Source organism: Antennarius striatus, chromosome 1, assembly GCF_040054535.1.
Source record: "Antennarius striatus isolate MH-2024 chromosome 1, ASM4005453v1, whole genome shotgun sequence".
NCBI lineage: Eukaryota > Metazoa > Chordata > Actinopteri > Lophiiformes > Antennariidae > Antennarius > Antennarius striatus.
Window position 1 is genome coordinate 14,365,874 of NC_090776.1, and position 144,179 is coordinate 14,510,052.

The 144,179-nt window shown below is 41.5% G+C and overlaps 1 protein-coding gene and 1 pseudogene across 1 annotated transcript in view; both read right to left on the minus strand.

The window, feature by feature from the left end:
* Positions 1-49,825: 49,825 nt before the first annotated feature.
* LOC137592625 (uncharacterized) lies at positions 49,826-114,814 on the minus strand (annotated as a pseudogene).
* A 2,548-nt stretch (positions 114,815-117,362) lies between these two features.
* LOC137596861 (protein diaphanous homolog 3-like) overlaps positions 117,363-144,179 on the minus strand; it is a 210,437-nt gene continuing 183,620 nt past the window's right edge. The window contains exon 28 of the mRNA XM_068317638.1: positions 117,363-118,773. Within this exon, the coding sequence (XP_068173739.1) occupies positions 118,406-118,773 (368 nt within the window). The 3' untranslated portion in view covers positions 117,363-118,405. The remainder of the gene's footprint in view (positions 118,774-144,179) is intronic.

Sequence of the window (144,179 nt, forward strand, 5' to 3'; positions counted from 1 at the left end):
GTGAGCAATTCCATCAACAGTTTTTTTGGATCTAAAACTGAGAGCCACAGGATGAGGTCGATTGGTTTTATCAGTCCACTTAAAGTTGAAGTGTAATATTATTTCATTCAATGTACATAATGTGAAATACTTTTTTTTAATGAATACACTGAGGCAGAGAGCAAGTTCAAATGGAACAATTGCTTCAAAAAGATCGTGAACAATGTCTGGAGGAAATCCAGTGGTAACTTCAAAATATGAGAGGTGCTTTGACAAAATACAGTTTGATTTCACACCATAATAACTGGAAAGTTTGCTTTCCTCAATAATTCCTAAATTATTTGCATGAATGTTTTTGATTCTCAAAGTAAATACTCCACTTCTGACTTCTTTAGAAAGAAACTCTGCAGGGCAGAATCTACATACATATGACCCTGTGGAATTTTCTACAAATCCAGCAATTCTACAAATCCAGCAATACTATGTGCACCAAGATTTTCAGCAACGACACATTGAACTGTGCCTCTTACTGTTCTGCCCAATGTTGTGACAAATATCCCACTCTGTTCCAAAATTACAAGTTCATCAATTCCAGGTTTTTATACTTTCTCATACCCACAGAACTTCAAATCATTACTTTTCTGGGCTTGTGCTAGCCATTCGCCACGTCGCCATACGCAAAGTAAATTTCAGATTGGCTACAAGGTTGACGGAAATAGCTCAAGCATGCCAACGGAAATAGCTGACAGAAATAGCCGAAGTGACCCGAACGCCCCTGATCATTAAATATGCACTCCTCTCATGACCTCCTCTCATCCAATGAAAAACAAAGATGCTCTTTTTACAAGTTAGACCCGCAAATTGGTGTACGACAAGGCGAGGACGATCGAAATAAATTAAGAATCCAGTGTTTTATAGTGGAGTTTGTGTAAAAATTCTAATTGAACAACAAATGGTGAATGCTGAGAGGGGGTAGGAGTGGTGACAGACCGATCAGAAGGTAAATGAAAGTCATAGACTTTTGATCCCTATGACCGGCAGGAATAACCAGTGATGCATGTAAATGTGTCTTCACCTTCCTTGTTATTTTTCATGCCTTTTTAAATTGAAATGAAAAATCATGTTATCGAATTAAAAACAAAAATAAAAATAAACTAAACCTAAACTTTTTGGTGGTGGTCAAAATTAAAATGTCTTCTAGTCCAAGTAAAACTTACAAGTAAACATTGAGTAATATTTTGTATGACTATCTTCACATAGTGAATGCAAGTTTTCAATTGTTGAATCTCACATTTATACCTGCATAAAGTAGGATAGAAATAAAAAAGATAGTTAAGCTTGAACTGTTGACTTTAGTGTATTTTTGTAGGTAAACTGAACAGAAGATTTTGCCCTCAGAATGCACCAAAATGCAGGAAAACAACCCCATTTTCTAAAAAAGTTTCCGGGGGTAGTCCCCCGGACCCCCCCAGGGGGGGAATGCCCCCTCGCATCGAGCATTTGATTAAAGCAGCCACACAGATGGATGACAAAGTAGAGTTAGAGGATTGTGGCAAATTATATAGAATCCAATTGTGGCAAATTACCCGATGTGAACAGAACTGCGTCCGTGCTGCCATGTCGAGCCTTCTACGGCGGCGCACTAACTTACACCTGGTCCTGTTCAATATTGCTGCACCAATGTGCTAATATGCAGTAACGTTACACCAATACAAGGCACGAATTTTATGGTAAACAATGCGTGTCCCGCCCGCAAATAACAAGCTGAAGTTAGTATTGTGATAACCAGCAAGTCATAACTAAGTTATGGCTAATATTTAAAGTTAGTAGACCTACCTTCAGGACTACATCCTATGAGCTCGTCAACAAAAGACCACTGACACAGCGACAGAACACTACAAAATCTGAGCAATTCATCTACTTCATATCAAACACATAAAACCGTCTTTCCGAGACGGTACCGCGAGAGAAAATGGCTGTTCATTCGCAGGTAAAAATTTCTGGAAGAATGCTGGGAGACGCCCAGTGGGCGTCATGACGTCAGACGCACAAAAACACAAACATAAATGACGTGCGTTTACTGAAGGCGAATTTTCTGGATGATAAGCCGCACCTGTATATAAGCCGCACCTGCTCTATTTAAAAAAAATTAAAAAAAAAAAAAAGATATACAAGCCGCAGATATCTATATTGAAAATGTAGATATTTATTGAATGTGCAGGACGATTCTGTACTGTAAATGTACACATTCGGTAACAGATCCTTTCCAAACAGTGCCTTTTAACATGCAGCAACTTTGTTGACTAAAACGGAACAGAACCAAAAGAAAATAACCGGCATTTATTTACCTTAATTTCTCCTGTGTTTGAAATCACAAGTCACTTTAATAATCTTCACTGAAACCCATGAAGTCCTCTTCTTCAGTGTCGGAGTTGAACAGCCTCAAAAGTGCTTCGTCACATCTGTCTCCATTAGTCTCGCTCTCCGTGTCACTGTCGTCCTCCGGTGAAGTTGGCTCTGAAGGTGCGCCGCTCTCTTCACGTAGCAGTCCAGCCTTTCGGAACCCGTTGGTAATGGTGGATTCTTTCACAGCACTCCACACTGTTAGGATCCACTGACAGATATCAGAAAACGATGCTTTTCGCATGCGGCCAGTTTTTGTGAAAGACTTCTCATCACTTGTCATCCAAGTCTCCCACTCAACCCGGAGTGCAGCTTTAAATGCCCGTTTGACACTGATGTCAAGTGGCTGCAAATACTTTGTTGTACCTCCAGGAATCACAGCTGGAATGGAGTTTGTTTTCTTGATCGCTGCTTTGACAGAATCTGTGATGTGGGCCCTCATGCTATCCAAAACAAGCAGTGCTTTTTTCCGATGAAAAAATCCTCCCGGGCGCTTGCCGTAGCACTCCTTTAACCATTCCTTCATTAGGCCTTCAATCATCCACCCTTTGGTGTTAACTTTGACCACTATGCCTTTCGGGAGTTGTTCTTTCGGCATAGTTATGCGTTTAAAAATTATCATTGGTGGAAGTTTTTGTCCGGATGCCGTGCATGCCACAACGCAGGTGAAGTGCGTCCTTTCGTGGCCCGTTGTTTTCAACAACACAGATGAAGCACCTGTCTTGTTCAAAGTCCTGGTCAGAGGCAGATAAAATGTAAAAGGGACTTCATCCATATTTATGATGTCCTCTGGTCCGATGAAGTTTTCTTCTATCTTTGTTTCAACGAATTTGTGGAAGTTTTAAATTTTTTCCTGACGGTCAGGGGGGAGTTGCTGACAGAGAGTGGTCCGTGCCCTGATGGACAGGTTTTTACGTCTCACAAATCTGAAACACCATGACGGGCCAGCTTTGAAATCTTCAATATTCATTTCGCGTGTGATTGTTTTTGCTTTCAGTCTGATTTGTACAGTGGATACACCTCGGCCACCTGCTCTCTGTGTGTTCACCCAGTCCTCCAGGACATTTTTCAAGTTCAGGCCACCTGCCTTTATGGCCTCTGAAAGCTTTTCGCGATTTTTGGCTCTTCCCACAGCAGCCTCCAACGTCTCACCATACATTCATTGATGCTAAGCTTGCACGCAGCAGCGCTGTTTCCTTCCTGTATAGCAAGCTCGATGGCCTTCAACTTAAAACTTGCATCATACGAACTTCTTTGTGTAGTTTCCATGTTGAAGGGGCGAGGATTCGAAATTAATTACCAGTTAGTAATTTTTTGTGCGTGTTCTATCTGCTAAAGAAAAGGTCGTGCGTGTTCTATATGTTAAAGAAAAAGTAGCGTAGGCTATTCTTCTTTGCATTTACTTTTTGTTTATTTTAATTCTAGTTCCGGTTAGAGCAACCCTTTCGGTGGAATAAAAAAATACAGAGTAGCCGCACCTTTGTATGAGCCATAGGTTCAAAACCTAAGACAAAAGTACCGGCTTATAGTCCGGAAAACACGGTACATATAAAGACACCCTTCTGTCATGTTGTGTTAGTCAAATCCAAAAAAGTACATCTGCCATATCCAAAGCAGAAATATGGATGTGACGCATCCATAACATTACCTCACTTCAACTACTGCTGAGAACACTTTTTAGAGTGTATGGCTGGGAGGAGAAGCTTCATTAAGACTGCAATTCTCATCCTTATGTAGCTAGGTTTCTGTTAGTCTCCAAGTGTCTGTCAAGTTATTTGGGTTTTCTTGACATCGTTTCTGCCCTAACTTGAAAATGGCTTGTAGATGGGCACAGAGGACGCTTTGGGGCAACTCAGCTCTTTCTTCTGATTTTATTTCAGTTTGTTCACAATGAGTCACGTTTTGAATAACTACTGTTATTCAGTAGATGTTTTGGTAGTAGTGGTGTAGTGAAAGTAGCATAGGTTGATAACCTTTGAACAAACACAAGATTATTAGTTATTAGTTCCATAATCACATGTCAAAGGAAATAAATTTCATAACGTAAATGCAATAACCTCAAGTAACTTAATTTCCATTCTTTATCTCTCATTTGATACTTATAATTTTCTTGAATTAAAAAGCAACGCGTTTGAATAAGAATATTCAAGTTACACTTTTTTTTTTCCTAATAAACACAGGTCAAATATCTACCTCTATGCAGTACTTTCTGTAATAATTTTAAATACTACAACTGGCAATAACAATAATCAACACATAACGCCGCTGCGCAACGCACGCGGCCAAATTAATGCAGCACATGCTTATACATACACAGAGGCACGGACGCACCTCCGGACTAAACACAGGCTTGCCGCTCTCGAATTAAAAGCATGAGTCAAACACAACAATCACATGTTAAATAAATAAACAGCCATACCAATAGCGTCTTTGTAGCCCTCCACACTGATGTCACCCTGCAGCATGGATTTCTTCATCCCATCTGTACCACCCACACGCGCGCAGGCTCCTTCAATTTACCTGATCATACTTTACCTCATCGCTGCCCTCAGCTGTTGTACTACAAGAATTATTCTGAATGATGAATGTTACTTTGACTGCTATTGGTATTAAAATATTTTTTCAAAAGAAATATACTACAAAATTTGGAAACCAAACGACATTTACTCAAGTCTATTTTTGACTAAACAGTGTCGATGCTGTGATCAGTTATTAGATCATTAACTAAAGGAGCCTTAGATGATAATGATCAAATATTTAAAAAACCACATTCAATTCTCCTGTCCAGAATTTGTCTGGGTACACATTTAATGTGGATTAATTAATTATGGTTAATCGAAGCAGTATTTCGAGATTTTGGCAATCTAACATTTCTGTAGGTCCGAGGGACAGACACAGTCTTCATGGGTGTGTATTAGTTAAACTAGAGTTAGCTATGGCCGGGGACTGCGGTAGGGGTAACTCAGAAAAGCATGTAAGATTGCAACTCTGTGTCAGAGCTGTTTTGCATCCTGACAGGACGTGCTGGAGTGAGGCATTGATGGTCCCACAGAGGTCACAGGATTGCTCTGTTCCAAGCCACTGATGGAGATTTTGGGGGATAGGTAGTGTGTCATAGGTCGCTCTGATGAGGAAACTGAGTCGAGCTTGTGGCACTTTCCAGAAGTCTGCCCAGTTCACTGCTCGGCTTGTGACTCCCTCCCAGTTTGTCCAGCGCCCCTGCTGCCCATGTGCCACAGACTTCACTCTGAGCTCCTCCTGTTCCACTCTGGTGACCTCGGCAACAACAAGGTCATTTCTTTCCTTCCTGTTTGCCCTGGACCACAGAATGGGTGGGTCTGTCCATCCAAGGCCTGCGCGCCCTGTCTGAACCCTGCCCACAACTTCCTGGTGTTGCAGCAGGCCCATCGCCTTCTGGATCTCATTCACAGCCTTCCATTTCCTTCCCGTTGCAACTCCAGTATTTGCTTCTCCCACTGTCCTGTTGGAGGACTCCCTTAATTCCTTCACCAACCTTGCCTTTTCCTGCCTGTAACCCAGCGTGATGGATTTCAGTGGTAGCTGGAGTGACTTCCAACCGTATAGGCCAGCTGCTGAGAAACAGTGCGGGAGTCCTAGCCACTTGCAGATGAAGGAGTTGGCTTTTGCCTCCATTTGGTTCACAGCTGATGAGGTGACTTTGCACAGTTTCAGAGGCCACATTACCCTCAGGTACAGGGTGAAGTGATAGCACCACACCTTGTGCTTTCCGGGTAGCTGGCTTGAGTCGATTTTTGCCAGGCCTTCTGAAAGCTGCTGAAGGATGGTTTTCCCCATGTCCGTGTCTGAGAGACCAGATGTGTAATGTCTACCCAGGCTTTGGATGGGCTGGTCTGCGATGAGGGGGATTACTTCTCCGCCGATGGTAAAGGTGACTGTCATTCCTCTCCCATCCTTGCCCAGGAGATCAGTTCATCCAGCCTCTTCATCAGCCTGGATGCGCATGGCGCAGTTCGTATATAGGCACGTGATGTTGTCCATATAGCTCCTTAGGGGAGGAAGCTTCTGACATGCAGGAAGTCGGACCCCACCCACCACTTCCCTTGCCCCAATCAGGATGACCTCAAATGCTGCCACGAAGAGGATGGGGGAGATGGAGCATCCCATTGCGATCCCTACTTCCAGTTGTTGAAACCCAGTAATGAACTGTTGCAGTGCAAAGAACACGTTCAAGTCCTGGAAGTACTTCATGATCATAATCTTGATGATGTCTGGGACGTAGAAGAAGTCAAGGGCATATGCTATCAGCTGGTGTGGGACTGACCCGTAGGCGTTGGCTAGGTCCAGCCATATGACATGCAGATCTTTCTTCCCCCTCTTGGTGGTCTGGATCTGTTCCCAAATCATTGAAGCATGCTCCACACAGCCAGAGAACCCCGGGACTCCGGCTTTTTGGCAACTAGTATCGATGAAGTTGTTTTCCATCAGATAGGTGGTCATCCTTCTTGCCATCACAGAGAAGAATATCTTTCCCTCCACGTTTAGTAGGGCTATGCTTCTGAACTGCCCAATGGTCTTGACGTTCTGCTGTTTTGAAATGGAGACAGCAACTGCCCTTTGCCACTCGGATGGTATGCTCTGCTTCGCCCAGGCTACTCTAACCAGGGTCCATAGCAGCTTCAGCATGCCTGGGCAGTTCTTATAACGCTTCTACGGTATTCCATTAGGGCCTGGTGCTGATGCTGGATCACCTGTGTGACCTCGCCTAGTTTGGGTGGTGATGTGTCAAACAGAGCTGATGGTTCTGTGGGCCTAGGCACTTACCCCGTTGAGCCTAGCGGATTGTTCCTTGCTGGGTCACTGTATTGAGCTCGGATATGTTCTTCCAGTTCTTCTTTGGAGACATCTAGGGTTCCACTTGTTTTCTCTGCGAGGAGTGATCGTGCGTGCTGGATTCCTGAAGAAGTTTGATCTTTCCTTTCCCTCCGTCTTCTGATGCGCTCTGCTCTCCATAGGTTTGTGAGACGTTTCTTGATTTCGTCCCAGAGGACTTTCATACCTTCTTTCTCAGACTCCTCTGCTTTCCTCCACCGCTTGCGGAGCTGCCTTCTGCTTGCCACTAGGTCATCAGTCTCTTTCTCTCTCCTCCCATTTGTCCTTGCTGCAAAACCTGTTGCTGCATTCTTCATGCAATAGATAGACTTTAACTATATTTTTGGACAAGATGGCTGTACCATCCCAAGTCGGATGTATGCCGTCCTCCCTAATGAGACCAGGCTTGCCCCAGAAAGTGTTACAATTGTCTATGAAATGTACTGAGTTATTGGGACACCACCTAGTCAGCCAGCAATCAAAAGATGACATGTGGCTAAACATGTCATCTTTTAATCATCTTTTAAAAATGAGGGTTTGGTAAATAGCAGAGTGGTTCTTGTTAAGGAGACATGATAAGAATCCTCTAGTTTGTGACAGATGCACACAGTGAGAGGAGATTTGTGATTTTTTGCCATCATGAAAATGGGGATTTATGATCAACAAATAATGAGTTTTACTTCCTGTGGATCTGTCAACACATCTGCCAATTTTTAAGATTCCTTCTGAAAATGAACCACTGCTATGATCTGTTAAGCCATGCCATGCCACAAGTATCTTTAAGCACCACTGTGTGAGAGAAGAGGATGCAGAAGACAGGGTTAGATGGAGACAATTGATTCGCTGTGGCAACCCCTGAAGGGAAAAGCTGAAAGGAAAAGAAGAAGATATTGGACAGACACCTAATAAATAACATGTATTGCATTATGGAGTTATATTTATACTCAACAAAAATATGAATGTGACACTTATCAACTTAAAGATCTATAATCCATTCCAGATACACAATATTACCATTTCTCTCAAACATTGTTCACAAATCTGTCTAAATGTGTGATAGTGAGCACTTCTACTTTGCTGAGATAACCCATCCCACCTCACAGGTGTGCCACATCAAGAGGCTGATCTGACATCAAGAGTAGTGCACAGGTGTAACTTATACTGCCCACAATAAAAGGCCACTCTGAAATGTGCAGTTTTGTCTCACAGCAAAATGCCACAGATGCCACAAGCATTGAGGGACCGTGCAATTGGCATGCTGACAGCAGGAATGTCAACCAGATCTGTTGCTCATGCATTGAATGTTCATTTGTCCACCATAAGCCATCTCCAAAGGTGTTTCAGAGAATATGGCACTACATCCAACCAACCTCACAACCGCAGACCACGTGAAACCACACCAGCCTAGGACCTCCACATCCAGCAGGTTCATTTCCAAGATCGTCTGAGACCAGCCACTCAGACAGCTGCTGAAACAATTGGTTTGCATAACCAAACAATTTCTGCACAAACTGTCAGAAAACGTCTCAGGGAAGCTCAACTGCATGCTTGTCGTCCTCATTGGGGTTTTAACCTGACTCCAGATCATCGCCGTAACAGACTTGAGTGGGCAAATCCTCACATTCAATGGCGTCTGGCACGTTGTAAAGTTGTTCTCTTCACAGATTAATCTCGGTTTACATTGTTCAGGGCAGATGGCAGACAGCGTGTGTGGCGTCTTGTGGGTGAGCTCTTTGCTGATGTCAATGTTGTGGATCGAGTGGCCCATGGTGGTGGTGGGGTTATTGTCAAGTGTTTTGCTTTCTTTGCTAACCCCACACTTCAAGGGGTGTACCAACGCCGAACATCAAAAGGCTGGAATTCACTCAAAGACCAGGTCGTTGCTTCTTTTTCTTTTATTTTTCTTTACAACCTTTTTCTCCAATAGTCTTCAAAGTAGCAGTAGTAGGTGGGAAACCTTAAACATCACATGATTATCATAAAGAAAAACAGGTTCTAATAAATTAAAAAATTATCAGACCCATAATCAATAATTATAATAAGTACAAATTAATATTGATCAATTATCAAACCCTTTCACGTTAACCATTAACCAAGTGCATGAAAAGAGATTTATTTATTTTTCCTTTAAGTTAAAACAGATGTAAGTAATTTCAATGTAAATTCATCAAAATAGATAAAATACATTTTTGTTTTTTCTTTTAACCCATGAAACCAATGAATTAAGCATTTCACTAAACCAACATATAAATTAATAACTAATCAACACACAATTTCCCACTAGGTTTAGACACACATTTAAATCCCGTATCCACTATAAAATTACTATTCTTTTTTCAGTAAGTCACATTTATAGCAGCCTTAAACACGGCGTCTGCATATAGAGAAAAAATATGACCTGTTTATCCCATGCCCTCACTAGCAGTCAACATTTACACACAGCACCGGGCGTTACAAATAACTTCACTCACACTTCAGATACCTCGCATCCACACATAAAACTAAAGTATTCTTACTGGCGGTCCGTTCAGCTCTTGGTTAGTACGTTTTTCGCGCTCTGTGGGGAAACTTAACTTTTCTGCTCCGTAGTGGCGTCTCTTCTCTCTGCTTGACTTGACACAGGTGAGCAATCAAGATGCTCACACCCCAGCTGATGAGCCGGGAGCGCCCATCGCTGCAATCACACACCCCCACACGCAAACTACTTCAAATGTGCAAACCAAATGGCCGAACTCTCCCGAATTACACACCAACCTCATCCAGGACCACCCAGATGAACACGGGTGCAGACGTGCTCTGCCGGGCACACTATAATGAAAACACAGTATTCACAGCTAAGATCTGGTTGATCGTGCACGCTGCAACACCGCCACGGTTACGCACACGCGCATCAGCTGACGAAACAGCTGTTTGTCGCTACAGTTATGGTATGGGCAGCCATCTGTTATGGACAAAGAACACAGGTGCATTTTATTGATGGCATTTTGAATGCACAGAGATACCGTGATGAGATCCTGAGGCCCATTGCTGTGCCATACATCCATGAACATCACCTCATGTTTCATCAAGATAATGCACGGCCCCATGTTGCAATGATCTGTAAACAATTCGTGGAAGCTGAAAATGTCCCAGTTCTTGCATGGCCGGCATTCTCACCGGACATGTCACCCATTGAGCATGTTTGGGATGTGCTTGACCGGCGTATACGACAGTGTGTACCAGTTCCCACTAACATCCAGCAACTTCGCACAGCCATTGAAGAGGAGTGGACCAACATTCCACAGGCAACAGTTGACAATCTGATAAACTCTATGCGAAGAAGATGTGTTGCACTGCATGAGGCAAATGGTGGTCACACCAGATACTCACTGGTTCTGAGTCCCCAGACCACCAATAAAGCAAAAAAAAAAAAAAATCCTGCACATTTCAGAGTGGCCTTTTATTATGGGAAGTATAAGGTACACCTGTGCACTACTCTTGATGTCAGATCAGCATCTTGATGTGGCACACCTGTGAGGTGGGATGGATTATCTCAGCAAAGCAGAAGTGCTCACTATCACACATTTAGACAGATTTGTGAACAATGTTTGAGAGAAATGGTAATACTGTGTATCTAGAATGAATTATAGATCTTTAAGTCCATCTCATGAAAAATGGGATTAAAAACAAGTGTTGCATTTATATTTTTGTTGACTGTAATTTCAATGCCTTTGCACTGAACAAAGGTACAAAGACACAAATGGTAGTAAAGCCTCTAACCAGAAGTGCAAACATTAAAATATAGGTCATCGGGTGGTGCTGGATTTCCGGCTGGCACCCCCCTCTCCACAGCCAGTGATCATCGGTGGAGGTGGTAGGAAACAATAAGTACCTGGAACTGCAGCTAGACAGCAGACTGGACTGGTCACTCAACTCGGATTGTGTGTACAAGAAGGGACAGAGCAGGATGTACTTCCTGAGGAGGCTGGTCTCCTTTCAACATCTGTCCTAAGCTCCTTCTTATGTTCAATCAGTCCGTAGTTTCCAGTGTGCTGTCATACGACATTGTGTGTTAACAGAGTCTTAACAGATTCATCCGTAGAGCGGGCTCAGTGGTCGGGCTGAGCCTGGACTCTGTGGAGATGCTTCTGGAGATCAGGACCATGTCTAAAGTCCCGGCCATCATGAACAACACCAGCCACCCCCTGCACACCACCTTCTCCCCGCAGAGAAGCACCTTCAGCGGCAGACTGCTGTCACACAGCACCTCCACAGAGAGGCTGAGGTCCTTCTTCGTGCCCCGTGCCATCAGGGGTACAATGACTCTCTCAGGAGAAGCGGGGGGAGGTGGCGAGGTCAGCACGCAGTTGAATGGATGGGAGGAGATGGGATATCAGTCTGTGCTGCAGTGTAGTGGGGCCAATGTGTTGTGATGTTGTGACATTAGATAGTGACATGCACCCTTCTTACATTATAAGAAGGGTGTGCCTTACCCACCATGTGGGCCTCCTGCTAATTTTCACTTGCACTTTTTATTTTTATTTGTTGTTTTATATAATTTAATTTTATACTGTTTATATTTTAGTTTTAGTTTAGCATATGACCTGTTAGTGCTGCATGTGTCTGTTAGTGTAGACCACAGTCCACACCGATAGACCACAGTTCGTCAGGCTAAAGGACGCCACGTCTGATACTGTGGTCAGGTGCATCCGTGCTCCACAGGGGACTGTCTTGTCTCCAATCCTCTTCTCCCTGTACACAGTGGACTTCTGCTACAACTCAGAAGTGTGTCACAGCCAGAAGTACGCAGATGACACAGCTATCGTGGGATGTATCAGTGACAATAAGGAGGAGGAGTACAGATGCCTGGTGAAGGACTTTGTTGATGGTGTCACAGCAACAGCCTGCAGCTCAACACCTCCAAAACTAAAGAGCTGGTCATTGACTTCAGGAGGGACAGACCAGTTCTGATAGGAACGGAGGAGGTGGAGATTGTGCAGACCAATAAATGTCTTGTGCTGTGGCTAGACAACAAGCTGGACTGGACCAGCAACACAAGGCAGCAACACCAGCGTCCTGTCGTTCACTGTGGTGGGTTGGGGAGGCAGTGTGGCCAAGGCAGATCTCTCAAGGGTGGAGAAGCTGATCAGGTGGGCCAGCTCGGTGGTCGGGATGAAGCTGGACCCTCTGGCAACGGTGGCAAAGAGAAGACAACATTTGACAAACTGCTGGACATCATGGACAATGCCAGCCACCCTCTGCACACTGTTACCAACAACCAGAGAAGCCTGAGAAGCCTGACCAGCCAGAGGTTGTGCCTTCCAACATGCAGGACAAACAGACTGAAGAACTCCTTCATCCCCCGAGCCATTAAACTGCTCAACTTCTCTCTGGGGGAGTTGAAGAAGAAGAAAGTCCACACGAGAGCTGAGGGATGACAGACAATACAGCAAAAACAATACAAACACCATAGACATTTCACTATACCCATACTTAACCAGGCTTGTTTATTTTTTATTTCTATGCCTATTTATGATTTTCTATTTATATATTCTTGATGGGTTATTTATTACTCTTTCTATTTGGTGTTGTACTACTTTCTATGTGCTGGTGCTTTCTGTGTGCTTTTTCTGTGTTTTGTGTACTTACTGTGCTGTGTGCGACGGAGAATTTAATTTCCCTGATGGAACCTCCTTAAGTGATGAATAAAGTTATACTCTCACTCTCTCTCTCTGGTGTTTTTTCTCCTGGTGTTTATCCAGCATTTATTATGTAATGCTTAAGCAGTGGATATGTTCAATTTCCTCCGGAATTAATAATGTATCTATCTATCTATCTATCTATCTATCTATCTATCTATCTATCTATCTATCTATCTATCTATCTATCTATCTATCTATCTATCTATCGAGGCAAAGTGTCACTTAATCAAAAACTTTTAATCAGTCCAAAGACAAATCCAGGCAGGGGTCAAAACCAGATGATCAGGACAAAGACGGTACAAAAGAGGCAGGCAAAAACGTAATCCAGCAGACAGGCCAAGGTCATTCACGGGGCATCAAAAGACAAAGGTCAAAATCCAGAAAATGACAGACAAGACAAGGCAAAACTCATGGTCGTACGGAAGCGGTCAAGGAGTAACAATAACAATTTGGGATACATGGTTCTCTGCTCAAACAAATACTGAACCACACTGTGTGGTGGAATGTTTTAAATACACTAAAATAATGCAACTGATTGACTAGTTGTTAACAATGGGGAAGAACTAAACACAGATTGGCTAAAGACTAAACGAAACAATCAGGGGAAACAAACCAGGTGCAGCGAATAATGAATGTGTTACTGACAAAAAACCAGAAAACTACGTGAACTAAAAACCAATACACAAAAGACAAAAACAGAACATGGCAGGTGAAGATCATCACAGTTCTTTCAAAGGAAATCTATTTAAACATTTTAATGTGATGTAAATAAAACAGTAAATCAGCATAATGCACGTTACAATAATAATAACACAGGAGTTACTAGTTGATAAAAAGAAAAATAAACAAGAAATTGAAAAAAAAACGAAGGTGGTCTAATATTTTATGTCACTGATTGTTCTCCTCCCATTGCTTCACATTCTGGTGGAATACAAAATGTGACATTTATCCTCTACTGAAGTATTAACACATTTTCATCCTTTTTTAACAGAGCATGGCTGGACAGTAGGGTCCCAACTGCACAGATTATCACAGTGAACTAGATGCTCAGTGACTACCAGCGGTTCATTGTGTAGAATTCATATGCAACTATGTTTTAATATCCTCCTCAAGTTTTCCCATCTATATGTTAAAGAAGTTTATGAAATTTACTTTCTAAAAAAAATACGGAAAACAGAAATGGTTTACTAGAACCTCCAATTAGGAGGGAAGATCTAGACATTGAAATACTGGAACACAAATTAGATGTGGGTAATGGTTGCACGTGAATCATGATAACTATTAGGATGTTAACTATTGTAACGATACAAAAACTCCTTTTCCGTGCAGTTGAGACCTTTCTGCTACTGTTCATCCATGCTCTGTTAAAAAAGGATGAGAATATGTTCATACTTCAGTGGAGGCTAAATGTCACTCAGTTTACAACCAGAATGTTAACCCTCAGGGATGGCTACACACATTACCTAATCGGTTCAGAAAAGGGCCGTTTCATAAAACTGTAAAAAAAAATAAAATAAAGGAATACAGAAATATTTTTTTCTTTCAATGGATCAGATATTTTCCAGTATTTTCAGACCTATCCATAGATATAAAGATTATTACATATTTATTTTTATTATTATAAATGTTTGTATAGAATTTCCCATTAGAACCCTGTTTTTCTTCCAATGGGAAAACACAAAATATGGAATATTTCCAAGTTAGTGCTCAGTTTAATGCTTCTGATAAAGATACCAAAACTATTTGATGAAGGTTTTTGCAGGTGTGTAAACACAGACAGTGGGTCTGTGTCTGGGTTGTGGGGTAATTTTAGGGTCATTGTCTTGCTGCAGACAATGAAGATCATGTTTCATTATAACATGTCAGCATTTTAACATATAGCATTACTGTATATAGTTTATATACTGTATATATAATCACCACTGCTGTTCTGCATAGGCCTGAACCCCCTCAGTCACATCATCACAAAGAGTGGCTACGGATACCAATTCCGAAGCGGGACAACAATCAGCCATCTCCTCTACATGGATGACATCAAGCTGTATGCCAGGAATGCGCGAGAAATTGACTCACTGATCCACACCACCAGGATCTACAGCAACGACATAGGGATATCATTTGGATGAGACAAATTCGGCCGGATGGTATCAAGAAGAGGCAAGATGATCAGAACTGAAGGGGTCAACCTACCAGGGGGCAGGATAGGAGACATACAGGACAGCTACAAATACCTTGGAATCCCACAGGCTAATTTGCAATCATGAGGAGGCCGCAAGGAAGTCATCCACAGCCAAAAACTTCCAGAAAGTAAGGCAAGTCCTGAGAAGTCAGCTGAATGGCGAGAACAAGGTCCGAGCCATCAACATGTATGCATTGCCAGTCATCAGATAACCTGCTGGGATCATCTTCTTCTTTTCCTTTCAGCTTTTCCTTTCAGGGGCCACCATAGCGAATCAATTACCTTCATCTAACCCTGTCTTCTGCATCCTCTTCTCTCACACCAACTACCTTCATGTCCTCTTTCACTACGTCCATAAACCTCCTTTCTGGTCTTCCTCTAGGTCTCCTGCCTAAAACTCAGCATCCTTCTATCAATATATTCACTATCTCTCCTCTGGAAATGTCCAAATCATCTAAGTCTGGCCTCTCTGACTTTATCTCCAAACCTTCTAACATGTGCTGTTCCTCTGATGTACTCATTCCTGATCCTATCCTTCCTGGTCACTCCTAAAGAGAACCTCAGTATCTTCATCTCTGCTACCTCCAGCTCTGCCTCCTGTCTTTTCCTCAGTGACATTGTCTCTAGACCAAACAACATCGCTGGTCTCACCACAGTTTTGTACACCTTTCCTTTCATTTTAGCTGAAACTCTTCTATCACAGATCACACCTGACACTTTCCTCCACTCGTTCCATCCTGCCTGTACACGCTCCTTCACCTCTTTTCCACACTCTCCATTCCTCTGGACTGTTGAAATTTAGTACTTAAAAATCCTCTCCCTTCTTGATCTCTTCTCCCTGTAAGCTCACTCTTCCACTTGGGTACTTCTCATTCACACACATGTACTCTGTCTTACTGTGGATAACCTTCATTCCTCTCCTTTCCAGGACAAACATCCACCTCTCTAGCTTCTCCTCCACCTGTTCCCTGCTCTCACTGCAGATCACAAGGTCATCTGCAAACATCATAGTCCATGGAGATTCCTGTCTAACCGTGTCTGTCAGCCTGTCCATCACCATAGCAATCAAAAAGGGGCTCAGAGCTGATCCCTGATGCAGTCCCACCTCCACCTTGAACTCCTCTGTCACACCTACAGCACACCTGTCTTACAGTCCTCATACATGTCCTGCACCGCTCTAACATACTTCTCTGCCACTCCAGACTTCCTCATACAATACCATAGTTCCTCTCTGGGCACCCTGTCATAAGCTTTCTCCAGAGCTACAAAAACACAATGCAGCTCCATTTGGCCTTCTCTGTACTTCTCTATCAACATTGTAAAAGCAAATACTACATCTGTAGTACTCTTTTTTGGCATGAAACCATACTGCTGCTCACAAATGCTCACTTCTGCCCTTAGTTTAGCTTCCATAACTCTTTCCCATAACTTCATTGTATGGCTCATCAGCTTTATTCCTCTGTAGCTGCCACAACCCTGCATGTCTCACTTGTTCTTAAAAATGGGCACCAGAACACTTCTCCTCAATTCCTCAGGCATCTTCTCACTATCTCAGATCCTGTTGAATGACCCAGTCAGAAACTCTACTGCCAACCTCTCCTAGACACTTCCAAACTTCCACAGGTATATCACCAGGACCGACTGCCTTTCCAGTCTTCATCGTCTTCAATGCCCTCCTCACTTCATGCTGACTAATCTTTGCTACTTCCTGGTCCACAACAATCACATCTTGTAGTCTTTGTTCTCTCTCATTTTCCACGTTCATCAACTAGTGATGTGACGCTGGGGATCGAAGCTCCAAAGCGTTTGCCAAACAGGAGAGGGGCGTTCCCGCGAAGCGCGTATCGGGGCTTGCTTCATCGATGGGAGGAGCTGTAAATGATGACATCCGAAGCATCGCTGGCAGCAAGGCTTCGGGCGTGTCTTCCGTATCGATGCTCCCATCACATGAACGCCCCACTACGCGGCCGATACCATGTGACTGATTCAGCTCACCACGCGCACCAACACCGATATAAAGCGATCACACTCCGTTCAGAATGTGGTTGTTTGGTGGAGGGTTGTGGTTAGCTGGTGTGGAGACAGTTAGGAATTTAGATAGCGTTAGATATATTCTGGAGCGAGGTATAGATAGTGTGGAGAGAGTGAGTTTAAGAGAGAATCAGGAAATGGAACCTGCCACAGTGGAGAAATTGTTGTTTCTAAATAAAAACCAATGATCTCACCAAGCATAATCACTGGCTATACCTCAATGTTACAGAAACACAATCATTGTCCGAACCCCAACCACCCTCCCCTCACTGTACATGTTTATTTAGACATGAGGAAAAAGAAAATAATTAGTTATACAAATAAGCAAACCCTGGTTTGGGAACACTGTGGACATCAAACAAATCTGAATTCGACCAAAAAATTCTGAACTTTTTTGTCTTAGAAGTCGATCAAAATTTGGAAGTTTAAAAAATAACTTTTTCTCGCCGCCAAGCGTGCGAAAACTCTAGAGAAAATGTGACGGTAATGTGCTTTTTCCTTAAGTGTACTGTATCCAATAATTTTGCACTTAATTTGTGTTCCATTGCCTATGGTACGAGTTACGGTACCGTAAACTTCGGTACCAAAGACGACGATAACTTGCATATTGGGCTAACCAGATTTCTTTCTCATGTTTGCTTCTTTCTTTTACATTTCTTTGATATGTTTCATTACTCTACAAATTGATATACAGTATAAATGACATAACATGTTGAAAAAAGCTAATTTTCTAGCGTCTTGGAATGGATTAAGACCATTTACATTATTTGTAATGGGAAAATTGTATTTGGATTCGAACAAATCGCTATTCAAACAGCCGTCTGGAACAAATTGTGGTCGCAAAACCGAGGTTTGCCTGTATATATTATGTACTGTGTATATATATATATATATATATATATATATATATATATATATATATATATATATATATATATATATATATATATATATATATATATATATATATATATAATATGTGTATGTGTGTGTGTGTGTGTGTATTACAATCACTAAACTATACATGTTTTGCATACTTATTTATTTTGCAGACAATTTTACTCACAGGCTTTCTGCAAAATGACACACACTTCAAACTCATGCCACCTGATATTTTACCATCCAGTAGATGTCGTACTAGAGCAAATGAAGCCTCATGAAGCTCCAACTACCATGAACCAATTGGGATGAAAGGCTTCAATGCTTCATGGGCTTCATCTACGCATCACTATCATCAACTCTTCAAAGTACTCTTTCCATCTTCCCATCATACTACTGGCACCTGTTAATAGACTTCCATCCCCATCCTTAATCACCCTAACCTGCACCACGTCCTTCCCATTTCTGTCTCTCTGTCTTGCCAACCTGTATGGCTCAGTCTCTCCCTTCTCACTCTCCAACCTAGCATACAAGTCATCATAAGCCCCTTGTTTGGCCTTTGCTACCTCTAGCTTCACCTTACGCTGCATCTCCTTATACTCCTGTCTTCTCTCCTCCATCCTCTCAGTGTCCCTCTTCTTCTTAGCTAACTTCTTTCTCTGTATACACTCCTGTACCTCTTCTGGAAGAAACTATTCACCATAGCCATTTCCATCCTTTTTGCAAAGGCAACCACCATCTGTCCTTGAGCATTCCTGTCCTCGATACTAAACCTGCCCATCATCTCCTCATCACCAACATGTCCATTGAAGTCTCCACTAATGACAACTCTCACTTCTACGTATGCTCTGCATACCTACACATCCAACCAGAATTTCTCCTTCCTCTCCAGCTCATATCCTTACTGTGGAGCATACCCACTAACAACATTGAACATTACACCTTACATTTCTATCATCAGACTCATCGCTATCTAACACTTTTTTACCTCCAGGACATTCCTAACAAACTCATCCTTCAAGATAAATCCTTTTCCATTTCTCTCCCTATCTACACCATGATAGAACAACTTGAAACCTGCTCCTAAACTTCAGGCCTTGCTACCTTTCCACCTGGTCTCCTGGACACACATTATGTCTACCTTCCTTCTCTGCATCATGTCAACCAACTCTCTACCTTTTCCTGTCATAGTTCCAACATTCAACCTCCCTACTCTCACTCCTATACTCTTGGCGTTCCTCTTCTCTCTCTTCCTACGATCGCACTTTCCTCCTCTCTTTCTTCGACGAACAGTAGTCCAATTTCCAGCGGCACCCTGTAGGTCAACAGCGCCTCGGCCGATCCGGTATGGAAGTAATAGGTTTGATTTGCATGTTTGATTTGGCAAAAGTTTTACGCCGGATGGCCTTCCTGATGCAACCCTCTGTATTTATCAGGCCTTGGGACCGGCACAATGAGACACTGGCTTGTGTCCTCTTGTGGCTACATTACAATAGTAAATTCTCATAAAGACTGACAATTTAGTTTCCAGAGAGGACTGGTCATGGTCACATGCATGCATTAAAATATATAAAATATTTTGCTGCAAGACTAAAATAAGCATTGATCTCATAAAAGGCTGACCCCCTTTTATGGGGTTAAACTATGAGAATACATACAGACAAGACAAAAAAAAAAGTCATAAAGTAGAATTCATGTTTTTTTTCTTTGCTTCTTTTTTGTTATGGTATGCATTCTTTTCACTATAGTACCATTTTGTTATACAGTAGGTTACTCTAGACTGAATCTGGTTGTTTGCTTGGAGCATTTAACACCGTTACCTCTCACCATTGTGCACTTTTTAAAATCTATTTATAAATTTTGTGTGGGAACTAAGATTTTCTGCAATAGTAATATATAACCTCCTACTACTCCTTTTTTGCACACATCCACATCATCACCATATGATCGGAAAAAATGGAGCAAAAAAGATGCAGCATAATTCAGGGGAGAAATTGCAATATTGGGGGATGAATCTGTTGACAATTACAGAATAAGAAAGTCACATTTCACTACCAAAATGAATATAAATAACAACTTCCGCTTATTCACAGCATATGAATGAAATAAAGGGAAGCACTGGACAAAAGGAATGTTGCTCTCTGTACACTACTATGGAAAGACATGGTCATTACTAAACATTACTGTAGGAATGAAAATGCCGTTATTAGGAACAAAATGCAATTATGATTCATTCATACTGAATCTCAGGTCTCAGGTAAAGGGCCAGACAAAGAATGGTTCAGAAGATCCCATGAAAAACGGAAAAGGGAAAAATGTGACCCTGCCCGGCGGAAGCCCGGGGCCCACGTCTGGAGCCAGGCCTGGACGGAGGGCCCGTCAGCGAGCGCCTGGTGGCCGGGTCTGCCATGGGGCCCGGCCGGGCTAAGCCCAAAAAGGCAACGTGGATTCTTCCCACCCCTGTGGACCCACCACCCGCAGGGCAGACCGATGGGGTCGGGTGCGCTGCCATATGGGTGGCAGTGACGACAGGGGGTCACAACGGACCAGACCCGGGCGGCAGAAGTTGGCTTTGGGGACGTGGAATGTCACCTCACTGGCGGGGAAGGAGCCGGAGCTTGTGTTGGAGGTGGAGCATTACCAGTTGGATCTGGTGGGGCTTACCTCCACGCATAGCCTTGGTTCTGGATCCAAACTGCTGGATAGGGGTTGGACCTTGTTTTACTCCGGAGTTGCGTCCGGCGTGAGGCGCAGGGCGGGTGTGGGGATACTCACAAGCCCCCGGCTGAGCGCAGCTGTATTGGAGTTTACCCCGGTGGATGAGAGGGTCGCTTCCCTATGCCTTAAGGCTGTGGGGGGGGAAACTCTGACTGTTATTTGTACATATGCACCAAATATCAGTTCAGAGTATTCGGCCTTCTTGGAGTCCCTAAATGGGGTCCTTGAAGGGATCCCTGCAGGGGACTCCATTCTTCTCCTGGGGGACTTCAATGCACACGTCGGCAATGATGGAGACACTTGGAGGGGCATGATTGGGAGGAATGGCCTCCCTGATCTGAACCCGAACGGTGTTTTTTTTTTGGTCTTCTGTGCTAGTCACAGATTGTTCATAACTAACACCATGTTTGAACACAAGGATGCTCATAAGTGTACCTGGTACCAGAGCACCCTGGGTCGGAGGTCAATGATTGATCTTGTGATCGTATCATCTGATCTTCGACCATATGTTTTGGACACTCAGGTGAAGAGAGGGGCAGAGCTGTCAACTGATCACCACCTGGTGGAGGCCTTCAGGGGCATGTTGTCCCTGGGGACTCCTGAAGCAGTTGCAGGGTACCAACGGGCCAAAAGGACTGCAGCCTCGGCTGTGATGGAGGCAAAACAGAGGGTGTGGGAGGAGTTCGGAGAGGCCATGGAGAAGTCCTATCAGACGGCACCAAAGTTGTTCTGGAGGACTGTCCGACACCTCAGGAGGGGGAAACGGGGAACCAAGCTGTATACAGCAAAGATGGGACACTGTTGCCTTCAACTGAGGAGGTTGTCGGTCGGTGGAAGGAACACTTTGAAGAACTCCTGAATCCAACTACCCCAACTGACCCGTCCTCTGTTGCAGAGGCAGAGCTGGAGGATGATGGGGGATCAGAGTCAATCTCTCGGGGCGAAGTCACCGAGGTAGTTAAAGAACTGATGAGATTCGCCCGGAAATGCTGAAGGCTCTGGGTGTTGAGGGGCTGTCGTGGATGACACGCCTCTTTAACATTGCGTGGAAGTCTGGGACAGTGCCGAAAGAGTGACAGACTGGGGTGGTGGTACCTCTTTTTAAAAAGGGAGACCAGAGGGTGTGTGCCAACTACAGGGGCATCACACTCCTCAGCCTCCCTTGGAAAGTTTACTCCAAGGTGCTGGAAAGGAGGGTCCGGCCGATTGTCAAGCCTCAGATTGAGGAGGAACAATGTGGGTTCCATCCTGGTCGTAGAACAACAGACCAGCTTTTTACTCTCACAGGGATCCTAGAGGGGGCTTGGGAGTATGCCCATCCAGTCTACATGTGTTTTGTAGACTTGGAGAAGGCGTATGATCGAGTCCCCAGGGATATACTGTGGGAAGTACTGCGGGAGTATGGGGTGAGGGGGCCTCTCCTCAGGGCCATGGAGATAGTCCATGGAGATTCGTGTCTAACCTTGTCTGTTAGCCTGTCCATCACCATACAAAACAAGAAGGTGCTCAGAGCTGATCCCTGATGCAGTCCCACCTCCGCCTTGAACTCCTCTGTCATACCTGCAGCACACCTCACCACTGTCTTCCAGTCCTAATACATGTCCTGCACTGCTATAACATACTTTTCTGCCACTCAAGACTTCCTTATACAATACCACAGTTCCTCTCTGAGCACCCTGTCATAAGCTTTCTCCAGATCTACAAAAACACAATGCACCTCTGTTTGGCCTTCTCTGTACTTCTCTATCAACATCCTCAAAGCAAATATTGCATCTGTAGTACCTTTTTTTGGCATGAAACCATACTGCTGCTCACAAATGTTCACTTCTGCCCTTAGTCTAGCTTCCACTACTCTTTCCCATAACTTCATTGTATGGCACATCAGCTTTATTCCTCTGTAGTTGCCACAACTCTGCACATCTCCCTTGTTCTTAAAAATGGGCACCAGCACACTTCTCCTCCTCAGGCATCTTCTCATTATCTAAGATTCTGTTGAATGACCCAGTCAGAAACTCTACTGCCACCTCTCCTAGACACTTCCAAACCTGTACAGGTATATCATCAGGAACGACTGCCTTTCCACTCTTCATCCTCTTCAGTGCCCTCCTCACTTCATCCTGACTAATCTTAGCTACATCCTGGTCCACAACAGTCACATCTTCTAGTCTTTGTTCTCTCTCATTTTCCACGTTCATCAACTCTTCAAAATACTATTTTCATCTTCCCATCACACTACTGGCACCTGTCAATAGACTTCCATCCCTATCCTTAATCATCCTAACCTGCTGCACGTCCTTCCCATCTCTCTCTCTGTCCTGCCAACCTGTATGGATCAGTCTCTCCCTTCTCACTGTCCAACCTAGCATGCAAGTCATCATAAACCCCTTGTTTGGCCTTTGCTACCTCTAACTTTACCTTACACTGCATCTCCTTTTACTCCTGTCTACTCTTCTCGGTCGAGTGTCCCACTTCTTCTTAGCTAACTTCTTTTTCTTTATACACTCCTGTACCTCCTCATTCCACCACCAAGTCTCCTTACTTACTACTTTCCTTCCAGATGTAAGGGGGCTTGCAACCGGAAGTAGAGCTGAGAGCGCATGTCGTCAGAGTTTTCCGATCAGCTAACTCAGGCTGCACCTTTATTAAATGATATTTTGGTGTCGCCAGAATCAATCGGAATTCTGGCAAATGCAACAATGCAAAACCGGGCAGTCACCAGTTGCCGCAGGTGGCAATACCGTGGAGAAGGTAAGATGGATATTTACTCTGTATTTTACTATTATAACTACCGGTGCATATGTCGCTGCTCTACTCCACCTGACAGGACAATACATGTCAGTGATTGCTATAGGCTAGAGTTGTTGTCCAACATTTTGTTGTAATTTCTCAGGGAGAGCAAGAAATTTGTTCTGTTTTGTTTGATCTGTTGTCATGGTCTCTGAATTGTATTTAACCTGTGGCAGCTTGACTTGTAGTGTGGTGTTTGTTTCCTCTTATTTCAAAGCCCTTGCAGAGCTGTATGACTATTTTCACAAAGATGTAATACTTCTTCCCAACCCATCATTGGGAATTGTTTGCAAGCCAGGGAAAAAAGTATGGCTACACAAACACGGATTCATCCTCAGCGTCTGTGAGTTCCAGAAGGTCTGGTACCACCAGACTAATGCAACGTATCGGGGAAGTATTTGGTGAGCGTATTCCTGACGATGTCATGTAAAGTTTATTTGCCCTGTCTTTTTCACCTTTGTGTCTTATGAAACACACACACACACACACACACACACACACACACACACACACACACATGGTATAATGCAACTGATCACACACTGGTACACTCTTAGAAGCAACAAGTCATGGGATGTGTGCGACACTCACATTCTAGATCTTTTTTTCTTTCGACTTCCCCCTTCAGGGGTTGCCACAGCCAATCAGTTTCCTCCATCTAATCCTGTTTTCTGCATCCTCTACTCTCACCACAACTACCTTTGTGTCCTCTTTCATCCATAAACCTCCTCTTTGGCAGTTCAAAACTCAGCATCCTTCTACCAATATATTAACTATCTCTCCTCATGACGCCATCTAAATGATCATCCAAAGGTATCCACCCAGTTCAAACCAGCTCTGGCTCGCCAACGCTGTATCCTAAAGATATGTGACCTCATGCTTCCAAGAACATAGGCCTCTCCTATTTGGAGTACAGTATTCTGTAGTACAACTGTCACAAGACTGTCCAGTTCTTAATTTGACATAACTGCAAATCTAAATGGCTGCATTCTATGTAGTTGTCTGTGTCTGTGTAAGGTTCTTCTGCTGATCCCACAGCAAGTTGGTATTCTTTGCCGTGTCATGCAAATTGACACGCAGTGAGAAATTTGTTCCCTGGTTATGGTGTATATGGGATGACTGCGGTGACCGTTTGCACTTGTTGGGGGTGACAAAATATTGTCATTAGCAGACCTCTGTCTGGCTTCGTGTCCTTGAAGTAGATTGCAGAAAAACCTGTGCAGGGATCCAAACAGGTGACAGACATCCCTATTTGAAGGGTATGATCTGGAAACTGCTGCATGAAGACCAGATAGAGTTCTTGTGTGGTCATCTAGCTCTCTATAACGTCTCTCCCGGTCAAAATTACTGGGGTAATTTCCCAGAAGCGATTCAATACATCGCAAAGCACTTGTCAAAAAAACTTACCACATCCTCTTCATTGCCTTGCAGATTATAATAACAAGTTTGAACCAATAAACTAAAAAAAAAAAGAAGAAATTGTGATTAATTGTCATGCTTCAGTTTACTCCAGCGAATCCAGACAACTGGATTAAACTGTACACTAGTAACTGGAGACTACAAAAAAGAAGGGAACAAATAAAATGTTTTATTGCAGGCAAACAACATGTTTTATAATTTGTAGTAGAGTGATATTGATGTAGGATTACAGGAACTGTCCTTTGGGGTGGCAGCACAGGTTGGGGAGTATTGAGGGTGGAGCTTTAACCTTTGACCTGTGTGTGTGTGTATATATATATATACACACACACACACACACACACATGTCTTCCAGGTGTTACTTAATGATGTGTGTGTATGCAGTAAAGATTGAAGCTAAAAGTGTACCTCCCGACTCTGTCCCCTTCCTTATAATATCCCAAAGATATTACACAATTATTCCAATTAAAGTGTGACATCTAGAATGTGAGCGTGTCACACACATCCCATGACTTCTTGCTTCTAAGAGTGTACCAGTATGTGACTGACTTTGCTTATTTTTTTTTTTCATTTTATATGATGGTATGCTATTAAATAGGGATGAGCGAGTACACCACTATCTGTATCTATATCTGTTCAACCATCTAAATGATCTGTATCCGTATCTGTAATCGGAATGGGTGGGGCTTAAACCGGAAGTGGGTGTCGTTTGACCAGAAATGGGTGGGGCTCAAATCGGTACATTATTTTCTGTCAGAAATCGATATGGATTGATCAGAAGTTGCTATACTGTTTATTTTAAAGCAGCCTCAAAATTGAGATTCAAATCAATGTTTTTGATCACAAAAGTAAGAGAACTATTTGAAGAAAAAGTTTTTTATGAACTCAGAACATGAAACTTCTTAAGTGTTTTTTTTTTTTATGTATAAATGAATATCTGCAGAACAGCCTCAGAATTGAGATTCGATGCTTTTGATCACAACAGTAAAGGAACTATATACAGAACAAGTTTTTATGAACTCAGAACATGAAGTGCATCAATGAATACAACAAATGCAATAGGAAATTATGAAGTACAAAGTACAGTATGCATGTGTCATGTGGTGACACAGAGAACTGCAGTGTCACTCATCAGTTGCAACGCTGCTTAACGGCAAGAACTGTCGAACTGTCGCTGTGAAAGACAAATGGAGCACCATGGCCAAGTTTAATCCACCCGCGAACTTTCCCTTTGATAAGCCGGCAGACTGGCCAGACTGGCAGCAGCGCTTCGAGAGATACCGCATCACCACAAAACTCGACAGAGATGAGGGGATAGTGCAGGTGGGCTGCCTTATCGACACTATGGGTGCTGAAGCCGGGAACATTTTCAAGTCATTTACTTTCACCGAAGACAAGGACCGGGAGGACTGTTCTGGCGAAGTTTGATGACTAATTTTTCCCGCAGAGGAACATGATACACGAGAGAGCGTGTTTTCATCAGCGTGATCAGAAAGTGGAGAGTTTTATCCGAGCCCTCTATGAACTGTGCGGCGAGAGAGGAGCACATCCGCGACCGGTTAGTGGTCGGGATGCAGGATAAAGAGCTCTCACGGAGAATACAGTTAATGCCAGATCTCACGTTGGCTCTCACAACTCAGACAGTGAGGCAGTCAGAGGAGGTCGCAGCACAAGTGAGTCTGCAAGGAGACACAGCAGCAGTACAGAAGGTGCGGCAGAAGAATAAAAACACAATCAGGACGGCACAACGCAAACAAGGCAAGTCAATAGTGAATAGAAAATGCAGTGAGAGGGGAAATACGTGTGGAAAATGTGGAAAATCACAGCACAAAGCAGACAAAAGATGTCCAGCTTCAAAAGCTATGTGTCACAGCTGCCACAAGTTAGGGCGCTTGGCCAGAGTATGTCATAGTGGCAGGTCAATTAATGAAGTCAACGAGACAAGGAAAGGACAGCAGACCTCCTACTTTATGGGCTCAGTGTTAAATGCTAGAGAAAAGACAGAAGCATGGACTGTGATGCTCCAAGTAGAATCAAACCCTGTTGAATTTAAAATATACACAGGAGCTGATGTTAATGTCATGAATGAAGACACTCTCTCACCCAAAGAAAATGTTACAGCTTTCTGACCTTCCCATGGACTGCCCAGGAGGAAAACTAAGGTGTCTAGGCTATTTTAAAGTGACCATTTGTTATAAAAGCAAGGACTATACATCTAAAAGGTACGTGGTGCATGGTCACAATGTTAATAATCTGCTCAGCCGTGCCCTGTCAGTTAAAATGAATCTTGTGAGAAGAATCAATGAGATTACAACCAACACAAAAGCACGACAGCTCTATGGACAGCATGGCAGGCTAAAGATGGAACCAGTTAAAATAGAGTTAAAAGAAGATGCGGTGCCACATGCTATACACACAGCACGCCGAGTACCCTTTCCCATGTTACAAAAGGTGAAAGAGGAATTGCTGAGAATGGAACAAAACGGTGTCATTGAACGTGTGACACAACCAACAGAGTGGTGTGCTCCCATGGTTCCAGTCCTGAAGAGGCACACAGGCAAAGCTCGGATATGTGTGGACCCAACAAAACTAAACAAATCAGTGAAAAGAGAAAGTTAAATCCTGCCAACCTCTGATGAAATAACTTCCAAACTGAGTGGTGCCACAGTGTTTTCATCTCTCGATACTGCCAGCGGATTCTGGCAGATCCCCTTGCATCAGGAAAGCTGCAAGTTAACGACATTCATAACACCGTTTGGCAGATACTGCTTTAAGAGGTTACCTTTCGGCATTACAAGTGCACCTGAAATCTTCCAACGCAAGATGTTAGAGACCCTAGACGGCCTGGAAGGCATACAGGTCTTTATGGACGACATCTTGGTGTACGGGGCCACCATGGAGGAACATAATGCTCCTTTGGACAAAGTCTTACGTCGCATCAAGTCAGCTGGTCTCAAGCTCAACGAAGAAAGATGTTCCTTGAGACAGAGCCAACTAAGGTTCCAAGGTCACCCGATCGATCACCCTGGGGTGAGGCCAGACCCCCAGAAAGTTGAAACGATCGGCCGACTGCCTCAACCACAGAATGTGCACAAACTTAAACGAGCGCTTGGCATGGCCAATTATCTAGGCAAATATGTCCCTGAATTAGCCACAGTTGGCCAGCCTCTATACAAACTGCTCAAAACGAAGAACGCCTGGACCTGGGGTCCTTCTCAGTGGTCAGCATTTGAGAACATTAAAAATATGCCAACTACAGCACCAGTTCTCGCCTTCTATGACGTTACAAAGCCAACAACTGTGTCTGCAGACGCAAGCAGCCATGGATTAGGAGCTGTACTTCTTCAGCTTAATGGAGAAGTGTGGAAGCCAGTTGCCTACTGCTCCCGTCGTCTGTCTGAGGTAGAAACACGCTACGCCCAGATCGAGAAGGAATGCCTAGCTGGCATGTGGGCCTGTGAAAAATTTGATAAATATCTGTGTGGCTTGGATCAGTTCAGACTAGAAATTGACCACAGACCATTAGTACCCCTGGTGAACAGCCGTAGCTTGGACAACGTTCCGCTGAGATGTCAGCGTCTACTCATGAGGCTCATGAAGTTCAAACCAGAAGCCATTTATGTGCCAGGTAAAACCCTTGTTGTTGCAGATACCCTGTCACGTAGCTCACAGACGCACACCATCGAGACAACAGATCTGCAGAGTGAGGTAGAGTGCTATGTGGCCACAGTGGAACAAGGCATCCCAGCTTCACCGAGCCAAATAGAAAGCATCAAAACAGCCACAGCATGTGACAGTGAACTTCAAACAATCATTAAGCTCATAAGAAATGGATGGCCTAAATACAAACACAACGTACCTTTGAACGTCAGAGCGTATATGAAAGTGAAAAATGAGCTGTCAGAGATCGATGTCTAGTCACAAGTGGATGTATGATCATCATCCCAAGATCAGAAAGGGCTGAGATCCTTAAGAAGATCCACGCTGGTCATCAAGGACTCACAAAATGCAGAGATAGAGCACAATCATCTGTTTGGTGGCAAGGTCTCTCCACTGAGATTACAGAGACTGTGCCACAATGCAAGTCCTGCCAGGAGCAGAAGCACACTCAGCAGAAGGAGCCACTCATCTCCACACCTCTGCCAAACCGCCCCTGGAAGAGAATTGGACTTGACCTTTGTGAGTACAATAAACATAATTATCTGGTAGTATCAGACTACTACTCACGGTTCTTGGAGATACTATTCCTACCTTCAACCACTAGCTTTCAGGTCATTCAGAGACTGAAAGCAACGATGGCTCGTTTTGGAATCCCCGAGGAGGTGGTGAGCGACAATGGACCTCAGTTTTCCTGTGCAGAATTCAGGGAGTTTGCAAAAGAAATGGACTTCAGACACATCATGTCTAGTCCTCACCATCCTCAAAGAAACGGTCATGCAGAGAGAGCGATGCAGACAGCAAAGAGAATTCACAGACAGGAGGATCCGCTCGTTGCTCTGATGTGCTACAGATCTACACCTTGTGCAACTACCGGAGTCAGTCCAGCTGAACTCCAAATGGGGAGACAGATCCGCACAACACTCCCCACGCTGGAGAAAAATCTCCAAACAAAGTGGCCCGACAAACAGACTGTCAGGCAAAAGGATGCTGCAGAGAAGGCCAGCAAGCTTTCTACTACAACCGTTGCCACCGAGCCAGACCTCTCCCTACTCTACATCGCCAAGCTGGATCAGGAAAAGACCTGGGTGACACCTGCTGTTGTTTCAGAGAGGTGTGTCACGCCAAGGTCGTACCTTCTACAGACACCGCAGGGTGGGGTGCTGCACCGCAACCGCCGTCATCTGCGCAAAGATGATCTTCAACAGCCTGCAGATCCAGCCTTACCTCCGCCTGCCGAGGCTAACGAGATGACACCTCCGATTGGTTCTTCTGCTTTGGGGAAGACACCCTCTGTTGCACACCCTGAGGAATCACCACAGTCTGTCCGTACCACATCTGGGCATGTGTGCAAACCCGTTGAGAGACTCAACCTGTAGTCTCTGTTGCGCACAGCGCAATCTGAGGCCCTTGGGTCGGAGCGGCATGTATGAATAAAGGAAAGAAAAAAAAAGTAGAAGAAGACGTATGTTGTGCTGGTTGACTTTTGATGCATGGGGAGAGTGATAAAAAGGGGGGAGATGTCATGTGGTGACACAGAGAACTGCAGCGTCGCTCATCACTTGCGACACTGCTTTACGGCAAGACTGTAAGTGTGTGCGAGAGATGCCCACGTGCGTAACTGCACCTGCCCACACCTGTTGATGTTCTGTTCGACAGCCGATAATAAAGGCCTGTTCTGAAACGTATAGTTTCCACTCATCATTCTACAGCATGAACAAGAATTGTCATACTCAACACAACTTTCTATTTTTTTTTCTTTTTACTTCTAATGTTCTTGTCATTTTTTCACTCAAAGTTAGACAAAATTTATTTAGGTGTATGTGCGTGTTTGTGTGTGTGCATGTGTGTGTGACTGAGTGACTGTGAGAGGGTGACTGTATGAGAGAGAGTATGTGTGTGTGTATGTGTGCGCGCGCTATGTTACATTCAAAATATCTATACCAGTATATCAATAAGTAATTTGAACTGGAGAAAGTGTCAACCTCAGGCCCCGTCCATACAATGACGAATTTTTTTAAAACGCAACTTTTTTGTTGCGTTTACGACTTCCGTCCACATGACAACGCAGATATCCGGAACGAAAACGCAACTTTTCGAAAACGATGGCCGAGGTGGATTTTTTTTAAAACGCTGGGTCTGCGTTGTCGTGTGGATGGCGTATCCGCAACTTTTAAAAAACGCTGACGTCTTGCCTGCGACGAAAATCTCTGTGACGTCATAATTATGGGCCTGTGTGTTGTGACAACAAAATACGGAGGATTCCTATTGGATAAATTTTGACTCAATACTGCCACCACATGGTTTGGCATGCTTATAGCCATCTTCGAAAACGCACTGCTGCGTTTACGTGTGGACGGAGATTTTTTGAAAACAATGTTGTGTGGACGCGAATTGTTTTCAATGCGTTTTTAAGAAGTTGTGTTTTTGAAAAAATCCGTCATCATGTGGACGGGCCTAAGAACAAGCAGGTAAAAAAAACAAAAAACAAACAAACACTGGACTGAAGGCTGTGACCGATGCCACACGAGCAGTTTTCAGCTGTCTGGTTAAATGCATCGCGTACGTGCAGCAAAACAAAACAAGAAACGAGTTCACCAGTTAACCTTCAATAGACAGAAATAGAGGCAAGCTGAAGAAAACCTAAGAAACATGAGCTACAGCAATGCCACGCACAGAGAGATCAGTCAGCGTCTGCTTGTGTGCGTAGTGTAGAAACTGGACAGGTCTATAGGGAGGGGCGGGCGCTGTGTTTGACTGGCGTGAAGACAGTCAGATCTGAGGATTTTCCTTCAGCTATGCCAGCTTGGATAGGCTCCAGCTCCCCGTGATCTGCGCAAGCGGATGAATCAGTCAGGAAAATGAATGAATGATGAACGAGCACGAGTATTGACAAGTTTTACTCATATCGTACTCGTCAAAAATGCGTTATCCGTACCGGATACTCGTCTGAAACGAGTACTCGGCTCAACATTACTATTAAATGTACAAAAATACCTGTAGTTAGAATTGCAAAAAGCGGAGTATATATATCCATCTTACCTTCTTCTCCTAATGCCTGTTGTCCACGTGCTGAAACTCGGTGCTTGGTAACGTGACACCTTGATCCGCGACTGTTGTGGTAGCCAGAAGGAAACAGAGTCCTGAGACGAGTGTCCACGGTATTGCAACCTGCAGCAAATGGCAGCTGCCCGGTAATTGTTGTTGCATTCGCCAGCAATGCCAAAATATCATTTAATAAAGCTGCAGCCTCAGTTAGCTGACCGGTGAACTCCGACGACATGCGCGATATGCTCCACTGCCGTTTGCAAGCCCCATTTTGTTTACACTGAAATGCCTTGGGGTTACGAAAATGCCTTCCGGTTACTCTGAAATGCCTTCTGGTTCTACTGAAAAGACTTCACACACTACTGAAAAGTCCGCACACACGCTACTGAAATATCCGCACATACACTACTGAAATGTCTGCACATAGACTACTGAAATGTCCGCACGTACACTTCTGAAAAGTCCGCACACACACACTACTGAAATTGAAAAGTCCGCACACACACTACTGAAATGTCTGCACACACAACTGAAATGTTCAGTAGTGTGTATGAGAGCATTGCAGTTGTGTGTGAGAGCGTTTCAGTTCTGTTTGTGAGAGTATAACATTTCAGTAGTGTTTCTGAAAGCATTTATCCTGAATTATGTCCCTGACGGCCCCTCATAAAACAACATGTTGATCATAGCAAACAAATTCTACTGACAAGGGCAAGGTACCGTTTTCTCTATTTTAAGGTGATGCATCTGAGCATAAACAGTTTTTTTGTGCTATTTTTAAAGGTGTAGGTGCAGTACTGACTCAGCACACTTAATATGAATATTAAATGGGATGTGGTGAACAAAATGATTAAGAAAATTACAGTGTCAGTTGATCAAGTCTGAGCAGAATCTAACAATAGCGATCATTTCATTTCGACCTTTAAAAGGCAGAAAACGGTTTTCTAATTCAAATCATGAGGTAGGAAGAGAGTGCAGCCTGTCTTTTGTGATCTTCTGTGAGGAAAGTCGTTTTTTAATGAGGTAAAGACATAAAGCTGAATTTTTTTATTTTTTTTTAATTAAATGTACAAGCATTTTATCTCATCACACCATGCATGGAATGAGTGCCAATATAATTTTAAGTTCATTTTTGTTTTTTGAGAATTAATCTTTCAAAGATGAACAATGTCTTTCTATCAAAAAGATTGCATTACACATCTGCATACACACTACTGAGGTTGTTTCATTTTATATATTTGATATATATATATATATAGATATATTTGAACTATTCTTACTTTTGATGAATAGAAAACAAATTAATCTCAAAAGCCTAATGCAATAACCCAATTCATGTGGAATTGGAATTATGCAACCATAAATTGTACAATGAAAATTACATTTGTAGTAAATTCTGCAGTAGGAGCAAACCATTTCACAACTACGTTTCCTCTCAGTTTTCGTCTAGTGTTTGACGTCATCACAGAACCTCTGGTAGACATTTACCACAGGAATCTAATGACCCACATCTCACTTGTATTGTGGTGGAGTTCAGAGCAATGTCTTTAAAACCATTATTTGCAACTTTACAGCTTTCATCCTGATTTACACTGACACTTTTGACTTTGGAGCCTTCATTGCTTTGATGACTACGACCAGTAATTGAAAACATTTCTTGAATTTTTCCAACAATTGGACATTTGTAAAGGCAGAGAACGAGGAAAAAAACATAACGATAATTTGGATTGATGGTGGGGAACAAAATGGATGGCAAGATTGAATAAAATGCCATTCGTCATGAACTCAACACTATTTACAGCTTGAAAGCAGTGAAGTGCTGGAGTAATCAATGTAGACTGTGGTCATTTTCATCTCATGCTGATGACCTGAAAACATCGATTTGAGTTTTGTGGTGAAAAAATCGGACATACACTGGAGTGCAGAGGGTGACAACAATCAAGTCAAAGAAAGATTTTTAAGTGGTAAGTTGAGAGGAGCACCAACATGGAAAATAAGACATTATAACAAAAATAAACAACCACTGGCAGAACAACATAATACATCATTTCTTCTTCACATACATCACAAAAACAAAGGTTGTTTTTTTGTTTTGTTTTTTATTTTATTTTCGCTGACTGTTGGCTCGACTCGTAAGCCATAAGCTGTTCAATGTGACAACTTGCATTTGGGGTACACTAAATAGTCAGTGTTAACTGAGTTACACAGAGAGGGAGCTGACCTAAAAAAAAAATTGTATGAAAATAATTGGAAAAATAATCTGAGTTCATGAATGGTTAAAAAAACTAAACTGACATCAATATCAGTTTAGTAGTATGAAATCAACCAACCCACATAAACTATTTTTTTTCACATTAAATCATTCTCGGCATTCAGATTTGATTTATTTATCTTCCCTTGTTAGGGTATAAGCATATGAAAATAAATAACACGATGAATAAGTCTTGTTTCTAGGAAACACTTTTCAACAATGAAGTCTTGGAAATCAATTTAAGTCTGAACTGATCTTCTGGACTATTCTTTGTGATTGAGGCTCTATAACCTACCAAGTCCTCTTTCGCAGCAGCCATCTTTCTGCCTCTTGCCCAGAAAATGCCATGTTTACAGATGGAGGACGCTCCACAGTCAGAGCACGTTCCCTGAGTCATTACTGAGAGAAGAGAGATGAAGGAAGAGTTAGACAGATTTGAAGAAAGAGACAGAATAAGTAGCAAAGTGATTGAAAAGTAAGAGATTGAAATAATAGGGGGCAGTGGGGGGTAACGTGAGTCACAGAAAGATGTTTTGTTGCAATAAAGAAAGAAGGAAGTGTTTCCATCTGCATTCTCAGCCTGATACATGTGAGCTAGGAGAGAAAAATCCTTAAATTGCAAGCAATATTTAGTTTTCCTCTTCTTAGCAGCCAGCAAATAGAATCCATCAGTCCAAATTAATGAGCTCCTAGAAAGAAATTACCATCAGTCTCAATCTTTCTCTCCTTCTCTCCTCCTTTCATTTGTCAATATATTTCCATTAATCTTCTAAAACTTAAGTATGCCATAATTTATGCACTACCCACACTGGAGGTACATGCCAGTAGGGACAAATTGAATGTTAAGTGTCAAAATTTATGAATTTTCAGTAAGTCCAGAAAACAGCGGTCAAAGACATAAAATCATTTTAAACTGCATGCATAATGTCAGGTTTGCTGCTTAATAAACTCTAAATTGGACTCCCAGAGCATCTGTTTGGACAAGTGGTTTACTTTCTGCATCTCAGAAAAGTAAACCATGACAACACGTAAGGAAAATATCTTCAAATAAGAAACTAATACCCAGAGCCTGGATTGTCATGCTTACTGTAAAAAAAAATGTTTTCTTTATTTATTAGGAAATGCCTGTTTGGTTATATAAGCCAAAAACTTCATCCTCTCATTATCTTTTATATGGCTAAATTGTGAGTGTTTGCTATATATCCTGTTTAAATAACTCTAATATCTATCTAGCTATCTGCTGAGATATACAGTGATTGATAGACGTATAGATAGGTGGATAGATAGATGGATACTCATAAAGATAACATACTGTATGGGCATATAAAAATAAAGAGGTAGAATGAGAATAATAAAGATATAGACACAGATGTAGAAATATATTTAGATGGATAACAGAAAGATGAGATTATATTCAAAGAATCTGCAAAATTACAACTGTATTAACAAGCAAATTCTAATTCATGGCCACAGGTTTTATGTCCATGGTTAGTCAACTTAAATCAGTGAACAGAAGCTGAGGCCAAGGATCACATCCTCAACTTTTCAATCATGGGTATGAGGAAACAAATAACTACCAAGCCATAAATCTTGACTACTATAATTGTTTAGTAAAATTCCAATTACAAAATTCTAAAAGCTAATTTAACATAAAATAATAACTGTCTGGGCAGCACGGTGGCGCAGTGGTTAGCGCTGCCACCCCACAACACGGCGGACCCGGGTTTGAGTCCCGCTCTGTGCAGAGTTTGCATGCTCTCCCCATGTCTGCGTGGGTTCTCTCCGGGTTCTCCGGCTTCCTACACATCCAAAAGCATGCGCTTAAGGTTGATTGGCCATTCCAAATTGCCCGTAGGAATGAGTGTGTGTGTGCATGGTTGTATGTCTTTGTGTGTGGCTCTGCGGTGCACTGGCGTCGTGCCCGGAGTGTCCCCCGCCGAACGCCCTATGCCGCCGAGATAGGCTCCGGCTCCCCGTGACCCGCTGTGGCGGATATAGCGGTGGTAATCTGAAGATGACTGACTGACTGAATAATAACTGTCTGAGGGTTCTGAACTTTTCTTTTAATTTTTCATCTGGTATAGAAGATGAAGCAGTTGATGTAGAAAAAAATCTGTGAGCTAAACAGTTACAAATCAATCAATCAATCAACTTTAAAGTGCTTAATCACATCAGCAAAGGGCTTTACTAGACAAAGAACCCCAGCAGAACCCTCCAGACAGCAGCGGGGCAACACTCCCTCATTGATGAAGAAACTCCGGGCAGGACCTGTACTCTGGAGGGTGGCTATCCGGTGGAAAAGAAATACAATGGGGATAGAGATAGGGCAAGGAAAAGAGAGAGAGACAGAGAGAGCGGCATATAGACTAGATTGAATTGCTGTCTAAAGTTTATATCCAGCTACTTAAGTGAGGGCAGGCTTTTCAGGCTTTCAAATGTCTTGTCTTCTATACTTTCTCCCCACCTTGTTCCCCGGCAGTATCTTCCAAGTATGACAAAAGTCAATGTGTATGAGCAAGCAAAACAAAGAAAGAAAAATAATAAAAGCTCCTGAAGTAATTAATGTAATCCCTTTAACAGGAGAGACAGAGAAAAAAACAACCCCTCAGCAGTCTAGGCCTGTAGCAGCTCATCTAAAGGAATGTAATGTATGTTGTTCCTAATTACGCTTTATCAAAGAGAAATATTTTGGGTCTACTCTTAAATAAGCCAAGGGTGTTGGCCCATGCTTGTAAACTGAGTCTTCATCCAACTCACCAAAAATGTCCAAATGGGCAACAGAATATTAGTGAATTATGAAGCTGTGTGCAGCTATTACTCACCAGTGGAAGAGGTCTAGTCTGTACTGAGTAGTTGTGCACAATTTTTCCAACCCCTGGTACATCTGTAATTTAGAGTTCTTTAGATTGCTGCTCTTTATTCCACAGAGCTGACATCAAACTTCCCAGCTAGTGGGCTGCGCATCCCCTGAAACTTAGAGCAGCACACCACTTGTTCTACATGAGGTAACCCCAGCTGTAGAATCACTGGGCCTGTCTATTAGATGAAAGAGGCACCACCAATTTAAATCCATTGGCCTATTTTTCCATTGAGTCTCAAACATTTTTTTTTTGTTTGCTGGGAATCTGGAGATGAATTTTTTGTTCAGGATTCATTATTAGATGTTTGAAAAAGCAAATGTAAGTTATACAGTTTTATGTGAATGAATTTGGTGAAAAAGCTGTCTTTCCTTGTTTTCTGTTTTGAGGCTTTTACATCTGCCATTTGTATTATACTGTACACTTTGCCGATGGGTTTCAGTGTGTTTACCTCTAAATGCATAGCCTCTTCTTTATGTTGAATACCCCAGCATGCCAGCTGGATTTTTATAGCACTGTGCTGTTTATAAAATGTTGCCTATAATCATAATTTTACAAAACCCGCATGCTTGTAGAGACTAGGTCTCTCTTGATAAGGCTACAGCAGATTGTCAGCATTCTTGTTGCCTTTGCAAAGCTTTGCTGCTTTCCTTTCTTGATTTTTATCATGCTAGTGTAATGTTATACATGTGTTTAAGACAAGGGGGAGGAGCGAGGGGTGAGAATCAGGTTTCTAGGGCAATAGCGTTGTGGATTTATGACTGTAATCATTGAAATGAGTAATGAAACACGTACATGCTCTTACAAGAAGGGAGAGTAAGACAATGTAGGACATAAACAAAAGGGGATGAAATGTGAAAGTTGATAAAGATATGGTTCATGAGATTATGCTGAAAACACAACATGTTGACAGCCATGCACTGAGTGTTACCGTAAGCACTAAAACAGCAGTCTCCAACCTTTTTTGTGCCACAAACCAGTTTCCTTTTAAGGCAATATTTTCACGTACCAGCCTTAATTTGCTCTTCTTCTACTTTCATCTTTTCCCTTCAGGGATCGCCACAGTGAATCAGTTGCCTCTACTTAACCCTGTCTTCTGTGTCCTCTTTTCTCACACCAACTACCCTCATGTCCTCTTTCACTACGTCCATAAACCTCCTTTCTGGTCTTCCTCTAGGTCTCCTGCCTAGCAGTTCAAAACTCTGCATCATTCTATCAATATATTCACTATTTCTTCTCTGGAAATGTCCAAATCATCTATGTCTGTTCTCTCTAACTTTATCTCCAAAACCTCTAATATGTGCTGTCCACCTGATGTACTCATTCCTGATCCTATCCATCCTGGTCACTCCCAAAGAGAACCTCAGCATCTTCATCTCTGCTACCTCCAGCTCTGTCTCCTGTCTTTTCCTCAGTGACACTGTCTCTAGACCAAACAACATTGCTGGTCTCACCACAGTTTTGTACACCTTTCCTTTCATTTTAGCTGAAACTCTTCTATCACACATCACACGCTCCTTCACCTCTCTTCCACACTCTCCATTGCTCTGGAGTGTTGATATTTAGTACTCAAAATCATCCACCTTCTTGATCTCTTCTCCCTGTAAGCTCACTCTTCCACTTAGGTCCTTCTCATTCACACACATGTACTCTGTCTTACTGCGGCTAACCTTTATTCGGCCCTTCTCCCTGCCACACACCAGCACTGCCATGCCGAAATTGTGACAGGTAGCCTCATTTGAATATAATTAAAGGTGAAAGGTGAAGAAACAACTGCAAAGTAAGCTTTGAATTTGAAGAGGCTTTTAAAAACTTGGTTTGAATGTTTTACCTGATTTGTATTGTCATGGCTGCATCAAAGCCATAAAAACAATAGAAGGTAATATTAGAGTGCAAACAAAGAAAACATGTTATTTATTGAAAGAAAATGTTCCTGTCAAATAACATGAAAGGTCTATGAGGTGGAACAATCGGTTAGTCAGTAGAGTAAGCATGAGTTGTGAGTGGAGTGTGGAGAATGCAATATTATAAGTAAAATGAAAACTGCAAATCAAGGTTTTTGGGAGGTTGGAGGAACTAAAAAATTGTGAAGATACGAGGTGTGTTTTCAATATCACTTTGAACACTGGGTCCAGTAGCTCACAAAAGCAAATGGCCTGGCCACATTCTCTGCCAAGCAAAAAACAAAGCCACAAAAAGTGAGCTCAGCACTCAATCGGAGCAGAGCTGTTCACATTTATAAAAGGTGTGATAATGGTGATGACTAATGTATGTTTGTTTTTCTGTCAAATGTCTCAAAATATTTACGGATATTTATGAGAGACAGTAAATCATATTCCATAAAATTTTGAGGATTGTCCAGGTTTGAAAAGCTTTCTGAGTGGCTTTTATACAGTAAATGTTTTTTTAATGAAATTAATGAAACAGACATTAAATTTATCCCAGTCTTTAAATATTTTTTTTCTCCTCCACCACAAAAATTCTTCCTCCAACCATGTAATTTGATTAAAATTTTACAAGTAGTGAATAAGTCAATCACCATAATGAATAAAATGGAGCTGAGCCATCACACTTAGTCTGGTTGTATTCTGTGAGTGTTATTTTCCCTGTTCTCTGTGCGTGTGCTTGTGAGTGGCCATGTGTGTGTGATAGGCGTGCTGAGGCCATGGCAAAGATTGCTCCAGTCAGTTAATTGATGTTATGTTGTGACAGAGTCCATGTCGAAATACTGTGTCATCCGCTGGAGACAGCTAATTAGATCACACAGTGGATTTGTCTCTTTTCCTTTTTTGTTTTGGTCTACCTCTCTCTTTCTCACTCTCTCTCTCTTTTATCACTGGCTGTTTTAAAGTAACACCAGTCATGAAACAGATAAGACAGCAACACTATTATGAATATAGTTGCATTTCTTTTTAATTAGAACTTTTGTAATTACAGGAGCCATCCCCTTTTGCAGTGACAATTTCAAAATTTAAATAAATTTCAACAAGCATGAAAGTGGAAATGAAGAAACACCCATGCCTGAATGAATAAATGAAATAGAATTGCTCGAGTTTTAATTATAAAAGGCATCACAATGTGTCGTCATTTGAAATGAATGCTATTGAGATATTCATGATAACAAGCCACTGTGCTTCATTAATGCATCTTTGAGCTCCCTCAACAGTTTGAAGACGAGACCAGAAAAAAAAACTTGTGATATATGTATGTGTGTGTGTGTGTGTGTGTGTGTGTGTGTGTGTGTGTGTGTGTGTGTGTGTGTGTGTGTGTGTGTGTGTGTGTGTGTGTGTGTATGTGGCAGATGTAAGTTGTTCCATGTTTCATTCCTTTCCTTCAATGAAAGAAGATCACATTGTGAGGAATACTGTACTTAAAGTTCAAGACCACTCTATAACAAGTCATGACGGATGAACATCTCAACAGTAAAGACATGTATATATGTCAGTGTTCTTGTGAAGGAAATGCTACATCAAGAAACGTGTCAAGTGCATGAGAGGTTTGACGAAGCTGCCTTGTACCAGGATGGCATGCATAATTCTTTAACATATCGATTGGAGGCATTTGGTTCCACAAGATGTTCAGCTTTTCTTTTTCTTTTTTTTTCTTCTTTTTTTTTTTTGCCTCTGGGCCATTTATACGACGAAGAATGTTCCCAAAATAACTGCATGGATTTTTGATTGGGGTGAAAAGCGTAGTCCAGAAAAGGAATCTTAGCGAATTTTGGACTTGAGAGGTCTCCAGAGTAAGCACTTATCAGATATGAGGGATTTTTGCATCCAGCCAAAGAAGGAAAGGAAGTGCAGTATGGGTGTGGTTTGTTTATATATTTATGTATTTATTTATCTATTAATGCAATGAACACATTTGGATGCTTCTTAATTGCTTTATATATTGACAAAAGTATTGTGGCACACTTGTTCATAATTGTTTTTACATTTTTCATTCAGATTTACCACAGGTTTATAAATATAAGCATCAAGCCATACCGTCTGTATTAACAGGCATTAGTTGTGAGAATGGATCATTCAGAAAAGCTCAGTGAGTTTAGTTCTGTCAGAAGATGCCATGTTTGCATTATCGGCATGGTCAACTGTAAGGAGGATTTGAAAAAGAGGATCAGATAAGAATAACAGCAACTCAGCCACAGAGTGACTGGCCGTGTGAAGTCAGAGAGCAAGGATGACTGCTGAGGTAGGTAGTGAATAGAAATAACTGACTCTCTGTCTAATCAATAACCGACGAGTTCCAAACTTTCTTTCAAACTTTCTCTGACAATAACATTGTGGTGCATTAATTAAATTAAGAATTATGCACCACAATGGGCTTCAACGGCCAAGTAGCTGCTTAGAAGTACTGTAGTGATGTCCAAAGGAAGCCTCATGGGGCTTTGAACCCTTTGGGACGGTTGTGTTGAAAAAGTGTTTTATTACTCGAAGCTTCTTTCATTGGGAACATGGCGTTCTCTTTGGCAGGGTGGCTGTACTACGGCCACACAACCGTTGATGACCCCAGAAAGCAGCGCTTTGAGGTTTCCTGTATTTTATACATTTTCTGATGAATAAAAATCTAATTCATGCATTCATTCATTCATCTTCTTCCGCTTCATCCTCTGTGGCGGGTCGTGGGGGGACTGGAGCCTATCCCAGCTGACTGAAGGTGTGAGGCGGGGGAAACTCCAGGCACAACACCAGTGCACTGCGGAAAAAAACAAATATAATTTAATTTAATGTGTTAATCCTTGCATGGCCTATCGGATGCATATACTGAATTAAAGGAAATGGCTCCAATAGGCCGTGCAAGGATTTTATTGATCCTTGCAGGGTTCAATAAACCATTAAGGAATATAGATTACATGTTCATGCATGTCTATGTAATATAAATATATACATATGTGTTTGTGTGTGTGAGTTACATAGGAGGATGAGGGCCACTGGAAAAAAGCAAGGTCTATATTGTGTGATAAGTCGGAATTCTCAGACGTCTTCACAGCACCAGCACCAGCTTCATTCTCATGTCTGGCTCAGTAACGCCTACTCATTGATGACGTGTTGTTACTGAATGCCAGGTGGTGGGAACAAAGAAAAAGCTTCACAGGGAAATTAAAAATTTAATGTATGTGGTTTGTTCCTTCCTACTGTGTGAGCAACAGAGCTTGAACATAAATTACAGTGATACCTCTACTTACGAATGCCTCTACCTACGAAATTTTCTACTTACGAATTTTCTCAGCAGGAAAATATTGCCTCTACTTACATAATGTAAAAACACAGTATTGGCTGACACTCGAATCTCCCATAGGTTCCTGAACGCAACATTCTCATAGCTGCTCTGCCATTGGCTATTACCTATTAAGTGTCTTCCTGGCATCCCATTGGCTAAGAGGGATGCCACTCCACTTCTGTGTGGAGCTAGATGGTGTTTATGCCTGTCTTTGGCATTTGGCACTCGACCCGTGAGGTGTTCTGATAGTTTTGCGCAAATATAATAACTTTTTGAGTAGTTATTCGCTATGGACCCCAAGAAAGTGATGGAGAAAAGAGGACAAGAAAAGACAAAGAAAATAGAAAAGGGATGAGTTTGGTTGATCTCGCCAAAGAATATGGCTGAAATGCATCTACAATCGCCACGTTATTAAAACAAAAGGAAGTTTAAGGAGTTTAAGGCATTGTGTGGGTGATTGGAGAAGTTCAAAAGGAGGACTGGAATTCACTCTGTTGTTCTGCATCGTGAGGCAAGAGCGCATGAACCAATGTGGGTAAAAAACAACGAGGACAGCAGTTATAAGGTAAATGACCGTCATTATTATTCTTTATTCTTTGTTTTTTACGTTATGTACAACTCTCATTTATTGTGTAATAATCTAATCGTAACATGTATTTGTTACATGTTTTGATGCATTTTTATGCTTTATAAAACATTTTTGTCTGAATTTTTGTGGGCTTGGAAGGGATTAGGGCATTTGCATGGAAAACGCGTCTCTACTTACGTAATTTTCTACTTACGTAATTTCTTCCAGAACCAATTCATTTTGTAAGTAGAGGTACTGCTGTACTTAGAAATTAAAATCTACTTTGTTCGGCAGTTCTAAATGTTCCCAGACTTGAAGTCCCTTTCTGGTTGGTTCCATGCAAGCAAATGAAAAACAAACTGTCAGCGATCCGAAAGCTAATCTAATCGATCCAGAAGGTATTGACACAATAGGCAGCGCTCTATGCTGTTTCATTCATTATAACATATCTGGGAACGGCCTGTGTTTCAAATCCCCACCCACTGATCAGAACCACTAACCTGGCTCACCTGGTGAATTAAACACTGGAGTGGTTCAAAAGTCACCAGTCATGTGGTTTTTCCATGTTTGAAGCAGGCTTCAAAGCATTGGGTCACAAAATAAACCCTACCGAGTCTGAGGCGTGTATCAGAGTGCCATGTCAAAGAGGACATCACTACATACAAGCCACACATCACCAAGCACAATGCTAATTGTTAGAGTGGTGCCAAGCAGATCACCACTTGGACTCTGCCGTTTTGTTGGTTCAGTTTTGTGAAGGTTCTGCTCCAGCATGACCGCACGCCAGTGCACAAAGCAAGATCCATAAACGCATAACATGGTAAGTCTTGTGTGGTCTGCAAAGCCCATGAGCCCGATCCTATAAAACACTTTGGGGTGAACTAGAGCAAATATTACAAGCCAGGACGTCAGGTCCATCAGTACCAAACAAATGGTACACTGGATGAATGGGCTAAACTTCCCTGGACACACCACAAAGTGTGTTGGAAACCTTTACCTGAGTGTGTTTTTAGAACTGCAAAGGGGGAGCAAAGGGCAAGGCATGAAAGTTCCTGTTCGTGTAAGGCTTCTGTCCCAATACTTTTGTCCATCTATCCAAAGGTGTTTAAATCAATCCACTGGACTTTAAGAAAGTTTCTTGAAGACGTTTAGCCTCTCATCCAAGAGAGGCAAAGAACTGAAGAAGCCTCTTGGATGACAGGCAAAGCGTCTTCAAGAAACTTTCTAAAAGTCCAGTGGATTGATTTAAACAGATTTGGATAACCACAACCTGGATAACTGAGAACATACACAGACATTTTGTCCATTTAGTTTTTCTTTAGAAACTTTGCATTCTAATATTGTAGAAAACATTACTCTCCATCATTCTTATATTGGATTCTGTTTTCCACAAAGCACGCTGACATTCCTATCACTAATTGAATCATGGAAAACTCCTTGTAATTTTCAAATCTCACCTCTAAAGTTCTGTTAAGTCCATGCCAAGCTATCTGAATTGGAAGCACTCAACAATCTGTCACTCCATTGATCCCATTTGAACTGTGCAAAGTGTAATTTTCCACACATGAATTGGTGATCCCCTTTAATATTTTATGGATCACTTCAGCATTCTTCACTTTGATTCTTGGCCATTGGGAAGGGGCTCAAAAAGAGAGCTAGGAGGAGTTGTTTAGGTTACTCCTGGGAATGAGACCTGGGAGGAGACATGTGTAGACATCAATATGCAGGGGAAGTGGAAAGGCAAGTGATTATTTAAAGTGTCTAATGGATTTTAAAGGGGATCATAATCAAAGGCTTATTCGCATTCATCAAACTAACGCCATTCTTTCACAAGCAAGTTGGAAAAGGGTTGTTCTTCACATTTTAATGCAAACGAAAGATTGAATTGCTCTTATGGTATTATTATTTCAGGTCTGTGCCCCCTTATGGTGTAAAGAGGGTTTGTTTAAGTAACTCAAATGGAAGGACAGGATGAGTGTCTTATGATCTTGGTTTAATTAATAAGCTTCAAAAGCATCTTAAAAGATAAGGCAGATGGCGTTTAAGAGGTCAGACCAATGTCATTTTGGAGAATCATTTTGTCAAGTACATTGAAAAAGCTGCAATTAAAAACTAATGAAGTAAATTTCAAACAAACATGTAGCAGCATGGAAGTATTCATACATCGACACGTCTGGCGGTGTCCCTGATGGCCATTCATTGAGGTGAGCTGACCCCGGTCGCATCACTTCTGGGTCTGAGGTTGGCTGCCTCAACAGGTATGGCTGATCACTGCTTCTCCATTCTGGCTGTTTGTAATATTATTTCATTCTGACGGCATTACAATTGTATAATGACTGCTCATGTGCATGCTGCTGATACTATATGTGCTACTGTGTCTGGCTGCAACTAACATTCTCTCTCATGTCTGGCTCAATAATGTTTGTTATGCTCTGACAAATGCTAGTATGGTCAAAGGTAAGCTCACTGGTGGCTGTTTGTAGCCCACTTGTGTCCTCCCCCGTGTGTGTGCATGTGTCTGCCGTGGCTAAAAGGTATGTACAGTATGTACTGTTTTGTCTCCACGCTGTTTTGATGCCACTGATTTAGTTTCCTTTTTCAGCTGGTGAAGGCCGGTGGTATTTGTGCTTGTGACTGGTAGTAGTGCCCTCCTGTTCTGTGTGCTGTGCTCCCTTGAGATATGGGTTACTTCACCATCTATCGTGTATGGGTGACTTATGTTTAAATAGATGATAACATATAAAATTTTAAATATTGTGCCTCCCCAGTCACTGGCATCCCTCCACCCAGTATCCTCAGGGCCTTCCTTACGCTCTCTGTACGTTTACTTATTGGTACAAATGGTTTTTGTACCCTTATTTTAAAAAGTGTTGTGAAAATAAAATAGCTGTTTATACTTGGAACCCCATCTGGTCATGAGTAGAACAAACCCGTGTGTCCTGATTGTTCAACGACAAAAATTGCCTGGTTGAAATTCCCAGGGTAGCATCGTCGTGCAACAAACTCTCCTGTATACACTCGCCATAGTTAAATGACACATCTTTCACAGAGGTCAGCGATTAAAATGTTTCTTATGCAAGCTACGATTAAGTGAGTTTTTAGATAGACCATATTGTAATGTTGAATTTAGCTTGTTCGAGGTTTTTTATTTTGTTTTTTTGTTTGGATTTTGTGGAATAATTGATATTTTGACTTTACATGGGATTTCACAGAATGGATAGTTTTATAGGACCAAATATGCTGCTCTTGAATAAAATCAAGACGATAATCTCATCCTTCAGCTTATACATAAAAAAACTAAAATGCTGATGGTGAGAAATATGGATTAAAAATCAGGTTTTTCACCATTTTTACAATCAGCTGGATACATTTTCCGAAGCTTTTAAAGCTTTTTATGTTTTGTAAAACAACTAAGCCTTTTCACACCAGCTTTCAGCTGCACGTCAACATATTTTTCCGATAGCCATGCTTTGGTTTTGAAAGAAAAGGCTTTTGCTGGAGTGACATCAAAGTTTAAAGTCCATGTATGATTGAATTTAGGCGTGTGTTTATCATTTTACACTGAGGCTTCTGAATTGAAAATATCACAATTGCTTTAGCTTCCTCCTACCCAAATGAGTGAAACTAGGGGGATGTGCTTTCATTCTCTCCCTGACAATGAGCCAAGATGCAGTTTGAGATGACAGATGAAGAGAGAAGATGCCTTCTGGTGAACAAAGGAACACCAGAAGAATGTGAAGGTTACTTTTATGTTCCCCTGGTTGGTTCCATGCTTATCGAGTTTAATTAGAATTACCAATCAAATTTGGCATGAAGCTCTAAGTTGTCTGTCTAGGTTGCTATGCTGTGGTGACATAGTGTCGGTGCAGTGTAGTATATCAGAGCATTCACTCGTTCCATTCATTATATTGTTCCAATCTGTCCTTTTCATAAAGGTTTCCACTTTGGGTGATCCTTTTACTCTATTCAAGCCTCTGCACTCTGTGGCCCCCTGAGCAGAATTAAGGGAATTGAGATGTCATCTATGATGGCAAATCCAATCAATTTCCGAGGGTCACTGGAGGACACAGGCGCATAGGGACATAAAATGAAATGAGATGCACATTCAGTAAGTAGTAATAAGATCCAATGCATTCAGGAGTCACAGAACCATGTTCTGGAGAATAGTTTACGTACACTGCCGTTTTATTAATGCAAGAAACACAACCAAGGTTGTTCTCTATTACAAAGCCACCCAGGATTTGAGGTTCCGAGAGTTCTCAAGGATGGTGTGTAATCATCAGACAAGAGACTGCAGCTTCTCTCTAGTTCAGATGAATAGCTAAGATTATTAATCATCAATTTACCTGCAGCTGTGGCAGAAGCATTATCCCTCCTCCTCAGAAAGATCTGAATAACAACTCTAGTGCGATTATCTATCAATGAGTGAATATCATTAGAGCCAGGCAGTCTGTTCTGTCTGCGTTAGAGAAAAGCGAGACAACAGATGTGTCCAAACAGTGACTGCACATCTGATGGTTAGTACTTACTGACTGATATACTGTACGTACAGTGTGACTGTGAAATATAATAAATTAAGTTAATACAAGAAACCAGGACAGACGGTCACACTGCATTTGCTGATGAATAGAATTGGTGGGCGAAGAGCTCAATGATTAGAATATGTGATCATTTGAACACTATGGACTGTATTCATCACAAAACTGCAACGCAACATGTACAATATATGCGGTGCTATGAAAAAGTTTGGGCACCCCTGATAATTTTCCAGATTTTACTTTATAAATGACTGGTTGTTCAGATTGACAATCCAATCATATAGCAGACAAACACTAATATTTGAGAAGTGAAATGTTTATAGGATTTACAGAAAGTGCAATAACTATTTAAACAAAAGTAGTCAAGTGCACAAATTTGGGCACCCTTGTTGCCAAGAAAAGGTATTTACGGTGGCAAGTTTTAAATTGTTTCTCTGAAGAGTGGCAACAGGGTAGCCACAAAACAACTATCAAATGACCTGGAAACAAAGATTGATCAACATCATGGTTTAGGGGAAGGATGCAAAAAGCTACCTCAAAGATTTCTGCTGTCAGTTTCCACTGTAAGGAACGTAGTGAGGAAATGGAAGACCACAGGCACAGTTGCAGTTAAGGCCTGAAGTGGCAAGCCAAGAAAAATGTCAGATGAGGAGAGGCAACGAATGGTGAGAACAGTCAAAGTCATCCCAGAAATCAGCTTCAAAGACCTACAACATCATCTTGCTGCAGATGGTGTCCCTGTACGTCGTTTAAATATCCAGCACACTTTGCACAAAGGGATGCTCTATAGAAGAGCAATGTGGAAGAAACTTTTTCTGCGCACATGCCACAAACAGAGTCATTTGAGGTGCAAGCCAGTTTCATTTTGAAATGAGGTGCTCTGGACGGATTGAAGTAAAATTGAGTTATTTGAACATAACAAAGGGTGGTAAGCATGGCAGATGAAGAAAACAGCATTCCAAAACCAACACCTGCTACCCACAGTAAAATAGGGGGTGGTTCCATCATGCAATGGGGCCTTATGTCCAGTGCAGGTACTGGCAATCTTGTTAAAGTGGGTCACACGGATTCCAGTCCATATCAGCAGATTCTGTAGCGCCTTCCAGAGGGTAGACTTTTAAATAGTCGGTGTCCAGGGTGTGTTGGGTCTGAGATGATCCTCCCTGCCTGACTCCTAACTCTTGAGGAGTACAGCTTTTGGAGGGAGGGCAGGGAGGTCCCAGTGATCTTCTCAGCAGACCTGATTGTCCTTTGCAGTCTTGTTCTGCCCCTTTGGGTGGCAGCACCGAACCAGACTGTGATGGAGGAACACAGAACCGATTCAATGACTGCCGTGTAGAACAGGACCAACAGCTCTTGTGGCAGACCATGCTTCCTCAGCTGCCTGTGAAAGTACATCCTCTGCTGGGCCTTTTTGAGGATGCAGCTGATGTGGAGAGTCCACTTCAGGTCCCGGGAAACAGTAGTCCCCAGGAACTTGAAGCTTTCCACCGAGTCCACAGGGCTGTCTGCGATGGTGAGGGGGAGCAGAGGGGAGGGTAACTTCCTAAAGTCCACTGTCATGTCCACAGTCTTGAGCGTGTTCAGATCCAGGTTGTTACGACTACACCAGTCCACCAGCTGTCTCACCTCCTGTCGGTATGCTGACTCATCCCCATCCTGGATGAGTCCAATGACAGTTGTGTCATCTGCAAACTTCAGGAGTTTGACGGCTGGGTGCGAAGATGTGCAGTCGTTGGTGTAGAGGGAGAAGAGCAGCAGAGAGAGGACGCAACCCTGGGGGGCACCGGTGCTGACTGTCCGAGTGTCTGAGGTGATCGCCCCCAGCCTCACCTGCTGTGTCCTGTCTGTCAGGAAGCTGGTGATCCACTGACACATGACAGAGGGGACTGTGAGCTGGTGAAGTTTGGAGGAGAGCAGCTCAGGGATGATGGTGTCGAACGCCCAGCTGAAGTCAATGAACAGGATCCGTGCATTTGTTCCTGGGTGGTCAAAGTCAAAGTCAGCTTTATTGTCAAATGTACCATATATGTATGACATATAGCACAGATGAAATTGCAGTCCTCTCTGACCCAGGGTAGACAGTACAACAGGCAGTACAACACAGACAGTACAACAGGCAGAACAACAGAGGTAGTACAACACGGGACAACACAGGCAGTACAACACAGGCAGGACACACAGGCAGGACAACATAGGCAGTACAACACAGGCAGGACAACACAGGCAGTACAACACAGGCAGTGCAACAAGCAGTACAACACATGCAGTACAACACAGGCAGGACAACACAGGCAGTGCAACAAGCAGTACAACACAGACAGTACATCAGACAGTACAGCACGAAGTATAAAACGAAACACAAGGGATAGTTAACATCTCTATACACTCTAATGTCATTGGGGAAGTGACATGTGCACAGTCCCTGAGTTGACGGGGGGAGGGAGAGATAGGTAGTCAGGTGCTGGGGGGAGGGCAGGGCAGTGTGAGGGTAGAGTTCAAGGCTATGGCATGGGGGCAGAGTAGGGAGGGAGTTGAGCTTCCTGACCACCTGGTAAAATAAACTCTCCTTGAGCCAGCTGGTTCTGGCCCGCAGACTCTGCAGTCTCCTACCTGATGGCAGTAGGCTGAAAAGGCTGTGAGAGGGGTGGGTGGGATCACCTGCAATGCTGATGGCTTTGCGGGTGAGGCGGGTGTTATAAATTTCTGTAAGGGAAGGGAGAGATACACCAGTGATCTTTTCAGCTGCTCTCAGGATGCGCTACAGGGTCTTGCGGCAGGCAACGGTGCAGGCGCCGTGCCACCCTGTGATGCAGCTGGTTAAGATGCTTTCGATGGTGCCTCTGTAGAAAGTCAGCATGATTGGGGGTGGGGCTCTTGCTCTCTTCAGTTTGCGGAGGAAGTAGAGGCGTTGTTGGGCTTTTTTGGCCAGCAATGCGGTGTTGCGGTCCCATGACAGGTCCTTGGAGATGTGCACACTCAGGAACTTGGTGCTGCTGACCCTTTCCACTGCAGCACCGTTGATGGTTAGTGGAGCATGCTGGGTGTGTGCTCTCCTGAAGTCCACAACAATCTCCTTCGTCTTCACCACATTCAGATGGAGATTGTTGTCCTTGCACCACATAACCAGGATGCCCACCTCATTCCTGTAGGCTGTCTCATCGTTGTTGTTGATGAGACCCACTACAGTCGTGTCGTCTGCAAACTGAGGGGAGTGGAGGTGCGAATGGTGGTGTGAAATGGGCTGCAGGTAGTGGAATGGGGGTGGTGGGTGTGAAGTCCTTTTCAAACCTACATTAGAATCTGTTGAGGTCGTCAGCTAAGTTCTTGTTGGCCTCAGCAGGGGGGGGACGGGCGTCTCTAGCCGGTGATGTCCTGCAGACCTCTCCACACTGACGAGGGGTTGTTGGCTGAAAAGTTTTCTTTCAGCTTGTCAGAGTAACTCCTCTTAGCTACTCTGATCTCCTTTGTCAGTGTGTTCCTGGTCTGCCAGTACAGAGCCCTGTCCCCAGATCTGTAGAACTCCTCCTTAGCCAAGCGCAGTTGTCTCAGCTTGACTGTGAACCATGGCTAGTTGTTGCTGTATGTGAAGGTCTTGGTTGGCACACACAGGTCCTCAGAGAAGCTAATGTAGGCTGTCACAGTGTCCGTGTAATCATCCAGGTTGTCCGTAGCAGCTTCAAAAACACTCCAATCGGTGCAGTCAAAACATTCCTGCAGTTCCTGCTTTGCCTCGTTGATCTATTTCTTTACCGTTTTCACCACAGGCCAAGATGTTCTCAGTCTCTGCATGTAGGCTGGGATAAGATGGACGAGGCAGTGATCAGTGTCCCAAAGCTGCACGGTGGACCGAGAGGTAAGCGTCCTTAGTTACCGTGTAGCAGTGATACAGCGTGTTGTTGTCCCTCATCGGACAGGTCACATGCTATCTGTATTTAGGGAGCTCGTTGTTTGGTTTCGCTCTGTTGAAGTCCCCCAGGATGATTAAAAATGAGTCCGGGTGTTTTCTTTCAATGTCCGTGATTTGTTCCGCTAATGTGTGTAGTGCGACATCCACATTAGCTTGCAGTGGAATATAAACACTGACGAACACAAAGAGGAGAACTCCCGCGGAGAATAAAAGGGCTTGCAGTTGATATAGAATGTCACAAGCACTGTGATATCCTTACACCAACCTTCGTTGATGTAGAAACATATTCCACCGCCCTTGGTTTTCCCCGACCGCTCCTTGACGCGGTCCACTCTGTGAAGTTGGAAGTCAGGCAGATGCAGAACACCGTCCTGCTCCTGCACCCTAGCCCGAGTCTGCTCCTGCTCCTGCAGCTGCACCCTTGTCGATACCCCGACCTACAGTACATGACATTACAAAAAGCAGTTATTAAAGTCATTACAAACAACATTAAAAATTATGCATAATGGGTTTTTTTCGGAGGAGGGGTGGTGCATGCAAGATATAGAGAATCACTCTCGACAATAAAACAGCAGAAACTGATGAGGGCTGCATGCATGCCTGTGTTTTTCTAATTGTGTTTCTCCAGTACTGTAGACATCCCTGAAGCCTTGTAGACCTCTATGGTTTTCAGTGTGGTTAATGCCAATCATAAATCACCTAACATTCTCACAATAACTCCTGAGTTTTGTTTGGTTTTGTTTTTTTCCACTGTCTAACAGTTGACTTTCATTCTTTCCTTTGGTCTTTCATTCTTTCTATCACAGACCTGCTGCCAGGGGCCGGGAGAGTTCAGTAAACCTTTACAGTGTACAGCTGTTTTCTTTGACTTGTGGCCAAAGCCAAATTTTGAACCTGTGTTAATGTGGAGTGCTCATTCTGTTTGCTTACATCTTTCAGAAAAAATGATGAAGAATCAGTGCCACATGGTTCCAGCAGAATAACAGCATTGCGTTCAGAGCTGGAGGTAGCAGAGATGAAGATGCTGAGGTTCTCTTTGGGAGTGACCAGGATGGATAAGATCAGGAATGAGTACATCAGAGGGACGGCACATGTTAGAGGTTTTGGAGATAAAGTCAGAGAAGCCAGACAGAGATGGTTTGGACATGTCCAGAGGAAATTTAGTGAATATATTGGTAGAAGGATGCTGAGTTTTGAACTGCCAGGCAGGAGGCCTAGAGGACAACCAAAGAGGAGGTTTATTGATGTAGTTGTAATGGAAATTTGTATTGTGTGTGTCCTGATTTGACTCTTATCATGTCATTACTGAGAACTTGCTTCAAAACCTCTCCATGCAACTGCTGGGCTAAGTCACATCTTAGTTTGTTTGGACAAAGAGGTCACAGCAGGTCACAGCCCATTAAACCAGATGCAGCAGACCCAGTACCTGTCTCAAAGGAGAACCGATGGAGAGGAGATGGAGACCTGTTTTCAGTCAAGGTGTAAGATGTTTTATGGGTGCATGAAAGCCTTTAAATTGCATTCCAAGGTGTAATAAAGATTTCTTAGGTTTCTTCGTTTTGGTGTGATAGGTTTGTTGCATTCCAAAGGTGTAAGGTCTCCTGATACAGATGGTTTACGAGTGCGTGAAAGCCTCCTACACTGCATTCTCGAGGGTGGTGATGTTTATTCCTCAGCGGGGGGTACCACCAAAGGGAGGGCTGCCTGAGAGCTGGAACTGGCCATTCCTTCTCGCATGCAGGCCTTTCTTCTTAAAAGGTATAAAAGGTGAGGAGTTTAATACTCCAGTAAGAAAGAAAGAGAGAGTCAGCTGCGGGTTACATACGGAAGCCCAGCCTGGTTGAAGCTACTCTGCCTGGGTTGTAGGCTCTCCTTCCCTGTGTCAAGGTAAGAGGCGAAGCATATTTGGAATGCAACCATATATTGCCTTAGCTCAACCAACTATTTGTTTGTTTATTACTATGCTCTGTGGGGAATGAAACTACCAGTTTATTCTAGCATCATAGAATTGTTTCTGTGCTCTGTGGGGAATGAAACTACCAGTTTATTCTAGCATCATAGAATTGTTTCTGTGCTCTGTGGGGAATTAAACTACAAGTTTATTCTAGCATCATAGAATTGTTTCTGTGCTCTGTGGGGAATTAAACTACAAGTTTATTCTAGCATCATAGAATTGTTTCTGTGCTCTGTGGGGAATTAAACTACAAGTTTATTCTAGCATCATAGAATTGTTTGTTTGCATTGCTATGCGTTGCGGGGACTAAACGACACATTTAGTCTAGCATCATAGAGGTCTTTTGACTTATTGTTTGTTTGTTTGCTTGTACTTATTGTTTCTTAGCATTTCTATTCTCTGCGTGTAATAAATCACACATTCATTATAGCCCTAGAGAAGTGGTTTGATACATTGTGTGAGTGAGTTTTCTGTGTACCCACCTCCTACGAACCTATTTATTAAAATTTTTGACAAAACAGTAGTGCAAGAGGACATGAAGGTAGTTGGTGTGAGAGAAGAGGATGAAGAAGACAGGGTTAGATGGAGGCAACTGATTCACTATGACAACCCCTGAAGGGAAAAGCGAAAAAGAAGAAGAACAGAAGTTTTGAAAAATATATAGAAATGCAGATGCCTGTACCTCAGACACTTCACCAACTTTTCCCTACATGTAGCTGCTTTAATAGCACATTCATGCTCAGGTTTTCGTCCACTTCTTTAGTGTTAGGCATTTCTACATTAATTGTGAGTTGTGGCCATGTTGAAGCAGTTGTTTCACTTTAATCCAACTGCTTCTTGCAGCTTTACTTCTTTTTGAAGTATGGCAAGCATTCGGCTGTTTTTTTTTTCTTTTCACTGGAATCCACATCAACAGCAACAAGCTGCTGCATGAAATAACAGGGATGTATTATCAGTTACGATATCCCTTCTATGTATGGCCTAATTCTGACAACTGTAGTCATGCAGAAAAATGAAAGTCCCAGTGTTGGGCTTCAGTGGGATACAACAGCATGACTGAGGTGATAAGATTTATTTCCATCCGTGCAAACACTTAAGCAGAAAGTAAGATGATTCTTGTAGCAATCTGGATGCCACATAAATTGTTGTATGCAAAAAACAGAAACATCCATTCATCCCTCTTCCACCGCTTTACTGGAGTTGGGTCCCGGGCAGCACCTTCAACAAGTAGTCCAAACTTCTCTTTCCCTGGCCACATCCACCAGCTCTGACTGGTGGATCCCAAGGCATTCCCAGGCCAGTGTTGAGATATAATCCCTCCACCTAGTCCTGGGTCTGCCCCGTGGTCTCCACCCAGCTGGACGTGCCAGGTAGTCCTCCTTAGGGAGGTGCACCAGAGGCATCCACACCAGATATCCAAACCACCTCAGCTGACTCCTTTCGACACAAAGGAGCAGCAACTCTACTCTGAGCCTCTTGCAAATATATAGATATGTACTTTATTAATCCCGGAGGAAATTGCACATATCCACTGCTCAGACATTACATGATGAATAAATACTGGATAAAAACCAGGAGAAAAAGAAACACCGACACCACAGGACATACCACAAAACATCCACCGCTTGTATATGCAATCTCGTTCTTTCGGTCATGACCCATCGCTCATGACTATAGTTGAGGGTAGGACCAAAGATTGAACAGTAGATGGAGAGCTTTGCCTCTTGGCTTAGTTCCCTCTTTGTGGCAACAGTGCGGTAAAGCAACTCCAATACTGCTCCTGCTGCCCCAATTCTCTGTCCAGTCTCTTACTCGTGAAGAAGACCCCAAAATACTTATACTCCTTCACTTGTGGAAGGACCTCATGCCCAACTCGGAGAAGACAATCCACCAGCTTCCTGCTAAGGGCCATGGCCTCAGATTGGAGGTGCTGATCTTCATCCCCACAGCTTCACACTCAGTTGCAAACCAGACCAGTGAGCGCTGCTGGTCACAGGCCGATGATGCAAACTGAACCACATCATCTGCAAAAAGCAGCGATGCAATCCTAAACCCACCAAACTGTAAACCCTCCTCACCACGACTGCGCCATGATATCCTGTCCATGGAAACCACAAACAGAATTGGTGATAAAGTGCAGCCCTGGCAAATGCCAACAGCCACGTGGAAAAAGTCTGACTTACTGCCGAACCCAAACGCAGCTCTCACTTTGGGTGTAGGGGGATTGGATGGCCCTGAGGAGAGGCTCCCTCACCCCATACTCCCGCAGTACCTCTCACAGTAAGAAAGAAAGAAAGAAAGTATAAGGGATGAGTGAGTACACCACTATCTGTATCTGTATCTGTTCAACCAACTAGATTATCTGTATCCGTATCTGTACTCGGAATGGGCGGGGCTTAACCCGGAAGTGGGTGTGGTTTGACCGGAAATGGGTGAGGCTTAAATCGCTACATTATTTTAAGTCTCAAATTGATATTGATTGATCACAAGTTGCTATATTTATTGTTTATATTTAAAACTATTTATTGAACAGCCTCGAAATTGAAATTCAAATCAATGTTTTTGATCACAAAAGTAAGAGAACTATTTACAGAACAAGTTTTTTTATGGAACTGAGTCAGAACATGAATATTCTTAAGTCCATGAATGAATATTTACCGAAGAGCCTTAGAATTGAGATTCAACTCTTTTGATCACAATAGTAAAGGAACTATATATAGAACGAGTAAACACAAAGTGCATTAATGAAGTGCATGCAATAGGAAATTATCAACTACGAAGTATGCATGAACAAGAATTGTCATACTCAACAAAACTTTTAATTTTTTTTCTTCTTTTTCAGTTTAATATTTTTTTATAATCAAACTTTTTTTTCAATCATTTATTTTTAGCACCTAATGTCCATTTTTTTCACATAAAGTTAAACAATGTTGATTGCGGTGAGTGTGTGTGGGTGCGTGTGTGCACGCTATGTCTCAGTTAAAATATGTATAAAGTATAGAAATTATTAATTTGAACAGAGTTTAGAACAAACAGGTAAAAAAAAAAAGACAAGTGGACACGGTGGTTAGGCAGTTTAATTTTTTTTTATAATCAAACTGGGGTTTTTTTCAATTATTTATTTTTAGCACCTAATGTTCTTGCCATTTTTTTTCACATAAAGTTAAACAATGTTGATTGCGGCGAGTCTGCTCCTGCACCCCAGTGTGTGTGTATGTGTGTGTGTGTGTGTGTGTGTGTGTGTGTGTGTGTGTGTGTATGCGCACTATGTCTCAGTGTAGAAAGTATATAATTATTAATTTGAACAGAGTTTAGAAGAAACAGGCAAACAAAAGACGAGTGGAGGCGGTGGTTAAATGCACGCGTATGTGCAACAACAAAACAACAACAAGAAAGTTCACCAAGTAACCAAACACCGAAATAGAGGCAAGCTCAAGAAAACCTAAGAAGAAAGACGTGAGCTACGGTGAAGCCACCAATAGAGAGATCAGTAAATGTCTGCGTGTGCAGGAGAGTGGGACAGGGACTAGCTCCGTTCTTCGCTGCAGTCTGTAGGGAGGGGCGGGAAGTGTGTGTGACTGGCCAATCACAGAGCGTGAAAACAGTCCGGATGATTTTCCCTCAGTCCGATCACGAGTATTGACAGGTTTTATTCGTATCGTACTCGTACTCGTCAAAAATGCGTTAACCGTACCGGATACTCGTATCAAACGAGTATCCGGCTCAACCCTAGAAAGTATACTTTATTAGTCAGCAGGGGGAAATTACGTTATCACTCAGGTGTACATTTTTGTGTTAGTTTTACAGTTAGTTTGTACAGGCCCCTGAAACACAACCACAACACACAAGGAGGCCTGTAAATATGCAGTTAGTACACACACAACATCAAACTGTACATGGGGAGTCAGAGTGACGGGCAGCGACTTTTGGGATGTGCCCCAATTGAGCAGCTTGTAGGGGGGACGGCGCCTTGCTCAAGGGCGCCTCGGCAGTGGCCAGGAGATGAGCTGACACCTCCCACCGTCAGCTCACACTCCGGTGATGTCCTGGCGGGAGCGGGACTCGATCCACCGATGGCTAGTTGACTAAATCTGCCACCTGTATTACCCAACAGTGGATATGGTGTTATATAGCACGGCATTGGGGGCAGCAGTGGCTCAGCGGTAGAGCAGATGTCTTGCAGACAGATCGCCCCAGCCATCGGTGGATTGCATCCCTCTCCCGCCATGATATCACCAGAGTGTGAGCTGACAGTGGGAGGTGTCAGCTCACCTCCCGGCCACTGCCGAGGCGCCCTTGAGCAAGGCGCCATCCCCCCTGCAAGCTGCTCAATTTGGCGGGCGTTCAGAAGCTGCTGCCCGTCACTCTGCCTCCCAATGTGTGTAGTTTGTTGTGTGTATTAACTGAATGCTTACAGGCTCCCTTGTGTGCAGTGTTCAGGGGGCCTGGATACTGTTAAAAAACTAACACAGATTGTATATACTACCTGAGTGACAATGTAATTTCTCCTTGTGGGATTAATAAAGTGTACTTCTACTTCTTCTTCTCCTACCGGTTTACCAGTCTATACCAGGGGTATTCAATTAAAAGTCACAGAGGTCCAGTTATTAAAATGTCGTCTTAGTAAAAGGTCTGACCCCAAATCCAGTTTGTGTAGCCGGCCCCTATGTCCACATTTTCAGTTATTATTAGTGCTGTCAGGCGATTAAAAAAAATTATCTAATTAATCACATTTTAATCTCATACCTGCTAAAGGCCCCCAAATAAAGAATTTGAATTCTAGGACATTACATAATTGTAGTGCATGACTAATCAATAGAATACACCAAGAAGAGAAGATTTGAAATCCACATTTTTTTGTTAAGTGTGCTTTATAAATGAAATACAAAAGAAAAAAGGCGGCAGTGGCTCAGCGGTAGAGCAGATGTCTTGTAGACAGATCGCCCCAACCATCGGTGGATCGAATCCCGCTCCCGCCAGGATGCCACCAGGAGTGTGAGCTGACGGTGGGAGGCGTCAGCTCACCTCCCAGCCACTGCCGAGGTTCCCTTGAGCAAGGCACCCCCCCCCACAAGCTGCTCAATTGGGGCGCGTTCCAGAAGCCGCTGCCCGTCACTCTGCCTCCCTGATGTGTGTTGTTTGATGTGTACTAACTGCATGCTTGCAGGCCCCTTTGTGTGCTGTGCTCAGGGGGCCTGTGTATACATTGATTGTTAAAAAGAACTAACACAACAGCATGTATTGAGTGACTGTGTAATTTCCCTGCGGGGATAAATAAAGTATACTTCTTCTTCTTCTTCTTCTTCTTCAAGCACATCAGCAAACCAATTAGGCCAGGTGCATTTCTCAAAAATGCAGTACAATTACAGTTAAATAAATTAAATAAAATTCAGAAATAAAATAAGGCTGAATCTCAAATAGGCACATAAGCAGACTCTCAATCAAAATGAATACTAAAGCTGACTCAATACAGAAATTCAAAATGAATAGTATAAAATTTCTCTAAATAAGGCGGCATCAATAGCAAGATGCCAACAGGCCAGTGGTTCTTAACCTTGTTGGAGGTGCCGAACCCTGCTGATTTCATATGCTCACTCACCGAACCCTTCTTTAGTAATAAATAAATAAATAAATAAAAAATTTCAAATTGAAGACATAAGTACACAGAGTTCATTTTACCTCAAGAAAGTAGTGCATTCCTGGGATGCGCTGCAACAAAATGTGTCCATCCCAGCATGACATTTATGCATCCCAAAAGTAACAACAGAATAAACGGTAAAAGCCGTATGCAAGGATTGAGTTTAGCCAACAGTACAATCAAAATGAATACTAAAGCTGACACAATACAGCAATTCAAAATGAATAGTATAACATGCCTCTAAATAAGGTAACATCATTAGCAAGATGCCACCAGACTTTTGCTTTAAAAGGGTAAGCTAACGTTCAACTCTGTGTCTTTCACATGTTTTGCATTTAAATGATACGTTAGGCTGGAGCTGCTTCGGTGATATGAAAATTCTCTATTACAAAAGGTACAAATAATAATAATAATAATGGATTAGATTTATATAGCGCTTTTCTGGACACTCAAAGACGCTTTACATCGGATCCATTACTCATCCACTCCTCGTTCATTCTTGGTGATGGTAAGCTACATGTGTAGCCACAGTTGCCCTGCGGCAGACTGACGGACGCATCTACAGCGCAGATTGGCAGCGCAGAATCGCTGCATTTTTGTTGATAGTTCCGTCTTTGTTCTATTTAGAAATAAACTTTCCGCCCAAAGGTCCAAGTTGGCTTGCCTCACTCTCCTGTGTCGCGTCCATCTCTGTTGTCAGTCATCCTGCTTTTGACTAGTGTCGCAGGTAAGAAGTGACGTGCCACTGCAGCCTACGGGTCACTCAGTGAGTCAAATTTAAAATGCTTGCGCATTGACTTGCCACTCACAATTAATTGTGTTAATTTTTATAGCGCGTTAATTTGCAGCATAATTAATTAATCGAATTAATGCGTTAAACTGACAGCCCTAGTTATTATCAATTTTCAATGCATATTGGATATTATTTAAATGACTGCACAGCTAGCTCTTTTACTATACATAAAAGTTCACGCTGGCAAATAAATTTCAAGCCTTTATGTAAGATTGAAGAACACACAAACCTCAGAATTAAAAATAAAGTGCAAACAGAGCTGAATAATCCTTTTTTCATGTAAATTAAAGACGTCCCAGCCTAAAGAACTGAAGGCCTACACTTTAAGTAAAAAAACATTGGCACCTCCAGAAAGCATAAATAAAATCTGGCTCTTTCAGGGGAAAAATGCAAACAGAAATTTCTTAATGAGACAAAGGGGCACGCCAATCATTTAAATCTTGGTTGGAATGGACTCAGTCCTATTGACATGCAGACATGTATAGACAGGTTCATAAATATTGGGACATCAACACTATTTTCATCTTTTTGGCCCTGTACACCACAACAATGGATTTGAAATGACATAAACAATATGTGCTTTAAGTGCAGACTCCCAACTTTAATTTGAGGGTATTTGCGTGTTACGGCCGTAGCTCATCCGTTTGTGATTGTGTGTCCCTCTGCGGCCCTGCCTTTGAGCTGCTGGCCCTGCCCTGCTCTGCTCCCTGATGCTCCGCCCTCCGTCAGTGCCAGGTGTGGTGGCTCTGGGACTCCTGACTGCACCTCGTCACCAGACCATCTCCTGATTGGTGTGCTGTCTTCCTGCCTGGCCCAAGCCCTGCCACGTCACCTGGCGGGGACACTTTAAAAAGCTCTGCAAGCCAGCTAGTCAGGGCGCCTGTCTGACTGTGGCAGCACGCCTTTGACCCATGACGAATTGCGAACTTGTGACCTTGCTTATATGTTGAATTTGTATCCGACCCTTGGTTAAAAGCTTGTTTAATTTGAGTATTTTTGTTAGTGAAATTTTGATCTTTGAAATGCGCCTATTGGCTGAGAACCTTAGTTAAACCTTTGTACTTATTTGCGAGAATTTTGAATAAATGTTTTATGTTCCCCCTTTTAGAAACCCGTATTATGTTATCTATCCAGTCCTCTAGCTGGGTCGTAACATTGCGTCCAAATCAGGTGAACGGTGTAGGAATTACAACAGTTTCTACATGTGCCTCGCACTTTTAAAGGGACCAAAAGTCATTGGCAAACTCCAATCTGGTCTTCTTGTTTTTGAAGCTCACTAGTGGTTTACATCTTGTGCTTAAGCCTCTGTATTCACCCTGATGAAATCTTCTCTTGATTGTCGACTTTGACACAGAGACGCCTACCTCCTGGAGAGTATTCTTGATATGGCCAACTGTTGTGAAGGGGTTTCTTTTAACCAGGGAAAGAATTCTTCTGTTGTCCACCAGTCATTTTCCATGGTCTTCTGGGTCTTTTGCTGTTACTGAGCTCACCGGTACGTTCTTTCTTTTTAAGAATATTCCAAACAGTTGATTTGGCCACACCTAATGTTTTGGCTATCTCTTTGATATGTTTGTTTTGCTTTTTCACCCTAATGATGGCTTGTTTCAGTGATAGTGACAGCTCTTTGGACCTCATATTGAGATTTGACAGCAATTCAATTCCAAACCCAAACTTCAAATAAACTCTAGACCTTTTGTCTGCTTGTAAATGAGATAATTAGGGAATCACACACACCTGGCCATGGAACAGCTGAGCAGCGAATTGTCCAATTACTTTTGATCCCTTAAAAACAGTGACGGGCGGTGAAGTTCATGGCTGGTGAGGCACTGATTTCATCATAATTAGATGTACAAAAATATGAACCTACAGTTTTTCTTATTTACCATTTAATTAGCAACAGGTCATTTTTAAAGTCTCGTAGCAGAATTATTTACACATACAAACTGTAACACACAATTAGCACATTTGATTAAAAAAAAGTTATGTTGTTTCCTACATGTTTGCTTACATGTGACGTTTACTTATAAATGAAGTCCATGCGCCACTCCTCTGAACAAAAGCATCGAAAAAATTTTGAGTTGAGATATGTAATCCTCCTTTTTTATAGTAAGGCAAGGCGAGCAGAAAGAAAATGAATGATTGCACTTGACTGTAGATTGTAGTTTGCTGTCACTTCTTCTATGGCCGAGGAAGAATAATCCTCCGCCAAATTTCTGGAATAACCAGCACCCCCTGCCATGAGGCAGGAGAACTATGTGCCTTGTTGCGTGCCTTTTCCTAGCGGTTTCAGAACCACTCAACTCAAAAAAGATGTTACTCACATGCAATCGTTGACAAAAACAACACTGTACATTATATACATTAGCTAAATTATAGGAATTTAGTTCATATCGAAAACGTGTTTGAACATTTTAATAGCGACATATAGAGAGATAGCATTACGGTCTCACTGTATACCATGCCAGCACAGATAGCAGAACCATTGCGCAATCCATGGTGAGGCTTGGCTGGTTGGTACCTCACTACAGGTCTCTTCTCAGTGTGGAAGGTCGAGGGGCGGATTTGGGGTCGAGTTTACTTAATCTTAAGCTTTCTTTTAAGTTATAATTGCCGACAATGCCACCTTGGCAATTTTGCCCAAAGAGATAGTTTTAATCAACCCCAACAGAGTAAGGCACACAGGTTCATTCTATTTAAAATGGGCAGGACACGTGGTTCCAGGTTCAGACAATTCTCTTTATTTTTCAACAAGATTAAAAATAATAAAGCTTTTAAAATTTACCACACACACGGGAGCGACGATCTTCAGGTGCTGAGGCTCGTCGACGGTGCAGTGGTTGTGGAACACAAACGGGATTCCCAGGGAAGAAAAGCACCCCAATCACTCGTGACACACACTACACACACTCTGTGAAAAACTCAAATACGGGGGATCACAGCACACTATAAGAGGAAACCACCACCAGGGCACCAGGGACCACCACCGTCGGCAACTCCCCAGCAACCACCCGGTCTTCACATTCCCTGTTACAAATAAAGAATTAAGTTTGGTGAGGTCTGGAGGAAGAGCGGAAGAGCAGAGTAAACGCACCAGCTTGTCACAGTCACACATACCTGTCAGGCCTCCGTGAGGGATCACCACGAGGGAGAGGGAGAGGAGAAAGACAAGCGCATCGTATAAGGTCCTGTACGACATGATCCCGTGAGCCGCAGACTAACGGTGTCTAGGAGCAAGCCCAACCAGGAAAATCAGCGCAACAATATTCACGGAGCATTATTAGCAGCCACTACTAACATACCTGTACAGGTGACGCAAGAGGAAGGGAACGATGGGACCCGGAAGTAATGAGGACGGCCAGAGCAAGAGGGAGGGGAGGCCGCCAACACTCCCTTTTAAAGAGTGCCACCACGAGGTCATTGGCCGCCAGTGACTATGCAGCAGCTCCCAATTAACCACCGATGGGGCACATCATCCTGCCACATCAGTATTTCAGCGGTAAATGTGAAAATTCAGCGATTTTGAGTAAAAGTAATCACTGGATAAATATAGCCATTTAATTTATTTATTCCATTTTTCATTTTTTTCTATCATGATGGCAGGTGAGGCCGTGCCTCACCTGCCTCCCCTGACCGCACCTCACTGCTTAAAAAGTGGGAGGCACATGGAGAAACTGTTGTATTCCTACACCGTTCACCTGATTTGGATGCAAATACCCTCAAAATAAAGCTGGAAGTCTGCACTTGAAGCACGTATTGCTGTGTCATTTCAAATCCATTGTGGTGGTGTACAGGGCCAAAAAGATGAAAATAGTGTTGATGTCCCAATATTTATGGACAGGACTGCAGCTGTTCATTGGTGAGCCTAGAACAGTACTAGGATCCTGGATTAGCAGGAGGACCTGCTGCCTAAGGCCAAAAATTTTAAACCTTTTAGGGAAGTTTAGCAACTGAATTATTCTGGCCCTGCAGCTTTAAATTGATTTCACTTAAACGTAATGTAATGTCAACCAAAAAGGTAGCCATATTCATCCTGTATTCAACTTGGAAAAAATATTGAAAATTGTGTTATTCTATGACTCTTGATCTGCTAAAAAGGTGCTATTTCTTTTCGAAAAGACAAGAACCGTTCTAGTGCATTGCCTTTACTCAGCCACCTCACGTTGTTGTGCAGTAGCCAGCTTTGCCTCAACAGCTTCCAGCAATCCTCTCAGGAGGCAGTTCAGAAGGGATGAGGATGTCCTAAGTTGATAAAGTAATGAACACTGCAATGAAACTTAACAACATTTTCGCATAGAGTGGCACAGAGTACATGGATGAGACAGAGTATGATGGATGAGACATTGGTAAGGAATGATATCTGAGTTGTCCTCTTTCATCCAGGGCACAGCCCCCCTCTCTTTCCCCAGCATGTCCCCATCTGTGGTGACAGACCAACCACTTCAGATCCATGTCCCTCTTTGTCAGCATCAATATTATTGCCGCATATATGTCCTCTTGTCTTGTGTGTGTTAGTGGTGTTTCACCCAGCAAAGAACTCCTTGTCTTTGTGAATGAACCTGACACACACAAAAGCTGTGCATTGCCAGGGACATCTGTAGACTCATCAATGGCCTAATGGTGCTCTCTGAATAGCTGCATCAAGCTGTGTCAGGACATCATCTGTTAATATTCCTGATTTTCAATACTGTCTCAATAACAGCGTTTAAGCACTTCTTCACAACGGTCCCATCACTAAAAGATTTTCGATGTTGCCCCAAAATCCACAATGCCTTTAGAGAACATTTGTTTGCATTTTGCTCGGTTATTTTGCCCTCAGCTTGGACTTAAGGGGGATAACTTTGCACAAAAGCTCTGTGCTTTGTTTCATAGTGGCACTGCACGTGTTCACTGCTAATTAATGCTAGGTCTTTGGAGCATGTGAGGCACAATGGTTTTGAACTGCCTGACGGAAGAATAGACACCAATTTATGAGTCAACTAATTGCAGTAAACTCACAGTGTTAGCGGCACTTCCAGGTCCGCTGACAGCGCAGGGTAAATAAACAATCTTATTGGCTGAACTGAGTGGCGCTATTACCGTATTAACTGGAGGAGCAGCACCCGCTGTCTGTAGCTGCGACCGTCAGAAAGAATGCTACAAGAAAATCTATTCTCGTGAATTTATCATAGAGTGGTCACGGGTCCGGACAGAACCATCACGAAGTCCGGATACGGACTGTGATCTGCCATTTGGTGACCCCCAGCCATCAATAAAGGAGAAAACATGATTTCAACTGGAGAATTAATCCCAAAAAAACATAAAGTAGCATTGGCACAACTGCTGAATGGGAAAAAAAAGATAAATAGCACTAATATTGGCTGGTTATAAGTCATGATAATACAAAAAAGATGATTAGCCCTCAGTAGTTCAATAGGGAATGACATGTTAAAAATTCAATGGGTGCTGTCTGTATCTGAGACACTTATTGTCAATTTATTTCAGGCAAAATTGGTATAAAAACCCTGTTTTTCATTTTTCTCAGCTGCACATTTGACAGCATTGACCTCTTCACTATGCTCTCATTGCTCATTTTGCAATGTAACCTTTATGATATGTCACTTTTTTTGTATTATCAACTTGACTGATGCCAAATGCCCAACACTGCTTGCTGTCATACACAAACACATGGATGATTCATCCATATGTTTGTGCAAATGGAATGATTTCGCACTTTGAGGACAGATAATTGCAAAGGCATGAGTGTTCAAGGACAAACCTATCATGCACAAGAAAAGTTCTCTAGTCACATCTCAATGAATGGCAATGATAACACACAGACTAGCTTAATAAAACAAATAATTATTGTTCTCTGATGCTACAAGTTTCTTTCAATCAGTATTGTCTAACCATAATAGTAAATTAACCACTTATGTCCAAGTAAAAAAAAAAAATTTTCATTACTTAACAGAAGGTGCTCGTTTAATATGTAAATATATTTATTGAAAGACAAGAGATTGATTTTGCTAAGAGCTTTTCACACACAGCAACTCTGATGTCCTAACCTTCTGTGGTGGAGCATTAAGATGGCATTCACCTTGTTGCTGAATCTCTGTCTGTAATTCACCTGTCATTAATTTTCTTTGTCTGTTCTACTTGGTATGTGAGTTTCTGAGGAGCTTGGGGAAGTCATTTCCTCCATTGGTGAAGCACATGCAATATTAATACATTTAGAATAAATAGAGGAACCATACTCATTACTGGTTTGGTAGCACAGAGCTGGAATAACGTGATGCAGCAACAATTCAACCAAGGGATGACAAACATGTATGGACACATCATTATCTCCAAGTTTGCCGCTTTCAGTGGGTGCATTGTCACAACCTCCTACACTGTTTCCACATTTATTGTAAATTAAACTTTTGACGTTTCACAGCTACAGCATTTGAAAAGGATGTTGTCATACATAAACAGTATAAATGAGCCCTTGCTTTTGCTGATACTTCTCAACAAAATGTTTAAGTTTGTCACTACTAAAATACTATACCTGTGGCATATGCCATGCATCGGCACATGAGTAAATGTTCCAGTCTAGTCAATGTCTTTTGAAACAAAAACCAACATAACTAAAATTATATATATATAATTAAACATTAGCTATGTTGATGAAGTTAATGGGCTTGCTTATGTCAATATCTGGATAACTGGATGACACAAACTGAAAAAGGTTGCTTCCTGCTAACACAAATTAGAAATCACAAGTCACGTGTCAGCATGCAGGGACAGCATCTAAAATTAAATGATAAACGGAAATTTTTAAATGGAGATATCAATCAAAGCAGCAGACTGTACTTCAACTTGACATATGTACTTTATAACCACAATGAACACAATGGATAGTTCTTACACCATTTCATAGAGAAAAAAGTTATCAAGTGTCCTGGACACAACGCATCTGCTCAATTCAAACATTGTATTAGATAGATAGATAGATAGATAGATAGATAGATAGATAGATAGATAGATACTTTATTAATCCCGGAGGAAATTGCATATTAAGGCGTAAGGGCGGCACGGTGGCACAGTGGTTAGCACTGTCGCCTCACAACACGGCGGGTCCGGCTTCGAGTCCCGCTCTGTGCAGAGTTTGTATGCTCTCCCCGTGTCCACATGGGTTCTCTCCGGGTTCTCCGGCTTCCTCCCACCTCCAAAACCATGCGCTTCAGGTTGATTGGCCTGTCCCAAATTGCCCGTAGGAGTGAATGTGTGCGTGTTTGTATGTCTTTGTATGTGGCTCCGCGGTGCACTGGCGTCGTGCCCGGAGTGTCCACCGCCTCATGCCCTATGCCAGCTGGGATAGGCTCCAGCTCCCCGTGACCCGCCACGGCGGATACAGCGGCGGTACATGAAAATGAATGAATGAATGAATATTAAGGCGTAACCTTTAAAACAGCTGATAAAATTGTACATTTAATTATAAACATGCAATAGTTATCGGTTTATATTCTTAACCGGGGTTTCAAACTGTTTCACACAATTCACACATTATTATCATTCTTGTCACTCAGACAACATCAATCATAATTAGGTACAGTTTACTCAAGAATAAATAGGCACATTGGTTCAGAGAGTTTGAAAATATGTGACAAGCTTTTATGATGATGTCGAAGTTGATTAATAGTACAATACATTGTGCAAAAAGTTCAGTCACTGGACTCCCTACTTCATTGGATCCACCAGAAGACCCCACTACTTCCTCCACCTATAATGCCATTGCTGCTGACCAGGTGACATTAACACTCCTTAAGACTTCTTCGGGCATGTTTTTCTGAAGTAGGAGACCCTCTTCATCAAATATTGTACCTCAGTCTGTGGCTCTGGAGGCTCCTGTCTTTGTTGTAAACCTCCTGCATCATTCCTGTTATTAAGAAGAGACAACCCTCTGAGCTCAACTATTACCAACTGGCTGCTTCCCACGTGATTAAGATTCTGAAGCGAGTGGTCCTGGAGCTCATGCATCCCCAGGTGAGGGGTGCACTGGACCCTGACCAGGCTTAGGTCAGGGTCAATGATACCATCCTGTACCTGCTCCACCATGGGCTCTCCTACTTGGACAAAGGGGGCTGCGCTGTTAGGATGCTCTTTTCTGACGTCTCGGGTGCCTTTAACACCATTCAGCCCAGGCTATTGCGAGAGAAACTGACCACCATAGCTGGGGAGAGAACGAACATGTCCAAGTTGAGAGCAATCCAGGTCAGCAACTAGCTGATGAATAGGGAGGAGATGAACTTGTGCTACTGTAACAGACCCCAACTTGAGGCCCGTTATCAGATTAAGTGTGTTGTGCAAGACACAAGAAATCATACCACAGATAATGAGGTGTTTAATCCGCTTGCCTCCTTGCTGAAGACAAACATAAATGTAGAGCCAAAGACTAACTGAAATGTGCTGTGCTGGAAAGTTTTTAATAAAGTAAAATAATATAATAAAATAATATAATAAAATAACATCATGTCATAGAACCAAAGATCTGGATTGTTGCGTGCGTGTCAAATCATCCAGCGCTTGGGAAGACGGCACCAGGATGTCTCGAGGTCATGAAGATTCCGCATGAAAATAATCTACTGTTTACCATGTTTGGAAATGCTTGCGTAACTGTCGGTATCTTTAAATAATTTTGTCTACAGTACATGTGTACTCGCAGGGTTCACGTGACTGATTATGTTGATTATGATTATGATTATGCCATTAGAGTATAAAGAGATATGTGATCCATTTCCTAGTTTGTACCTGAAGTTTTCCTGTACCCAGAATATTCTGTAACACTTCGAAGGACTGTTCATCGTCTCCAGAGCTCTCATCATAATTAGATAAGTATTTGTTGAATTTGTTTGTCTGTCAATATCATCTATGATATTATTGTACTGCTACTCAACCTATGCTTGATTTTAATTGACAAATTAAAAATCTTGTATTTAATACATTGTGTCCTGTCCTTAAGAAAAAACAAAACCCCCATCACAGTGCAAATAATGATGCGTACCTAACACACACGCTAATAAGCTAGTCAAACTAGGCTAGCATCGCTTTCCTATCGAAGGGATTAAACTGACACATGAAGCTTAAAAGAAAAAAAATAATAAACCTCCTGATGGTCAACACACACAGGTCTTTACATATGCATCACTTTCTGACATCAAACATGACATTTCACTCTTTACTGACACAAGAAATCACACCACATGTAATGGTGACGTATGTAATCTGCTCGTCTCCTTGCTGAACTGAAAACGAGAGCTCAACACCTGCACGATCAACCCTCTCCCTTGTGGTGAACACAGGAATTCATTTCCAATAAAATAAATTCAATCGAAAGGGTTCCCCTCTTACAACAAACATATAAAACTGAAACAACTTAATCACAAATGCGATTACACATTCATGGGTGTCACACTACACTTGTGGTGAAACCTGGTTGTAACAGATGATGATGTGTCTTATGATGTTATGATGGATGGCCTTGCCCATCATGTGGGCCTCCAGCTCGCTGTAAATTGTAGTGCAATAATTGGTGCATTCACATAGTAAATAGTGTATTTACAAGTTTTCCTGATTTTTGAACTTATATGTTTGTGTTAAATGTGCACTCACATGTTTATGTATGCTCCCATCCATCGATCTATCCATCCAATCTAATGAAAAACCCAGGAACTTTATGAATTGCAGTGAATAAACAAAAATTACAGTGTAATTCTTGCTGTTTGAAATAGGCTTCTACCTACTTTCACTTTATTTGGCTTTGGTAGAACCTGTTTGAAAAAACCACAGTACAATGAAAATATGTATTCAGACCTAATTTCACCTTGTTCAAGAGCAACAACCTATATTATACATGCATTGTATTTTGATCACACACACAACACAAAAACTAAGTTTTTATTCATTTATTTACTTTTCTTCTTCCATATACCATTGTTGTTGTTTTTTCATGGGTATGAGAGGGTCTAACCCTGACAACAAAAGAACAGCTCTTAATAACAGACATCTAACTCTGTAGGGAGCGTCTGTTTGATTTCATTGCTTGAGGCAAAGCTGTCTGAATATTACCCAAACTCCCCCTGTGCCATGGTGGGAAGCTCCATCTCACTGTCTTCATTCTTCATATTTTTATTGGCAGCGAGAGGAGACTGTGAGCTAGTGTTGGTCTGCGCCTGGGTGCTTGAATTGCGTGACTTGAAAGTGGTCAGGCTGAGGGTTTGTGTGTTTGCATCTCTGTGTGTGCAAGTTATAGAAAGTCCTTACCAATAAGCAAGCTGATTGAGTGGTCAGAACATAGTCATTTCTATGCTGTCCTTTGACCACGGAGTCAGAAACTGCTAAAAAAAACTCTGTCCTCTGACAGAGTAGTAGAGACACAGCAGAGATCCCAGTGTGGCAAGCCAACCAGCCAGCCAGCCGTCATAACAAAGCTGCTGATTTGTAGCAAACTCCGCAGGCTCAATCGTCTCATCAATCAAGGTTGCAGCCTTGCTGATAGAAACACAAGCACTTAGATACTACGGCTTCTCATGCAGTCCACGTGGCATTATTGCACTGGTATATTATTTACGGCTACTGACGGTTTTATGTCCCAGACCTTGACAATGATAATGTCCATGTGGCTATAATTCTGACATGATTTTGAGGGACAAATCGAAGATGCGTTTTTTGGGAAATATGCAGAAACTTTGGAATGATTAGAAATGTATACGACTACAGTACTTTCCGCACTATAAGGCGCACCGGACTATAAAGCGCACCCTCAATAATTTGTTTGTTTCATAATTTATTTCATATATAAGGCGCACCGGATTATAAGGCGCACACAATAAAAAATAAATAAAATTTATTTGATAAACTGCAGCGGCTGTAGTTGCGCAATCCGTCCACTAGATAGAGCCGCGCTGCTCAGGCAGTCATGATTGCATTCATGACTTCCTGACTACCTTTGAATGGCCCTTATTGTTATGTCAATAAGCCATTCTGAGCCTCATCAAGGCTTGATCACTTGATCACTTCACTTGATCACTTTGCCATCTTAGAAAGAAGTCAACCCGCATATTAAAAAAACCTGACATTAAAAACTGGTTAAATTCATTACGAGTGCAGTCAGTGCGAACAGAGCGGATTATTTCCTAATCAGAAGTTCGAAGCAGATATTTAAGCTCCGACGTTCATCTTCTTTTATTAATTAAATATTGTTTTGATCGATCGGTAGTCTAGTCGGAGGTGAGGTGCAGCTATTTGCTGCTGTGTGTCCTAAACAATTTTTAACTAGTTTTTAATGTCAGGCTGCTAATTTACTGGCAAATATGACGCTGTTTTACTCCTAGAACTGACTCTAACGTCGGTGTCTCATGGCTGCTTCCAGACAGAACACACAAGCCTGAATGCGCCCCTCCGCCGCCCACCCAGAGATATCAACTACATTTGTAAATCAATTGCAGCACACCCGCTGGCACCTTTGTCTAGCAGTGATTGCTCTTGAAATTTCAGAAAAGGCTGGAAGTTCAGTTTTGAGGGTCTTTCATTCACCTTTATGCCAGTTTTCCGTGTGTTTCCACAGACTAATAGAATAGACCGTCACTAGAGTCCTGATGACAGCACAATGGCATTTTTAAGACCAATTAAGTTTAAAGTGGGTTATAAGTCCTCCTTATGTCTTGCTACGTAATCACCGGTGCTCCTACAGTCTGCTCTACCGTCTGAGAGCAGTTCAGTCAGAGCCGGGACTTCGGTGACGCCCCTTGACTACCGTTGTTAGGGGGCGTAGGCCCGAGTGCCTTGTGAGGGTGCTCCTCTGGTGGCGGAGTGCAGCTTGACTGGCGGCCAGACTGCCGGCTTTTTTTCAGCGATCATGTTTTTAACCAATATTAATATGAATATTAATCCATATATAAGATGCACCGGATTATAAGGCGCACTACGGGTTTATGAGAAAATTTTAGGCTTTTAGGTGCGCCTTATAGTGCGGAATATACGGTATAGCTGCATATTTGCCATGTGGAGTAAAGAGGCCCTCTGTGGTTAAGGGGTTTTTGTTCTATGGGTTGGAGATACCCAGGGTGTAATTTGTCAAAAGACAGAGGAGTGGATGTCTTTCTTTACTGAAAAACGCAATTCTAAACTAATTAATTAAGTAAAATCAATTATTAAATTATTATTTAATTAATTAATTTTAGATTACTGGTAGGCCCTATGAGCTCAGATTCCATACTGTTCAACATTAATATTTAATAGAAATTAATTTTTTATTTTTTTTAATTATTGATGGGGTTGTCCCCCTGTAGGATCCTAAAGATTACTGGGTCTCCTGGGGATAATTAGTGCTAAGGTATAAGTAGGAACAATTGTTGAACTATGGATCGAGTTAACTGAAAAACTTAATGGAAATAAAACAAAGTATTCAAGGATGATCCTCCAAACAAATCACAACCTAGATATAGCCTAAATAATGCAGCATTTTTCAAGACCAAAAGTAATTACCAGTAATTACTTCTTATCACAAAGCAGTTACACATCATGTAGAATTTGACTGTCTGTCAATATTTCACTCTGAGGAAAATAAAAAATGTTATGTGCAACAGCTGTGTCATTTATTCCTCTTCTTGAGTGCTTGTCCTACTATATGCTGGGACGAATATTATCTGATGACGTTTTTCCATACTGTAACTTGAGAGTATTATATGACAAAATAATATTAAGGAGATAAAGGAGCAGCTATTGATACAAGACAGAAAATCACTCAGTCCTTGTCCATATTAAAATATTAACTCTTGTCTCTTCTCTATTTATGCAGTGATATCAGGTTCTTTAGAAGTTAAAACACTTTTTAATTACAAAATTTTGATTGTGGTAATTTCTGTTTGTGGTCTTTGTGGTGTTTTGGAAGATTAATGTCATAGAAACAAGAGATGAACAACTATACAACTAACAACTGATTATACTACTGTGCAGCTAGAGGGTGAAGCCTTTCTAAGTAGGTGGCAGTATGTTATATTTGGCATGCTCCTTTGTATGCTCGATTGTTCTATTAGTTAATGTAAGATACTCCGTGTCTGTGTGGGTTCTCTCCGGGTTCTCTGGCTTCCTCCCACCTCCAAAAACATGCGCTTTAGGTCAACTGACTGGTCCCAAATTGACCACAGGTGTGTTAACCTGAAGCACATGTTTTTGGTTAACACAAAAACATGTGCTTCAGGTTTTTGTGTTAACCAAAAATCTGAAGCAAATGCTTCAAGTTTGTCTGGCTCTCTGTGTGGTTCCACGGTGCACTGGCTTCGTGCCCGGACCTTCCCCCACGTCACGCCCTAAGCCAAGTGGGATAGGCTCCAGCTCCCCACGACCCGTGCCAATGGATGAAGCAATAGCGGCAAAAATGAATGTAAGATACCTATTATTAGGAAGCGAAGACTACTCTATTTTTAGTTGTAGTTCATCAATATTACTGCTTTTGTAAAGACAAATTCAAAAACAAAAGGGTGTATCCAGGATTTCAGATCTTTAACACTGCTCTAACCGTCAGGGCAGCTATTTTAAGGGCACACACAATGTTACGGCTAATAAGATATTAAAAGTGGACTTTTACAGTAGAATATAAATGAATTAAAGAATATCGGAGCCTGGGTGAAGTTTCTGGATAGTCTGATTGCACAGCAGCGAATACTTCTGCATTGCTTGTCAGACAAAAGCGGGCTTGAACAGGCAGTGAAAAGTGGGTGGATGTTGTCTTTTACTAACATGTTGAGCCTAGTAATTTTAGTAAACCTCCACTTTTTATATATTCAGAAGATGTTTTGGTACATTTAGAATCCTGTTGAAGTTGTTTTTCTGGCAGTTTTGTACTTACTTGCTCCTTTACATGCCAACTGGCATGTAGGGCAGCAAAGAGGGATCTCCACTCCTGTCTGTTCTGGATCAAAGTTTTATAAAAACCTCAGATGGGATGCAGGGTCTTCAGCTCCCCCTCCACTGTCCTCCGCCAGCTGTCCTTGGGTTGGCCTCTTTACGCTTGCGTTCTGGTGTCCAGTGAAGAGCAGTTTGAGTGAAGTTGTCCTGCTTTCTACGGATTACATGTCCAATCCACTTCCATCGCTTTCTCATAAGGATGTGAACCATTTTGTCTTGTTTGCACATACTAAGAAGGTGTTGATTAGAGATGGTATCGGGCTAGAATATCCGCTATATTCTCCGTAGGCTTTTGGTGTGAAAGGCTGACAGTCTCTGGAGATCAGATTCCATTGTCCGCCAACACTCAGAACCATATAGCAGGGTAGACAGAACACAGCTCTGGTAAAATCTTAGCTTGGTGTTTGTGCTGTACTGGGCCGACTTCCAGACAATGTTATGTCTATGTAGGGTGTTCCTGGCCTTGCTGAGTCAGCTTGTGATTTTACTGTCTATGTCTATCATAGCTGACAACACTGCCTGACTAGGTGAAAAGATTGGTTGTGGGTAGGTTTATATTGTCTAATTTAATTGGTGAGGGGGTTTGGATATTCTGCATCATCAGCTCTGTCTTCTTCAGGTTTACTTTCAGACCTACTTGTTTTGCAATGTTATTTAGATGAAATGTTTTCTCTTGCATGTGTTGGTGTGTATGAAAGAGCAATGCCAAGTCATTAGCAAAGTCAAGGTCTTCCAACTGCGAGAAGAGATTCCATCTGATACCCCCTGGTTTGTCTTCGGTGGTTCTTCTTATCACCCAGTCTAAAGAGTAGTGCTTGCTTGACAGCAACTTGCCCAACCTCGGTTTCAACTTTGAAACTATGCTTGTTGTTTCCAATTTGACATTTGAAGTTGGTATAGAAAGCTTTGAACCGTTTGATATGGACAATTTGATTGGGGATCCCTTTGCAAGTAGTATTCTCCATAAGCTGTCCTTATGTCGAAGGCCTCCTTGAAATCCACAAAGTTTATATACAGTTGCCTCTGCCACTCTGTACACTGCTCTATGATATGGTCAACACATCCTCTACCCTTTCGGAACCCTGCTTGTTCTTCTCTGAGTTCTTTGTCACTCAAATCTGATATTTTTTGTACCATGATTTTTGCATGGATTTTGCTGGGGATGGACAAAAGTGTGATGCCACACCAGTTGTGGCAGTTGCTGAGGGCGCCCTTTCACAATCATGTCCTTTGTCCAGTCATCAAGTACCTTCTTCCCTTCCCATATAACTTTGAAGTGTGGTTTGAGAACTTAAGCTGCCAGCTCTGGGTCTGCCTTGAACATCTCTGCATCTAAGCAGTCCAGCCCAGGAGCTTTATCATTCTTGAGGAATTTAATGGAGGAGATTATTTCTTCCATCCTTGGTGGTTCAATATCCAAATCAAGATCAGCTTCTGCTTTCTGTATATTAGCCTCTAATGATGGCGGTGGTCTGTTGAGGATTTCATTGAAGTGTTCTGCCCTATGAGTTTCTATTTCTGCTTCAGAAGTAAGGAGTTGTCCGTTTGTCGTTTACTGCCACGCTGGTGTTCCTAGGATACTATCCGCATATTGAGTTAGTAATCCTCTATAAGGTTACCTGTTTCCCTTTTCTGGCTGCATCTTCTGCCTGTTTTACAAGGTCTTCCATGCAAGCACTCTTGTCAGCTCCAGCCATCTTCTTTATCTGTTGAAGTGCTTCTTTGTACTACACTTTGTATCTTTCCTGTAGCCCCTCAGACTTGCTTTCTATTAACTACTTATTTAGGCTTCTCCTGTTTTCAATGGCCTACAAGGTGTCAGCTGTAATCCACTCTTTTTTCTTTTTTTTTCTTGTTTCTAGACAGGCTTCACTACTTTCAGAGTATGTTGTTTTGATATGTTCCCATGTATAATTGAATTCCTTTTCCTCTGGTTGACTTACTGGGTATGGAGTCCCCCTACACCAAAAAGCTGACAACCTACTTCTCTTCGTCCCTTTCTGCTGAGCTTGAGTTTTAATACTGCTGTCACCAGATGGTGGTTGCTGTTGGCATCAGCTCCCCTCCTTACTCGGACATCTAGGAGTGAGAATCTCCAGGTATCATTTAGCATCAAGTGGTCAATCTGATTTTTGTCTCTTCCATTGGGGGAACACCATGCCATATTGTTTAGTGGTCGCCCTGACCTTCCAGCCTTTGTATCCTGCCTGTTGTTCTAGTTTATGTGATTAACTCAGCCTGTTTCCCGGACTCAGCCTTCCTTTGGGTTGACCTTCAAGTACAAATAGTTGTACAATTAGCAGTAGTAGTAGTAATGATAAGACACTTCAATTTTCAGAAACATTCAGCAGGTATTTATTACAAACAACAGAGTGTTTGAAAGTGTCTATGCACCCCTCAGTACATATATTACAATTTAACAATAGAAGAAGAAGAAGAAGAAGATACACTTTATTGATCCCCTAGGGGAAATTACATTTGTCACTCAGGTGTACAGGTGTATAGGTCATAAAACATAGCTGCAGAGTTAACAGAATTTCCAATTTTTGGAATTATGTGTACAATGTAATGGCCTTCTTCGGTAGAGATCCATTAATTTTCCCAGTGGCTCAGATGACAAGGCCTAGGCACATTTTACCACAAGTCAGGATTGGGAATCATTAGAAGGGACCTGGCAGGGGATCCCATTCAAGAATAAGGCTTGCAATGACGTAGTGGGTAAGATATATAAGATCATTCATGACTTTGGATACAAGCACTTCAATCTTCAATCCAATCCAAATATCACAAGCAGCCAGTGATGGGTGGCTCTTAGGAGCAGCAGCTGCAATTTGGATCAACCGCAGACTTTGAATGTTTCACTAATACTTGTATGAAGTATATTGCAGTAATTATTCTGAATCAATGACTACGTTATATTTCTGGAGTCATTAGTCTTAGAAATTTAAACCAGTATATAATGCAGGATAGATCCTTCATACCAGGTTTCAACTGATCTGCAAGGAAAATCAAAAGATTTGTCATGCACTATTTTAACCTAATGGTAGATTCCAGGTATATAGAAAATACCGCAGAAGGTGTCCCAAAATAGAACCATGGGGACCCCCAATACATAGAAGACCAGAACAGAATAAGACCTGTCTGTCAGATAAGAAATTATGTAATTCAGTCACATCAATGATACAAAGAAGGATTTTCAGACAGCTGATTCAAATGCCACAGTATCAAAGGCTGAGCTGAGGTCAAGGAAAATTAAAATGTAGTATTGGCTGCTGTCAGCAGCACCCAGCAATTTCTTGACAACTTTGACTAGGGTAGTCTCAGTGCTGTCTTGAGAACAGAAACCAGACAGAAATGTGCACAATTAGAAGGGAATATAATACGAGTGGATAAGGAGCAGCTCATAAAAGCTAAAATATCTGGACCACCTGTCTGGATGCAGCTTTTAAAAACCAAGTGGCTATGCAGTCTGCAGGGCATGTGGAGGTCTTTAAAAGTGCAACAATGCATTCTGGGGTTAACAGAAAGATTTGCATGAAGTGGGTGAAACTTGAGGTTTGGCTGAAATTCATGCACTCTTACTTCAATGTTTAAATGCTGATGAATCTCAAAAGCTTTATAAAAAATTGGACATAAATCGGGGTTGAATTCAGTGGGCTCGTTGGCAGTGGACCAATGACAATGAGATTTTTTTAAACTATTCTTGGATTGTGAATATGTTTTGCAATTACATCAGAAAAGTGTATCTTGATTCCATGATTGCACAATAATAAGAAGGCATTAAAAATTAATTGTGGTAAATTAGACACCGTCTTTGTCTTTCTGCATTGTCTCAAAAGCTTTAAGTTCTTCATTCAGTCACAACTGAAAATAGTTTTTTCAACTTTTTCTGTCTAAGTGGAGCTAGAGTCTAAAATATCCATTCATCCATCCATCCATCCATCTATCCATCAATCCATTTTCTTTCACCGCTTTATGTCTTACTGCGGCTAACCTTCATTCCTCTCCTTTCCAGGACAAGCATCCACCTCTATAGCTTCTTCTCCACCTCTTCCCTGCTCTCACTGCAGATCACAATGTCATCTGCAAACATCATAGTCCATGGAGACTCCTGTCTAACCTCGTCTGTCAGCGTGTCCATCACCATAGCAAACAAGAAGGGGCTCAGAGCCAATTCCCGTATACAGTCCCACCTCCACCTTGAACTCCCCTGTCACACCTACAGCACACCTCACCACTGTCTTACAGTATTCATACATGTCCTGCACTCTAACATACTTCTTTGCCACTCCAGACTTCCTCATATAATACCACAGTTCCTCTCTGGGCACCCTGTCATAAGCATTCTCCAGATCTACAAGAACACAATGCAGCTCCCTCTGGCCTTCTTTGTACTTCTCTTTCAACATCCTCAACACAAATACTGCATCTGTAGCATGAAACCATACTGCTGCTCACAAATGCTCACTTCTGCCCTTAGCCTAGCTTCAACTACTACTCTTTCCCATAACTTCATTGTATGGCTCATCAGCTTTATTCCTCTGTAGTTGCCACAACTCTGCACATCACCTTTGTTCTTAAAAAATGGGCACCAGTACACTTTTCCTCCATTTCTCGGGCATCTTCTCACTATCTAAGATCCTGTTGAACAACCCAGTCAGAAACCCTACTGCCACCTCTCCTAGACATTTCCAAACCTCTACAAGTATATCATCATGACTGACTTCCTTTCCAGTCTTCATCCTCTTCAATGCCCTCCCCACTTAATCCTGACTAATCTTTGCTACTTCCTGGTCCACAACAGTCACCTCTTCTAGTCTTTGTTCTGTCTCATTTTCTACGTTCATCTACTCTTTCCATCCTCCCATCACACTACTGGCACCTTCAATAGACTTTCATCTCTATCCTTAATCACCCTAACCTGCTGCACATCCATCTCTGTCTCTCTGTCTTGCCAACCGGTATAGATCAGTCTCTCCCTCCTTACTGTCCAACCTAGCATACAAGTCATCATAAGCCCCTTAAAGTAACTTAAATTATACACATAAAAAGTTGTGATGTCAGAAGAGGTGCTGATGCCGGCAGAAAGCTGTGTTAAAGATCACTGTCCCAATTAGATAATTAGCTGACAAGCAAAAAAAGGGCCAGGAGCATTACCTTTTAATTTCCATGTTAAAACATATGGAGAAAATATCAGATGTCGAAAAGTGTGGCACAAAAAGGTGTCACAAAACATGTATGAAATCTTACTGCCAAGATGGCAATTTATCATGTGAAAAATTATATTAGGGCATTTATGTACAAATTTAGGAAATGACTTTGCTGGCACCCAGTACAATAGAGAATCACTTTCAAAATACTGCCTACACGTGAATGACACACAACAATCTTTTCACACAACCAACTGGCTTTAAAATTGTACCTAATGACTTAAAGATTTGGCTCTTGTTGATTATAGCCCAATCCAGCTTCTCATGTCATAAGGTAGGGATCTTCTACATATTGTGGTCCTCCTCTGTGGAACAAACCACCTGTTGATCTAGGATCAATCACAACCAAATCTAAGCCTAATCTCTTCTCCAACTGAAAGTTAGAAGGCATTGTGTGACCAGCGCCACCTATTCGAGTGTTTGTAGTAAGAGAAATTCAAACTGATTAAAGAGACCAGTGAAATACATAGCTGGTACCAATGTCACTCTTTACTGTGAAATGAATTAATATTTGATACATGAAGCCCATGTCAAAGGGGTTTTTATCATCTAAAATATTCTGTATTTTCTCATTACTATTTTTCAATGGCTTATTTCTACAGAGAAGAGGGACTGAAATTATAGGAGCCCAAAAACAAAATCAAACAACTTAGCTTCAATAACTATCATCCATGCAGCTTCACACAACACTGATAAGCCATCTTTCACGAGGTGCCTATGTCCATGGTGCTGCAACACCATCTCCATGCTAGATAAGCATAAGTCAGAACTTGATGTCACCGCCTTCAACACAATGATTGAGTGCTGCATGTACATAGTATTTTTTTCATTTACAATTAGTTTTTGTCCACAAACATAAACAAAAATAGACACTGTGAAGTCACTATAATGTGTGCATCTCAGGAGGCTTTCTGGCTGATGTTCATAAAAAAGCATGTCAAGATATAAAATATTGAATGTGATGCTATCTAAATGTTTTCCTTTTTGTGATTGACTTGTCCACACAAGGAAAGTAACACCACAGAGAAATACCTTGATGTCCAAAAATTTTAGGCATTTGAAAGAATTAAATAAGATTTGGTTGACATTCAGGGTGTGACAGCTGGCGGCCCACATAAAATCCTACCAGGCCAATGGCCTACATGTGAATGACACACAACAATCCTTTGATACAACCAATTGGCTTTAAAATTGACCTAATGACTTAAAGAATACTTTAAAAGAGAAGAGTATTTTTGAATATTTGTGACTGTTAGGAAAGGAGCCATTTTGACTGGATCATGTTCACAGAACCATTTTAAACTAGATTTAACTGGGAAAAGTTTTTCTTTTCTTTTTTTTTTGAAAGGCTATGTGGCACAATCTTCAGCTCTGACTCTTTCCAGTTTGCCAAAACTGCCACACAGTTTGGATTTCCTGGGGGTTTGGCTAGATCCCAGTGCAGAGTATCATGAAGAAAACATCTGCATGTTTTAGCAGGGTAAGGGCAGCGAAGCAGCAATAATTATCTTCCCCCTGGATGGTGAGGACCCTTGTTTTAGTCTATAAATATATAACACTATCTACTAAAACCGTATTTTATTATATCATGAGGAAAAAAAGAACTCTCAATTGAACAGTTTGACTGACCTAGTGTTGGTACGAAAAAAAGTAGAAAGAAAGCTGAGAGGCCTATTAACCAGACCCCTTACAAAGATGCTTAACCTCTTAGAACACTTACGTCAAGCCTTTGACTTTCCCTTTAAAATAAAATTTGAAGTTTGCACTTGGAGACTGCATTAAGTCATCAGTGAATTCAATCCACTGTGGAAAGGGAAACATATGGTCCTTCTATTAAAGAATCAAAAACCCTTGAAGTTTTGTAGGAGTGGGTGTGTATTGTCTCTGTCCACACAGAAATATGTTGACAGAGACAATGAAGGCTGTGTGTTTTCCCGTAGCGTTGCTACAATATGCACATTAGCAGTGTCTGTGTGGCAATGGGGCTTCTTGGTACCTCCTACAGAAAGGATAAGGATGAGAATACAAATGTCCTTCATTGTTAGGTGTGAAGGAGAACTCGACGCCAGTCCTTTCCTCTGACAGAAGCCTGAACAAATATAGAAGATGATGGCAAGTTGCAAAAACATTTTGAAGAATTTCACAAACTATATTGTTGGTACTTGATTTCTTCAGCAAGGTAATACAAAAGGCCTGCAACATTGGTGTCCGAATCTGCACTGAGGTTAAGGATTCTCATTTCATGTTTCAGAATTGATTCCAGTTTGGAAACACTCCCTCTTGTTACTTACCCTTGACATTTATCACACATTGCATCGCAGTCCAGAAAAGCTACCATTCATAATACTGAATTCATTAAATGAAAAACTGTTCATTGATGCAGGGAGTATCTTACACAGTTGAATAAGACTGTGAAATACCTCCTCATCTTCCATGTCTTAGCAGCACCATTTTGAATATTGATGATAAATATTTAACGCCAAGCCATAGAAAGAGGCTCTGAAGTTCAAGAAGGTATATAACGTGATGAATAAGATACCAGCGAACAAATTAGGAACAAGTGAGGAATAATTTGCCAGTTGGCTGTCATTTGATAGTTTTGTCCCAATAGAGTAGCTACTGATCAGGTAATGATTAGTTGGACGAACAGCTGTGGCTACTAGTTTTGGGTAGTATGAGCCGGGGGGTGCCATCCTTGGCAGACATGGTCATCTTGCCGTGGACTTGTAGCCGTGTCAGCTAGTGGTTCTTATTTTTTATGCAGGCTTGAGGTGCACTCTTATTTTACTGAGGAGGGCTTACTTGAGGGTTACACATCTAGTGAAAGTATAGAATTTAATTCTACAGGTTACCCATTTTTTGTTGTGGCAGTTAATGTAAAAACTGAGTTTTTAAAAAATGTGCATTACCACTGTTTAAGGGCATGCATTCTTTTTTATTTTGTTTATAGTGGTCTCACATTAATGCATTTTGACACGAAAGAAATAAAATATAGGACACACATTGAGCTGGTGAATTTTTTGAGCACCTCTGGAGAGGAAACCCTCCGATCAACAGACCGATCTGAAGACAGAGCCAGAGGGGGGAGTCGAGCTGGCGCAGCTGGGAAAGGACAGCAGACCTTCCATTTTCAGATGGGCGTGAATGTTATGATAAAAAGAGATTTGAGAATGTGAGAATCTGATGTTTCAATAAAGAAGCTAAATGTGAACTGGTAAAAGCCAAAGAGCTACTTGTTATAATCATAAGGTAATGACGGACCACTCAGCAACTGTTTTGGGTTATTTCTCAGTTTATTTTGGAGAGGGATTACAAGAGATACTAATAAGTAGGTAAATGGTAATTAATGATCCACCTCTAATTTGAACTACTAAGAATTTATCATGAATAGCTCATGAGAAAGTTATCATAATTCATTCATTCATTTTCTGCTGCTTCATCCGCCGTAGTGGGGAGCTAGAGCCTATCTCAGCTGGAAAGGGTGTGAGGCGGGGGACACTCCTGGCGTGACGCCAGTGCACCGCGGAGCCACACACAAAGACAAACAAACATGCACACACACAGTCACTCCTACGGACAATTTGGGACCGGCTAATCAACTTGAAGCGCATGCTTTTGGAGGTGGGAGGAAGCCGGAGAACCCGGAGAGAACCGACGCAGACATGGGGAGAGCATGCAAGCTCCGCACAGCGCAGGACTCGAACCTGGACCCGCCGTGTTGTGAGGCAACAACGCTACCCACTGCGCCACCGTGCCACCAGTCATCATAATGATAAACCCATTTCAAAATCATTACGTAATGATTCATTATGATAAGGTATTCCTGTTTACTACCTTCCTGACTCAACATGAACTATGTGTCCCCTTCCATGAAGAATTGTCAGGGTGGAAACCAGTAATGAGTCCTGAGTCAGTATTTCCCATGTTCTCCCTAATTCATTCATTAGTTGTTTATCATCTCATTTTTATTCAAAACTAAGAATAAGTCATCAAATAATGATTATATATTACGTTTAGATTTTAACCACCCGTATTTCAAGAGACAGTTATTGTTGACACCTTAGCTGATATGATATATCCTCCACATCAATTACACATTAATAATGACATAAATAAATTCTGACGGACAATATATGCACTGATAAAAAAGTCATGTTTTTGGAGCTACTTCCCAAACCAAACTGCCACTGGAGAAATATTACCATTCTTACCGTTCTTGAATATAAAAGTGATTTCAAATTGGTGTACATTTTCATCGCCTGGTTGTCATATCATGAGGATCGTTTAACTATTGATGGAAATTTGCACTCTCAGAGTGCTGTATAATTTCTATAATACCTTGTAGGCGCTAGGCTGACACCAGAAATGTAACACAGACAGACAGAAAGATGAGATGGAAACTGCCGCCATCGAGAAGACACGTGATCTTCTTGGCTTAACCTGCCTTTATTTGAATTTGGTCACAGAGCCAGCTGTAACACATCTGCCGCTGTCAATGATAATTATGAGATATAGAGCAGATGGATGGAGGGGAGACACTGCATATACGCGTTTGCTTCTCCAGCACGTCTGTGTGGACAGAGATAGCAGCTTTAATTGCTGCATGTCAGTGGGTACACAATGAAAACATGCGCTTGTTGGCAAGCAAACAGTTTGAACGGTGAAGGAAAGGCCAGTCAACTCAGTGCACTTTGTCCAGCTCTGCTCGCTTGACCTGAGAGCACCTGAAAGATAAGTAAGAGTGCTGCACTCATTTAATGCATAGTGTGCTCTAATGAGAATACATGATGTTATAGGAAGTCTAAGTTCCTCTGCTGGAATGTGTTTTTTTCACAAGGGACTTGATTAAAGTTGAACTCCTGCCTAATTTCTTGATGGCTTGTGCTGTAAACACTCAGAGATTTCTCTGTCTTTAGTGATTTTAATATCAGCCTTACAGTTTCTTGTTCCCATGCAAAAGTTTAACGGCTGAAAAGAAATGAATTTAGTCTTACAAATCATGTAAAACCCATAAATTCTTCCCTTCATCAATTTGAACACAGCACAATATAAATTCCCATATGACTAAGAAAACTGAGTCCATAGGGATTTGCAGAGACATGCAATGTAAGCCAAGAACATTTCAGTCCTTCGTAAATTGTTTCTGTGCATTTCAGTAAAACTAGCATGAGCAAAAAAATAAAATAAATTATAAATTTGTCCCTCTCACCCTTGTGGGGTGGTATCTGTGTGTCATCCTCAAGCTCTGGTCCTCTACCAGAGGCCTGGGAGTCTGAGGGTTCTGCGCAGTATCTTAGCTGTTCCTAGGACTGCGCTCTTCTGGACTGAGGCTTCAGATGTTATTCCAGGAATCTGCTGGAGCCGCTCTTCAAGTTTGGGGGTCACTGCCCCAAGTGCTCCTACTACCACGGGGACCACATTAACCTTGACCTTCCACATCTGTTCCAGCTGTTCTTTCAACCCTTGATATTTCTCAATCTTTTCATGTTCCTTCTTCCTGATGTTGGCGTCAGCTGGAATCGCCACATCTATCACCACTGCTCTCTTCTGCTCTTTGTCCATCACCACTATGTCCGGTTTGTTAGCCAGCAGCTGTTTGTCGGTCTGGAAGCTGGAGTCCCACAGGATCTTAGCCTTGTCGTTCTCAACCACCTTCGGTGGTATGTCCCATTGGGATTTGGGTACTTCTAGTCCATACTGGGTACAGATGTTCCTGTACACTATCACAGCTACTTGGTTGTGCCTTTCCATGTATGCTGAGCTGGCGAGCATTTTACACCCTGCTACCACATGCTGGACTGACTCTGGGGCTTCTTTACATAGCCTGCACCTTGGGTCAGATCTACTGTGGTAGCTTTTGGCCTCTATTGCTCTTGTATTTAGGGCCTGTTCTTGTGCTGCCATGATCAGTGCCTTTGTGCTGGCTGTCAGTCCAGCTTTATTCAGCCATTGGTAGGTCTTCTTGATATCAGCCACTTCCTCTATCTGACGGTGGTACATGCCATGTAGGGGCTTGTCCCTCCATGTTGTCTCCTCCTCCTCCTCTTCCTCCTCAGGTTTCTGTTGTCTAAGGCATTCACTGAGCAGTTCATCTGTTGGGGCCATCTTCCTGATGTACTCTTGGATTTTTGATGTCTCATCCTGGACAATGGCCAGGATGAGACATTATATATATATATATATATAATGTATTCAAATAATGTAGCCACAAGAGGGCACAAGCTAGTGTTTTATTAAGCCGGTCCCAAGCCCGGATAAATACAGAGGGTTGTGTCAGGGAGGGCATCCAACATAAAACTTTGCCGAATCAAACATGGGAATCCAATCTATGACTTCCACGCAGGATTGGTCGAGGCCTGAACCGGTGTGGATACGGCCTCGACAGATGACCGCCATTGGTGCTGTTCACCTACAGGGTGCCGGTGGAAATCGGACTACTGTTGGAAGGAGAGGAGGAAAAAATGTTCATTGGAAGAGAGAGAAGACGAACAACAAGAGTATAGAACTGAGAGTTGGGACGTTGAACGTTGGAACTGAAAGGAAAAGGTAGAGAGTTGTTGACATGATGCAGAAGAGAAAGGTAGACATACTATGTGTCCAGGAGACCAGGTAGATAGGTAGCAAGGTTAGACATCTAGGAGGAGATTTCAAGTTGTTCTAGCATGGTGTAGATAGGAAGAGAAATGGAATTGGAGTTACCTTGAAGGAAGAGTTCCTTAGGAATCTCCTGGAGGTAAAAAAAAAAAAAAAGTGTCAGATAGAGTGATGAATCTGAAGCTAGAAATCAAAGGTGTGATGTTCAATGTTGTTAGTGGATGTAGGATGTGAGCTGGAGGAGAAGGAGAAATTCTGGTTGGACTTTGATGAAGCCATGCAGAGCATACCTACAAGTGAGAGAGTTGTCATTGGTGCAGAATTCAATGTACTGTGTTGGTGCAGGAAACAGGGGTGATGAGGAGGCGATGGGCAGGTTTGGTATCCGCTACACACATGGGGTGTGTAGCGGCGAACAGCGGTTTCGTCAGCTGATGCGCGGGCGCATAACCACGGCGGTATTGCAGCGCACAGAATCTGCCAAACCCCAGTTGTAAATATTGCATTTTTGTTATTGAGTACTCGGCAGAGCACGTACGCACCCATTTTCACCTTGGTAGTCCCGGATAAAGTTTGTGTGTAATTCTGTAGAGTTCGGCCATTCATTTTGGACATTTAAAGTAGTTTACATATAGTTGTGTATAATTGCAGCGATGAGCGCTCCCAGCTCATCAGCTGGGGCGTGAGCATGTTGATTACTCACCTATGTCAAATCAAGCAGAGAAAAGAGACATTCATGTTCCCCACAGAGCGTGCATTACGTACTAACAAAGAGCTGAACGGACTGCCGGTAAGATCACTTTTATTTTTATGTGTGGATGTAAGGTATCTGAGGCGTGGGTGAAGTTATTTGTAGCGCCCGGTGCTGTGTGTAAATGTTGGTTGGTGAGGAAGAGTCAGTGTAACTTGTTTGGTCCGAATACAATATTGTAGCAGTAAGAGTACTACAGATGCAGTATTTGCTCTGAGGATGTTGATAGAGAAGTACAGAGAAGGCCAGAGGGAGCTGCATTGTGTTTTTGTAGATCTAGAGAAAGCTTATGACAGGGTGCCCAGAGAGGAACTGTGGTATTGTATGAGGAAGTCTGGAGTGGCAGAGAAGTATGTTAGAGCAGTGCAGGACATGTATGAGGACTGTAAGACAGTGGTGAGGTGTGCTGTAGGTGTGACAGAGGAGTTCAAGGTGGAGGTGGGACTGCATCAGGGATCAGCTCTGAGCCCCTTCTTGTTCGCTATGGTGATGGACAGGCTGACAGACGAGGTTAGACAAGAATCTCCATGGACTATGATGTTTGCAGATGACATTGTGATCTGTAGTGAGAGCAGGGAACAGGTGGAGGAGAAGCTAGAGAGGTGGAGGTTTGTCCTGGAAAGGAGAGGAATGAAGGTTAGCCGCAGTAAGACAGAGTACGTGTGTGTGAATGAGAGGGACCCAAGTGGAAGAGTGAGGCTACAGGGAGAAGAGATCAAGAAGGTGGAGGATTTTAAGCACTTAGGGTCAACAGTCCAGAGCAATGGAGAGTGTGGAAAAGAGGTGAAGAAGCGTGTACAGGCAGGATGGAACGGGTGGAGGAAAGTGTCAGGTGTGGTGTGTGATAGAAGAGTATCAGCTAAAATGAAAGGAAAGGTGTACAAAACTGTGGTGAGACCAGCGATGTTGTTTGGTCTAGAGACAGTGTCACTGAATTAAAGACAGGAGAAAAGAGCTGGAGGTAGCAGAGATGAAGATGTTGAGGTTCTCTCTGGGAGTGACCAGGAAGGATAGGATCAGGAATGAGTACATCAGAGGGACAGCACATGTTAGAGGTTTTGGAGATAAAGTCAGAGAGGCCAGACTGAGATGGTTTGGACATGTCCAGAGGAGAGATAGTGAATATATTGGTAGAAGGATGCTGAGTTTTGAACTGCCAGGCAGGAGGCCTAGAGGAAGACCAAAGAGGAGGTTTATGGATGTAATGAAGGTAGTTGGTGTGAGAGAAGAGGATTCAAAGGACAGGGCTAGATGGAGGAAATTGATTCGCTGTGGCGACCCCTGAAGGGAAAAGCCGAAAGTAAGAGAAGAAGAAGACTGTTTATATTTAAGTTTTATACCGTTTATATTTTAGTTATAGTTTAGTTTATAAGTCCTGTTAGTGCTGCATGTGTCTGTTAGTGTGAATATATATATATATATATATATATATATATATATATATATATATATATATATATATATATATATATATATATAATGTCCCTCTCACCCTTTCAGGGTGGTATCTGTGTGTCATCCTCAAGCTCGGGTCCTCTACCAGAGGCCTGGGAGTCTGAGGGTTCTGCGCAGTATCTTAGCTGTTCCTAGGACTGCGATCTTCTGGACTGAGGCTTCAGATGTTATTCCAGGAATCTGCTGGAGCTGCTCTTCAAGTTTGGGGGTCACTGCCCCAAGTGCTCCTACTACCACGGGGACCACATTAACCTTGACCTTCCACATCTGTTCCAGCTGTTCTTTCAACCCTTGATATTTCTCAATCTTTTCATGTTCCTTCTTCCTGATGTTGGCGTCAGCTGGAATCGCCACATCTATCACCACTGCTCTCTTCTGCTCTTTGTCCATCACCACTATGTCCGGTTTGTTAGCCAGCAGCTGTTTGTCGGTCTGGAAGCTGAAGTCCCACAGGATCTTAGCCTTGTCATTCTCAACCACCTTTGGTGGTATGTCCCATTTGGATTTGGGTACTTCTAGTCCATACTGGGTACAGATGCTCCTGTAAACTATCACAGCTACTTGGTTGTGCCTTACCATGTATGCTGAGCTGGCGAGCATTTTACACCCAGCTACCACATGCGGGACTGTCTCTGGGGCTTCTTTACATAGCCTGCACCTTGGGTCACCTTGGGTCACCCTGCATCTGTTGGCCTCTATTGCTCTTGTACTTAGGGCCTGTTCTTGTGCTGCCATGATTAGTGGCTCTGTGCTGTCTGTCAGTCCAGCTTTATCCAGCCATTGGTAAGTCTTCTTGATATCAGCCACTTCCTCTATCTGACGGTGGTATATGCTGTGTAGGGGCTTGTACCTCCATGTTGTCTCCTCCTCCTCTTCCTCCTCAGGTTTCTGCTGTCTAAGGCATTCACTGAGCAGATCATCTGTTGGGGCCATCTTCCTGATGTACTCTTGGATTTTTGATGTTTCATCCTGGACAGTGGCCCTGATGCCCACTAGTCCTCAGCCTCCCTCTTTCTACTTAGTGTACAGCCTCAGGGTACTGGACTTGGGGTGAAACCCTTCGTGCATGGTGAGGAGCTTTCTAGTCTTAATGTAGAAATTTTTGCCTTTCAGTTTGAAGCCCTGTTTCAGATGAGTAATTTTGTGTTTACGATTCTGGAATTTTACCAGCACTGCAGGTGGTCTCCTCTAGATGGTTATGGATAACATGTCTTAATCTGGTCCGGATCTATAGTTATCTCCAGATCCCTCAGTTGAGAACTCATTTGTTGCTCCATAGTCTCGATGTCAGCACTGTGCTCATTTCCCTCTCCTCTGGCCACAGCATGTGTGTAATTCTTCGGCTTGAGTTTGATGCCAGTGATGATCACATTTATATGAATTATTTGTTCCAAATTATCCATTCTTTGTTGTCTCTGTTCTAAGACAACAATTCTTCGGTCTTTTTCATTCATGTCCCCCTTTATTTTCTTCATTTTGTCCTTCATTTCTTCCATTGCGTCTAGCACCGGTTCTAACTTTTCTTCCAACTTTTTATCAAAGTCACTCCTTAACTTATCAAACTCACTCTTTAACTCGCTCTTTAATTCTTTCATAGAAGAGACCATCTGGTCTAGAGTATCCTTCGATTTTTCTCTTCCTCTCGTCATTTTGCAGGAAATCAGTGAAAGTCAGAATGAGCATGAGTGAGTTAGATAGCGACAACACCTTCAAGAAATCACTGACTTATTGCGTATGAATACTCGATCACGTGACTCTTTATTCAATCAGGCCTCTATCACTGAGGATCAAACTCCGCTATGCTTCCTTTTGGCACCTGCAAGCAAACCTTGAGTAGGTTTGTCTGACCCAACTGTCGGACTAAAGGGATGAGCAGCCTTCCTCCTTCCTACATAGATGTCAGTGCTTTTTCTTCCTCCTTTGTGTCATCTTCTTCAGCTGTTCTTTTACATCACAATGTTTTTGCTCTTGTTAGTGCTCCGTTGGTTGGGATGTATTCCCACATCTGGGCCAGGATCCAGAACCAATGTGCATTTCAATCCAAATTGAGGTCTGTGTGTGTGTCTGTGTTTAACTGCTCAGCCTGATAATGTTATTATGCCCTGTGTAAACCCCTGGTAATAATCTTGTTTTGGGAATTTAAACATGTGTTGCTGCAACAGCAGCCCTATCTCGGCCTACCTCTGTTTGTCTATCCAACATGAGGGTCTGGTTTGCCCAAATCGTGTTGACATCAAACTAAATGTGAGCTTGATGTATGTATGCATATTAATGAAGTCATTTATTTACTAGCTGATTTACATTGGAGAGCAGATAGGTCCTACATCAAAGGAATTTCAAAATACTTTAGAAGATTTGCAAATTTGATTAGACAAGATGTTTATTCTTCTCGCATGTTGAAACATTTGGCCCTAAACTTCATTTAATCCTAATTCCTTCATTAGACAAATTTGACTGTTGCTGCTCCCATGCTGATGCAATTTGATAAGCACATGCATAAAAAAACCCAAACATTTGCATGTGAGTGTATGAATAAAATATAGCCTCAAACACATCTATTAGTTACTGTGTGGAGCTCATCCTATTAATTTGCTTCTTAACTGGGAGTCACTAAAACATCATCTATATGTCTGGCTGTTTCTCGTCTCGAGGGAGGAATGTGCAGAGCCTGGAAGAGGCAGGACAGATTCAGGATTTGTATTCGACAGGAGACATCTTTAGGAGGAGTGTGTCTGGTCTCCCTGACGCTCAGTGAGTCTCAGTGGGAAAGAGGCAGGAGCTCGCCGTTTTGGAGGAAAAGACTTATCAGATTTATTGATCCCGGGGTCATATAGAGAGCATAGTCTTTCCCCTCTTGTATAAAACAGGGCTTTTATTGACATCAAGGTTGCAACAGGTGATGATGTAATCAGTGCAAGAGAAGACTTACAAATGTCTTTGTTTTAATTTTTAAATATTTAAGGAGACTGTGATGTACTTGACGGCCACAGACGGCAAACACACAACTGTGGCTCTTCTTAAGCCACGGACGGCAGATTAGAGCATTACAGCCAATGTATGTCAAATCTTTTGGATGAACATTTCACTTTCACATCACTGGGAAAATGAATTATGCACATATTGTTGCACTCAGCATGTGTAGAACATATGATCTGCTTCTGATTCACCCTGGCACAATGGTATTATTACACTTTTGTTTTGCTCAATCTAGTCAGAAATAAACATTTCTATTTTCATGAAATGTCAGCCAGTACAATAACAATTATAATGGGTCTGAATAGAAAAAGGCAAACAAAGGGAGGCTTTTGAAAAGCATCTTTTTTAGAAAAGTTTGAAAGTGCGTTTTGGAACCAAGAGCAGTCATTTAGTTCTTTCGGTTTCTAGGGAGTGTTAAAAGGACTATGTGGAACTGAAATCTAACTTGTCTTAAACCATCCTGCAAGGGTTACCGTATTTTCCGCGCCATAAGGCGCACCTAAAAGTCTAAAATTTTCTCATAAACCCATGGTGCGCCTTATAATCCGGTGCGTCTTATATATGGATTAATATTCATATTAATATTGGTTACAAACATGATCGCTGAAAAAAAGACAGCAGTCTGGCTGCCAGTCATACCGCACTCCACCACCAGAGGAGCATCCTCACAAGGCACTCGGACCTACGCCCCCTAACAACGGTAGTCAAGGGCGTCACCGAAGTCCCGGCTCTGACTGAGCTGCTCTCAGACTGTAGAGCAGACTGTAGGAGCACCGGTGATTACGTAGCAAAACATAAGGAACTTTCAACAACTCTATTAATAAAGTTTGGTTGACTGACTGATCTCAGTATTTCCTAACTATTTCGTGTCGGAAATAACCCAATTTAAACTTAATTGGTCATTGTCATTGTGCTGTCATCTGGAATCGAGCGACGGTCCATTCTATTAGTCTGTGGAAACACACGGAGAAACTGGCATAAAGGTGAATAAAAGACCCTCAAAGCTGAACTTCCAGCGTTTTCTGAAATTTCAAGAGCAGAGTCACTGCTAGACAAAGGTGCCAGCGGGTGTGCTGCAATTGATTTACAAATGTAGTTGATAGCTCTGGGCGGGCGGCGGAAGGGTGCATTTAGGTTTGTGTATTCTGTCTGCAGCGACGTGCTGTGAGATTCACGGCGGTGAGACACCAACGTTAAAGTCAGTTTTAGGAGTAAAACAGCATCATATTTGCCAGTAAATTAGCAGCCTGACATTAAAAAACTAGTTAATAATTCTTTAGGACACACAGCAGCAAATAGCTGCACCTCACCTCCAACTGGACTACCAATCGATCGAAACAATATTTAATTAATAAACGAAGACGAACGTCGGAGCTTAAATATCTGCTTCGAACTTCAGATCAGGAAATAATCCGCTCTGTACGACTGTACTCGTAATGAATTTAACCAGTTTTTAATGTCAGGTTTTTTAATATGCGTGTTGACTTCTTTCTAAGATGGCAAAGTAATCAAGTGATCAGGTTTCCTTGATGAGGCTCAGAATGGCTTATTGACATAACAATAAGGGCCATTCAAAGGTAGTCAGGAAGTCATGAATGCAATCATTACTGTCTGAGCAGCGCAGCTCTATCTAGTGGATGAATTGCGCAACTACAGCCGCTGCAGTTTATCAAATAAATTGTATTTATTTTTTATTGAGTGCGCATTATAATCCGGTGTGCCATATATATGAAATAAATTATAGAACAAACCAATTATTGAGGGGGTGCCTTATAGTCCAGTGCGCCTTATAGTGCGGAAAATACTGTATATAGAAACTTCTTCTTCTTTTCCCTTCGGCTTTTCCCTTCAGGGGTCGCCACAGCGAATCAAACTGTATATAGAAACTAAGCTGGTTGAAAAAGACCACTGGAGAACAGACTGAAGTTTTTTGTTGTTGTTGTTGTTATTGCTATTTTTGAGAAAGCAGTGACCAAGAAAACCAATTTATGCGACTGGTCAGACAAAGATTGGTGTCATACAGGCATGACTTCTCTTTAGCCTGAAAAAAGTGGGAAGTCACTGGGTTTGAGATGAGCTGTGTAGATTCCCATTAGCCTGGATGCATGTGTACCAACGGTGTGACAATGTTCAATACCTAAATTTCCTGAACTTTACCTGTCTCTGGAGCCTCACCGGACAACACTTTTTAATCCTGCTATCTGAGACTAAAGTCTCCATTCTTGTTAAAAACCACCTACACACACACACACACACACACACACACACACACACACACACACACACACACACACACACACACACACACACACACACACACACACACACACACACACACAAAGTTAATACCAACATTTTAATTTGAAGACCTTAAATTATCTTGTTTTATTTTCAGAGTGTGCTGCTTTGGGTTGCGGAGGTGGAGCCACATACCAGACCACATTCATTGGCCATTTACTTTTCAGCACTAGATGTGGCAGTAGCCACAAAAGGATTCTGACACCCCCTGCCCCCCTTTTGTTGTAGCCACATGAGGAGCAGTGCCTGTTTTTGTTCAGCCATGGAGGTATGTCAGTTCAAATGAGTGTGAGCAAGGAATTCTTTCCCACATGTCCATTTCTCACTATGTGCCTCAGACGATGTTGATTTCAAGGCTTTGATGTAGGAGTTGTTCTGTGCAACAAAGATGAGAGTGGATGGTGGCTTTCAGTAAGAATAAAATCAGTAATATTTCCTGGGATCAGTAAGAGGTGCCAGCAAATATTACAGAGGTGTGGTTTGGGTCTGAGGTGTTTTTAACCGGGGCCAACAAAAAAAGCTGAAGTGGACGGATCATGACTTCCAATCAGATATGAGTTGGACATAATTGAGCTTTAAATTTGTTTTTTTTATTTCTTTTTTTGTGTTGAGGCGATAGGGTGGTACTGGTTTAGTATGAACCACATGAAGGCTGGTATGACGCTGGGTTGCAGAGGCCAGCAAGATGTTAATTCAGAGGGGATTACAAAATGTCATTGAAGACGCAATGAATTTATGTAAAACTGTTATGTGCGCTAATTAAAAAAGGGTTATAGTAATAAATAAATCATAATACAAATACATCAATGATGACCACATGGAGAAAGTCAACTGACTTTGTCCTTTACCACACATCTAAAACTCATTAAGTGTGGAAGGCAATAAATGCCTTGCCTGAAGCTTAAAATACATTACATTTAATAGAGTCTTATCCTATGAGATCTGATTGGCCTCCAAAATTACCTTACAACACATTGCCTTTCTCATAAAAAGGCAGTTCTGAACATTTTTTAAAATATCGCATTTCAAAACAGAATGGACAAATGAGTGAAAGACCTTAACGCTCTATACGAGGGGTCACCAAATGGCGGACCGCGGTCCGGATCAAGACTGCGTTATGGTTCTGTCCGGACCTGTGACCACTACATGATAAATTCACGAGAATAGATTTTCTTGGAGCACTTTTTCTGACGGTCGCGGCTACAGACGGCGGACGCTGCTCCTCCAATTAATATGATAATAGTACCACTCACTTCAGCCAATCGGATTGGTTTCTTTACCCTGCACTGTCAGCGCACCTGAAAGTGCCACAGCCTGCTGCCGCTCTGAGTTTACCGTTACAGTGGAGCACAGAGGAAGAGAGACAGTGAAAACAGCATAGCTTAATCCAAACAAAGGGAGTTTAATGAGGAAAACCGATGGTTAATGTTGCGGTCTCCAAACAACTTAATAATAATAATCAATGGCTTGGAAATGGAGACTCCAACATAAAAGAAGGACACCACAAAAATAAAAGTTAACGGTTTTTATTAACATTTTCCCACAAGACACAAGTTTGTAAATAATCAACAGCCCTTAAGGCAACTTAATAAGGGAACTTTACCAAACCAAAAGGGACCTGGAGATGCCTGCAAACTCAAAAGAATGGAGTGGGGGCGCAGGCCACCCCCTATAGGAACGTCGAAGCTGGCCCCCCTACCTACCAAAACTAAATTAAAAACTAAAAACTAACTGAAAACAGGACCCCAGTCATTTCCAGGCCAAAGGAAGAAGAACTAAAGTTACAAAACAAAGAATCATGTCTGTGGGAGCTGTGGCTTGGTCTGTGTCTGCTGAGTAAATTCATTGGCTGGCTTTTGTAGAAGTCTGGTAATTGGGGCAGCAGTGATTGGGATCTGATGCAGGTGTCTGCCAGCCTGATAAAAGAAGAAACAATGTTTAGTACAGTTAAGGAGAAGTAGGGAGTGTGATGTCATGACCATCCGCAACAGTTAACAATGAGTGGACTGATAAATTTATGTCTATTCTTCCGTCAGGCAGTTGAAAACTATCGTGCCTCATTTGCGCCGAACACGTAGCATTAATTAAAAGTGGTAATGTGAAGCACCGTGTTGAAACAAAGCACAGAGCTTTTGAGCAAAGTTATCTCCTGAAGTCCAAGCTAAGGGCAAAATAACCAAGCAAAATTCGAATGAATGTTCACTAAAGGCATTGTGGATTTTGGGGCAACATAGAAAATCTTTTGGTGATGGGACAGTTGTGAAGGAGTGCTTAACCGCTGTGAGAAACAAACAAATCCTGATGTTAGCTTCAACAGCAAAAAGAAAATCAGAAATATTAACGGATAATGAGCCTGTTTCATGAAGGCAGGGTTAACATACCCTGAGGTAAACCTGTGATTCTGGGTTACTTTACCCTGAACTTGGATAACCAGAAATTTCGGTTTCACAAACGCTTTTCAGGGTTAGTTGTTTAACCCAGAGTAAGATGACCCGCAGTTTAACAGGTGCGACAACACGAAAAAAAGCCATCACCAATGGAGCCCCGATTCAACAATTCACCATGACGACGGACGACACGCGCACCCTAACACTTTATGACAGTCGAAGTACAGATTTTAATTTATGCAAATGAAGACTTTGAGGAGATTTTTAGAAAAACGAGGAACAGCGATACAGCTTCAAAGAAGAGAGAGATGGCGTGGGAGTGAATTGCTGCTCAAGTCAATGCGCAAATTTAAACATAGTCCATTGCACTCACGGTAAAAATACGTAGGTTAACGGCTTCAATAATAGTTTATTAATTTATTTTATTTATGTGCGATCCAGTGGGGGGAGAACCGCACATGTCAGCAGCTGAGAGAAGTCTAAAAACATTGTTCACACAGGTCAGACTTCTGCCTCATCTCATTAGGGATCCTCCTTATACTCATTATGTGTGATATTGTACAGTAAATATTAGGTGGACGTTTGACTCCCCGGTTATTTTATTGCCAACATAATGCTCTTTTCACGCACACAAATGTGCTCTCATCTATATCAAGTTGTGTTTGATAACGCAATATATTTAAACGTTTTATTGTGTAAATAAAACAGTAAATCGGCATATGCAAGTTACAAAAACAGTTGAGAAGGATATTCATACCATTGGGTATACCTATATTATATAAGAAATGAAATGAAGAGCTGACATGTAGCTCGTTTTCAGGGTTTCCTTGATACAGTAATTGAAATTACTGTAGAAATTAACAAGAAATTGAAGAAAACAAAGGTGGTCTAATATTTTATGTTACTGATTTATCTCTTCCTATTGCTTAACATTCTGGTGCAAAACAGAGTGACATTTATCCTCTACTGAAGTACACTGCCTGGCCAAAAAAAATGTCGCTGTCAAAAAAGTCACACCCTCTCAAATTTTGTTGGAATGCATTTAGCTTTGATTACAGCATGCATTAACTGTGATATTGTTTTGATGAGTTAATGCAATATCACAAGGGTTATTTCCATCCAGTGATGTGGTATTTTCTTCATATTTTTCATCAAGATCTTGCATTTATGATGATGGGGTCTGACCATTATGTAAAGCCATCTCCAGCACTCATTGAGATTATTGTTTCAGAGAACTTCAAAGAATTTAAAGTCTGGACTCTGTGGTAGCCAATCCATGTGTGAAAATTATGTCTCATGCTCCCTGAGCCTCTCCCTCACAATTTTAGCCCAATGAATCCTGACATTGTAATCTTGGAATATGCCCGTGCCTTTGGAGAGGAAATAATCCATTGATGGAATAACCTGGTCATTCACTATATTCAGGTAATCAGCTGATGTCTTTCTTTGAACACACACTGTTGCTGAACCTAGACCTGACCTGAACGGGCATATTCTAAGATGACAAAGAAATATAACATCACTGGATGGAAATAACTCTTGTGATATTGCATTAACTCATCAAAACAATATCACAGTTAATGCATGCTGTAATCAAAGCTAAATGCAGTCCAACAAAATATGAGAGGGTGTGACTTTTTTGACGGCAACATTTTTTTTGGCTGGGCAGTGTATTAATACATTGTCATCCTTTTTTACAGAGCATGGATGGACAGTAGCAGAAGGGTCCCAACTGCACAGATCATCACAGTGAAATAGACGCTCATTGACCACCAGCGATTCATTCTGTGGAATTCATATGCAACTACTGTATGTTTTGCAACTATGTCCTCCTAATGTATTCCCATCTATCTGCTGAAAAAGTTTATAGAATTCACTTTCTAAAAAAATACAGAAAATAGAAATTGTTTACTAGAACTTCCAGATTAGGAGGGCATCTGGACGTAGAAATACTGGAGCACAATTTAGTGGTGGGTAATGGTCACAGGTGAATCATGTTAACTATTAGAATGTTGACTACTACTGACTAACGATACAAAAACTAAAATTGTATTTGTCAGAAATAAAGATGAACAGACCTCCACATCAGAAATGTAGTCAGCAGTATCACACATGATCTGGACAGATGTTTGTTTGTCTATGATGCAGTCTTTGACATGTTGAAACAATGTTCAGTCTACATGTACGTTGATGGGAATGTGGGTACCATCTGTGCAGCCAATTACATTGGGAAATCCTAAAAGAAATTGAAGTTAATAATCCAATTCTGAGGTTGTAGCACAATGTCATTCAGAGAATATCATGTCAAATTCATTTATCAGATTTCTACATCATTCACCTGCAGTCCTGTGGAGCTCCTCTTTGATGATTCTGATGGGTTTATCTCCAGGGAAATAGAAAAACTGGGGTAAAAGTTTCATGGCAAGGTGCACTGAGCATCTCCCACATTGGATAGAAAAACTACCATTTGCAAATAAAAAATACAAAACTGACCGGACCACTACCTACACACAGCACTGCTTCAGATGTAAGGATGGATCAGGTCGTGGATGTGTATGTGTGTGTGTGTGTGTGTGTTGGTGTGTGTGTGTGTGTGTGTGTGTGTGTGTGTGTGTGTGTGTGTGTGTGTGTGTGTGTGTGTGTGTGTGTGTGTGTGGGTGTGTGTGTGTGAGTGTGAGTGAGTGATGGATCAGGATGTGAACTGGTACCGATCATAAAGAGAACTGTGGATATGACGGGACATCTGAATGAGATACAAAAATATTTAATTCTCTGTGGATTAATACGGAAACTCCATCAAGGGGCTCCACATCAAACGGACATGCCATGTTCGCCTCTAAAATACCTCTGCGTCACACAGAACCAGGAAATGAAGCCGTGCGAGCAGCGGTGAAAGGGGGTGGAGTCAGAGGAAACCATGGGTTTGTGGAATAAAACCTGCTACCGACCAGGTTAGGTTCAGAGAGTGTTACTGAGGTAACAAACCCAGAGGTTCAGTTTACCTCGCTACGTGAAACAGGTCGGGGTTACTGCTCTAACTCTGGGTTAAGTTACCTCCCTTTGTGAAACCGAAAACCCTGGTTTTCCCTGATTTCAGAGTTAACTTACCCAGAGTTTCCACTAAACCTGCTTTGTGAAATGGGCCCAATGTCCTAATGACACAGCTTGATGCAGCTATTCAGAGAGCACCATGCATATCTTTGGCCATTGATGAGTCTACAGATGTTCCCTGGCAATGACCAGCTTTTGTGTGTGTCAGATTCCTTCACAAAGACAAGGAGCTCTTTGAAGGGTGTTACACCATTAACACACACAAGACGAGAGGACTTACTGTATATGCAGCAATAAAGGAGATGCTGACAAAGAGGGGCATATATCTGAAGTGGTTGGTCTGTCACCACAGATGAGGACAACCCAGGTACCATTCCTCACCACTGTCTCATCCATCAGACTGTATTCTGTGCCACTCTATGCAAAAATGTTGTTGAAGTAATGAGCACAGCGATGAAACTCATCAACTTCCTTAGGACATCCTCAACCCTTCAGCATTGCCTCCTGAGAGGATTTCTGGAAGCTGTTGAGGCAAAAGCCAATGACCTGCCACTGCACAACAACATGAAGTGGCTGAGTAAAGGCACTGCACTGGAATGGTTCTTGTCTATTCGAAAAGAAATAGCTTTTTATCAGGGCAAGAGTCATAGAGTAACACAGTTTTCACTCTTTTTGAAAGATGAGAACAGGATGAACATGGTTGTCATTACATCACATCTCAGTGAGATAAATTTAAAGCTGTAGCGTCAGAATTACTCAGTTTCTAAACTTCACTAAAAGGTTCAACAGCTTCGGCCCTAGGCAGCAGCTCCTCCTGCTAATCCAGAATCCAAGTACTGTTCTAAGCTCACCAATGAGCAGCTACTTGTCTGCATAAGAATGGCACTGAGTCCATTATGACCAAGATTTAAATGACTGGCATGCCATTTTGATGCCCTTTTCTCTCATGAAGGAAGTTCTGTAAGCATTTTCCCCCTGAAAGAGCCACTTTTTATGAATGCTTTCTGAAGATGTTGATGTTTTTACATCCCGCTTTAAAGCGGTGATGTATTGTAGTTGTCAGCGTTTGTGTGTTTGTCTGTTCGTCCGTTTGTCCGTCCATCCGTTAGTTAGTCCACTACATATCTTCACAAGATGAAACAAAAAGCACATTACTCGGGCGGCAAAGGGGATGAAAATAAGATGATGACCTTGACCTTGAGAAAACTAGGTCAAGGTCAAATTTTAACTTTTTCACACTCAGGAACTGGATAATATACAAAGAAGAGGGAGAAGGCCAGTGTGAGTAAAACCGTAGGTGAGCTAGTGCTTTGATCTATGAAAGTATGTCAGAGCACTATCTTTGATCTTTGACCTATGCAAGTAGGTCAGGGTCCATCCATTTTCTTCCGCTTTATGTGCCATAGTGGATCACAGGGAGCTGGAGCCTATCCCAGCTGGCATAGGACATGAGGCGGGGGACACTCCGGGCACAACGCCAATTCGGAGCCACACACAAAGACAGACAACCTCGCACACACACACTCACTCCTCTACGGGCAATTTGGGACCAGCCAATTAATCTGAAGCACATGTTTGTGGAGGTGGGAGAAAGCTGGACAAAGAAAACCCACACAGACATGGGGAGAACATGCAAACTCTGCACAGAGCGGGACTCGAAACCCGGACCCCCCGTGTTGTGCGGTGACTGCGCTACCCCCTGCGCCAGGGTAAAATTTTGAATTCAAGCGTGTCGCGGGATTTTGCAATCTGTGTCTGCATTGGTTCTTGTTTTACTTGAATTGTAGGGCTTCAATTCTTTAGGCTGGGAAGTCTTTAACTTACGAGAAAAATAGTTTTTCAGCTCTGTTTTGCACATTTTCTTTAATTCTGAGGTTTGTGTGTGTTCTTTAAATGTATTTGCCTTCGTCTACTTCTATTTATGGTAAAAGAGCTAGCTGTGCACTCAGTTAAATATATAAATAAATATAATAAATATCCTGCATTGGAAATTGATAATAACTGAAAAGGTGGACATATGGTCGGACTATACAACACAAAATGAACTTGGGTTCGGACCTTTTATGAAGAAGAAATTTTGATAACGGGACCTTAGTGACATTTAATTGAATACCCCTGCTCTATACCGTAGCTGTATATTCATGTTACAAGGAAAAATAGAGGAATTACAATAGGTGCACCAATCATAAAGCACTTTAACCACAAATTATAACCACCACATCAGTTTTTCTATACAGTGATACCTCTACTTAAGAATGTCTCTACTTACGAAATTTCCCAGCAGGAAAATGTTACCTCTACTTACGAAAGAAATTTCGACTTACGTACTGTAAAAACACAGTATCGGCTGATACTCGAATCTCCCACAGGTTCCTTAACACAACATTCTCATAGCTGCTCTGCCATTGGCTATTACCTATTACGTATCTTCTTGGAATCCCATTGGCTAAGAGGGATGCCACTACACCTCTGTGTGGATCTAGAACGGTGCTCATGGTGCTTCTTAATTTCCCTTCGGGGATCAAACCAGTATATAAAATAAATAAATAAAAATAAAAAAAAAAATGGAGTGTTCGGCACTCGACCCGTGAGGTGTTCTGATAGTTTTGTGCAAATACAATAACTTTTTGAGTACGTATTCACTATGGACCCCAAGAAAGTGACGGAGAAAAGAGGAAAAGAAAAGACGAAGAAAAGAGTTTTTTTGTCCATACAAACAAAGCAAGAGATCATAGAAAAGCATAAGAAAGGGAAGCGTTTGGTTGATCTCGTCAAAGAATATGGTCAAAATGCATCTACAATCACCACTTTTTAAAACAAAAGGAAGTTTAAGGAGTTTAAGGCATCGTGTGGTTGTGAGAGAAGTTCAAAAGGAGGACTGGAATTCACTCTGTTGTTCGGCATCATGAGATAGGAGCGCATGAACCAAAGAGGGCAAAAAACAATGAGGACAGCTGTTAAAAGGTAAATGACCATCATTATTATTCTTTATTCTTTGTTTTTTACGTTATGCACAATTCGCATTTATTGTGTAATAATCTAATCGTGACATGTATTTGTTACATGTTTTGATGCATTTTTATGCTCTATAAAACATTTATGTCGAAATTTTTGTGGGCTTGGAACAGATTAGGGCATTTGCATGGAAAATGCGTCTCTACTTACGTAATTTTCTACTTACATAATTTCTTCCGGAACCAATTAATTTCGTAAGTAGAGGTACCACTGTATTCAGTTTTCAACTTTTTTTTTAAAGTCTGAAGGATGCTTCTCTGCAGCATATTGTTTTACAGTATCTATAAATTATAACTTCACCATACTTTACATTATTTACAATCACATTTTTAAAATATTTCTAACAATTGAAACCTTGATGAAATTTTGTTGTTATCTTCTTCATCCTGTACATTGAAAGGCGATAGTCATAACTGGGTGAATTGTTGTTCAAAGTTTTGGGAGACAAATCAGGTAGAAGTCTTCTGCGTAGGTTCTCAGTCATCCAGGTCACGTTATCCAAAAACTGTTGAGTTGATCCACTGGACGTTAAGAAACTTCTTGAAGACGTCCTTCAGTTCTGAAGAAGTCTCTTGGATGAGAGACAAAACGTCCTCAAGAACTTTCTTAACATCCAGTGGATCGACTCAACAGCTTTTGGACGGGTAGAAGTCTCCTCAAGTATTAGCGTAGAATTGAACCATCTCTCCTTCCAATCACATATTAAACAAATGATTGGGTGAGATTTCAACACAATGTCTCAATATGACCATCTAAAGTTGTATGAAGAATTTCTCAGTGATAGCAAAGTGAACTTCCTTCCCTGAAGCCATCGCTGTTCTTTGGCACACATGGAATGAGATACGACAATGTTGGAGGATTATGATTCTGAGTGGTGGTGCACAGGGACCGACACCAAGGTGACAAAGGAGCTGGAGGCAAAACATGAGTACCAGTCACCCTCCCTAAGAGCCCATTTTCCAAATATGCTCAAGGCTGACCATATTCCAGAAGTTTGTATTATTCATTCACTGTAAATTAATGTTGTTTTTCTCTCCAATGCTCTGTCCTGGACTGTCCTGGACCATGCTATTGATCATATGGGGAGAAATCCCCCATTGATTTCACCGCTTATTATAAAACGAACGAAACATCAAGCATCTACTCAAATGTTATGCATATTAAAGACGTCAACTTCCATCCATCCATCCATCCCTCCATCTTCTTGAAGAACACCCATAATCGTAATCTCTTCTTCAGCTGCTTTTCTGCTTTGCTTTTATTTCTGCTGGAGCCTATCCCAGCTGATTGGGAGTGATAGGCAGGGTACACTCCGGAAACATTGCCAGCATATCACGGAGCCACAAGAAAGATAATCATTCATATGCATACTCATACCCACAGACAATTTGTCATGATGAATTCACCTAAGTTGCATATTTATGGAGGTGGGAGGAAGCCAGAGAACCCCGAGAAAACTCACGCAGACACAAGGAAATCAGACAAATTCCACACAGAAAGGAAAAAAACCCACAGCCTTCTCGCTGTGAGTGAGCAGCGCTACCCACTGCACCATCATGTCACCCTAGACTTCAGATTAACATTTTTTTTAAAAGTTCTGTATATTCTCGTTTCAAAAGCAGATGGATTCAGTAAATGAAGGTGATTGGTTTTTAATCAAACACTCTTTGAATTTCCAGTTCTACCAATTTCATCTGTTCTCTGACTGTTTTTACATTACCAGCGGGATTATTGGAATAATTAAAATTAATAGAATACATGGTGTCTACACTGATATAGGTTATCTACACTGATGTGTAGATAACCACATTCATGCCCACATTCATGTGTACAGGTAGTCATCGACTTACGACCTATGCAACTTACGACTGACCGACTTTACAACCACAATGTCCGGGCAACGTGGGCATTCCCTCCAGCCACAGTACTCACGCTCTGAGGCTCCCGCGCTCTCTTCAGTCACCACAGCGCACACATGCTGTTCAGTCACACTGAGATCAGCAGCCCAGCCCACTACTGATGGGCTGGGCTGCTTAGGAGGCTGTGACGGAGAAATGTATGAATGGCGTATGGAAAAACTGTCAAGCGTTACGTGAACTCTTCTGCTGGATTTGAAAGTGACGAATAACTTGATCAGATTCGGGAGAAAATAGTGAAACTGGCAAAAAACCTCTCCTTGGAGAACTCACGAATGATCGCACTGTAAGAAGAACTGATCGCGCTGGAAGAAGAAAGAGTGGAAGAAGAAGAGAGAAGAGAAGCAGAGAAAGAAGAGGAGGAAACAGAAAAAATGTTCACCACCAAAGGCTTGTCAGAAGGCTTTTCCCTGTTAAATAAACTCTGTGCACACTTTGAAGAAATGGACATAGAACATAGAAACATTTGCAAGGATTGAACGGATGGCAAATGACGCTTTCCGTCCATATCGTGAAATTTATGAGGAGAAAAAGAAACGAACAATTCAGACAAAGCTCACAATGATTATGAAAAGATCGTCTCCCGCTCCCACCAACCCACGCGCTGCCCCAGCTGACGATCCGGACGACCCACAGCCAAGCACCAGCGCTGCTGGATTGAATTTTTACTTAAGAGTCGATTTACGACCAAGTCGAGTTACGACCGATCTGTCGGGACCAATCGCGGTCGTAAATCGACGACTACCTGTATTTGTGTCTTTTTCTTAAATAAGAACAGCAGTTAGGTGAGGATCAATGTAGCCACAAGAGGACAATGTAGCCACTAGAGGACAAATGCAGCCACAAGAGGACACAAGCCAGTGTCTTACTGTGGTGGTCCCAAGCCTGGATAAAAACAGAGGGTTGCGTGAGGAATGGCATCCATTGAGGATGAGGAAGTCTGGAATGGCAGAGAAGTATGTTAGAGTGGTGCAGGACATGTATGAGGACTGTAAGACAGTGGTGAGGTGTGCTGTAGGTGTGACAGAGGACTTAAAGTTGGAGGTGGGACTACATCAGGGATCAGCCCTGAGCCCCTTCTTATTTGCTGGTGATGGACAGGCTGACAAACGAGGTTAGACAAGAATCTCCATGGACTATGATGTTTGCACATGACATTGTGATCTGCAGTGAGAGCAGGGAAGGGGTGGAGGAGAAGCTAGAGAGGTGGAGGTTTGTCCGTCAAAGGAGAGGAATGAAGGTTAGCCGCAGTAAGACAGAGTGCATGTGTGTGAATGAGAGGGACCCAAGTGGATGAGTAAGGTTACAAGGAGAGGAGATCAAGACGGTGGACAATTTTAAGTACTTAGGGTAAACAGTTCAGAGCAATGGAGAGTCTGGAAAAGAGGTGAAGTGTGTACATGCAGGATGGAATGGGTGGAGGAAAGTGTCAGGTGTGATGTGTGATAGAAGAGGTTCAGCTAAAATGAAAGGAAAGGTGTACAAAACTGTGGTGAGACCAGTGATGTTGTTTGGTCTAGAGACAGTGTCACTGAAGAAAAGACAGGAGACAGAGCTGGAGGTAGCAGAGATGAAGATGCTGAGATTCTCTTTGGGACTGACCAGGAAGGATAGGATCAGGAATGAGTACATTAGAGGGACAGCAGATGTTAGAGGTTTTGGAGATAAAGTCAGAGAGGCCAGACTGAGATGGTTTGGACATGTCCAGAGGAGAAAGTGAATATATTGGTAGAAGGATGCTGAATTTTGAACTGCCAGGCAGGAGGCCTAGAGGAAGACCAAAGAGGAGGTTTATGGATGTAGAGAAAGAGGACATGAAGGTAGTTGGTGTGAGAGAAGAGGGTGCAGAAGACAGGCTTCGATGGAGGCAACTGATTCGCTGTGGCGACCCCTGAAGGGAAAAGCCAAAAGAAAAAGAAGAGAAGAAGTTAGCTGAGGATCAACACCTTTTCCCTCATTAGACTTCCTAAACAGTCTAATAAGTCCCTCGTGAATCCTTTCCTGTCTTTCTTCCTGCCTTGTCACTCTGCACCACCATCAATACAGTGATCAAAGCCAGATGTGCTCACTTATGTTGCAGCCAACAAAGCACAGCTGCAATATGTGTTTTCAAAGTTGTCACTCTGCTCTGTGCTGTAGCCCTGAGGGAATCTACTACGAACCGCAGTGTTATTGGACAAACTGAAATAAACACCATGGTTCTTCTCTTTGACTGTCACTCAGTCTAGGGAATAAGGAATACAAAATTTGACCCATCAAGATCATCAATAATTGTTTTTTGAATGGTTGTAATCATAGTGGCATGTATTTATGCCTCCATGTTGTTTTTTAAATTGTGTTAATCGTCTTTCAAGTCTAATGTTGTGAATGCAACATTCAAGGATCACCTTTCTTTAAATTTGGCACACATTGGATTCAGCCAGAACCTGATAAAAGATGTGGTTGTAAGAAGTCAAAAGTAACAATCATTTTGACTTCACAAATCCATTTTTAGCTTGAACTCATAATTTTAATTTAATTTCATACAAATGTCTCACTGGATGAAACAATAACGACATTCATACCCAAAATGGTCATCACAATATTACCCAAGATACTTTTTGGCCCTTTGGTGCCACCACTGTGGACAGGAGGGGAGATTGTGTGCAGATATCACATGTGAGCCTACTTCACATTAAATCAGCATTTGAATTGATAGCAATAGTCTGGGTATGTTCATTGTGCAATTGATGATTGTAGAGATTGAGCTGTGTGTAAAGCACTGTACATCTTCGAGTTTAAACAGTATCAATTTTAGAATTAATTTTTTTTTTTCTGTCTACCTGTTGAATAGAGACGCAGCAGTTGATCACAGGCTTATCGGTTTTGATGATATTAAACTTCAGGTGATAGTCCTTGCAGTCATTTGTGCTTCTTGTAAAAAATGGCCTCAAAATAAATAGTTTCTGTGTATGAGTCATATGTTCTGAGCCAGATATGGAAGAGAAAATGGCTTTTATTGTCCTAATCCTAATTGTGGCAGTATTAGCTCAGTTGGTAGAGCGGGTCGTTCAATGATCATAAGATTGTCAGTTTGATTCCAGCTCCCGTCTAGCCACCTCTGTGTGTGAGCATATAATGGGAGGTGCCAGCTCACCTCTTGAGCTCTGCCAAGGCGCCCTTGAGCAACTTGCCATCTCCATTTACAAGTTGCTTTGTAGGGCGCGCTTCCAGGCCCCTTGTGTGTGTGTTACTGGGCTTGTATACACTATATAGAAAAACACCGTTTGCAGTTTTGCTTTTTTGTTGGCTGCAACATAAGTGAGCACATCTGACTTTCATCATACAGTATATGCATAGGATTGACTAAACTGACTAACTAAAGTGTGCTACAAATTTCTCTTCAAGGATTACTAAAGTGTATAAAACAAACATGTTGGATTTTCATCTCATCTAGTTATTTGTGTCTTTGCTTTTCAAATCACTTTCTATATAAAGTCTAATATTTGAACTCTTATCTTGTTGGAGTTTTTCCTCCTCTCCAAAAAACTAAACAAAAACAAAAAAACACAATAAAAAAGATCTTTACAAACTTAAAAAAATAAGCTGTGAACCATGCCTCAACAGTGTGTTGTGACTACAGTTTATGAGGGTGCAGAATAATATCATACCGCAGGATACCACTCAGCTGTTTGAAGAGGAAATAAATCAGCACATGGAAACAGATAGCAAGATATTTTATATCTGCTGTGATACTTTGTACGGTTGCCAAAATTGTGCGATTTGTTTGAAAAAGTGGAGAGGGATTAATTTTCTTTCACGCTCTTAACAACAAAAACATCAACAAACATCTCTGTGAGACAGAACAACAAAGAAAAAGACCTGAAAGAGGGCAAAATTTTACACTGCTGTAATGAAACAGTGATCAAACAAATACACACAAAACACACCTGCTGTGACAGATGGAGGTAGCCCCAGTAAAGAAGAGAGCAGGCAGCAGCTAGACAGGCATGAGGGAAGAATAATAAAAGGCGAATCATTCAATGTTGTTTTAAGTAAACACTGCATAAGAGCTATGTACAGATGGGAGTGTTTCAAGATGCCTATGGGCTGTGATGAAGCGTGATTTGCGGTGAGCACAGTAGCTTTAAGCTTTAACCCTACAGATGTTTGGTATCACAATTCACATGGGTCGCTGTAGTGAACACTGCTGCACCTTTTTCCTACTTTGGACCACTGACTGCTTGAGATAAGCGAGCACAATCCATAAAAGGACTGCCTGCTCTCCTGTTCTTGGACACATCATTATTATTCTTAGAAGATCCTGAAGCTTGGTCAGAAGATCTTCAAAGGTGCACTCTTATGTAGGAGGGCCGGTTCCTGTGAGCTCCAAGCATTGTAAAAGGTATTTTATTGTGTTTTTGTTCAGCGGACAACCTGGGACAATGCACATCGGGATACTTACAAGTAGATGAAACAAGACCAAACTAAGAACATGTCCATCTGTTAATTTAGATTCTCATTCCTCTAAGTCACGAAAGGTGGAGCCTAAAGTTACTGGAAGGCAACTTCTTTCTGAATGGCTGATCGGTGACACAATGAGTGCATTCGGTTTGCATGTCTATTTCCTGTTTGTTTGAGTCACATGAAACACAGAAGAGTTATTAATTGATAAAAAGAAAAATAGATTGAGATAAGAAAAAACAAAGCTGGTCTAATATGTTACTGATTCATCTCTTGCCATTGCTTAACATTCTGGTGCAATACAGTGTGACATTTGGCATCTGCTGAAGTATTAACACCTTCTCATCCTTTTTTAACAGAGCATGGCTGGACAGTAGCAGAAAGATCATACCTGCACAGATTATCACAGTGAAATAGTTGCCCAGTAAACATCAGTACTTCATTCTGTGGAATTCATATGCAACTGTATGTTTTAATGTCTTCCTCATGGTTTCCCATCTATCTGTTAAAGAACTTTATAGAATTCACTTTCTAAAAAAAAATACAGAAAACAGAAACGGTTTACTAGGACTTCGAGATTAGGAGGGCAGATCAGAACATAGAAATACTGGAGCACAAGTTAGAGGTGGGTGATGGTCACAGGTGAATCGTGTTAACTATTAGAATGTTAACTATTGTAACGATACAAAAACTAACTTTGTATTTGTTAGAAATAAAGATGACCAAAGGAAATGTGTATTGTATGTTTTTATTGCCCGCTATGATGGTGATGGTGACTCTGAAATGATTCTGGCAGATTGTGTCTGTCACTCCTCTGCCATCCTAGTTAGAACAGAACCAGGAATTGAAACGGCACGAGCGGCTGTGAAAGGAGGCGGAGTCTGAGGAAACCCTGGGTTTGTGGAATAAAACCTGCTCCCAACCAGGTTAGCTTCAGAGAGCCTGTTACTGTTGTAACAAACCCAGAGGTTCAGTTTACCTCGCTTAATGGAACAGGTCAGGGTTACTGCTCTGAGTCTGGGTTAAACTACCTCCCTTTGTGAAACCGAAAACCCTGGTTTTCACTGCTTTCAGGGATAACTTATCCTGGTTTTCCACTAAAACTGCCTTGTGAAACGGGCCCAAGGTGTAACCGGCTGTGAAACCTTCTGAGGTTCTAAAATGTATACTGTATGTGGGTGAGAGGCAGAGCCTAGAGTCTAGGCTCTATCTAGTCCCTAGACCTTCAACATCTGTCTTCTATCTTCACAATGTGTAAATTGTCTTCAAAAAATAGTCATCACATTCAAACCACATGTGCAGCAAGCGTAAAATGTGCAGCAAACACACAATCAAGGAAATACACAATCATAATGCAAATTCAAAAAACGATTACGCCTTCACTGTTTGAGACTTAAAAAACAGTGAAATAATAATGGGAATACTGCTTTGTTGGGAATATGAGATGGCAGCAGATGTACTCCAACGCTGTTTCACACATCCACATGTATGCAAGGTGGAGAGGCAGGATGGGAGGTTGGGACGTTTTGATGACCTATATGTTAAGCCCACAAGCTGTAGGCTTAGAAAGCATCCTGTAGCAATGAACAGCTAACTCAGAGAAGACAAAAATCAACTAAAAGTGCCTTTCAAATGAGGGATGCTCATTTTATGAGCAAGGGAAGGGAATCACTCTTTTCGGAGGAGTTGCTCTGTATTAGCATTAATATACTACAGACTATGACATTTATAAGAGTTCTCATTTCATTTCCTCTTCAACACATGGTCGCCATAAATTGAACTTCAGTCTGCTTTGTTTTTTTTTAGTTCTTTTGATCCGTCCTAACAATGTTCTTTGCATGACTTTGTGGTTATTGTGTAGTGTTTGGACTGTATGTGTGTTCTGATTATAGAGTGTTTGATACAGCCACTGTCTCTTTGATATCATTCTTCAAAAGAAACTGATTGAAGTTCTGTAATGTTTTACATTCTTAGAATAATATCATATCAATTGTGTGTCTTACAGTGCAGGGATTGAAACTGCTCAAATTCCAAGTTGAATAGAGTCATCGCCACATTTTCTGGAGTGTAAAAATAAACAGGAAAATAAGAAAGAAACAAAGAAAAAAGAAAGTCAGGAACGGGGATAAATGAGGGTTACGTGATTGTTTGGCAGTTGCTGTGCCAAAGATGCAAACAGAGATGCCGGGCTGACACGGCACAGCTCATATCTGCTATAAATTGGCGAAGTGCAGTTTTTAAGTCAGCCATCTCATGCAACAAATGTACTTCAATTGTAATAAAGAGGTCTCCATAAACCATGCGACAGCTCATGTTTCACTCTCTTAACTGTGACCTACATCATCTTTTTAGACCTTAAGTCTACTTCCTCCACTATTATGCACCTCATACAGTAACTGTGTTCTGTGAGAATTAGCAAGACAGGGGATCACATAGTGTAGCGGCTGTACATCCACCAGTCTAGATGCTGACCGTGAGCCGGAGCTGCTGACTCGCTTTCATCTCACAGCCCATGAACATCACACTGGATTGTAAAGATCTGTTTCCAGTCAGTGTAATCCAGGCAATAATTACATTTACACCATTTGTCAAGGTGAATTAGAACAATTTCAGTACTTTGATGTAGACAGGGATGAATGGTTGCATCTCCCCTCTATCCATTCTCTACAAATGTAACTGACACCATTAGCAGAAGATTATAGAATGAATCGACCAGACAATCTTAGAATACCAAGTTTTGCCCCGTGAAATTGTACTCCAACTCTTGGGGGAAAGAAATGGCGACAGATCTGTTGATCACAGTACAGCTCCCTCCTCAACAAATAAAGGCAAATCACAATTAGTTCCCACCCACCCCAGGAGTGGAGAATAATCCATCTCTTTCCATTTGCTGTGAATTGCATGAAGGCTTCCCATTATCACATCTGTCTCATAACAAAGAATGCTTGAAGATGCAACATCTCCAGGGTGAATAAGTTTATTAAAAAGCCAAACTGAATAACTGATCCTCTAAGAAGACAACAGTGGACAAAGACTGGTGAATTCCTGACAGCCATTATTTGTGCTGCAAGAATTTTGGTTTGAACAAAGCATTGTTGAAATGGTTTGAGGCTCGATTCCAATCGTACTTTATAACCTGAATCCTTGAGTTCCAGTTCTCCTCTTTTTGACAAAGTTACAAGGGGTCATGGTGGACATCCTTCATCTAGGAAGTGGGATATCATCAGTAGATAATGAATGGCTATAAAAGATAATTATCTACACATTGAAAATGAACACAGTAGTCAGGTCACCTGATTCCACACTAGCAAGACAGCAGATTTATTTTCCCAAAATCTAGCATTTTCTGGAACCCCGATCAGATGTCTGCTTTGCTCAGATATCCCAAGAAAATATGAAAGTTGTCAGGGCTAGAACATGACTGGCAGGGAAACCCAAAAGCACGACAGACAAGCAGGAGGGTAAAAAGTCACAAAAAAGGTAATCAGCAGGCAGGGATCAGGTAGTGGGAAAATCAGTTCAACCAGTAACGAAAAAGACAAACGACATTCAAATGGGCAGGGTACAAACCCAGGGAGGGTCATACACGAGAGGTAATCCAAAGACCAAGCAGACAAATCCAAGGAGAAGTTGACAATAGGCAGAGTCCAGGAAAAACAGGCAGTTAATCACATAAACAGGCAGGATTCTAAGGCTGGACGGTCAGGGCAAACACTAAACAACTTGGCAGAGGACAAAGGACTAAGCAGGCTATATGAAGGTTAGTGGCTGTAGGCGGTTGAAGGAAAGGCAGGTGCAGGGAATGAACTGATTGCCGACGGGACAGGATCTGGAATGACATGATAAGTTAATGATCCAAAGCTGTTAAAATCAATCCACTGGACTTTAAGAAAGTTCTTGAAGACTTTTTGTCTCTCATCCAAGAGGCTTCCTCAGTTCTAAAGGTGGCTGGTCTTCTCCCAGCTTATAACCCTGTTGGGTGTGGTCAGTACTATTCACATTCCAATGACCGTTGTTGAACCCATCTGGCTCCTTAACGATTGTTGATGCGGGTGTCAAAGGGGGGGTTGCTGAAATGCAAGTTTCACCTTTGTATACTAATGAGGGTCATTAGTATGGGACACATCACCTGGGTTAATCTGCTGGGTTAATTGGGAGTTTCAAAAGGACCTGATTGTAAACGGGCAAAAAGTGATGTCGCAGACCACCCCCTGTTCAATGGCTTCTCCATTTTGACGTGGCTGGCTTCTTTCACTCCTCTCTCAAACCATCTGTCTTCCCTGTCCAAGATCTTACTATTAGTATCCTGAAATGAGTATCCCTCTTTCTTGAGGTGATGGAAGACTGCTGAGTCCTTTCCTGATGACTTGCCTCTTCTGTGTTGAGCCATGCGCCTGTGTAGTGGTGGTTTGGTTTCCCCTATGTAGACATCTGAGCATTCCTCGTTGCATTTAACTGCATACACCAGATTGCGCTTCTGACTGTGTGGTGATGTTGCCCGGCTTAAAATACACAGGAACCTTGTGTTTGTTGAAGATCCTCCTCAGCTTTTCAGACACACCAGACACATGGGATCACTATACAATCACACTTGCTCTCTTCTGTCCTCACTGGGTTGCTCTCCTTTCTGGATCTTGTGTGAGTTTTCACAAAGGTCCAGTCATGATATCCACAGGTTTTCAGTGCCCCTTTAAGATGTTGGTGTTCTTTTACCTGGTCTTGGGTACTGGTTAGTATCTTATCAGCCCTGTTTTGCAGGGTCCTGGTGACGCCAAGCTTGTGCTCCAGTGGTGAGAGTCAAAAAGCAGTTACTGGTCCTTGTGTGTTGGTTTCCTATATACCCCAACATACAGACTTCTGTCATCTTTTATGCCGACCTCGCAATCCAAAAAGGGCAAACTGCTGTCCTTTACATCCTCTCTGGTTAACTTGAAGTTGCTGTCTCCCGAGTTGATGTGTACTGTGAAAGGTTGCACCTCGTGGATTTTGATCTTAACCCATGTGTCGTCCACATACCGGAACCAGTGCTTGGTGTTGTTCCGTTGAAAGAGGTAAGGGCCTTGTGTTCCACCTCTTCCATGTACAAATTGGCCACTATAGGAGACACCAGAGAGCCCATGGCACATCTGTGTTTCTGCCTATAGAAGTTCCCTCTGTACTGGAAATAGGTGGTGTTTAGGCAGAGGTCCAAAAGTTGGCAGATCCGGTCGGGGTTGAGGTTTGTCCTGTCACTGAGGGTGCTTTCCTGTAAAAGCCGTTGTCTTACTGCTTCCACTGCCACCGTTGTGGGAACACATGTGAATAGGGAAGTGATGTTGTAGGACACCATGGTCTCATCTGTATCCAATCTCAGTCCTCTCACCTTTTCCACAATGTCCATGGAGTTCTGTATATGGTAGGGGTTGTTGCCCACTAGCGGGGCCAAGATGGTAGCAACATGCTTGGCAATGTTTTATGTGACCGAGTTGATGCTGCTGAAAATGGGTCTCAGTGGGGCTCCTTCTTTATGAATTTTGGGGAGACCATATATGCATGAGATAGTTTCCCAGGGTACAGGTGATAGTAGAGCATGCGGTTTATAGTTTCCTCCTTCTGTAGCTTATGTAGGCAGTCCACAACCTCCTTTTGTCTCATAGATCATGCTGTCGCTGAGTAGAGACATAACTTTGCCGTGGTAATCTGTTGTGTTCAGGATTACCGTACATCTTTCTTTGTCTACTGGAAGGATGGTGATGTTCTGGTCCTTACTCAGTGCCATCGCTGCCTTCCGTTCCTGGGTGGAGAGGTTGGAAGGGGGGACCTTAGCTTCAGAAAGGGCTGCTGTTACCTTTGGCCTTAGTCCCTCTGCTTCTGTTGCAGAAAGGTTGTTCTTTTTAATGGCTGATTCTGTAGCAGCAATGAGGTCCACAACTGGTACACACTGTGGGGTGATGGTGAAGTTCAATCCTTTGGTGAGGATGTCCTGCTCTGGTTGGGTGAGTTCTCTGTCTGATAGATTCCTCACCATTCTGTCCTGTGCATTATCTGTAGTTGTACTCAGTGGTTTCTGCCTCCAGCTGAGTTCTTCTGTCCTTATATTTTTGTTTGTCCGAGATTGGAGGCTTTGAAACTTACGTCTTTGCCTTTCCTTGCTCTTCACGTGTTGAGCCATTTGGGCTGTCTCAACAAACTTGTAGACCTCTTGTAGGATCATAGTTGGCAAAACTGACGGGAGTTTCATGGAAAGCTGGTCAGCCTTCGTCTTCAGGGCCTCAATGGTGAAGTGGACCTGCCTTACTCTCTCATTTAGGAGTTGGTTTTGAGCCTTCTCCAGGATGATGTTTGAACCTACATAGACATCTTCCGTAACTCAGCAGAGAAGGACTGGACGGAGGCACAGATAGGTGACTGCCACTCTCACTCGGCGGTTCCCCAGTCTCGAGCTCTCTCCCCGTGAGTAGGAAGATGATGTAGGCCAGCAGTTCCCAAACTTTTCAGACCGCGCACCCACTTCTACCTCCCAATTTAGCTGACGCACCCCAATGCCCGAAACATGAAAGAAAAGAAAGAAAAGGCGTAGTCTTTATAGCCATATAGGTATCAAGTTTAATAATATAGGCTCCTATTAACACAGAATAGATTGTGCAATAATGGGCCTAATGATCTCTCACTTTAGAAACGGTGGGGAGAAGAATAGTGACAATATAAAAATGACAACAATACTATTTTAAGTCAAAATGGTCGCCGAGCGAGCCGACTACAGATGAGTGATGAACAGCAGTTATCACTATGTAACAAATAGGCCTATTTAACAAACTGTAACAGTTATTAAATGGTAACAAATATGTTACTCCGCCACCAAGAATCAAAATAACATAGGCCCAAGTTCAACATCATATTTTCTCTTTCGAGTATGAGTCTTATTGTGTTCTTTAACCGCTTCTCCCGATGAAGTGTCCGGGTGAGTTTTCTGTGTTCTGTGCTCCTCATTTTCAGTTTCCCCTGTCTCGTCATCATCACTCTCTTTTTCCTGCTCGATTTCTTCAGCCTGGTAGCCTGCACAGCTCTCAGTTGTGGCCAATGTATCCTGTCCTCTTTCATTTCTCCCAGATTCAATACTGGACAGACTGCCCGTTTTCAACCAGTTATGCATTTCGCCATATTATTGTTGTTGCTATCACAACAAGCTAGCACGTAGCTAGGAGAAAGCCAAGTGCATTTTGCATTTTTTTTTCTCAAAACGTTTTTTAATTGAAAATCACAAATGATTTACGTGAAGGAATTTAAATTTTCAAACTGTTAATCCTCCATTAAAAAGTGTATAAATTATTTATTTAATTATTTATGTATTTCAAGGTGCTCAGCTACCATTACACTCGTGCACCCCCTAGCGGCAGCTCGCGCACCACAGGGGGTGCGCGCACCACACTTTGGGAATCCCTGATGTAGGCCATGTGTAGAATAGGCAGAGTCTGGGAAACAGGCAGACTCAATCATATAAACAGACAGGATTCTAAGGCTGGAAGGTCAGGGTGAACACTAACCAATTTTGGCAGAAGACAAAGGACTGAGCAGGCTATATGAAGGTTAGTGGCTGATTAAGGGAGTGGCTGCAGGTGGGTGTAGGGAAGGCAGGTGCAGGGACTGAACTGATTGCTGATGGAACAGGATCTAGAATAACATGATAAGTTATTGATATGAAAAAAAAAACAGGAACTATTGGATAGAAAGTGTGACAAAAGTGGTATAGTGCACTCTGTTGCTGCTGACATTATCATAACTGGTAACAAATCTGAACTTATGTACAGGACAGAACAAAAGCATACACAAAAATAACACAAACCACATATAAAATATACTCATTAGGTATCAGGAATGTGTGGTTATTTTTGCTGTTTATGCGTAACATGCCATCACCAGTCGGTTTTATCCTTGGCCTGTGTACTTTCTGGAGCTCATTACAATGATGTCTGCTGGGAGACCCTGAATCTAAAAAGTGACAGGAATGCATGATTCACAACACAAGGTGGGAGTACAACACTGTTGTAAAGCATTTTTAACATTTTTTACAGGTGTTTTGTGAGTGTTTCAGCTCTCTGTAGCATATTGTCATGTTTATTGTTTTCCCCTCCGGTGGGTGTGGCTGCAGAGTTAGAACCATTATGCTCTGCCTCTGTTCTCACACGCACTTTTAACTGTCTCTCCAATAAAGGAATCCCAGATTACTGTCTGCCACGCAAGATGCTTTGTTCCCCTTTATTAGGTCTACAGATAAACCCCATGTCTGGAACACAGGCCTTTATGTAATGAAGACTCCCTGTGCATAGCAAGATCCTGCCATCCTTATGCTCTCGTTCTTCTCCTCACTGAGTTGCATCTGGACAAAAAAGAAGTCATTTTTCATGTTTACTTTTAAAAATAGTCTACCTGCACTCACAAATGCAGTTATTGCTCTGAGACCACGCACTCAAATAAAGGGAACAGATAGTCCTCAAATGGACATTAAGTATCCTGGATAATCAAAATATTTTAATATTTGTACACTGATTATAAACGACGTCTACCCTAGTGCAGCAAGTTTTTGTAAATGACAGTACAATTCAAACTAAAGTGATGGACAAAAGGCAGAGTAAAACATTTGGGGGCAGAGAATTTGACTTTAAAATTAGAAGCACGCTTAAAGCATGTCAAGTATCCTGTGTTAACGCCACAGAAACACTGTACCAGGCAGTGCTGATACCGTCTTTCTTACACACACTCGTACACATGGACATATAAGGAGATGAAGGTAAAGAAAAATACAAACTATTTTCTCACACTGAGATAATTGTCTTCTTCAAAAGATTTGTGTGTCAGATTCAATTCATGTAGAAATTACTGTGTATGGGACTTAATCTACTATGCAGTGGTCAATTCATGTAGCAATTACTGTATATGGGACTTAATCTACTATGCAGTGGACCTGTCTGTTTTTTAAAGGAGGCATATGTTCAGCAAAGTGCCTTTAAATGTCTTATTTAATGAAAGTGATGAAAATGAACGTGCTTCTTGTAAACTCTTGAGTTTAAATCAGACAACTCCACATTGCATTTACGGATGAATTATGTTAAATTTGGATTTTTGTCATGCCCACCCATGAATATGTTGGGCTTTATGATCAAATGTACCTATGAATCACAATTAAACTCAGTTTATTATGTTGCAAAGTGTGACTTACCCACAAGAACTTCTAGGACTGTGCACATCATGACATCCTTACATTGTATTAAAGAAAGAAAAACTTTTTATTTATATTAATAAATGTCTTACCTGATGACCCATGAACTATTTAATTCTTTTTTTGTCTGCACGTATTCTCATTTAAACCCCATAATATTTCCTTAAACACCAACATGTTTTTTCCCTCTTCCGTAGATATGAAAATTACTTGAAACCAGTGTGCAACCTGCAATTAGTTTACAAATGCTTATAATTATGATAATTATATTTCAGGATGTAAACCATGAAATTGTTGAAAGATTTCTGTCACCTTTATGCTTGATCGATGGCAGTTAGTTTAGCATAGCACTCAATAAATATTAAAGCTTTCCTCACCTTAAACATTAAATGTTTGACCTTCATAAAATAATTTTAGATATGGATTAAGGTTAATTACATCTACCCAAATTTAATATTCTGACTTTAAAGTTGCTAAGCCAGAGCAATTAAAAAGAAAAAGTAGAATGCATAAACACTTGTTATACTCTGTTGACTCACACTACGAATTACATTTCTTATGCTTCTGGTACTTATTTTATTCCACTGTATTCATTGATGCACACACAGAGACACGGATGGCCATCACACTCTCTTCAAGCACACTGTGTCAGAAATGCTGCAGACAGCTCCTCGAAATATACAAATTCAGTTTTCGTATCATATTTGTTCATTGATTTTAAACATTGATTGAAATTATTTTCCGTCATGTGATTTAGGATGGATGACAAAATATTTTCTTTTGCTTTATTTTATTGTAAATGGGTTTATAAAAGTGACAGAATAACAAATGTTAAAGACAAAGCAAAACATTCTTCAGATATGAGCAATCATTGTGAACACTGGTGAACAAAAACAATATTGGTTCTGTTTTACATGAAGCAGGATGAACGTGTTCATGCTTTTTGCCACATAGTGGGCAATACAGACAGTATTCTCGGACACTGCTGCAGATTCATTCTCACCGTGTATAAATGGTCTCACAGGAAATGACACACAAAAGTAGAACAATTCTAACATTACATAATTACTCTAATGATCAATTTACAAACACGTCTGACAGTAGTAATAATGCATACATTATCATTCTTTTTATTTTAGAATTGTATATCCATTCAATTTAAATTCTTTACATAAAGACAATCAGCCAATTAAGAATGAAAAAGACTGACAGAAAAATATAACAAGTCTTTTACTTGACAAAAAAATGACATGCTTTTGAAAATAATGTGTATCTTGAGGTTTGAATACAGGTTATGATGTTCTATATGTGTAAAATTAAGCTATATATATATGTGTATGAAAAAGTGTAATTTTATTGAATTCATATGGATCGAAAGGAAAACTTTTCAGCAACATATCCTCACTAATCCCCCTGTCATTGATGTACAAGTTATAACTACAGCCATCACTTTTTATTCTTTACTGAAGCAGGTGGAGACGACTGAATGTATACTTGTCTTTGTCTATTCAACTATTTTTTTAATTTATGTTGAATGTGTGTCTAACAAACTGGTATATTTAAATATTACTTTAACCTCCGAGGACGTTCTGCAGTAAGCACAATCATTCGTCTATTCCTCTGCTTGAAGTATCTTGTTGTTAATAATTTTTTTGTCTTTACAAGTGCACTGTTTTTTGTTGCCATAATACAACTTTGGAACAAAAATTTCTACTTTTTTTAAACAACTGGAAAATTTCTTAAAACCACATTGAGGATATACCACAATGTGTCAAGCAGGCAGTGAATATGTATCTTTTTAGAGGTATCTTGCTTCGGTGGACAAACTTCACAAAGCCCTGAGTTTAGCCAGGAGAGCCTCTACATCCGTCTCCCCGTTTGAGTTACAGGCGCTGAGTGCAGCACTGGTAACGGTCGATGGGGACTCTGCTTCACCTTCCATGTCTTTCACTTTCTCAGGTGGTTTTACCATCTCTCTCTCCATCACCCTCTCTCTGTCCGGCCAGGAGCTGACCCCCGTTGGGTTCCTGCATCGGCGACTTAACTCTGAACAGGCAGCAACCTTCGACCGAGTTACAGACTGATGGTCCTCCGACTCTTTATTGGCCTTGTTGGCATGGGGAGTTTTCACCACCGCTGAACCCATATTTATATTCTGCCGAGAGTGAGACCTTTGTAAAGGTGCACGGTTGTTTCCTGAGTGGAAAATAAAGAAACAAAGGAATGAGCACAACTGTGAGCATATAGAGGCAGAGAGAGAAACAGGAAAAAAAGCGATTGGATGAACTACTGGAAACAATACACAGTGAATTAAAACAGCATGAAAAATAGATGGAAGGAAGGTTTGAAAAACAAGCAGCATTAGTCATTCTGCAGCAAAAATCAAAATGACTGAAGAACAGAACTCATCAGGTAACATCAGTAACAAGACACGCCATAGTAAGCATGTGCACATGCACAAACATTTACAAACTTGAGCTCAGCACACACACTGTTACTCTGGATAAACAAACAAACAAACAAACACACACACACACACACACACACACACACACACACACACACACACACACACACACACACACACACCCCACGGACGTGTATACAAACACTGATGAGGATGAATTGTCCGCAGCAGACTGTGGCATGCAGCGAGCTCAATATGAAGGAATGGATGTGGCTGATCAACCACAACAGGAACTCAACAACGCTGTACGTTGTCATTTTCTAATCTCTTGAACTCTTTCCCTTTTCTCTAACATGACACCCCCATACCCAGCTCCACCTCTCCTGATGCCACCATTATAATTCATTCTTCTTCCTCCCACTCTTCATCTAGACACTGTGCTCCTGCAGTAGTTCTCTTCATCTGTCTCATTTCTACTGCCACCCTTATTCTCTTCCCATTCCCTCTGGTTTTTGACTTAAAATACACAGCTACATAGACAGTGGAACAGAGCAACAGCCCAGATCAGACCTGCATTGTGAATTATAATCCCTTTGAGTAGATCCTAGACTTCTTCATCAGTATGTGTGCACTGGAAGGAAAGGGTATATCCATATTCATGTGACCTTGAGCGAGAGGCTGAAAGGAGTGGTGCGAGGAAAGACACCATCGCATTTAAAGTTTCCTGAGCATTAAATGTCTGGCAAACAGGAGTCAAACACAGCAGAGCAGAACAGAGCGACCCGCTCTGTCAGCCAATTGGTAATGAGTTTGGAGCGTGGCCAGTCAGTCATGACAGTGAGTTTTATGGGCTGCATTGACGAATGACAAGAAACGTCCCTGAACGCAACCTCTGACAAATAAACAAGGATGACAGAAAGAAAAGTATCAGACATGAAAGAAACAATGGCAAAATTAACCAAAGAAAGCCAATTATAACACAAACACCTGCCAATTTTTTTTTAACTGAATGTAATGAGCACAATTTTCTGCTGTAACTGAACACTAACCAGAGCTGATCCCCTTTCATCAACCTTTTTGCTATCTTTTTCTGACTATGCAGTCTTATTTGTAAAAGATCCTATTCCTTTGTCTCTATTTGCCTTATCAAGGTCCATGAACCCATTTCCTACAGAAGTATAGAAACAACACAACCACATTCATAAATAATAAACAGTATTACCATATGCTTTTCAAAGATTTGGTGAGATGGTATATGAGGTAAAAACATATTGATGACATACTCTCTTGCCATAACAACAACAACAACAACAATAATAATAATAATAATAATAAAATAAAGATGCCTTTAATATAACCTCTTATCCTGAAGTGATTTTTCCCCCCCTGCCCACCTGGCCTTTAGTGGTGAACATGACCAAAGTGCTGGCAAGTTCAGTTTCTGTTAACTTTGCCTGCCCGTGACAACTTACTGCTACTTCCTTTGAAGCTTTGCCAATTTCTGAACAAATGCCTCCGACTATGCTGTAAAACACGTCTAAAAGATGTAAAACATCTCTCATCTTACAAGTTGTACCCCTTTAGCCGAGAACAGGCATTGGTTTTAGAGGAGGATGGCTGTAATCTGAAGAGAAAATTAAACATCTAACTGACAACTTGCTGTTATGGCAGGCTTATTCTAAGCCATTTCAGCACAGATTTGGAAAGAACCATAGAAATCAGATAGACCCTCTGTAAAGTGAGTGTGTCTACTCCTCAAACACATGATTTTGAAAACCATAGACTTTCCATTTTGAGTGTCCATGACTTACTTTAAAATATTTTAAACATTATAGCATCTGCTGCACCACAGTTAGGTGACAGAAATTGATTTTATCTATTGAATACATTCACCCTAAACACTGTCAAACTGTCTCAAGCCATTAGGCAAACCGAGCTTTGGAGACAGCTGTAGAGGTCTGTTGACCTCATTTCTATCTAAATTAAAAACCCACAGATTTCATATAGAGCTTGTGTGGCCACAAAATCTGCGACACCTACAGATAGCAGTGGTGCTGACCGACACCACAACTGGATGTCCCCTCTTACAATAAGTTGCTGTAGGAAGCCCAAAAGACCCCAAGAGTCCCTAAGCAGAATAACAATCAGCATATGAGTATTGTTTACCATGATTTGAGTCATGGTTATCCATTTAAAGTCGACACTCTGAGTGTCAGTAAATGCATGTCCTTGTAAATAAACAGGCCATTCGGGCAAGCGACAGCAGTTGGTATCATCAGCTTTGTTTGCATTTCTCAGGTTGACCACTCTTGTTGGACAGGACCTATTCTTATTGAATGACATGTACTAGAATAATTTGTTATTCGTGAATAATTAGTTCTGCCCTTCTGGCAAAGAGTGGACTTTTAGATAGAATATACCTACACTGATAGAAACTTTTTTTTTTTTACAGGTTTTTAGAAAGTAATTGATTTTGGGTGTTTCTTGTTAAAAATATCACACCCCTGTATTGATTTTCTGTTCCACAGTAGTTTATCTTTACACATCTGTGTGACGTTAGTCAATATGAAACTGTCGCCATCTACTATAAAATGATATTCCATGATTCGGTGAGGACACACATTATTTTGTATTTTTCCCACTTCCACTGATGAAGAAGAGCTTTCACTGACAGGTCTTACACAACCCTCTTGTCCGCTACTTGAGATTTTTTTCAGTTAGGAAGCATGCAGGCAGACTTGGCCTCAGTCAGTCGAGCCTACAGCAGTCATTTCCTTTTGTGGGCTGTTAGAGCAACGCAGCCTGCTTGTATGGTTGACAATGAGCTCATCTACATGAAAAGCTGGTAAGAGATTGGAGAACAGTCAATACATGACAAAAGCCTGGAGAATGGTATTTTCCAATTGCCTGTTAAACATGAAGACAATACATTTCTGTTAAACCACAAGTCTATCACATTCGTCAGTCTGCAGCTGTACTTTATATGGCTGGCGGCACATTGGAAACGGAGAGTAGTTGAAAAAACAATGATAAAAGAGCTTGTCAAATACAGCTTGTTGTATATCTTCTTGCTCTCAGCTTTCTCAAAGAATGTGTCATTAAACTGGAAGCCTCGCAGCCCACATCCTTTCACCAGCTCCTGACACTGGTTCTGTAGCATAGGATGAATAAAATCTCAAACAAAAAAGACTATTAGTTCCTGCGAATGGTTGAGAATACAATCAAGAATTTAGATGTAGCCATGGTGCTTATGAAATGTCTGATGGGATTTCATTTAGCGGAAATGTGAAAAGGCCTGTCCATGAAAAAAACAAAAACAAAACAAAAACAAACAATTAACATTTTGGTTCTGAGAGGTATTTTGTAAGCTGAATTGTTCGTTAGTCAAATTGTTCGTTAGTCGCTATTTATTAAATTTCAATCTATAGCACTTTGGTCGACTGTGGTTGTTTTAAAGTACTCAACAAATAAAGATTGGATTGGATTTTAGCGAATTTTCATGAAAACAACATAACGCATGATAAAATAAAATACAGGTATAGGTCATTTGGAGTTAAGTCATTCACAATGATGAATCAGTTTTCAAAAAATAAATGTAATACTAAAAAATAATAAAATTCACGTCAATAAAGTTTACGTCATTTCACTGCCCACCGCTCTACCTCTCACTGTGTGCATGCCTACAGATCACGCATGTGATGATAACTAGAATGTGAAGAGATTAAATACATGCTATTCATTATTTTGCTGGCTGCATAAGTATTTAGTTTTAATTATGCAATAAACTTTTCCATCACTCTGTCTCAGTAAATTTCCACACACTTGAACTCATCTAATTTGACACATACACACACACACACACACACACACACATAGGTCATACACGGCGGTCTCAGTTCTCTCTAATCTGACACACACACACACACACACACACACACACACACACACACACACACACACACACACACACACACACACACACACACACACTCAAGGTAACAGTTCCATTTATGGAAGTTTTCACACTTATGGGGTGATCAGGATGTAGGCAGGACTGTTTACAGGATGACACCGGAAACTATGCCGAGAAGATGCGGCCTAAAACCTGTCACATTCTGATTACACCAGAAGACACCACATCCCCTCATGCCTATTCTTAATCTGAATTGTTTAAATTTGACCGGGCCAAGATATAACTTGCTCTTCTTCAAGTTGCGTCTGATGTAAGACCCGTGTAGTACTGGCAGTCAGGGACTGTGGTAGAGCCCGGATATATGTATTAGACTTGTTGTCAGGAATAAACTTTTTAAACTTATGACAATTGGCAAAGTCTCCTACTTTAACTCAATAACAAGAACCCACGGAATAAAGAAGCTTTGAAAAGACTTTGCTTCAAGTAGAAATATAATTTTCCCTACAAAGGATCAATATTATTCTTATCATTATTGTTAAAATATGTATGTATAGTTCCATACAGAAGTAGCTCAGCCGGTAGAGCGGGTCGTCCAATGATTCAAGATCGGCGGTTCAATTCCCGCTCCTGACCATTCACTTTTGGAGTGTGAGCTGGCAGTGGGAGTTGTTTCAGGGGCCTGTACAAAAATAAATAAATAAATAAATATATATATATATATATATATATATATATATATATATATGCATGTTAACTAACACACTAACCACGAGTGAAAACATAATAATTTCCCTATGGGGATCATTAAAGTGTAATTCTTCCAATTTTGACCATCAATTATCATTTTTGAATGACATGATTGTTTTCAAATCCGACTAGTTTATTGGATGTTTGTTCATATCTTCGACTGTTCTTTCTCTCTCTCTCTCTTTATACACACACACACACACACACACACACACACACACACACACACACACACACGTCGTATATATATATATATATATATATATATATATATATATATATATATATATATATATATATATATATATATATATATATATATATACAGCCACTGCAGTTTATAAAATAAATGTTATTTATTTCTTATTGTATGCTTCTTATAATCCGGTGCGCCTTATATATGAAATAAATTATAAAACAAACAAATTATTGAGGGTGCGCCTTATAGTCCAGTGTGCCTTATAGTGCAGAAAATACTGTATATAAAATCAGTGACGTGTGGTGAGGTTCATGGCTGGTGAGGCACTGACTTCATCATAATCAGAAGATGTTTACAAATATCGGAGCCTACAGTGTAGCTTATTCACCATTTAATAAGCAACAGTGAGTGGGTTATTTTTAAAGTTTCATAGCAGAATTATTTACACATACAAACTGTAACACACAAATAAGCACATTTGATGAAAAAAACTTGTTATGATGTTATCTAAACGTTTTTTATGTTATGTTTACTTACATATGAATTCCATCCACAGCTCCTTCTGAACAAAAGCATTGAAAAAATTTGAGTTGAGATATGTAATCCTCCATTTTTATAGTACGGCAAGGCAAGTGGAAAACAAATGAATGGCTGCACTTGACTCACTGACTATAGATTGTACACTGCCCAGCCAAAAAAAACCTCACACACTCTAATATTTCGTGGGACTACCTGTAGCTTTGATTGCGGTGCGCAATTGCCGCGGCATTGTTTCGACAACCTCGTACAACGTCACAGCATTTATTTCTGTCTTGAATAGCATTAATTTTTGGCCGAGTTCTTGTAATGACGATAGGAGTCAAACCACTCTGCAAGGTCTTCTCCAGCCCCAAAGTCTCCCATAGACTTTGAATGGGGTTAATCAGGACTGTGGGGGCCAATTGATGTGTCAAAATGATTCCGCACGCTCCCTGGATAACTCATTCACAATTAGAGTCCGATAAATTTTGGCATTGTTGTCCTGGAATATGATCGTGCCATCCGGGAGAAAAAATCCATTTATGGGATTGCCTGGTCATTCAGTACATTGATACTCAGCTGACTTAATTTTTTTGCTGAATAATATTGCTGAGCCTAGACTTGACCAACCGAAGAAACCCCTGATCATAACACTGCAATTTGCTTATTGAAACCCAAACGGTGACTTTTTTTTTGGCCGGGAAGTGTATTTTGCTGTCACTTCTTCTACAGCCGAGGAAGAAGAGTCCTTGGCCGAATCCCTGGAATCACCAGCTCCCCTTACCATAAGGCACGAGAACTGTGTGTCTCACATCGTGCCTTTTCCCACTGGATTCAGGACTGCTCAACTCAACAAAGACGTTACATACATGCAGTTGTTGACAAAAAAACACTGTACATTATATACATTAGCTAAATTATGGAAATTTATTTCATAGTGCAAACGTGTTTGAACATTTTAATAGCGACATATAGAGAAACAGCATTACGGTCTCACTGTATAGCATGTGAGCACAGCTAGTCGAGCCATTGCGCAATCCATGGTGAGGCTCGGATGGCCGGTGCCTCACCGCAGGTCTCTTCTTAGTATTTCACCAGTAAATGTAGAAATTCAGCAATTTTGAGTAATAATGATCTAAAATTGGTGACATTAAACGGAAAATATATAATACACATCCACTAGATAAATATAGCCATTTAATTATTTCTTTCATTTTCTATTTATTTCACCTGCCTCACCTGACCGCATGTCACACACACACACACACACACACACACACACACACACACACACACACACACACACACACACACACACACACACACACACACACACACATACACATATATAAGCAGCCCTTTCTTCTATCTGCAAATAGCTGCGGAGAGGAATTCACATTTTCCTCTTGTCAGATCATTTGGTCCATTTGCATTTGCCACATCAAATGCAGATGAGCTATTCCTCTCATCTTTCAACCCCTCCCCCTCACTCTTATGAAGTTTGTAGTATTTGATCACTTTAAGAAGAGAGGAGTCATACAGACTCACAAAGACCTAGACAGTGGAGTGGCTTTTTCCATCTGCAGAGTGATTGACAGAGCAAGCTGAAATTAGAAAGATCAAACACATGCCATAAATCATGGCTCAGCTAGCTAGGATGATAGTGTGCTGTATATTCTGTTTCATGACAATTTACCCTCTGCCTTGCATGTACGAGTGGGACCATGTTCCTGCTTTAGAATCAGGTCAAATACAGTACATGCAAAATATGGAATTTAAAGTTTTGAAACTAATTTTCAACTCAGATGGAAACTAATGATTACCTTACGTGCAACACAACACTGAACTCCACTTCAAGCTCAGTGGCTTTCCAATTGGTGTGTAGTGATTGTGTGAATGTATGCGTAGGAAACTGGCTTGTGTTGTAAAGATCATTGAGTGATATTTCTGTCATAACAATATATATAGCAATTAGTGATAAAAATGAGTAATTTGTTTTTGTCAATCCTCTAGTCAATTAAATATCAGAAAATACTGATAAGAGCTACAACAAGTTATAGTGTAATGAAGACTGATTGTTCAAAGTCTGCTCAACAGTCTGCTTCCTCTGTGAAAATATTTGTGTAGCTATATTTTATTGTCAATCAATCTGACATGCAGATATTTCCTTGATCAATCATTGAGTCCAAAAAGTGTCAAAATATAGTGATAAAGCAAACCTTACTATAATAACCCAGCACCCAAGGTGCCAGATTCATGTATCCCGTTTAATTATATAAATCTACCGCATAACAACATATTGTTTCTAAAATACCAAGAAACCAAACTTATCTCCATAACATCGCACAGAAAGTGGACTACACGTACGTCTGGAAGGTGAAGACCGGTTGATCAATGCTTGTATGAGATTGGAGCGGCGGTGGCAAAGTTGTACAGCGGGCGGTAGAGTGGGTCGTCCAATGTTACAAGATCGGCGGTTCAATTCCTGCTAATGTCCAAAAAACACCCGGAGGTGAGCTTACAGTGGGAGATGTCATCTCACCTCCGGGGCACTGCCGAGGCACCCTTGAGCAGGGCGCTGTCCTCTTTACAAGTTGCTCATTTGGGATGCACCATGTAGGAGCCCCACACCACTCTACCTCCCCCTGCATGCCTACAGACCCCCTTGTGTGTTTGTGTGTTTTATAGGGGCCTGTTCATACTAACATACAGTATATGCATGTGTTTGTTTGAAACTAGAGTGTGCTCATAATTTCTCTTCGGCCATTTCTACAGTACACAACATCAGAAAAAAAAAAGAAAGGGGGGACAATCATAGAACCCCCCCCCATCAATCGCAGACCTTTATGTGGGGAACGCAAGAAGCTCAAGCCACAAACAATTTGCTGATCTTCTGCTCACTAATGACAGCTGTACATCAATACTGTGGTCAGGTAACTGATTCATCATCACCACTGTACTGTGGAAAACAATCTTTTAACACATTTGTGCTTGTCCTTATAGAAAGATAAATTACATTTAAGTGTTGAAAATGTAAGATATCATAAATGTGAATGCTTTGCCAGTGCTCTCAAGTGAGTCTGGTAGAAAGTAGAAGCTGACAGACAGTTTGTACTGTATGTGTGCTTGTGTCCATTAGGTTCCCTGTAATTGAGGATCATTACCAGTCATTGAAGGTTTGTCCCTCACTCATTGAAAGTAACTGTGTGTGTGTGCATGTGTGCGTGTGTGTGTGCAGTGCCCTCTGTCTAGCTTGTCTGTCACAGAAAAACAGCAAATGGGGTTAAAAATGAGGAGAAATGACAAACTATGAAAAGACAGTGGCAGGAGGACAGATGTGGAGGAAGTGGGATGATGAAGAAGATGACAAGATAGGCAAAACAAACAGCTGAAAGACAGTGGAATTATTTGAAGGCAATGATAGTAATTTGGACTAGATTAAAAGCATCGACTACATTAAAGACAAGGAGGAATTATGACACAGAAAAAAGGGAAAGAGAGGATGTATGTAGAATGTTAAAAGAACAGTATAATAAACCCATTATTTCTATTTTTTGGTCTACATGGTAAATTGAACATGTAACAGTAACGGTGCAGAACTTCAAAAATCATCACTTTCATTAGAAACTGGGGAAATAAATAAAGCTTGAATTTCAATGTTAAAAATAATTGTAAAATAAAGTCATCACATTGGTGGTAAACCTAACTTTGGGCACAGTCCGTGCATGGACATGAAGCAGAAGAGTTCAAAAGAGAAAAGGAAGCAGTTGCATAACATTTATAAGACACTGTCTATGACTCACCTATAATCAAATTCATACCAACAAAAATATCACTGGACATGACAGAGGTTGTTTGCGCAAGTACAAATGTTTGTACACAGGAATCACACTCATAAAGACACAACAAATTTCACCTGCCACACTTAAGCAGACATGATTGAGTATTATTAAAATGAAATGTACATGAAATGTGCTTTGCAGCTTCAAACCAAAAATAGTGACATGAAGGATGTGAAAAGGTTGAATTGGATGTCCCTAAAGTCTTTTGCTTTTCAGTGTGAACCCTAGCCACTGTTAGCTGCAGTCAAGCATGACATTAAATTAGCACACCTTGGTGCATCTAACAATGGCTCAAAAGAGATTCCGGTTCCCTGCCACTAGTACTACAGCTACACAGACAGCACTGGATCCCATTGCACATGACGGTTTAGTGAGAAGACAATCAAAATAAGAAACGTGAAGGTCCAGTTTGCCCAAATTGTTTTTCTAAGTTGTCAAAAGCACTGTAATTGTGACACATTTATCTGAATAGTACTTTCATGAGGTGACTGTTTGACAGAAAGCCAATCTTCAATGAACTAATTATAGACAAATCTTTCACACTCAGGTTTGAATTTTGCTGAGAGAACAGACACATCACATCCACTGTGACAGCAAACATTATCTTTATGAAGTTATTATACTTATTTAAGAAGGGATATATAACTATGTTTACTTATAACTATGATACTCGCTTACAATATCAGTGAAATATACAAAAACAGGAAAAATTAGACAAAACCAGCTAAAAAGAGATATGAGCCTTATAATATGAACAATATGTCTACCTCTATTACAAAGTGGAACTACACCTGGCAGATGGTTGTACCAGCGCAGGCTCTTACTCCTGTTTTACTCTAATTATATCCACATGCAGGGTAATGGACTGAGAATGTTTCATCATACTGGGACAGGATTACTTCCTGGAGTGTCTGTCTCTATTCCCTTTCTCTCAGTCCCCCACTCACAATCAGGTACTCATAACACAACAAAAGCCAGACAGCACAAACACACACACACACACACACACACACACACACACACACACACACACACACACACACACACACACACAAACACACAAACACACAAACACACACACACACACACAGTATAATGAACACCAACTATTTCAATGATACAGGTGTACAGCCAATGTGGTCTGCTCCCTCTGGCATGAATTAAACATGTCCTGGTTTCAGGCTCTGCTACCTGTTGTTGTTTACGTGGTTACTGCTGCTAAATAGCCCCCGCAGTTGTAGTCTAATGCATATGTATTTGCCCTCTGTGGCTTCACACTAACTAAGGGTTTCTCACAGCCGCCTTCTCCAGGAGCGTACACCTGTCACACTGTGAGAGTAAAATATTGATCTTTCACTCGCCACCACGAGCTGAAATGCACTCACAAATTCTGCAAGTCCAGATGGACAAACAGAAAAAAGAGCTTCCAATCACTTGGTTATGGAATGTTTATGTGAGAAGAAGCTAACGTAATAGGCATGGCACACAGCCAATAGACTGTTGCCACACTTCATTGGATTATAGAGAATAGCTGAGAACTTACATGAGCATTCTGGAGCCTTTGATAACCTTTGATAACACAGATTTTTCTAATTACTACTTCTGTAATAAGAAAAGGAGAAAAAGTCAAGATAAGACTCCAGATTTTAAAAAAAAGTACAACACTGAAAAACATTCAGGTGCCAAGACCCATCACTGATTATTTAAATGAATGTTTTATCTTGTTTACATACATTACTTTCAATTTGGCAGCACACACAAAATTCCCTCAATTGTAGGTTGTTTTTAAAAAGCTATATTACATTTATTCTTAATCTTGGTTTACACGTGCCATTTTTAAATTGGTTGATCTGATGGTCTTGATTGATGGTTTCAATCTTAGGCTGTTTTCCTCTTGATACAGTTTAGTTTTGAGCAAACATTTAGGCCTGGTTATTTTAAAGAAAAATTATTTTGAAGTATAAACATTCATATCTGAATGTATGAATGTATACACATTCATGAAACATAACATTCATAAGGGCGGCAGTGGCTCAGTGGTAGAGCGCGCCGTAGAGCCGGTCGTCCAATGTTTCAAAGATCGGCGGTTCGATTCCTGCTCCCACTCAAACATTATATATATATATATATATATATATATATATATATATATATATATATATATATAGTTATTGTATCCACTGGCAGTTGAGGACTTGTGTTCAACACTTAGGCCAACTCTGACAGCTCTCACTATGCAGGGCCAGTCCTGCCAAACAGACTTATGAATTCCAAACAGCCTGGAGTCATGCTTCATATTTCATTGAAGTTGAATATTTAAAAAGATCAACCCACTCAAAACCCTATAAAACCTATCGTTCTGGGGCCTTGTGTCCTAAAAATAAAATTGCATCTGCCATATCGCATTACAGACAGCCACATCAGCCTCCATCTCTTAACCATTTCCCTCTCTGTTCCCCTCTCTCTATGACAAATTCCATCTGTTCACCAGCCTGTTTCTATCAACAAAGTTTTGCTATCTCTTTCAAACTGTGCACTATTTCCTACCTCCTTTATCTCATTTGCTTCCTTTTTCTTCCTGGCTGTCTGGAACTCATAATTCTTTTTTCCTTTATTGCAACTGTAACTCCTCGGATGTCCTCATCTCATTTCCAGGTCACGTAACCAAACAGAGAGAGGAAAAGTGTTTTTCATCTACAGTGAATGAACCTGGTGTATTAATAAGTGAAAAATAAGTGAGAAAGAAGAAAATTTGGGCAGCATGGTGAGAAATCTGCATGATTCATGCTCACTCTGCCCACTGCAGCATTGGACACACTGTGCTAAGGTGTGAAATAATATCGTCACTAAACCCTAATCTATATAGGTGTTAACTTTGTCACAGACGATGCCAGCATACAGTATCCATAACATTTGCCTGCTTGGGCTTCCTCCCACCACCAAAAACCATTCAATAAAGGAGAATTGGTCCACCTAAATTGTCTGTAAGTGTGAAAGTCAGTGGTTGTTTGTTTTTCAATTCAAATTCAATTCAATTCAATTAAAAAAAAGGTTATTAGTCCCCAAGGGGCAATTGAAACCACATGAAGAAGGATTGGTGTAAAAGTGTAAACATACATTGTAAACATTAACAGTGTAAACATAAACAATAAACATAAATAACAAATATGAATGCAATGTTTATGTTAAATGATAATTCAAAACCTAGCTAGTTCAAAACCTAGTCAGTTTAGAACCAAATTTGTTCTAAACCTAGTTACTTAATTAGTTAGTTCAGAAACTAGCTAGTTTAAAAACCTAGTTAGTTCAAAACATGTAGTTTAAAACCTAGTTAGTTAGTTTACATGTAGTTAATTCAAAATGTAGTAAGTTCAAAAACCTAGTTAGTTCAAAACTGGTTAGTAACTAGTTTGCTAATTAGTTGTTTGTCACTTGTCTGGGGTGTGCCTCTTCTTCTGCCCAAATACACCTGTATTGGCTACAGCCTTAACATTGTAGTTCAACTTGAAAAACTCTTGAAGAATATCTTGAAGCCCTGAAAACCTTTACAGAAAAAAAAGTGACGGGGGTCTACACTCACATCTTCAACAAGTTTGGATGCTGTTTCTGGAATGGTTAATATTACATTTACAGCTACTGTACAAAACAATTATCTGCTGGAGAAGGTTGGACTAAGACATCAGCCTCTCAACTCAAGTCTAAAGAGGGCTTGTTGAAAGCATTGTCACAACTGGCATCAGGACATGGAATGGTAACACAACTGGCTGAAAGAAAAATTGTTGCAGCTGTGCTGCTCATGCTCTATTTAAGTGGGTGGACTCAGGTTACAACCTGAGACAGCGCAAGACTGTGAGCAATTGCACTCACAAAGCCGACTTCCATAAAACTTTCCTTTGAGCCGATGTCAAGCTTGTGACTCAAGACATGAAGGACAGGTACACCAAAATGACCACTATCTCAACCCACATCAATATAATGAGTGACCAAACAAATGCTTTCCATGTCATGGTGTAAAATAAGCATTGGTATGTATATAAACATATATCCATCTCTGCTTTAAACGTTACATTTCTTTTCTATCCTGGAGGACAATACTAGAGGTGAAATAATACTTTACCTTCAAAAAAGTTAAGTGACTGCAAGCATTTCGTGACACAAAAAGACAAATTAATGTGGGACATAAAGTTAACTTTGTTGTTGCCCATGGAAGGAGCAGCAAAATGCAGTAGTGGCAAACCAGACTGGCAAATCATGAAACAATTTAAATCAACTCTATGCTAAAGAGACCAAGAGTGCTCAGTTTGTGCATTCCTACTATTTTGGACGTCAATGCCATTCCTTGGAACTACGATTGCTACAGACAGAATGCTCTCCACTGACGAAGACATCATACTCAGAGAATGTTGAATTTCTTTCAAAATAATTATTTTGGTCATCTTCTTCCAATAATTGTTTTTGGCATGTTTATACTATCTACCAGATATGTGTGACAATGTTTCAGTGAACACATGACAGAAAATACTGAACTACTGGCTGATTATTCATTCATTATTCAATTATTGTGATAATACAAATGGGTAAAAAGACATTTTGTCTTGGGCCAAATTTCAAGAGAATTTTCAAACCAGAATAACACTGGGGCAACTCATACTAGTTGAAAATGTCTGGAAATATACTGTGGTTAAGCCTGTGCAATCCAAAAAGAAAATGGTGGCACTGTTGAGCTGCCACCTCTACTCAAAAGATCCTTGCTGCCTGTGCAAAAAAAATTCTGAGAGGAAATCTACATCACACTGCACTCTCAGTTAGGACCTGTTATAGCATTATCCTGATACATTATAAATGGAAAAAAAAACTGGGAAATAAAGGTTGATTTACCTCATCACCTTCTAACCCTAACCAGCGAACACTTTAAGTGATGTTTCCCAAAAACCATTCTGTTTAATAATGGTGTGCAATATGCAGTGTATTATTGCAATGCTCTGCTGCAACGATCAGAGCCCAGTGACATGTCACTGCAGTTGGTCATCAATACCCACATCTGACTAATTCAGAGACAGATGCAAAAATACTCAGTGGGGGAGGAAAGATCATGTCCAGGGGCATCATCCCCCAAATCTCATACAGGCCTGGCAATTAAAAATGCATGCATCAATAGTCTAAGCAATTTTCCGAGAAATATATTTTCACAAGCAAAATTCATATAAATGGACACAGCCAAATGCATGCCTATATCATATTTCTTATTCTCTCAGAACTGATGGCTGCAGAGCTTGTCTTCCATTCAATGAACCAAAATTAGAGGCTGTACACATTATGGCTCAGAGGAACACATTAACCCAGTCACCACAAAGGCATGGGTCTGCCTAAAGAAAGCTTTAATTCATTATATATCCTGAGTCCTCTGCAAGACAGACATCTGCGGGTCAAGGACAGTGGTGGTGATGCGATTCGATGAATAGTGAATTGAATGCGAGTGTGTGCCCTCCACAGATGAGGAAACACATTTAAATAGCTGAGCTCCATTTTGTCGCACTTGTTAGTGATCATCTTGGCGATAACTTTCAATCAGAGTGGGACCTTTGGTAGTGACCTCAATGTGTTATGTGTGTGTGTATGTGTGTGTGTGTGTGTGTGTGTTTGTGTGTGTGTGTGTGTGTGTGTGTGTGTGTATCTGTATGTGTGTGTGTGTTCGTGTGTGTGTGTGTGTGTGTGTGTGTGTGTGTGTGTGTGTGTGTGTGTGTGTGTGTGTGTGTGTGTGAGTGTGTGTGTATCTGTATGTGTGTGTGTGTGTGTGTGTGTGTGTGTGTGTGTGTGTGTGTGTGTGTGTGTGTGTGTGTGTGTGTGTGTGTGTGTGTGTGTGTGTGTGTGTGTGTGTGTGTGTATCTGTATGTGTGTGTGTGTGTGTGTGTGTGTGTGTGTGTGTGTGTGTGTGTGTGTGTGTGTGTGTGTGTGTGTGTGTGTGTGTGTGTGTGTGTGTGTGTCTGGATGCATTGATAGATGTGTGTATTTGTAGGCAGAAAATATATTAGTCAACTTCCAAGAAAGAACAACAATCCTATCACTGATACACAATGTGTGTGTAATATCTGTGCATTTATTGATAGTTTAGCACAAAATCACTCCTAACGGATCTGCCCTGAGGGAGAGTGCAGCGCTTTACTGTAAGTGTGTCATCCATCTCCTTCCATTTGAGAGCTCCCATGGGACTCATAGCAATCCATGGTCCAGACATGTTCTATATCTAGTTTAAAGAACCAGTGGCCGAGCGGTCAAAAGAATGGGTTAATATAGCAGATGCCTAACATATGGGAACTTAAAGGTTTGGCATATGAAAAACAGGTCCAGTAGCAATGTGCATGTCTTACAAGAATGCATTAAACATTTGGGAGGCACATGGAATGACACATGTTGGGGTAATTTGCTTCTTTGTAACTTGTTCAGTTCAAATTCCACATTCACAGCTTTCTTGTAGATAAAAGCCTTCAAACACTGCAACGACACACACAACCACATTCACAAACACACACACACAGGGTGTTATGATTTGCCAAATCAATGTGCCAGGCGAAATGTCCAAGCTACAGCTACATTGAATCAAAGTCCATTAATTAGTGCAAAGCTGGAAAACAATCAATGCTGGCAATTATTTGTCAGAAAAGTCAGATATGACAAGCATATAACTTATTTTTTATAGTAGTTAATCACGTCTTCAACTCTGTGTGTTTCCCTTACTTAGACCTGTAGGCCATGTCATCTCAGTTCATGACTTGACTACCCTTTTTCTCCTAAGAGGTAGTGGGGGAAGAGTTTTTCTTTTTTCGACAGTGTGAATGATAGTTCTTGCGTTGGGTTCAAGTCTGTGCTAGATTCCCTAGGTTTCTCACAGTTGGTGGATGGTCCTACCCATAAACACCATCACACCCTTGATCTTATTCTTACCCACAGTGTAGATATAGGGCACTTGACTATTTTCCCACAAAACAAATTCTTGTCAGATCTCTCCCTAGTTACTTTTGACTTTGCCCGAATTAACAATAACCCACAGAATAAAACCATCTTGACTAGATTGATCACTGATTCAGTAATAACTCAATTTAAAGAAAAAATCCCCTTAGCCTTAGAGTCAATATGCTCCCCTGACCCCTATCCCAGTAATAGCCAAAATATTGAATTTCTCACAGACAGTGTGGCTAACATCCTAAAAACAACTCTTGATGGCATAGCCCCGTTAAAAAGAAAAATTAAAAAACAGGAAAGGTCAGCCCCATGGTAAAACTCGTCCGTCCGCAACATTCAACAGCGCTCCCGCAGACTGGGGAGAATCTGGCGATCAACAAAAACTGACCTAGCCTATTCAACCTGGAAAGACAGCTTTACGTCATATAAGAAGGTTCTTGGTAGAAGTAGAGATACTTACTACTCTACTTTAATAGAGGAAAATAAAAACAACCCTCGGTTTCTTTTCAGCACTGTAGCCAGGCTGACCAAGAAACACAACAGTATTGAGACTACCATTCCTTTAAATCTTGAATGTGATGACTTTCTTAGGTTTTTCCAAAACAAAATCACAAATCTTAGAGATGAGATCCATTATGTACTGCCTAACACAAATGAAATAGCAGAAGAATCAACTACTTCTGGCAATACCCTGGAGTGTTTTCAGCAAATGGAACTCTCTGATTTAAATTCCCTAATTTCCTCTGCTAAACCCACCACCTGTCTTCTAGACAAAATTCCAAGTACGCTCCTCAAAGATGAATATACCTGCACTATCCATAATTAATCAGTCCTTAAAAATAGGTTATGTACCGCAGTCTTTCAAAGAGGCTATGATCAAGCCCCTCCTTAAGAAACCAAACCTAGATGCTGGCGTCCTCTCAAATTACAGGCCAATCTCTAACCTGCCATTCTTATCTAAGATCCTAGAAAACGTAGTGGCCAAACAGGTAAATGACTACCTGTTAGAGAATAATCCATTAAAGGATTTCCAGTCAGGTTTTAGAACAAACTACAGTACGGAGACTGCACTGCTAAAAGTCACAAATGACCTTTTAACAGTGTCAGATAAAGGTCTTCTGTCTGTTCTAGTCTTATTCGACCTGAGTGTAGCATTCGATACAGATGATCATAGTATTCTTTTAAGGAGATTGGAAGAGGAAGTTGGGATTAAAAACTCAGCACTAGATTGGTTTAGGTCATATCTATCTGACCAATTTCAGTTTGTCTATGTAAATAATAAATCTTCAGATCGAGGGACTCTCACCTGTGGAGTACCTCAAGGATTCGTTCTGGGACCAATTATGTTTAATCTGTATATGTTACCATTGGGAAATATTATAAGGAAACATAATATCAATTTTCATTGTTATGCTGATACTCAATTATATTTATCAATTAAAACAAATGAATCTGATCAGCTAATTAAATCTGAATCCTGCCTCAGGGATATTAAATCCTGGATGCTTCACAATTTCTTAACGTTGAACAGTAACAAAACTGAAGTCATTATTATTGGGTCGAAGCATCTTAGAGATGATCTCTCTAACATGGCAATTCACTTAGATGGCATTGCTCTATCTGCAATGCTCTGGTTTGATGCCCGGTGATTCCGCGTGGGGTGGAATTGAAAACTCACAAGGCCTCGATTGTGAAATCAGGACCACAGTACTGGAAGACACCAAAGGGATTGCAGCCCCCGGTTGTTTAACCTTTGCGTTGTCTACGGTATCCTTCGTGTTATTCTGCGGTTTCGGGTTGGTAGTCGGTGATCCAGCGGGTAAAGGAGTCGGAAACCCACAAGGCTGTGGTCCTGGAGCCTGGGCCGCAGCCACTAACGCATAAGTAGCTGCAACTACTAACTACTGGCACCGCGGCTCCCACTGCCATCCCCGCGCGCGCTCCGCCGCATTTCCCGTGGCAGGGGCCAGCCACCGATCATCCTCTCCATTCGGACAGTTACACATGAGATGTGCCTCCCATCCGCACTTAACACATTTCATGCTCTCACTTGTGACATAAACCATGTAGTCATAGTAATCAATTATAAACGTGATCGTGAACTTCAGCTCTCCATTGGACCGATTTGGGATCATCATAACTTGTCTCTGGAAGGCGTAACATGCCTGAGTGGCATTGCCGACAGGGAACATATTGATAGGACCCAGGAGCCGACCATGTCGCGACAGCTCCTTCTCCAAGAGCTCGTCCCTGAGGTAGGCAGTGCATTCGTTATGATCACCGTTTTAATTGGGCTAGCCAGGGGGTGGACGGGGATGAGGGTATTCTTAATCACCATCCCGCTCACAACCGCTTGCTGCACCTTTTCAATTTCGTCAAAAAAGATTACCACTGCTTTGTTCAATCGGGAGCCTGCTTTAATGCTGTCGGAAACGACTGCACTCCCACCGCTGAACACACCTCCCCCACCGAGCAGTTGCGGGGCGGGGGTATTAACTTTATACCATGCAGCCGTGTGAGTTTTGACACAGAGGCTTTGTCCTCCATGGTAGTCCATCTCTGGGCTACCGTGGAGCAACTGTGAAGTAACTGCGAAGTAACTGTCACTAACTGAAAGTGAATGCACGTATACAAAAAGCAAAAACGACTGAGTGAATATGCACTTGGACGCCACACTCCCATCTATTTCCCTCACAAACTCCTAAAACCCCAAAAAACTGTGAGAAATACATAAAAAAACAAAAAAATAGAGTGAGTACAGAGAGAGAGAGAGAGAGAGAGAGAGAGAGAGAGAGAATGTGTTTTTCATGAAAGGACCCCTATAACTTTGGTACTATGTGTGCTCATGGACTGTGACAAGCAGGGCTTCATGTCTTCTATTGAAGCCACCCGGATGCTTAGTATAGCCAAACATTAATAATTTCTTCATATATCCACTTTTTCTCATTCATGGCCACAACAACTGATTTTTGGCATGGTTTTCCGTTTAAAAATGACTCGTGTGGCAATTTTGATACATCTCCACAACATGCCAGCACTACTGGGAAGTGTGATTTTTCATGACCAGACTATATTCAGTCTTTTGACCTTTCTCTGCGACACTTCGGCCCATGGGAATAACAAACATGAGTGCAACGTTGTGAATGTTAATATGATTTAGTATCACACCGTAATCAACTACTTGCTTTTCATGTAACTCACAGAAATTGCTGACCTTGACTTAGAAGTCTGCTGGCAATTTTTGGGGCGTATATGTTCGTGCTGTGATAGAAGCGGTTGTGTTGCATGAAGAGGTAACACCAAAAATATCCTCTTGCAAAATCATTTAAATTCATCACTTTGGCAACTACCTGCGCGTGGAGACATAACTGCAATGTGTTATGTCTCCTGGTAACATGTTACTAAAGCACCCAACTGTGAACTTGTCCCTACATGTGTCCATGTAGCTTCAAGACAACAATTCGCTTTTCTTCTTTACAGTTAGAGTGTCCTCCGCTTTTCACCAGTCTCACAAGTTTCTCACTCTCTCCAAAATTTACTTACTGCTGCTCCATTACCGTTTTTGGCTGCATATTTCACTACCTGCAGCTTGTAATCTGAAGAAAATTATTTTCTTTTTTGAGACATTTGTGTTGAGTCTTTCTCTGTTGTCTTTATAAGTTGATGTTTAAATCTGAAATTATCATTGCTACAGTAGCAAAAGGAGTAGTAGAGTAAGAGTAGATTCCTTCCTACGGCGGTTAGACTGTATAACAAGCACTGCTCCCAGTCCACCATAAACAATCAATCACACACACCAGTATAGCTTGTGGTAGTTTAGTAGTAGTCCACGGATGCCGTCAGTCAATAAAATGCACGTATGGTATCACGTGACTGCCAAAAATCCGCGATGAGGTAAAGTTGTGAGCTTTAATGCGCGAATGCGCGAGGGCACACTGTATTTACAGAACAGACTCAGAATTGAGGCTTAATGCTTTTGATAACAACAGCAAAGGAACTATTTACAAAACATTTTTTTATGAACTCAAACTGCATTAATAAATGCAACACATGCAATAGGAAGTTATGAACTACAAAGTATACATGAACAAGAATTGTCATACTCAACACAACTTTCTAATTTTTTTTCTTCTTTTTTTTTTAATTTCTAGAGTGACAGAGAGAGACAGAGAGACAGAGAGACAGAGACACAGAGACAGAGACAGAGAGAGAGAGAGAGAGAGAGGAGAGAGAGAGAAAGACAGAGAGAGAGAGAGAGAGAGAGAGAGAGAGAGAGAGAGAGAGAGAGAGAGAGAGAGAGAGAGAGAGAGAGAGAGAGAGAGAGAGAGAGAGAGAGAGCATATGTGTGTGTGCACGCGTGATGTAAAAGTGAAAATATCTAATATCTATACAGTATATAACAAAAAATGACTGGAGTGGAGGCAGTGACCGATGTGACACAAGCAGTGTTTAGCTCTATCTGGTCAAAAGTACGTGCAACAAAACCAGAAACAAGTTCACCGAGTAACCTTAAACAGACCGAAAAAAAGGTAAGCTGAAGAAAACTAGTGATGTTTTTCTGGAGGGAGGAGGAGGCACTATGTGTGACTGGCCAATCACAGAGTGGGAAGACAGTCAGTTATGAGCAGGGGTCCCCAACCGCGGGCTGGTACTGGTCCGTGGGTCATTTGATACCAGGCCACAGAGAAAGCAAAAATCTTCTTGTTCTTCTTCTAATTTACATCACTTCCATTTTATTTATTTTGGAGTCTGAAAGATGTTTTATGTATATTGAAACATTACCCGATTCTCTGTTACATCCGTTTATGTCAGTGGTCCCCAACCACTGGGTCATTGGGTACTGGGCAGCACAGAAAGTTTGACTTTCTTTTTTTTAAATTTTTTTTTTATTGATTACCAGTCTAAAGATGTTTTATTTTGAAAAGTGATTCTTTACGGAATGACGCACAGACAAATGCGTGTCTGTCCCGCTTGACAGGTCTTGACTCAGCCTTTCTAGCAACGCTCAGAAAATATTAAATATAATATCAAACTGAAATCTCCTAAGCCATATCTATCAGTATGGTGTTGTACTCTGATACAACACCATACACCATACTCAGTAGGGACAACCTTCTGAAATTACAATTGAAATATCTCCCTATTTACCTATATGTTCACACACGTCCACATAATAAAGTTCCTCATTTTGACCATTTATCCAACACAATAGGATGTGGAAAAGTATCACCCAGATGTGTGTTAGTTTTCTTTAATCATTGAGAAAACACCATCTCAGTGTGACAGATTTGAGTACACAAAAGCGCCTGCAGCATGGTTGTACTTGTAATTATCATAACATCAATCAATGAACACAAACAAGACAAACACAGGAACAAAGACAAACTTGAGGGGGAAACAAGCAAGTAAATATGCACAGAAAAAAGACAAAAGCACCACAACAGTACTTAACGACCTCTGTCTGTGAACAACCGAGGATGCTTTGGTGTTATTGTCTACTACTTGTATTGATCAAACAGGAGCTTTGAGACAGGGGGCAGGAGCAGACCTTTGCAAGAATATTTCCTGTTAGTCTCTTGCATGGTTTTGGAAAGTTAAATGACAGTTTTGTTTCTGTATGACTGCCTCGTTATGAGTCACTCTAAATGAATAGTTTATCGAGCAAGCACACACAACAGTTAGCGCAACTCCAAGAACTCTACACAGCCACTGAGCACAAATAAATCTATGGCTTGTAAATTTAACACACTTTTAATACAGCTAGGAATGCATTAATAAAAGGAAAGGCCATGATCGTGGTGTTTATTAATGATACACCAACATAGGGTACAAACATGTCCCTTTGGAAGCAATTACGCAAAATCACACAGAACCTGTTTCAATTCTGATTGCAGCTGACCGGAAGACATGTATTCTAATATTCTCTCAAGTAACAGGTGTTGCAAAAAAGGCATTAAGTTATAGAAAACACAATGTAAATAATTATAAGTAAACTTCAAGTATAGTTGATAGTTTTCCATAGAAATGAGTACAAATCAGTTTGTTTAATTGTGGGCCAAACAACACATTAAGAAATCAACTGTAAACCTGTGAACATACAGCTTTTTTTCTGGTTATCCCTTTCTTTTGTGAGTTAACTGAAATACAGTATGTTAATTCATTCTCTAGTAACAGCAGATCCCACAGTTGGAGAAAATTTATTTTCTAATGGCAAGATCAATATAATCAATGCTACATCCCTTCTATAGAAAGGCATGAAATAAGGATTTTCTAACTAATGAAGAAAAAAATCATGTTGAGAGAGAGAGTAACTGGGTTGTGGAAAGAGGCAGAAAGCCCAGCCAGGTCTAAAACAACAAAACAAAACAGTCTTTCATGAAGGCAATTACAGTCGTCACTTGAGTAATGCTGGTTACAGCTCTGGGCATACACAAATCAGATTTTGTTTGCACTGATTTTGTATCTGCCAAACCATTTGGTGAGAAGGCCAACCTTGTATTGTTATTGGAACTGTTCGAGTCTGGACACAATCACAGATCTCTACAGCCAGAATATAAATGAAAAAAAGATAGGAACTAGCTTACTTATCCAGCAATATCCTCAGGTATCGTTTTAATGTGCATAATGCACATTGCACTGGTCAGTCAAAGTAATCTTGTTCAGTGACTGTAGATGGTTGATAATGGGAGAAGAGACATATTTATGTTTTCTTAGGGGCATTATCTTACAATAGAGAATAATAATAGTAATAATAATAATAATAATAATCTTCTTTTCCTTTCGGCTTTTCCCTTCAGGGGTCGCCACAGCGAATCAATTGCCTCCATCTAGGCCTGTCCTTTGAATCCTCTTCTCTCACACCAACTACCTTCATGTCTTCTCTCATTACATCCATAAACCTCCTCTTTGGTCTTCCTCTAGGCCTCCTGCCTGGCAATTCAAAAATCAGCATCCTTCTACCAATATATTCACTATCTCTGGACATGTCCAAACCATCTCAGTCTGGCCTCTCTGACTTTATCTCCAAATAATAATAATAATAATAATAATAATAATAATAATAATAATAATAATAATATTGTATATGTATTGATTTGTCTGGCAAATTTCAAACATTATGTAGGAAAGGCTGATTTTGGACAAGATGTGAATTTTCTAAAATTCCACATCAATGCCTTTTTTTAAAGTAGTTGCTGTGCAAATCTTGACTTTAGAAAAATGTGCTGACATGTGAAAAGTGCAAGAACTGCATCAGTCTTCTTAACTCAGAAATACCAGCACTTGCCTTCATCAGTGAGGTAATGTTTTCTGAAACTAAACGCATTGATATAGACATTATGTTCTATGAAGTGTAGTGTAGTGAAGTGTACCATTATTGCAAATGGGAAGAAGTCGATAGTGGAGGTCCTAAGGTCTTGTTGTCAGGCATATTTGTTGGATGTGAGGACAATCAAGATATACAGCCAAATTCTCCAAAATGACAATGGAATTAGCTTATGGTGGTGAAGAGAACACTTAGTTTACTGGCAACAATGAATGTGAACAACCACAACCGAATGAAAATAACATTCTCCTATAAAACCTGCGACATTTGTGGTATAGTGTTGTCATAAAACTGCACATTATTTAAGTATTGTGATGGGTCCAAAGCACACCAGTGTTGTAATGAGCCTGTTTGAGCAACATCTTGTTATGCTTTATTGAAAGAGTATAGTAGCATCTTTACTCTGCACTACTCATGAGCACAAAGTTACGTTTAAACTTAAAAACTGTAAAAAAGTCTTACATATTTCACTTTAATATATAAGACTGAGAGCAGAGACAAAAGTGGAATACAGTAATCCCTCGTTACTTGTGGTTAATGTGTTTCAGAACAACCCACAAAAAACAAAATTCAATGCACTTAAACTGTGGATGCGAGACAAAAGTGATTTTGTATGCTCTTGTGATGCCAACGGTAAAAATTAATTAAATAAAGTCTTAATGAGAAAAAATACATCAAAGTTTTAGTGAACATGGCCCTTGCCCTCCGGATTATGAAATTATGTAGGCACCAATATTTTTATTTATTTATTTTATATACTCAATTAATCCCCAAAATAAAATTAGTGGCAGACTCTAGTGTTATTAAAATGCATACATATTAGTGTGTACAGGCACTGAACACACAAACACACACACAAGGGGCCTGTACACATTCGGGGGAGGTAGAGTGGCGGGAAACTCCTGCTGGGTGAGCCCAAATGAGCAACTTGTGAGGGGGGACAGTGCCTTGCTCAAGGGTGCCTCGGCAGTGTTCCAGAGGGAGCTGACACCTCCCACTGTCAGCTCACACTCTGGGTGTTTTTGGGCAGGAGCTGGAATCGATCCGCCGATCTTGGAACACTGGATGAGCCACTCTACTACTGAGCCACTGCCTCCTCTTATATTTACTATCACAAAATATAATGTTCTCTCTTTTGGAAGGCAGAGGCTCAGTGGTAGAGCAGGTGCCCTAAGATCAGAGATCCCGCTCCTGCCCAGCCACCTTTGGAGTGTGAGCTGACAGTGGGAGGTGTCAGCTCACCTCCTGGCCACTGCCAAGGTGCCCTTGAGCAAGGTGCTGTCCCCCTTACAAACTGCTCAATTGGGACGCACCCAGAACTCACTGCCTGTCACTCTGCTTCCCCCTGTACTGATTGTTCTTGTACTAAATGCATGCCTTGTGTGTTGTTTGTTTCAGGGGCCTGTATACAATGTATGAATTGGGTAATACATACAGTATATGCATGTACTGTATAGCTGAGTGTAAATATAATTTCCCCATTGGGGAATTATAAAGTGGACTTTCTCTTTCTTTTTACTCCTTCTTATTAAAGAATTAGCTACAATTTCTTATTATAAAGTCGGACCGTGTAGTTTGACAAGACTATAAACAGGCATTCAGTCCTGCATACAGCAATACCTGGAACACAACCAGCACAAGAAACACAGACACTTCCTTGGATAGGATTTTGTGTGGTTCTGGAGGGTGAC